Genomic DNA, 143139 nt, shown 5'->3' with positions numbered 1-143139 from the left:
CTGATCTTGATTCGCTGTTCCAACTCTCACTCGGCGAAGATGAAACAATTCATGAGTTCCTAGGTCGGTTCAAAGCCGAACTATTATGCATGGAAACAGGTCTGAAAGAGTCCTTCGCCACCCTGACATTCTCCAACGCCTGCCGCGTGCGCAACACGGCACTCGCCAAATCGCTGATGAAAGAACTCTCTGAGACTTTATCAGAGTTATATGCTCGAGTCGACAAGTACATTAAGTTGCAGGAAGGCCTGAAGCGCCAAGGCCTACCAGAAGAAGAAGAGGTCGCAGCAATATCTGATGACCCCCCAGCTTCCAAAAAGCGACCCCGACAACAAGAACAGAAGTCGGGAAACAGAATGAACAATGACCGTGAGTTCCCTGTTCTCATACGGTCTCCCAGTTATATATTGGAGAAGATCAAGAAAGCTACCTATTACCGACCTACTATACGACAACCAGAAGATCGATCGGGCAGGCCTTATTGTGCCTTTCACAGAGACAAATGTCACGAGACCGATGCGTGCTGGGGGATAAAGCATTACCTTCAGGACCTCATCGAAGCAGGACATATCAAGCAGTACACCAACATTGCTGATGGCGATCTGCGCCATAAGCTCATAGCTCGCAGAGTGTGCAGTCGATCTGTACCTCGCCATGAACGTCACAATGTCCAAGCTCGCTCCTAAAGCAGAGGGCGACAAAGTGATCGCTCCCGCCACAAGCGTCGTTAGCATTTGTCAGATCGAGACAATGACAGAACCATTCACATGATAACGTTTCCAGATGATTCAGTAACATCGTCCAGAGAGAAAAGATGGCGTGTTGGCGCCCTTCAAGAAGTTTACCATTTTTCTTCCCAGGCCACACCTGCCCCAAGCAGTTCCGGTCTCAGTTTAGGTGATATCACTTTTACGGAGGCCGACCTCAACAAGGTTTGCCTCCCACACAATGATGCACTAGTAATCCATGCCAAAATCAGCGACTGGACGGTGAAGCGCGTCTTGATAGATCATGGTAGTTCATGCGACATTCTGTTCTACCATACTATTCAAGAGATGAATTTGCCCAAGTCGATCTTCATAGACCCCATCGCTCCTCTTTACGGATTCAACGGCTCCAGAGCCGACCCAATCGGTGACATCATACTCCCAGTTTTAGTGGGATCTAGAGAGGACAAAGTTAGCTTCAATACGCGCTTCAGCGTGCTAGACATCAAGTCGTCCTATAATATTATTCTAGGACAGCGTTGGATTCATCAGATGCAAGCTATACCATCCACGTTGCATCAAGTTCTCTGTTTCCCAGGCCCAAAGGCATGATAGAGTTTCGAAGCAATCCACTCAAGGCTTATCATTGTAATCAAATACACTCAGCGAACAAAACCGCCGACCTACCTACCGCCAACCTACCTACCCACACAAGAAACGAGCCCACCAGCTACACAATGGCCAAAGACCTGGTCGCTGAGGTTAGAGCCAAAGCACCAACACAGAATGTTGGGGGCTCCGCAAGAAGGTCTATTCGCCTGTTCAAGCCCTAGAAGCCACTCAAGCCGTTGTTGCTTCACCAGTCCAGATCCCAGAAATTACTCCAGCAGTTGTTGCTCCACCAGCCACGACCCCAGAAGTCACTCCATCATCTGTTGCTTCGCTCATCAAAACTCCAGAGGTCACACCATCATGGGTCACACAACCAACACTGATTCTAGAGCTCACTCCAGCCCCTATTGTAATGACCACAGAGACCACATCAGCCTTTGTTGTCATCGCCACAGAGGTCGCTCCAGCCCCTGCTGCAAGTTCCACTCTCCCTCAAGTCGACAAAGCATCTCCAGAGATTAATTCACCTGAGGATGCATCCGCGTCAAAGGCAGCATCTCAACCTGCAGACAGAAAGCTAGTGAACCTAGGAACAGAAGATGACCTTAAGTTCGTATACGTAGGGGCTAACTTAGACCCTACACTCAAGGCTCAACTTGTAAACTTTTTAGCAATGAATAAAGATGTTTTCGCTTGGTCGTATATCGATGTACCGGGTATAGATCCCAATGTTGCATGTCATAGACTAAATGTAAATCCTAATGCTAGGCCAGTTCGTCAGCGACCTAGAAGGTTATCTTTGAGGTTTCAAAAAGCAATCAAAAAATGAGGTCAACAAACTCAAGCAAGTTGGTTTCATCAGAAAAGTCGATTATCCAGACTGGATCGCTAACATAGTAGCCGTTCCAAAAAAGAATGACACAGTTCGCCTTTGCATTGACTTCACTAATGTTAACCAAGAAACACCTAAAGATAACTTCCCTTTGCCTAGAATTGACCGACTTGTAGATCAAACCTATGGCCACGAGCTCCTGTCCTTTATGGATGCATACAGTGGATACAATCAAATCCCACTCGCTGAAGGAGACCAGGAGAAAACATCATTCATCACTGAACAAGGAATTTACTGCTACAACGTCCTCCCGTTCGGCCTCAAGAATGCTGGAGCGACTTATCAACGGCTGGTCACTGACATGTTCCAAGACATGTTAGGGGATACCATGGAAGTCTATATCGATGACATGGTTGTCAAAAGCAAGAAAGCAGGTGACCACCTCTCTCATCTTGAGAAAGCGTTCTCCAGGTTACGCCAGACTCGAATGAAGCTGAATCCCGAAAAGTGCCTTTTTGGAGCGTCCTCAAGGAAGTTTCTAGGGTACCAAGTATCACAAAGAGGTATTGAAGCTAACCCAGACCAAATCAGAGCGTTCTTGGACATGCCCGATCCACAGACGAAGAAGCAAATACAGAAGCTATCAGGAATGGTTGCAGCACTAAACCGATTCATATCCAGGGCATCCGACAAATGCCGACCGTTCTTGTAACTTCTTAAAAAAGGTGAGCAGTTCTCGTGGAACGACCAGTGCCACCAAGCGTTCTCCACCCTCAAAGAGTACCTAACTACTTCTCCCGTCCTGGCAAAACCAACAGATGGCAAAACGCTGGGGCTGTATCTAGCAATATCAGACTTTGTCATCAGTTTGGTTCTCTTCAAAGAGGAAAACAACTCAGAGAAGCCGATCTATTTTACAAGTAAGACGCTCAGTCCAGCTGAAAAGAATTACTCTTACATCGAAAGAGCAGTACTAGCATTGTTATATTCTGCATGAAAGTTCAAACCTTACTTTCAAGCACATCCAATCAAAGTACTCACAGACCTCCTGTTGAAGAAAACTCTTCACAAGGAGAACAAAACAACTCGCATGGCAGTATGGGCCGAAGAGCTCGGGGAACACCATAAAAGAGTATCGGTTTTCGCTTCGTCTTAGTCGCAACTGATTACTTCACTAAGTGGATCGAAGCAATTCTTTTAGCTCATGTCAAGGAATCACACGTCAAAAACTTCATCTGGACTCATATCATTATCAGATTTGGCTTGCCACACACGTTGGTGATAGACAATGGTTCCCAATTCAAGAGAAAAATAGTCAAGGAGTTTTTGGCCAGGTGGAAGATCGTTCATGCATTCTCCACTCCTCAGTACGCCCAAAGTAATGGCCAAGCAGAGGCCAGCAACAAAGATATCTTAGAAAATATGAAGAAAAAGATTGAAAAGAACAAGAGCCAATGGGCAAATCAATTAGAAAACATATTGTGGGCTCATCGCACCACGGCTTCCTCAAAGATTTTGTTTGGGCGAATCACCATTTTCCTTATGATATGGCACGAGTACATTATCTCCACCGGTGACAAATAAGTGGTTGGTTTTCCTACGACTTCGATCAAAACTCATCGAGTCGGGACACAATGATTTTGTCCTAGCACGAGAGGTCGATTTGCTAGAAGAACGGCGCGACCTAACCGCCATTAGAGTGGCATCTTATCAACAAACTTTGAAGAAGTCCTACAACAAGCGAGTACACCCTCGATCTTTTCAACCCGGTGATCTAGTTCTGAAAAAGACTCAAAATGACCCCAAACTAGCACCAACATGGGAATGACCATACATAGTGGAACGAGTCGTCGACAATGGAGCGTACTGGATCAAGACCCAAGACGGAAAATTATTACCACGCCCTTGGAACACTTACTTGTTAAAGAAGTTTTATCAATAAAACCACATTGTTGTATATTTCATGTTTTCATTTACTGTAAAGTCAAGTTTCGTGTACTTATGTATTAGAACCTATTATACCCAATAACCTCGTCGATGAAGTACCAAACTCGTAATAAGAGTATTACCAGTATACACGCACTTCCAGCACTGTCTTGAATTTCAACGCTCTCAGTGAGTAGTACGCTTTCATAGGCTAACACGCTCTTCATGAGCAGCACTCTCTTAAGCTAATAGGCTCCCAAGCATCTCCAATTCTCACTAGTTGAGGACCTATACTTCTAGGATCAACTCGGTGAGAACGCTCTCAGTGAGCAGTACGCTTTCATAAGCCAACACGCTCTCCGTGAGCAGCACACTCTCTTGAGCTAACAGGCTCCCGAGTTTCTCCAATTCTCACTAGTTGAGGACCTATACTTCTAGGATCAACTCGGTGAGAACGCTCTCAGTGAGCAGTACGCTTACATAAGCTAACACGCTCTCCGTGAGCAGCACGCTCTATTGAGCTAACAGGCTCCCGAGCCTCTCTAATTCTCATTAGTTTAGGACATATACTTCTAGGATCAACTCGGTGAGAACACTCTCAGTGAGCAGTACGCTTTCATAAGCTTACACGCTCTCCGTGAGCCGCACGCTCTCTTGAGCTTACAAACTCCAAAGTCTCTCCAATTCTAATTACGCTTACATAAACACTACGATCTCAGCGAGCCTATCGCTCTCTTGAGATCACAGGTTTTACAGCCTCTCAAATTCTCCTTAGTTGAATACCTTTAACTGTGGGATTAATTTTAAAAGAACACTTTCAGCGAGCCTGACGCCATACTAAACTCACGCCCACCTACGCTACCTAGGTTCATAGCCTCTATGGTCCTTACGCGTGGGCAAATTGCATATAAAAACTTTAGCTACAAACAATTGAACATAAGCAAAAACATGCATTCCATACACATTCATCAATGGAACTGCCCGACCAATGCCAGGAAACCAGTTCATGAATCCACCGATCTGTTGCGTTTACCCAGGAAATCCAGATCGGTATTTCGTACAATTGTAGCAAAGTGTCGAATTGCCACTTTCGTGGAAACGGTTCCGCGAAAAGAAACCCGGTCGGCAAGCGAGAACTCAGCTCTATTGTTTAACTCTCATACAGAGAGGAGAACAGACAACATATTCACAAAATTTCCACCATTGACAAAGATAAGATCAGAAATCACCATCAAGGAGCAGCAACAACATGTTTATCTTTCGGGCAAAGATCGGGTCGGGGGAGGGTGCTGGCGGCTCTCAAAGACCACGCAGCATACACGTACCGATCCCCACCATCACACACCTTTTTCAACTGGCAATACTTCTCATCCAGTTTGGCATATTGGATACAGGCCACATCGTATGCATTTTGCGCTTTGCACGCAACCCCTTGACACTGCTTGGCATACTCCGTAACTTCAGCCAACTTCCCCTGCAGATCTTTCATCGCATTAACTAACACAACATTCTCATCAGCAGCATCCTGGTACTTTTTGGTCATGACTTCCAGTTTCTTCTTGTCAACACCCCATGCAGCTCGCATTATTCCTAACTTCGCCCCCGGCGTTGACATCGATTGCGAGCGTTGCCGCGACATTCTTGATCAATCGGTACCTGCAAGAAACTGCAGGTACAATACCAGAATTAAAGTCGCCCGGGAAACGAAAAGAAAAACATAACAGGTGAAAAGCTCACCAAACAAGTAGCCATGTCCATGGTCCCCAGCAGTGTCTCCATATCTTTATCCTCAACCTCAGCCTTATCACCATCCAACACGATCCCTTTCAGAAGAGTGGTCGCTATGGGTGCTGAGTGGAAGCTGCAGTCAGAACATTTCACAACACGCTTCTTCCCCGTCTTCCCCACATAGAAGAATTCGCTCCCCACATCCTCGAGACGCTGGGGTGAACTCTCACTAGCGACGTGGTGGCCTTGACCCTGGTCACTACGATCCTCAGCAGCCAGATCGGCCTCATCCATCTACCGAGGAGACCTGAATACAATGCCACCCGGTCGGCGACGATCTCTGGGTAAACTTATTTGCGGCAACCCGGAAGCAACGACCTTTCTCTTGCCACGATCGCCATGCTGATGAGGGTGGAACTCCATTTCTTCCATTATAAGGGGGGAGGTTTCCCTCAAGCTCCCTTCACCCTTGGTATATTTTTGGCACCTGGCCATAATGAAATCTACAAGCAAGACTAACATTAAGCGAGTTAGCAACCTAGACACAGGTTTCTATTCAAAAGGTATATCCAAATATGGAAATAAACATACCTGAGTAAGCAGCAACAAAAATGGTGCACAACGGTTTGGAGAAGAGGAAATGCAACGAGAAGAAGAGCAAATGCCTTTGGTATTCTAGGAACAGTTCTACTTATTCTGTAATAACGTATCTTCCCTAGGCACGCCATAATTACATCGAGACGCCAAACGTCAGGCCACCTAGCAGCCATCATTTCATATTTCTAACCATCCATATTCCTACACGTGTCACGCACATGTAGAAATACTTCCGCTCTCCATAACGAAGAGCACGCCATACGTCCTACTCTTTATGCAGGTCGTACGCTAATTCTCCACAATGAAGAGTCACTAATGCTCGCCAAACGTGACCTGCAACGCTAAGAACAAATAAAGGATAGGGCGCTCAATCAAGACCACAAGTTACTTAACCACACTCATTCTTATAAGGACTCGCATACACCACCAAACAGATATAGCAATATAGCGACTCATACATTTAACCATGCAATAAGTACACAAAATAGAGAAGCAAACAACAAACAGAGCATATTAGCAAAAGACGAGCTGGTCGAACAAACCCAGACCATAGCTCGCATCTTAGCTGAGCTGCTGAGTCTACTCAAGAAATCCAGCTCGGCTAACCATTAGGCATCATCACACTTGGCACCCCCAAACCAGTACGATGAGCCAGGTCATTCAATATGTTAACAAACAGAAACAAGATAAGCGAATTGCCCAGGTTACCCTGGGAAACCAGCTCTATTGTATCACAAATTAAAACATCAACATCATCAATATACTTTCACGACTCGACAGCCCCAGGTAGAACATCCAAATTTGCAGCCACCAGCGAGTCCTCAACTTTGGCATCCTTCCCCTCAATCACAACTGACACACCATCCACATCTAAGTTCACAAATACATCTGACATAACAGCATCAGTTTGAGGTTCAGCAACCTCTTGAGCAACGACCGAAGAAGTAAGAACATCACTTGCATCTCCCTGTACCTGAACCACTAAGGTACGGAGAGCCCCGCGTTCATGCTCCTCTTTCAAAGATTTATAATCGGCTTCCAGCTCAACAAAATCAGCATCCAGAATGTCATAAGCTTTAGTAGCGTCCTAAGCAACTCCCTTGCAGTGTATGGCGTAGTCATTCAACCTACCAATTTCTACAGTAGCAGCGTCAACGTTCTCTTCAGGAGCTTGTAGTTTCAACTTCAGTTCTTCCACCTCACTATCCTTCAGTAGCTTCGCCAACTTAAAATCCTAGTACTCCTTCTTCACCACTTCAAGCTCACGGCGATCGATGCCATGCCATCACGATCCCCGCGACCATTTCGTCTTTCGCTTCACCCACGGTCTTCTATATGTCCGATTCGATGAACTGGGCAATCTCCTTCGACCACGGAATCCACTCACAAGCTACAATCGCACACATACAATAGAAATCAGTACGCAGCAAGTCTCATAAGCGAACAAGCAAACTAAATCGAGATAATTTCACTTACCAGACATTGCGCTATTATCTCCATTTCGCCGGGTTATCGGCCGACCCCTTGGTATCCGGCTCGCTACGGTTACCATCGAGCTATATGTTCAAGCAAGCAGCATCGATACTTTACTTTACTGAACGACATCGATTCGACTTCCGCGATCTGTTGTACCCCCTGATCATCCAAGTACACTAGTTGTGACTCCAAGTCCTCAGCAGTCATAGTCGACTTCCCACTAGCCTTATTTTAGACCGCCCGCGCCGCCCGGGTAGGCTCTCGGCTATGGGGGACGAGCTCTGTCTAGCCCCAAAAGTTGCCAAGTCCATAACTGGTGCCGGCCTCGATCGAGCGCTATGAGTGGTTTTATCGCGAACTCGAGCATCACCAGAACCGCCCCATCTTTGGAACTATCCCCGGTACATCTTCGCGCCTTTAGCGACCGGCGGCGATCACCCTTTCGAACAGCGTCTGCTTTCCTTTTCATCAAGCTGCTCCGCGCGCGAGGGTTGAAGACCACCCTCTCCAGCTCCACCGGCGCATCAATCGACCCCCTTTCAGGTCGCCAGCCCGACCCACCAGCCCCCGAGGCACCAGCACCTCCAGAGGGTCGTCTAGAACCAGCTCGACCTCGATTCCTATCTTCCCTGGTTACCAGATCGCTTGTTCGTTTCTCCATCACCACTTCACTAGCTTGACCCCGAGCCCTTTTCTTTTGGGCTCTTCTTTTCTCCCTGATCGCTGGACCTCCTTTTTCTACAAAGAAATGAGCTACTTCAGGCAGTATCGCTTGTTTCTACGCTCGAGTTAACCATGTGAACCTCTCTATCTCCTGCCAGACATCATATCTACGTCCATTGACCTTGGAATATGACGAGGCCAATTGAGTTAGAAAGAAGACTTATAAAACTCACCTTTTCATGTTTTACAAAAACTTTAACTCTCCCTCTAGCTTTATGCAATTTGTGATTAAACCTTATGCAGAAAATTGTTTTCTGACGAATAGAATTTCTGACGCACTAGAATTGTCGAGGTCATATCTTTTCTGTAACTCATCCAAATTAAGTGAGGCTCACTGCGTTCGATAAACGACTCTCTAAGATTTTATTAGGTTTTGGTTTCCACAAATCTACAAAGTATAGTGTCATATACACTTCCTACAATGCAACATATCTAGAATATGTGCACAAACAGTTATCATATATTGAAGTCAGTTTTCATAATCTTAAACACGAGTATGAACTCTGGTCAAAGTATGAGGTTGTACCTCTGTAAGTCTAGATTCTAATGGTTTTTGAATCAACACAAAAGAGTAAATATCTTATTTTCTATGATTTTATTACTGCAGACTGCTCAGTTTCAGTTCCAGTTTCTGCGTCAGACTTCAACTTAAATTTCAGTATGCAAAACGACTAGATATGAAATTTTACAAAACACCAAAGTTATAGATATGCATGTCTACAGTAGACAGCCATTAGATTCGCATCAAAAAAATCAAAAACAAATTTTCTATGCTTAAATTACTAAGAACAGTTCTGAAATTCTGAAAATCAAAACCCGATAACATGAATCCAATGACTTCACATCATTCAAAATAGTTGCAAACCTATATAATACTACCAATCAATCAATAAACACATGGTTTACTCACTACTGTATACAAATACTCCTGAACACAACAATACCTATATATCAAAGCTAAACTTTTGGTGCCAGTAACTCAATATACTGAAAGTCTCTGATTAAACAAATAATTTCGATCTCAAAGTTCTATATCATTATAGAGAATTAAATACGCAACTAATTTAAACCATAGTAATAAATCAATTATATGAAAATAAGGTTTAGACTACTTACCCGAAATTGAATTTGTAAAAGAATATCTATATATGCTTCCTTTTCTCCAATCCCTTTTCTTTTTCTTCCCCTTCTTTTTATTTCTTTCAATCAAAAACATTCTTTTTAATGGAGGTTAGGGTTTTGTTTTTGAATAATGAGATTTTTTACAGAGGAAATTCGCAGGTCTTATTTACTCAATGTTTTAAGTCTGTTTAAGTTAACCTATGGGCCTCAAATGGGTCTAAAAACACCCAAGGTCCATACCTATATGAATGGGTACATTTTAACAATGTTTTCAAACCCAACAATGATTCTAAAATACCCACACAAGTTCTAACAAACAATTCAAGTAAAAACAATTTTGAAAAATCAACAACAACAAAACAAATTCTAGAACAAGCTAGACTTCATAATATAATAATTATTTTCAATTCAATTAATGTAATCTATGTTGTTTAAAAATTGGGGTTGTTATAATATACACACCTTAAAGGAATCTCGTCCCGAGATTCTAGGAAAAAAATAGATTAACCAAACAAACATATGCCCAACAATAATTTTTCTAAGTTAACTGATCATATCTCAACGACTGAACTTTATGTGATAATCTAAAACATGCCAGCAAGATTAATTACACTTCATTTACAACTTGCACCAAAATGTCATGATAAACAAATATCATAAATGAGATATATGTGTATACTCAAGTATACACACCTTAAAAGGAATACACGTATACAATATAATGTATTCTTACATGTAGAAATATATAAACACAACTCACATGATGAGAAACACCACCATTTACAAAAAGGATGAGACCAAAGTCCAAAACAAAACAAACATGAAACCAACAAGGAAGTTCAACACCACAAATAAGCACTCATACTACTCATTACCACAATCCGAGGATCACCTAGACATTCTAATTCTAGGCTAACCTAAGCTCTGATACCAAATTGTCACACCCCAAATTTTCAGACAATATTTAAAACAATGATATTCAATATTCTGGAAATTTGGGGTGTGACAGTTACAGTTTAACTGATATTAACTGACCCAAACTGACCGATTTTCACATATTTTTAAATTAAATATGTATATTTTAGTATATATTATATATGGCATGTCGGTTCGGGTCGGGTTTGGGACTAAACTGATGATCGAACCGACCTTATCGGTTTTCACATATATTGACCTGAATCGAACCGACTAATAAACATAACCGACCCAAAACCAACCGGTTTGGTTCGGTTCAGTTCAGTCGGTTTGGCCAGTTTTATGCACACCTCTACTCCTTGCCCATTCACATTCAAAGAAAAGGTGCATAGGCTATTATATACCTTTGTGACAACATGGGCATGAGAAATCCCCCATCATATTTCTTCTGTCTAGGCTATCTCCAGCAGCAAAACCCAAATTAAACATCATGTATGTTTTCCATATAAGAACACATGTGTTAGGCTGTTAGCAGGTAGTTTAGTCTTCCAAAGCTTCTTAATAGTCCTTGTATTGAAGCTGGATGACTGAATAGCCCAATTATCTTGACAAGAAAGTTGTATGTTGATTTAACAGACAAACTCCCACCTTTGCTATATGCACATCCACATGATTTTATCAGCCTTTGCATTCAATGGCCTAATCTGGATTTCTAGAACCAATTTACTTATGGTAGGTGGGAGGTGGCTATTGATAAGATCATCATCCCACCTCTCACCATTACCAGTAAATAGATTCTTGACCTTCCATCCCTTAAGTGCATTACTGCCATAACCCAGGTCCTCAATGGAGCAAGATTGCCCATTACAAACTAGCCAAGGTTCATTCATCACATTAGTATCCATCCCATTACCAATGGTTCTTCTTTTTTATCAATCCAGCTTTTGCCATATGTACTAGACAAAACTCTAGTCCAAATTGACTATGGCTCATTCATTGCTTTCTAAGCTAGCTTAGATAACATAGCTGTTTCGACCAAATATGATCAAAACACTAAGTGGTGACGAAATATATAAATATATAATATAGAAAAGTATTGAGAAAACTGATGGTGATCGAGTGAATGATGAGATTGTATCTTTTGGTTGCCCAAATTATCGATGGGATCAAGTCTCAAGAACGTAGTTCTTTGTGAAAAATAGTTTGGTATTTATATGTGTAGAATAGAGATTTCTTGTAGCACAAGTAATTGTAATTGAACATGACTCTTAATTTATGATTATCTCTTTGATAAGAAACGAATCTGGACATAAATTAATGTACGTAAGTGGCAAGCCATGTGGCTAGGGTTCAGCCCTAGACATATGAGTTAGTGGGCATGTACATTGATCAATGATATTGCAAATTGGGCATTAGCACTACTAAAAAAACGGTTTATAAGCACAGCTAAAAGGTGAGATATTAGAGTTTTTACCTCGGTTTTCTAATACACAAAAAACCGAGATAACATCCACCAAGATAATAGAGTCATCTAAAATCGAGATAATAAACTACTAAATTATCTCATAAGTCTGACATCTTAGCTAAATCTATTATCTCTGTTTTCTAAATGAACCCGAGATTATATAGAAGAAAATCGAGATGAATTGTGGTTGAAACCAATTAGTATAGAAGGAATATGAGATGTTTTCATTAAAACCGATATAATATGCACAACCTTTTATCTCATCTCTTTATTTAACTGACATAGTTTGTCATTTTTTATTTTTTATTTTCAATTGTGCTTGCATTGTTCACTTTATTATGAGAAGTTGGCAACCTGCAAATACAAACCACTCCCCAAGCAACCACATTCCCTTTCATGTTCATAAACATTAACACCAATCAACAAAAGCAAGCCAACACAAATAAATTTCTGTGAAGAATCTGATTTCATTAAGGTAATAATTGAACGAACAATGTCAAACACTAACATAACTAATTGTTACATCAAGTCATAAAGTAGCTAAGCTAAAAAGTTATTCACATATTTTCCAAAAAAGCTAATATAAGCTAATAGATGTGACCTGAACTACACTTGATAAATTTGATATATCAGGTTTTTTCTTCCACTCATCACCCTCACTACACCAGATCTGTTGAAAAAAGACGTGATAGATGCGTTGTTTTTCAACAAAAGACACTTTTGGGTGTCGTATGGTGACTTTTTTTTTTGCAGTCGTTTTTTTTCTACGACACTGGACATGTGTCGTTTTTCATTTTTTCATTTTTTTTTAAAAAAAAGGCCGAATCGGAACCAAAAAAGTCCCTAGCCCAAAATCTAATGAATCATGGCCAAAAAAAGCCAACCCAGTAAAGAGTAATTGGATCCATTCTTCCCTAGCCCAAACTCTCTTTAGAAACACAGCCATACCCAAATATACCTTCCATAAAAAAAGAAATAAACTATACAAATTGAATAATGGGTCCATGCTCCCACAACCACTTAACAAGCCCAAAAGACAAAATATTACTGTTTTTAGGAACATATTTATCACAATGCATTGAAGAAAACCAGATAAACCTTTTCAGCATGTCTCTTTATAATCATTCTTAAAATAACCAGAAGCCGAAACTACATAACCAAACACCATAATTCAAATTCAACCAGCTACTTCTCCAATTCAAAAAATTGTCCATAATTAACCAACGACCTCGTATGAGAACAAAATCGCGCATCAGCAAGATACTCAAAGAACGTCACCACATTGAAACAAAAATAAACAGTAGGAGAAAAGGCATTTTAAACACAAACTTAAAATTCACCACCAATCATGGAAACCAAATGAGAAAACTACTTTCAATATCTGGATTCTTCCGCTAAAACAACGATATAAACATATATGGCACTTGAACATTTAGGCAGTTAGCATTACAAATAATAAGCAGCAATAACAACAGAATAATTATTAGTATTTCAGCATATTGAGGTCAGCACCTAGCCGATCATAAGTATTAACTGTGAAGTATTAGCAACTAGGGTATGCCCGTGCCTACAGCCTGCAAGGCGTTGATGCGCCTACGGCGCTACTTCGACACTCGACGCATCTGTTCATCTTGTTTAATTGGCTTAAATAAATTGTTTTTACCTCAAATCTTGAAGGATCAAACTTCTTGGGATCTGGAAAGATGTCTGGGATGTGGTGAATGTTCCTAAAGAGGGGTAACACTTTCCATCATTTTGGTATAAGGTACCCTGAATAGGTTATTACAGAGAAGAATATGATCAGAAACCCTACTTGTAAACAATTTTAATTCCTAATCGAAAGTCTGTTCTTGCACAGTTGCAAGCGTGTTTTTTGGTTTTGGTCGGCAAAGTGTGTTGAACTGGTGATACTTATACTTGGACAAAAACAAAATAAACCCACATCGTCGTTCAGAGAATCTATTGGAATGTGTGTCCGCTGAATATATGATACACGGTATAAGTGTATAGTGTGATTTTCCGCACACCCCAAGCCTGCAGATTAACATTACTTTCATCAACCAACAAAACAAAACACACTTGAGAACAACTCAATAGGTAATTATAAACACTCACCATGAGCATACAAGTAACCTGGCAGCCAAGTATACCAGCAACTAAAAGAAGACACTTGATGGAGGACAACATTTAGGTTGAGAGATGGCAAAGCACGCCACCTCATGAGTTTTAGATTCAAATCAGCTGTAGATATAGCCAACCTGTGAACAACCTCAGTTAGAAGCATATAACAGGAAATCAAAAGCAAAAGACATTGATAAAGCAATTACACCAACCATATACCTTGTTGGGTCCATAGGGCTGGCAAGTGTGATGCACCTGGAGTTTTGCTCCCATCCCACAGCATTTGGTATAGATTGAGCATCACTCCACCCTAAACAAAGAAATTATGAAAAATAGAGCCTTTACCCATCTTTTGTCGCTCTACCTTAAGAAACTGAAACCAACGCTTCACCAACAAGGGATAACTTCATATCTACCCAACCATATCTTTCTCGATAGCATAGAAAGTGAACCTTCTCCAGTTTCCATCTTGAACAAATAAGTGCGAGCAAGTTGCATAGAGGCCAACCCGGATAGTTAGGAAGATGGCAAGGATCATAAAACCCAAACAAAATCTGACATACAAAGTACAATATGTTTTAGTAAAACGAACGCCTTGTTAGTTTGATATTAACCCCAAACACGCATTACAAATACAATAAATGGATTTGTAGAATTCAGGTAATGTATTCAAAATAATTTTGCTAGATTGCTTCATTACTACAAAAAACATTTCAGGCATACTGATAGATGCATGAACAAACCTTTGTATGGTCACCTTGGCAGGCCTCCCAGTCTCTTAGTGGGCTAATGGTAGCAAGTGATTCTGTTAGACTAACCAGAAAGAATGGCACATCTGGAAAGGTTTAAGCGATAAAGAAAGTAGAAGGAAAACAAAGCACAAAAAGAAGTCAGCTCTCTGTATTACTAAGACAGAAAAATTGATTAAAAAAGAATGCGTTTAAAAACAACTCATAAGTTGCACACTCTCCATTGACTCTTTGTTAAGCTTTGAAGTTCGTCATTCGTTACAAGCAACCGATGAGGGACTCGGTCTATTACTCAAAATAAACCATTTCTCATCGGAACCAATACCAATTAACAAAAGAACATATCTAAACATTTATATTTACCGGTACTCAAATATATAAAATTTAATTCTCGGTACCTCTTCTAGATTGAAGTAGAGGATCAAGGCGGCCTCAAATCAATCAAGGTTCTTTGGAGGATCAACCTTCGAGAGCGAGGGAGCATAAACCGGTAGTTAAAGCTCCACTTTTTCAAATCAGCAAAAGAAATTAGAAGGAACCTTGAAAGTAAAGAACTATCCTCCACGGCTCTACCGAGCGGATGTCCTCCCAAATCTGAAAATCGGTGAATGTTGGTAAGACTTAAGAAGACTATAGACGTAAGAATTTCTAAACATGTGGCTCGCCAAACAATCACCGTTATTTTGATTACAAGGAAACTTGAAAAATACCTTATTTGCTTATGAATTCAACAAACTCTATTTATCAAGGGCACGAAAGCTCTCCAATGTATTTGTATTGTAAAGGACACCCGGGACAGGACATCGATTTCTATTGCCGCGGACTATTGGTGCTTCTAATGATTATTGTTCACCCAACTCAGGCAATAAATTTAAGTTTAAACTTTAAACCGATCAACATCAGCAAATGTATCAACTTCAAAGTATCTCAAAAACTCTGAATGCATCCATTTTAATTAGATTGATTGATAGTATGAGATCTTACTTAATTCCAGAAAGAAATGAACATTGAAGAACCTTTAGCAACACTAGTATGAAAGCCAGTAAAGCTAGATCAGTATCGACTTCTTGCTGCAAGTTGCATATCAAAATTTAACAGTGTTGACAATTGAAGTCATAGGATTTTATAGTGTATAAAGAAAATAGCTACATCTAAAATGAAAAAGGAAAAGCTTCTACAAAACTTCATTAGACCAGGGCCACGACATTGAGAATTGGTGACTGATATATCATACCTCCAGAACAAGTAATGAATTGGGATCACCACACCATCGTCGAAGCAAGTGAACAATAGGACCAAGCCGCAGACTCCAGTGAGGAGCAAACACAATGTGTACGTACCGTTTCGATATTGTCCTCCCTTAGCTTAAGACGCTGACAAGATGCTCTTAACATGGCAGTCACCTGCTTCTCATTCAACATTTTAAAATATCTCTGCCCCTTGACAATCTTGCAAACCTAGATTTGAAATAAAATAATACATGAACCTTGATAAAAGTGCAAGAATCCCAAACATAAAGGACTTGAGTAAACAGAAAGAACCTCCATAGGTAACTATGTTGGCTTTGAATCACTTCCTGCTTGAAGGCCTCGCCAATGACCATACCTCAACTGGTAGATCCACAAAGATTCTATCCTATACAGTATACTCTACATGTCAAGTGACATCCACAAATTATCCTAGATCACCAAGTGACATGTATCATATGATGCACCTTAAAATCAGCCACCAATTACTGATTAGCCATTTACTACATGTCAAACCCAACTGCTGCAACACCTTGACCTCCACCACCCCTATTGCATATTCTCCCTTGACCAACCAGTAACACAGTCGTTTATGGTCAAGTAGTGAGAGTATTGTCAGATACTTCGTCTTATCTACCTCATCTTATTAAAAATGGTTCAATCATGTTTCTAATATAGGTCACTTCGTTGCTTGTAACAAAGTCCCACATACATCATTTTCCTGTGCATCCAAGAGACATGCAATTTTTAAACGATATGTAATTTTAAACGATATCTAAATGTATATAATTCATGATTTCAACACCATGCCACCAACGTTTATAGCATTTACAAACAGAAGTAAATTTAGATAAAGGAACTAATATAAAGGGATAACAGTATCAAGCACAATATCAATGAGCACAGGTAAACACAATACCTGTATCTAACTTTTTTTAATTCTTCCATCAAGCACACAAATTCAATGAAACTAGCATATTCAATGAAACTTACATAGAATAAATGATTAAAGTATACCTCTATCATCTGAAGGTCTGCCATATCCTAAAGAAAACAAAAAAAAATCACTTAGATACCACACAATGATATGGGACTAAAGAAAAAGTGAGATAGAACACTTTGCCAACCTGTACTCCATTAGATAATTAATCAGTCACAATAGTCGCAAAAATGATAATTATGGGTTAGTAAGGACATGAAACAAACCTCCACAAGAAGATCAACAACCCAGGCTCTGTATTGTGCTGCAACATTGTAAACCAAATATAAGTATAGAATTGTAATAGCTAAGCGTCTGTGTTGAAGGACAAAGAACTCATGATTATATCAACAAATAAAACATCAAGGTAACTGTGCTAGACATTCAAAAACCCTGAAAGCCTACATGAATTAGGAGCCACACCTTCATACTAAAAGAAACGATTTGTATCACAAGTCATCTACTGCCTTTCTAAAGCTACCAAATACAGGGGGAGTGATCCTTATCAACTCCCACATTACTAAGGCAATTTATCAAAAAAATACTCCAACTTTACAAAGAAATACAAATGCATCTATTGATGGAGTATGATAAAGATAATTCTCGCTATTAAAATCAACAGATTACAAATTACCAAACACAAAACTTTTACTTAATTTTTTTATTATTTAAAATAGATATTCCCCAAAGCTCCTATGTCAAGACACCAAACAAAAAAAAAATCCACCACTAAACATCATCAATAGCATTACATCATTACACAACATGATTACCTAACAAATAATACTCAACAATAGCATCACAATGTTGAATTTGGTAATTTTTAATTTCTAAACTTTTAACTATGCATCTAGGTTTCATTAAAACGAACTGACAAATCAATGAATCACTAATTTCTAATCTAATTACAATACTACTCTGTTTAAATAATTTCGAATCTGATTACATGTTTGAAGATTATATGAATTAATCATTGACAGATTAAAAAATATCAAAAATTAAACCAAATCGCTTAACTAGGACAGTTGAAATCAAATAATTGAAATTACCTGAAGAGATTATAGATTTGATAAAGAGAGTGATTTGTTGAAGATAGCAATTTGAGCATCAATCAAATGTTATGAAGATGTTGAGAGTGATTTGAAGAGTTAATATAACGACAACCGTTCGTATGACGGGTTAAATCTACGAACGGGTGCCGTTATTTTAAATTATTCTAAAAAATATTAATATTGTGCAAAGCAATGAGATATGAATCATCTAATTTCTTGCAACTTGAATAAAAACCCCACAGTTTGAGAATGCCCACATAAAGCCAAAAAGATATTGAATAGAAAGACATTCCCATTATACAAAAAGAGAGATGATAAACACCACTTTAATTGCAATACTATATTTGTCGAGACATTCTCACTACATATAATACAATTATGTTTTGAGGCTAGTTCGACGCATTTGCATATAGTTTCAAATTTACCATTAATTATTATTTGAGTTTATTTCAATGCAGTTGCATCTAGTTTTCAATTCTCCGTTAATTATTCTTTGAGGTTAGTTCAATGCATTTGCATCTAGTTTCCGATTTGCCATTAAATATTCTTTAGGTTATTTCAATGCAATTGCATACAGTTTTTGAATTCCTGTGAATTATTCTTTGAGGTTAATTCAATGTATTTGCATAGAGTTAGTTTCTGATTTCATATTAATTATCCAAAAGTGGCGTGTAATACCAACTTTTATTGATCATTATGTAATGTCCTTGCAAACATAACATAAAAGTAATTATATATGATACATTATATAGGGTCATCAAAGATTATCAAGTTTTTGATTTCCTGTTAGTTGATTATTCTTTAAGGATAGTTATTCAATGCATTTATATCCAGTTTCCGATTTTCCGTTAATTTTTCTTTGAAGTTAGTTTGATGCATTTGCATTTAGTTTTTGATTTCCCAGTTAATTATTCTTTGAGATTAGTTCTAGTTTCCGATTTCCTTTTAATTATTCTTTAAGGTTAGTTTAATGCATTTGCATCAAGTTTCTGATTTTTCATTAATTATTTTATGAGGTTAATTCAATGCAGTTGCATCCGGTTTCCGATTTCTCCCGTTAATTATTTTTTTAGGCTAGTTCAATGCAATTGCATCTAGTTTACCATTTCTCGTTAATTATTCTTTGAGGTTTATGATTTCTCGTTAATTATTTTTTAAGGTTAGTTCGATACAGTTGCATTCAGTTTTCAATTTCCTATTAACTATTCGTTGAGGTTATTTTTATACAGTTGCGTCTAGTTACCGATTTTCCATTAACTATTTTTTAAGGTTACTTCAATGCATTTGCATCCAGTTTCCGATTTCGCATTAATTACTCTTTGAGTTTAGTTCAATGCATTTGCATCCAGTTTTTTATTTCCCGTTAATTAGTCTTTGAGGATAGTTTAATGTTGTTGCATCTAGTTTCCGATTTCTCGTTAATTATTCTTTGAGGTTAGTTTCATGCATTTGCATCTAGTGTCCTATTTTCCGTTAATTATTTTTTTGAGCTTAGTTCAATGTAGTTGCATCTAGTTTTCGATTTTCCGATAATTATTCTTTGAGGCTAGTTCAATGTTTTTACATCCCGGTGCCGATTTCCTTTTAATTATTCTTTACATTAATTCAATATATTTGCATCCAATTTTCGATTTCCCGTTAGTTCTTCTTTGAGGTCAGTTCAATGTAATTACATTTAGTTTTCGATTTCCCATTAATTATTTTTTGAGATTAGATCAATGCATGCATTTGCATCCAATTTCAAACTTCTCGTTAATTATCCTTTGAGGTTAGTTTAATGCATTTGTATCAAGTTTTCGATTTTCCATTCATTATTCTTTGAGGTTAGTTCAATGCATTTGCATTTATATCCCGTTTCTGATTTACTGTTAATTATTATTTGAGATTAGTTAAATGCATTTGCCTCAAATTGCTAATTTCCCATTAATTATTCTTTGAGGTTAGCTCGATGCATTTGCATCAAGTTTTCGATTCTTTTAGGTTAGTTCAACGCATTTGCATCCAATTTCTAATTTTTCATTAATTATTCTATGAGGTTACTTCAATATAGTTGCGTCCGATTTTTGATTTCTCGTTAATTTTTTATTATTTTATTTATTTATTTATTTATTAAGATTAGTTCAATGCATTTGCCTCCAGTTTCTAATTTTCCAATTAATAATTCTTTGAGGTTAGTTCGATGCATTTGTATTTAGTTTTTTATTTATCGTTAATTATTCTCCGATGTTAAGTTTTCGATTTCCCGTTAATCATTTTTTGAAGTTAGTTCGATGCATTTGCATCTAGTTTCTGATTTCTTGTTAATTATTCTTTGAGGTTACTTCCATGCAGTTGCGTCCAAGTTTTTTATTTTATGTTAATTATTTTTTTAGGTTAGTTCAAAGCATTTGCATTCAGTTTCCGATTAAATATTTTTTTAGGTTAGTTCAATGCATTAACATCTAGTTTCCGATTTCCCATTAATTATTCTTTGAGGTTAGTTCAATGCATTTGCGTCCAAATTCTGATTTCCTGTTAATTATTCTTTAAGATTAGTTCTATGCAGTTTCTGATTTCCCATTAATTATTCTTTGAGGTTGGTTCAATGCATTTGCATCATGTTTTTGGTTTTCCATTAATTATTCTTTGAGGTTAGTTCATTACATTTGCATCATGTTTTCGGTTTCTAGTTAATTATTCTTTGAGGTTAGTTCGATACAGTTGCATCAGTCTAGTTTTCGATTTCCCGTTAATTATTCTTTGAGGTTAGTTCATTGTAGTTTATTCAAGTTTACGATTTTTTGTTAATTATTTTGTAGGTTAGTTTGATGTTGCATCCAGTTTCTGATTTCCCGTTAATTATAATTTGAGGTTAATTTAATGCAGTTACATACAACTTTCGATTTCTTGTTAATTATTATTTCGGAATAGTTTAATAATGTAGTTGCAAACTGTTTTCGATTTCATGTTAATTATTCTTTAAGGGAATTAAGGCTAGTTCAATGCATTTGCATGCAATTGCATCCAGTTTCCGATTTCCCGTTTATTATTCTTTTAGGCTAGTTTAATACATTCGCATCCAGTTTCTAATTTCCCGTTAATTATTCTTTGAGGTTAGTTCAATGCTGTTGTATCAAGTTTCTGATTTTCCGTTAATTATTCTTTGAGGTTAGTTTGATTCATTTGCATCCAGTTTCTAATTTTCTATTAATTATTATTTGTGGTTAGTTCAATGCAATTGCATCCAGTTTTCGATTTCCTATTAATTATTCTTTGAGGTTAGTTCAATTCATTTGCATCCAGTTTTCAATTTCCAATTTCCAGTTAATTATTCATTATGGTTAGTTCGATGCATTTGCATCCAATTTCTGATTTCCGCTAATTATTCTTTGAGGTTAGTTCGATGCATTTGCATTCAGTTTCCGATTTTACGTTAATTATTCTTTGAGGTTTGCTATATATACATGATTCATTGTGTGGGATCATCAGAGAATTCTAACTACATTTGTTTTAAAAAAACAATTGTAATTGATTGCTGTGAATATAACTAAGAATTGACTGCATTAGATATTTTTTTATTTAATGGTTAAAAGGGATAATTCTTACAATATACATAGTTGAATATTTTCCTCAAAGTAGATAATAAATCCATCAAATAACAATTGTGAATTTTGAATGCTCTTGGTAAAATCTAGACCAATTGAGACAGAGTATATGGATCATGACTTTACGTTAGAATGCAACTCAAATTTTGGTACGGTAAAATAGTGGAGTCAACTCTAAAGCAAGGGAAATCCCAATTTCATTTTGGGTTTTTGAATGTGCAATATATAGTAACACATTGCACGTAGATAAAAATTGCTTCGTGTCCCTCCCTCTCAAGCAACTTTGCATTGAGATTTACTCTGTTGCCAGTCTTAGTAACCGTGACATCTTTCTTAATGAATCCCCTGTGAACGAAATAAGTAGTAATAACTTCTTCTTTGTGTTATCCTAATTTTGCTGGATTTTTCATTCACCTACATCATGTTTAAAAGTTTAATATAAGTATACAATATACATCTTACCCCATACTTAAAACTCGCCTCAAGTCAATTGATTTTCTTTTTCTTTTTGCCTCCTTCCATTTCCTATTAAACTGAACTATATGGAGTCTACACTCTAGATATAGTAGTGCATATGAAAATAGAAATTGAGAATTAGTCACTTGTTAGCGTCTAACAAACCCTACCTATACACTTATCAATAGCCTATATTTCTTTTGGTCCTACATCTCATTTGTGGTATGCGTGTCCCTTGTAGACCAATTTTCTAAAACATAAACCTACATATATGTTTTGAGAGTGTTTACTACCACAATGTTTTTTTCTCTAGTGATTATTTACTGCTAAATACTTTACATATTCTACATAATTACCTAACTGGTCTATAATGCATCCAACTATCCATTTAATAAAAGAGTTCAAGAATATCTAACGATCAATATTGTGATTAAGCGTCAACTCTCTAAGCAAGTTGATTGAAAGTTGTTGGCAAAAAATGACATTGGATAAAAATTGAGATTGATGTATACACTATTAGCCAGAATCATCAAAATATGTTAAGAGTTAGCACCACATTTACAATTTCAGGTTCCACTACCTCTTTTAATAACTTGTAACTTTAAAGCACGTAAGAAGCGGAAGTCACTCTACTGCTCCCATAAGCGTAGTTTGATTTGAAGTGTCGCAACGTCGGAGAAGAAGATAACCATCCAAAATTTGCAATTACAAACAATAATCATAGTCCCATAGACAATTTGATAATGGAAAGCTTCACCATCTATCAACTTCTCCGAAGACACAAACACATGAAGAAGCTCGAGCTGTATATGATCTGATCTGATATCTTAACCAAACTTGCTAAATTTTGTTTATTTATTTATTTAATTGTTTTACTTTTTCGGTATTGAATAATGATGGAAGTATATTGACTCCTCTTGGTGAGGTTTAAGAGAACTTGATAATACAAAGAATAATGATGGAAGTATATTGACTTCTCTTGGTGAGGTTAAAGAGAACTTGGTAATAGGGAGAAGCTTTCCTTTCTAGTTTGAGACAACACAAGGTTTTTCCTAAATTTTGTAATTAGTTTAAGTGTTGTAAAAATATTAGAGTCTCTGTGAAGGCTCTAAAAAATAGAGCCAAGAAGGTATAGCTATAATATATATCTATTAAGTATTAAGTATAACCATCCACCAAGTGGTTGAAGCCCCTCAAAGCTTGCATAATTTACGTACATAGGTTTTATCACTTAGTTGTTTTGGGCTGACGGATTTTGTTATTGATTTCTCTCGATCTATATCAAGTTACCAACCTGTGTTTAAGTATTATATTCATGTGTTTCATACTATGTTGGATGAAATCGAGCTTTATTTTGGCTTTTAGCTCAAATTACATCCAAAGCTGAGATGAAACTCAGGTGGATGGTTAAAACTTCCGTGTGATGGGTTAGATTTGGAGTCAACTCAATAGCAACCCATCTATACATCTAGCTTGGGTCCAAGATGAGCCTATAAAAACTGTAAGGTAAAGCTAACACAAAATACAAATTTCTTATACAACCCATATTGTAGCGTTCATGGACATGTACTAAATTTGGTTGCTCTATAAATGTCTTGGTCATTCCGTTCCACACTAAGACCAAACAATGAGTCATAAACCTAGAAGCTAAATTGATCCAAGAAAAAGATAATAAATGTCCAACAAAGAACCTGTCAATCCCTTATTTGTCTGATTTTCTTTAGTGTCAATTCCTTATTTGTCAGATTTTTCTTTAAAAGTCTTTTTTTTTTTGAATTAGCCCAAGTGTTTAGCAAATATTGGAGACTCTGTGAAGACTCAAAAAATAGAGCCAAGAGGGTATAGCTATAATATATATCTATTGGAGACTCTATGAAGGCTAAAAAAATAGAGCCAAGAGGATATAGCTATAATATATATCTAAGAATTATAGCTCTACCCTCTTGGCTCTATTTTTCAAGGCTTTATAGAGTCTCCAACTTTTTGTAAACACTAATACTAATTACGAAAAAAAAATCCAAATCCTTATATATATATTATAGTTATACCCTCATCAATCTATTTTTTGGAGCACTTACAGAGACTTCAGTTTTTTCGGAATTCTATTACTAATTATGAAAAAGTAGGATATAAATAAATAAACAATCTCATCTAGAGTTTCACAGAGTCTCAAACTTTTTCTAAACAATATAGCTAATTACGAAATATATATATATATATATATATATTCAACCAAAAACGATTTTCTTAAAACCCTTACGCTACAAAGAATAGTTTCTTCACTAATCTCAAGTGAAGTTTAAGTTTCTTTTTAGAAAATGATAATGAAACTATGAAAGAACATAGGAAAAAATGAATTGAGTTGTTTGAACATTTACTTTATGCATTTGTTAACCACATATGTGATTGGGAAAAAAAAAAAAAAAAATAAACTAATCGTAAAATAAGTAATAGTGTACACCAAAAACAAATAAAATTGTATTATATGCACTATATATATGGGCCTAACAAATAAAGTTGGATCAATTTGAGGTGTCATTCACTGTGGGATTTAAACATTTAGTCATAGTTAAGGATTTCAAAAACCACAGACCACAATAATTACGACATATTCTAATTAAATTTATGAATTTTATAATTTCCAATTTTAGAGAAATAACAAGATTCAGTTAAAACAGACGTTGGCTTAAATAAATTATATAACTATTGATTTAGTTAAAGTGGACGTTGGGCTTTAATAAATTATATACCAAACCAAACCAAAACAAATTACATGTGGAAAATTAAATTATACAAAAAATAGCACTACAAAATATATAATAGCAAATGGAAAAAAAAAAAAAAAAAAAAATGAATAATAACAATTATTTTAAAATATATATAATATTGCATGAAACTAACGTCAAAGAACAATTAACGAGAAACAGAAAACTAGATGCAAATGCATCGAACTAACCTCAAATAATATTTAACGAGAAATTGGAAATTGGATGCACATACAAGCATTAAACTAATCTTAGAAATTAATTAATGGACAATCAGAATATTGATACAACTGCATTAAACTAACCTCTAAGAATAATTAACGGAAAATCAAAACTTAGATGCAAATATATCGAACTAACACTAAAAATTAATTGTTGGGAAATCGAAAACTGGATGCAAATGCATCAAATTAACAGGAAATCGGAAATTTGATGCAACTGTATTGAACTAACCTAAAATAAAATAACTATAAATTGGAAACATGATGCAAATGCATGAAACTAATCTTTAAAAATAATTAACGGGAAATCGGAAACCGGATGCAACTACACTGAACTAATTTCAAAAAATAAATTGGATGCAAATGCATTGAACTAACCTCAAGAAATAATTAACATAAAATCGAAAACTGGATGCAAATTCATTGAACTAACCTCAAACAATAATTAACGGGAAATCAGAAACTAGATGCAAATGCAACCTCATCGAATAATAAACGAGAAATCGAAAACTGGATGCAAATGCATTAAACTGAGCTCGAAGAATAATTAGCAGAAAATTGGAAATTGGATGCAAATGCATTAAACTAACTGCAAATAATAATTAACAATAAATCAGAAACTGGATACAACTGCATTGAACTAACCTCAAAAAATAAATAACAGAAAATCAGAAACTGGATGCAAATGCATTGAACTAACCTCAAAATATAGTTGTATTATATGTTGTGGGAATGTCTCAATAAGTATAGTTTTACATTTAAAACGGTGTTTATTTTATCTTTTTTCGTATAATTGAGAACACCTTGCTATTCAAGTAGCCTCAATATGAACTTCGTCTTATTAGACAATCTGACAAAACTTCAATCAAACTTCTATTATTAAACAACAAATGAAGTTGAAGAGTTTTATCAATGGTGAGTTATTTTTTTTTAATAGAGAGTACGTGGGGTTTTCATGTTATAAGAATTTTGGATGAGTGAGCAATATAATGTTTGTATAATAGTTATGCATATATAGTTACATATAGTTTTCAGAATAATTAATATGACAGGACCCGTTCGTAGATAATCTTTGAAGATCCCACATAGTGAGTCAGGTATATAACTTAAAGAATAATTAAAAAAAAAAAATCAGGAACTGGATAATCTTTGATGATCCCATATAGTAAATCAAATATAATTTATTTTTATGTCATGTTTGCAAGGACACTACAGATGGATAAGTATAAAGTTGGTATTACACACCACATTGGATAATTAAAAGGAAATCGAAAATTGGATTCAAATACATTGAATTGAGCTCAAAGAGTAATAAACGGGAAATCATAAACTTTATACAAATGCAATAAACTAAACTCAAAAAGTAATTAACTAGAAATCGGAAATTGGATGCAACTGCATTAAATTAACGTCAGAGAATAATTAATGGGAAATTAGAAATTGGATGCAAATTCTTAAAAATTATTTAACAGGAAATCGGAAACGGTATGCAAAAATGCTACAAACAAACCTCAACAAATAATTAACGGTGAATCAGAAACTGGATGCAAATGCATTGAACGTACTAACCTCAAAATATAATTAACATGAAATCAAAAACCAAATGTAATTGCATTGAACTAACCTTATAAAATAATTGACGGGAAATCAGAAACTAGATGCAAATACATTGAAATAACCTCAACGAATAATTAAGGGGAAATCAGAAACCGGATGAAATTGCATCAAACTAACCTCAAAGCATAAATAATCAGAAATTATAAACTAGATGCAGATGTATTGAACTAACCTCAAAGATTAATGAGAAATAGGAAACTGGATGCAAATGCAATGAACTAATCTAAAGACTAATTAACAAATATAGAAACATCAAAAAATGGATGCAAATGCACTGAACTAATCTCAATGAATAATTAACGGGAAATCATAAATTTGATGCAACTGTATTGAACAAACCTCAAAAAATAATTAACGGGAAATCAGAAATTGGATGCAATTGTAGTGAACTAACCTCAACGAATAATTAACAGAAAATCGAAAACTGGATGCAACTGCATTAAACGAAAATCATATATTAACTAACAGGGCGGGAAATTGGATGCAATATCCTTGATAAATATTTAACGAAAAATCAGAAACTGGATGCAAATGCATTGAAATAACCTCAAAGAATAGTTAACTGGAAATCGGAACTCGGATGTAACTATATCGAACTACTCTCAAAGCATAAATAACCGGAAATTGGAAGCTAGATGCGAACTAACTTCGAAAAATAATTAACGAAAAATCAGAAACTGGATGTAAATGTATTAAACTAACCTCAAAAAGTAATTAACGAGAAATTGGAATATTGATGCAAATGCAATTAACTAATCTCAAAGAATAATTAACGAAATATTGAAAACTAGATGGAACTGCACTGAATTAACCTTAATAAATAGATAACGGAAAATCGTAAACTTGGTGCAACTGCACGGAACTAACTTCAAAGAATAATTAACGGAAAATCAGAAACTTGATACAACTACATTGAATTAACCTCAAAAATAATTAATGGGAAATCGAAAACTAGATCCAACTACATTGAACTAGCCTCAAAGAATAATTAATGTAAAATTGAAAACTTTATGCAAATGCATTGAACAAACCTCGAAACATAGTTGTATTATATATAGGGAGAATATAATATCTCGACAATTATAGTTTTGCATTTTAAGTAGTGTTTATTATAATTATTTTATTATGATTGGGAATGTCTTGCTATTTAAGTAACTTCAATATCATCTTCGCCACATTAGGCTTTCTCACAAAATTTCAACCAAACTTCTATTATGAAACATAACAACAAAAATAAATCGATGAGTTTTACCAAGGTTTGGTACTTTCTTTTGATAGAGAGCGGTGCAAGAAATTTGAACAAATGATTAATATAATTTCCATATCTCATAGCTATGAATAGTTGCTAATAAATTTTAGAATAATTTAATATAACGACACCCGTTCGTAGGACGGGTTCGAAAGCTAGTGCTTGTTAAATAGTATAATAGAAAGACTTGATTTTAAATAGCAAATTGCATACGAAATAGAAATTATTGAGGGCATATTCGGCATTTCATCATGGGAGTTTTAGATTATTATTTATTTTTTTTATTGGAAAAAAATATAAAACCTGTACTAACAGTTAATAAGAGTCAAATCTAATTGACCGGCATCAAACATTCAAACGTTAAAATGGGAGGACATGTCTAAAGAAAATTAGAATGGGGGATTATGTCTAATTCCTAATTATAAATGTGTGTGTGGTGGGGGGTATATCTAAAATCAAAACATTGGTTTAAGGGAGTCTGTTGAGAATTGTTTGGACTCCAAAACCAGAAGCATAATATTTTTAGTTTTACATCCAAGTTTGACCAAAACCAGAATTCGACACATGTCAACTCACTTTTGGAAGTTATGGACAAGAATACTCTCTTTATTTGTTTGCAACTACTAGAAATAACGAGATTTCCTCCTCCATAATCTCTTCGAATTTTATAAATATTAAAATGCACTTGATTTAATACATTTTAACTCGATAATTAAATTATTTGAACTCAACATTTTTAAATAAATTGTCAAGAGAATTTACTTATAATAACATATTTTACATTTTAAAATGCATATGCTGTAAAAACTTTAAAATACACAATATACTTTGTAGAGCAATACACCAGTACCTTTTGTTGTTATGAGTGGCCTAGATTCAATACACCACTCTCTCTCCTGCGCATACTAGCTTTACTCCTTATACATCTAAATTCTATTCAAACGCAAAATTCACTGTTCTTGTTTTGGTAGTTATCTTGGAAGGGTGAAAAAGAGAATAAATTATATTAAAAAATATACCAAATCTACAATGCACATGACCTCAAATGCATCCCAATGCGCACATATCTAGACCACACATCTGTCATCTTACACCCTAAAGATAAGAAAATGTATAAAGGGTAAAACCGGTATGAAATTGGTAGAAATTTTGTTTAGGCTCTATAATTTTGTAACAAGAAAAAAAAAACTCGTGCGGGACTCTTCTCTCTTTCTTTTCGATAAATCGCCTTTATCTTCAACCTCACATTCTTGTTTGATGATTTTGCATCAAAACCGACACTGTTTAAGGATTTTGAATTGATGAATTATCACACTTGAAGCTCACCATTAAATTGGTTTTCAAAATCAATACAGGGAGGTTTGGAAAACAACAAAGGCTTGCAAGGATTTGTCGATTTTCGTGCGAAGAGTTTCAACTAAGCCAATTCAATCCGCCGTGAAATGGTAATTGTTGTTTTTGTCTTTCCCACATTAGTACATACTATCACTGCTCCTTTACTGTTGTAAAATAAAATTTTGAATAATGGTCTTTTTGGAATTAATACACTTTATTGTTCTATAGTGCTAGCGGGAATTCAAAGGGGAATTTTTTAAAAACAAATAAGTAAAAAGTCTTGGAATATTGTGATTTGATATAATAATTTCTCTATGATTATATTTAGACTGTGATTCTATTTTTGCTAGAACAACTCCCTACCCTATCATTGTTTATGAAATCAATCTCATTAGTAGTTGGTTAGGCATGTCAATACATTCAAGTATAGACACGAGTGATTAGGTTGGAATACTTGTCAATGACTTTCTAGTTTGCTTTAATTTAATCCCAGGGTTATATGTCTATTGGAGTCGTTGTCTTCCTCATTATTATGATACCAAATCTACAATGCGCACAACTTTGTATGCAACTCAATGCGCACAACTTAGTAGTTAGTACTAAATGTCATTCTATGATTATACAAAGTCTGAGTCAAATATGGTTTTAATTGTACATTGTAGGTGAGTTGGCACTTTCAATAGCATTTGTTTTTTCAGCAGATGGATCCCTTTGATAATGCCTGGTCATCCTATGAAAATTTCCCAGTGTTAATTACAACTTACACGTAAGAAAATGAATACCCTTGCAATGGGAAGAATAGTTGTTTGGTTGGACTGTTTTGTTCCATCTAGGCTCTTTGTATTAGCATGGCATATCGCCATATCGTTAATATTTGTGATTATAGTTCAAGGTAGGGTTTTTTTGTTGGCTTTGAGGAACCTTTTTTGGAACCAAAGTTTAAGTTTGGATTAGAAATAAATTTCGAGCCTCAATATAGAAGTAAGGTATGTGTGTTATCTTTACAACTCAAAAAACATCGTTGCTTTTGGATATATGTGGAAAAAGTTGTGCTATCCTGAATAAAGCCCGTCAAAAATTTAGTTTGCAGAAAATTAGGATTTTTGCCATTTTCGACTTAAGTTTACTTATATATTTTATGATATCATAATTGCTAGTGGTTGTGATGCCTAGTAAAACTACGGGTTTCCAAAGTGGACATGGAGAATGAAATTGGTGAAGGTTATATTTTGTTTGAATAATGGTTTATTTTGTAAATGATTTTATTTATATTGTGTCCTTGGTTGAGACACGAGCATGACTAGGTGCCTTGGGGGCTAGTTTTACCTTTAATTGTTGTTTTTGTGTAAGGTAACTGAAAGTTAATGGAAAAGTTGGTATTGAACGGTATACCATGATTAAGCTTGATGAAGCTTGTATTATTTGATATTCAATATTGGGTATTAAACGGTATACCGTGTTAGAGCTTGTATTGATATTGGAGTTGGTTTCACTTTAGTTATATTTTGATATAATTCATTGCTTCTTTGAGAATAATTGAAACCAATCGAATCTAATCATTCATAAAAAGAAAAAATTACTACTAGCAACTTGAGCTCTTTAGTATAATTGAAACTAAATGAAATCATAGTATTTCGATAATGCACTAATTCTACTCATATTTTATTTAGGCATGAAAGGTTTGAGATACCTAATTTTATCTTGCATTATTTATCTTCCTCGTATGTGTCACTAGGGACTACTGACAATGTTGTGATTGTATCTTTGTTCCGGACAAAAATGAAATAAGCCAAACCAGTTTTTATACTCAATGCATATATTTTTCCTTTCCCCTCAATCAAGTGACTGAAATTATCAACACTTGGATCAACTTCAATACATGGAATAATGTACATTTGAACAACACATGGTTCCCACACCCGTTTCAACCATTTCCATATAACACGTGTTATAAACACAAACAATATGGCTGCAAAGAAATCTTGAATTTTACTGGCAATATCAAAATAAAAAAAGGGGAAGCATCAGTGCATGTAAACAATAATCTTCACCAATATGACACCCATGAAGAAAAAGAAGCTGAGGCGACTACCTCACCCATGTCCCCTCATTATCTCAACCTAAAATAAAGGCCCAACAACATTTTTTTTTACAAAGTGAAGAAGCCATTGATTAGTTACAATGTGAAATTGGTATAATATGATAATGAAAAAAACCCAAAATTTCGATCAAATGAATAACAACAAGATTATGCCCATATTAAAATCATAAATTATTGAGATAAATTATTATAGAAATTTAACAAGAAGCTAATAAATTTCAGCACTTACTCTATAGAAACCAATATCCAAACCTGAAGGAGTATTTGAGAGATGCCCAATCCAGAGTTTGAAATGTAGAGGATTTCTCTTGGAAGATAGTGAGAAAGGGAAACAATGGAGTTGAACTCGATAGTTTAGTAGAGATATCATAACTGGCCCGAAAAGAGTGTGAGAGATTGGTGCTAACTGTTTCCATTTTTTTTTCTCGAACTAACGAAGTTTTATTTCACTTTCCACTTTTCATTTTCGATGGTTATTAGGTTGGATTAGTTTTTGGGTAAATTTGGTATTTCATGTACTTGTTCCTTTTCCAAACCAGTTTCTCCCGTTAACAAGTTTGTTTTAGATTTTGGATTTTAAAGCAAAAATTATATGTGGGGTTGAGATTAGCGCACATTGGAATTTATTAGAGAGCCTGCACATTGAAGAAAACTTCTAAAAAATAACAGGTGGCGGACTGGTCTCGAGTCAAAAGTTTAGATTCTAAAGATTTTCTAAAAAATAACAGGTGGCAGACTAGTCTCGAGTCAAAAGCTTAGATTCTAAAGATTTTCTAAAAAATAACAGGTGGCAGACTGGTCTCGAGTCAAAAGCTTAGATTCTAAAAAATTTCTATAAAAAAATAAAACCCAAAAAAATTATTGGTCGAGCTTTTGAGTTGTTTTTTTTTTTTTAAATGACTCTCTAGCCCAATTTCCCAATTTCTTTGTATCTAAAATAAAACCCTATATTCTATAATACTAGTACTAGCATAATATAATGCACGTGTTAGAGTAACATGTGTAGCAAAAAAATGTCCAAGACGACAGCGGTAAAAAGTAGCCTACCTATATTTTTCATTTATACCCTTTTATAACACGATACTATTGCGGGACTGTAGATCAGGGTCGAGTTTAGATTTAGATTATTCCATCATCCCCAAAACTTACAACCCCCCTCTCTCTCTCTCAAACACACTCTATTCTACAATTGCAGGATTTGCAGGTAATAAATAAGCCGAGTTTTTTATTAAATAAAAAGCTAGGGTTTTATGGCTTTCTTTCCTATTTGTTGGGGGGTTTATGATTTTGTTGGATAAAGTCGTCTACAAATTAGATTACTTGTATTATTATTAGCTTGACATTTCATTTTATTTATTGCCCCTGAATTTCTCAATTTGTGTTTATTGTGCTTTTCTTTGATACAGGCTTTGCAATCTAGTAGTCTATCACTCTATTTACACTTACAATTGTTTTTCGAGAGGGATGGACAGAAATTCAAGAAACGATTCAGTAATAGATCACCGTGATACAGATAGAGATCGTGATCACAGGCATCGAAGTAAAAGAGATGGGCCTGATAGGTATAGAGAAGAGAAGCGCTCGTCCAAGGAGGAAAAACGTCGTCATCGATCCAAGGATGAAGAGCCAAAAGGTAGCACAGATGAATCAGTTGACAGACGTTTGGCCAAGGAAGAGAAACACAAAAATGGTGATCAGCATCGACCTAGGGATTTTCCAAATGATTATGAGGAATCTAAGAGGGAGGGTACTAGGGATGAAAAGCTTTCCCGTGATGAATCGGTTGATAGAAGATTGTCGTCTCACAAAAGGAGAGAACGGGCAGAGAGTGAGGAAAGAGTGGATAAGAGTGAGAAAAGGAGGAAAGAACAAAATAGAGATAAACGTCGATTTGAAGATATGGTGTCAAAGGATTCTACGGATCTGAATGGAACTGTTAAGGAAGAGAAGAGGGAAGAGTGGGAATTCAAGGATGGAGTTAAGGAAGATAAGATTAAAGATGTTAATGGTGGAAGTAGTCGCAGTGGGAGAAAAAGACGGAGGTTTGGTGACCGAGCTATGGAAGAAGATACGAGAGATGCTGAAGAAGAGAAACAAGCGGGTACTGTAAAATCCGAAAAGAAAGAATTTAGAGATGAAGTTGTCGATAATATTTCCCAAAAGACAGGCATTTCTAATAGGAGCGGCTCCAGATATGATGTGAGTTTCCATCTTATTTCCTGTCGTCTAACATAGTAAAATGAACATTTTCTTTTCTCCTTTGTGAATGTTTTACGCGAACAATTATATAGGCATAGGTATGGCTAAAGTAAGCGAGCAGAATACACATAATATTAAGTCCTATCATTATATTTGTTGACGTAGATAAATGAGTTGAAGCTTATAAACCAAGTGCATAATGAAAATGAAGCTGAGGCATAGTAGGTACGCAATACATGTCCTTGGAGAGGGCTGCATTACATAATCATTAATTTAAAAAAGAATTATCCCAGTTTAGAATAAACACTAGGTAAAGTTAACTAGTCATGTTATATGTGGTGTACACTTCTTACTTGACTTGTAGTTTTGGCAAGGCCCCTTCAACATAATCAATTAGACAATTCAAAAGTCACAATGACATGAGAAAATACATTGGTTATATGGGAGAACTGAAGATGTTAATCGAAACTTTAACTCTATTGCAGCAAGCTGTTCTTCCCAAAATGGATTAAAAAAATGTAACTGTTAATTTGATTTTCGTTTGAGTAGCGGGCGTTTTCATTACTGTTTTGAAACATTGATATCTTTATTTTTATAGCCCCTGTATTGGGTTTTTCCAGTATTGGGTTTTTGGCACCCATTGACAGTTTAGTCTTTTATTACAAGTATCTAACATCGGAGTTGTTAGAGAGATGTATACCAGATTTTGCCAATAATGTTACTTTCATTGCAATCTCATACATGGACTAAAGTTTGCATATTTCTAAAAAAGTAACAACACATTGTGAAGCATACAATGTCCCATGCTTTTAATAATGCACTAGATTTAGTTGGAGTACTAGTCTTTTCTGGAGTTTTTATGGTCCTCTTGGACCTGTACTGGGCTTTAATATTCATCGTAAGACCGGTACCACACATTTTTGTGTGATTTAGTTACTTGATTGAATTTGGTTGAGAGTTTCAAGATCACATTTCGTGTATATTAACATTGTTATTGTATATTGATTTATCATTTCAGTTGTCTTTCTAAGACAACACTGATCTCCATCTTGATAGACTTCAAGTTTTGTTTTTCTCATTCTTGGATGCTATCTTACTGTAGGGTGCTGGTTTGGAACCGGTGAGCATGCCGTCTAATGCTGTGTCTGAGCCTTCTTTGGAACCTGGACATTCCCTTCCTACCAAGGTATCTTCAATTTCTACCACCAATGAAAATAAGGGAGTTAGTGTTACCAGATCTCATGAGGTTCCTGGAAAATCCAGTACAGATGGGACTACAGCTTCAGCTGCTGGCAAGAGTGGAAGCCTACAAACTGTTTCTGTATCTCTCGATGCTTTAACAAAAGCCAAGGAAACCATACGAAAGCAGAAGGTGTTATCAGAAACCTTACGAAAGCAGAAGGAGTTATCAGAAAAGCTTAAAAGGAATCCATTGGTAAGTTTGTGCTCATGGCTTATATTGTACTCAGATGTAATCTCTCTCCCAAAAAAAAAAAAAAAAAACCAAATATTGTGTGTGTTTCACGTGCCTTTATTTTATTTTATTTTGGTCTTTTTTTTATTTTGTGTACTCCTTTATTTTCTATATCTTTCTTTCTTAATGTATTTAGAGAGTTAATATAATGATATTTTGCTGGTTTATGTAGTTAAACAAGGTTCCAAGCTCAAATTCAGATGCTCGTACACTGGTAGGGTTAAACAAGGAGGGTTTAAACGCCTCAAGCGTACAGACACCATTAAGCACATCTACTCTACCTGTCATGCCTTCAGCGTCTGCCAAGCCATCTGCGAGTGGTGTGCCTGCTGTTGGTGGGATTACAGCTATACCCAATATTGAAGCCGTAAAACGAGCGCAAGAGCTTGCAGCCAGAATGGGATTTCACCATGATCCGGAGTTTGCTCCTGTCATAAACATGTTCCCAGGGCAGATAACAACAGATGCGGCTGTCCATCAGAAACCATCCAAAGCTCCCGTTCTCCGTTTAGATCCACTAGGCAGAGAAATTGATGAACATGGTAATGTGGTCAATTTGTCTAAGCCAGCAAATCTGAGCACCTTAAAGGTTTGTTTTTTTCTATGATCTGGTCAGCTGTTTTCTCTTTGTTCTGCTTCTATGTGATACTCATGTTACTATCTTGTTCTTTGAATGTATTATAGGTCAACATTAACAAGCAGAAGAAAGACGCATTTCAGATACTTAAACCCGAGTTGGATGTTGATCCAGAATCAAATCCTCATTTTGATGAGAGAATGGGTATAAACAAGACAAAGCTTTTGAGGCCCAAGAGGATGGCTTTCCAGTTTGTAGAGGAAGGGAAATGGTCTAAAGATGCTGAGATCATCAGATTTAAGGTAATGGACAGACTTCAAGTCTATGATTGTGTTTTTGAAAAATCGTTTCTTTTGCTAATTTTCTTCCTTGATGATAGTTTACATTGTTTTTCAGAGTCAATTTGGAGAAGCCCAAGCTAAGGAGTTGAAAACAAAACAAGCCCAGCTAGCAAAGGCAAAATCTGAGCCTGATATCAATCCAAATTTGATTGAGGTGTCGGAGAGGGTTATTACCAGAGAAAAGCCAAAGGACTTGGTTCCAGATGTTGAGTGGTGGTAAGTTGTTTACATTCTACTTAATATTATATGCAGGTTGAATGTCTCTTACGTTTTAAATTTTGTCAAAATTTTAAGATGTGAGACAGGGACCACTTCTCTGTCTTGCATGAAGTTTCTATAATACATGTCTTACTTTGTTTTTACTGACTAACTCAGGGATCGGTCATTGTTGCTTTCTGGAGAATATGGTGACATTACTGAAGGGAACATGATTGGCGAAGATAAACTGAAAATTGATAAGATCACCATCTATGTAGAACACCCACTTCCAATTGAGCCACCAGCCGAGCCTACTCCTCCTCCACCACAACCCATGAAGCTAACTAAGAAGGAGCAGAAAAAAATGCGGACCCAGCGTCGCCTGAATAAAGAAAAAGACAGGCAAGAGATGATAAGGCAAGGCCTGATTGAACCACCAAAGCCCAAGGTCAAGATGAGCAATCTCATGAAAGTTCTTGGCTCTGAAGCTACACAAGACCCCACAAAGCTTGAAATGGAAATTCGTACTGCTGCTGCTGAGCGTGAACAAGCTCATGTTGATAGGAATATTGCACGAAAGCTTACACCGGCAGAGCGGCGTGAGAAAAAAGAGAGGAAGCTTTTTGAGGATCCAAACACACTAGAAACAATTGTTTCTGTTTATAAGATCAATGATCTTTCACATCCTCAGACCCGCTTTAAGGTCGATGTTAATGCCCAGGAGAACCGATTAACTGGGTGTGCAGTGATGGCTGACGACATGGCTGTGGTGGTTGTTGAAGGTGGTAGCAAGCCTATCAAGAGGTATGGCAAGCTGATGCTTGGGAGGATAAACTGGGCTGCTGCTGTGGCAGCAGATAAAGATGATGAGGATGAAAACGAGGACAAACCAGTGAACAGGTGTGTGCTAGTATGGCAAGGAAGTGTTGCTAAACCAAGTTTCAATAGGTTTTTTGTTCAAAACCATAGAACTGATGCTGCTGCAAGGAAAACGTTTTCTGATGCTGGGGTAGCTCATTATTGGGATCTAGCAGTGAATTTTAGTGATGATCAGATATGAATGGCCTTGCCTGACTTGGATGCGTGACATCATGATTGTGGGCATTTTAGCGTCTTGTAGAAGCTGATTGTGGAAGAATCCAACATTGCAGAAGCCATTTCCGGCATTTGTTGTCATTGTTGTCTTCTATATTTTGGAGGACTTTTTGCCATTCCTGGATACTCCTTGTCCTATTTTCTTATTTGTAGTCTCAACTTTTACCCCCCTGGGTGCTTGCGTCCCCAGGAGGGTTTGTTATTCATATTCTGGATGGATATATTATCAATAATTTGATTATGCATGCACCTCTGATATGAACTTCTTGTATGGTATGTCTTATGCTGGTCAGTTTGTAATGGGCCTGAAAGTTATATCATCGAGTAGAAATGACTTGTTTTTTTCTTATTATCTTTTTCGCGTTAATTATGGCTTCTGATGATTGTGTGAAAATTGAGTGGTTCAATGGAACACAGATTGACCTGAAGGTGAGCTTGGTTGGGTTGGGTTGGGTTGGGTTTTGTGCTGGAATACGTCCTTCAACATGGTAAGTTTACTTCAACATGACCTGAAGGAATTATAGTTCGTTTACTTCTTATTTGCAATAAATATGTTTGTCTTAATCAGTGTCATGCAGCTTTTCTCAGCAGCTTTTTCTTCCATGTTCTGTTGCGATTCAAAATGTATGAGAAATTAAGATGTTTGCGTCGTCCTGTAGCCCGCTCAGAGATGTGCGAGGAATTAAATTTTATCAGACTCGACTAATTTCTTTTGGAAAAACTAGCCTAGTGTGATAAACAATGACACCATCCATGTGCATTATGAGAGTAGAGCCTGGACAGAGTTTTGAGTTCGTTTAAAAAATGAGTCGAGTGCATGTGTACATACAGAAACTAAACTTGCTCTGTTTGAATATCCGAACGAGCAACTCCAAATCGGAGAAAAAAAGTGAAATGAATTCTGAAAAAGATAAGTAGATATTAGATAATAATATTAAAGAAAGAAAAACACATCTGGGCACGAAGAGTCCAGTGTTTCATGAATGATGAATCTATAGATAATAACTGAATGGTGATCTCACTAATCCATATACGTTTCTAACCCCATCATATATGTAAAAGTTGAAAAGCAAAAGAAAAGGCAAGATTAATGCAACCTCAACTTACCAATAATCACCACAAGAACATTTGCCATGTTTGAAATGATGAAAACGACTAGCATCTCTAACTACAATTTCTCGATTAGTAATCTCAGATATGAACTTGATTGCTAAGTGGCAATCATTGCAGACTCGCATGTTCTTCATGACTCTAATTGGAGCTCCTGATGTTGTACTCAGAAGGGCAAATGCAATTGCTAACTTCTCACTGTGGTGAGCTAGGTGGTATTCTTTCTCCTCAATATCCATGTCGTGCAAAACGGAGTTTGTGTCAGGCACATAACCCCTTTTCCTCATCTCTGAAGTCAGTTCTTTGAGGTACTCATCAATCTCCAACCATTTTGGATGGGATTTATCACCAACGCGGAACTGGTGAACCTGATTCTTCACCTCCAACCAACTTATTCCAGGCTCCTTCTTCACGTTTTTATCTCTCATAGTTTTTCTCATTTCTGAGACATCTCCCCAACCCTTTGTAGAAGCATGAATGTTTGAAAGCAATACATAAGGTACAGCGTCCTGAGGATCAAGCCTAAGCACATTCTCAGCTACTCTTCTTGCCATCTCCGTGTTCTTGTGGATTTTACAAGCAGATAACAAAGTTTTCCAAATAATCGAATCTGGTTTTATAGGCATTGATTTGATCAAAGCTTCTGCTTCCTCTAAACAACCAGCACGCCCTAGGAGATCAACCATGCAGTTATAATGCTCCAATCTAGGCTTTAGTTTGTACTCATCTACCATCAATCTGAATAACTCAGTTCCCCTTTCTTTCAACCCCCTATGACTACAAGCATAGAGCAAGCTGAGAAACGTAACATCATTTGGCTCAATCCCCTTCTTCTCCATCTGCTCAAACAACTTGATTGCTTCCTGGCCATGCCCATGGAAGCCATACGCAGCAATCATTGAGCTCCACAACACATCATCATCATCATCTTCAGGTTCCAAAAAAACTTTCAAAGAGTCTTCCAAACATCCACACTTTGAGTACATACTAACAAGTGAACTTCTAACCGACACAGAGGCATCAGCCCCAGACTTTATCGCTTGTGCATGAACCTGTTGGCCTTGTCCAAGAGTTGCCAACTCTGAACATGTACTAATAACACTGACAAAAGTTATTTTATCTGGCCTTAATCCAGCCAACTTCATCAGATTAAACTGATCCAAAGCTCCCTCAGAGTATCCGTTTTGAGCCCTACCCGCTATAATCGTATTGCACGCAATGACATTATGAACAGGCATCCCCTCAAAAACTTTCTCCCCATCACTCATATTTCCACATTTCATATACATATGAGCAAGTGAACTTCCAACAACTAAATCAAAATCAATCCCAGACTTCATAACATACCCATGTATCTGCTGCCCAAGTTTAACCTCCTTCGACCCCGCACAACCCCTTAAAACACTCCCTAAAGTAAACTTATCAGGAAACAATCCCATCCCATGCATTTTCCCAAACAAACACAACCCCTCCTCATTAAACTCAAACTGTATCAACCCACCAACCATAGCATTCCACGTCGCAAGGTTTCTTTCCGGCATTTCATCAAACAAAATCCTAGCACTATCCAAATCCCCATTTTGAACAAACCCACCTATCAAAATATTACAAGACATAACATTCTTCCTAGGCAATACACTAAACAAAGTTATACCACTCTCTAAATCCCCACATTTGCAATACATATTAATTAAATGATTCATAACAAACTTTTCTAAACAACACCCAGATGTTATAACCATGGAATGTAACTGTTTCCCTAGTGAAAGTGATTGTTTTGGTATACATCCTTTAATAAGGTGAGAAAACAAATTTGGGTCTAACCAAATTTCATTATAATATTGTTTAAATGCTTGTTTTAAATATACTTTTGAACAAAGATTAATCAATTCATCTTTTACGCTTTTCATCATCTTCTCTCCTACAACTACTAGTTTGTTTTCTGTTTTCAAATAATTTACAACTACCTCCCTCCCTATTTACAACTACCTCCCTTACTAATGTACACAACCAGTTTCTAAAACTATATGAATATGGACCGGGGACTAGAATATATTGCGGACCACTCATATTTATACTAGTACACTGCTATGCAAGTGGGGACGGGAGCGGAGAGGGAGACGGAGGAGAAGGGAGAGGAATTGATTGAGAGGGCGTGGAGAGAGAGAGAAGAGAAAAGACGAGCAATGAGGGCATACACACATAAACCAACCAAATGATTTTTTGTCCACATACCCCCCACTCGGGCTAGAACGCCACTACTCACTTGATAACTAGATAATTGCTAAGCAGTGGGGCGTGATCGGAGGGTGGAAAAGAGAGAGGGAGAGATGGGTTTGTGGGTGGGGAAAGAGTGAGTTAGGGTTTGGTTGAGAGGGAGAGGGACAAAAACCAACCAACTTTAGTTTTTGTCAACCTTAGATTGTTAATTTCGGCGATTATATATCGGTTTAAAGTTTTTCTACCCTTTGAAGATGAGTACGGTCAGCTAGTTTGGTCCGGACAACACAAAAATCCAACTCTCAGTCAGTGGCAATCTTACAATTGTTTGTAAAATAGAGGGCATTGTGATAAATCAGGAAAGAAACGTCTGAATTTTCACTGTACAAATGGACGGTTTTACCCCTCCCTCACATATATTATTACACAATTATCTTTTGAACAATGAATCTAATAGTCGAATCTGTACAGGGATATAACCGGAAAGATCCACTGTTAAACTATCAATTCTCTTTAAAGTAGCTAGATTGATTTATTTATTTAATAAGTATAAATCTAAAATTGGAAACATGAGAACGTACTATTATTAGAACATGAGAATTGAGAAGTTGAGAACACAACCAAAACTTTATTTAAAAGTAATTATTGGGCATAATACTCACTATTCATAAAAGACTTAGTAGTCTACAATCTCTACATTACTCACTAGAAACTCAAAATCCAAACTATTAGACAAGATACCAGACACTGAATAAAGTAGAAATTCCTAACTAGCCTTAATGAGCTACAGCCAAGACGGCCAAACCAAAAACTGCCCCAAGAACACCCTTGGAAGAAGCAGAAGCACCATTGCTCTTAGTAGGAGAAGAAGGTACAGGTGCAGGACGAGGTGGTGGCGATGGTGCATTGGAAGAGTCGTCAACAACTCTAATATCAACCTTCTGGCCAGCAAGACAGTGGCCTGGAATACCACAGAGGTAGTAGAAGTAGCCAGACCTGCTGAGGGTGATTGAGTCATTGCCCGATTCGTATGTCTGAAGTGCCGCAGTCACGTTGCATGTATCGTAGTCGTTTTGGTTCACCTCCAACACGTTATGTTGATTGTTGTACTCGAAAACAATAACATCCCCAACTTTAAACGTCTTGTCAGCAGCCCACTTCTTATAATAATCAACAACAGGAATAGTCCAACCATTAGCATCTCCAACCTTGTAAACAGTAGCCATGGACACATGCAACGATGCCATAACCAAGAACAACACCATAATATTCTTAACACAATCCATGATTGAAATGTAAAAGTTAATAGAAGAAGAGCAAGAGACAAGTGCAAGGAAGAGATTGCAAAAAGAAGTGAATGTAGTTGTCTTCTGAAACCTCCTTATTTATAACCTATGTAATACCAAGTTTTAGAAGGATTCTAATTAGTATTAGATTTGGTGTTTCACAAAATTGTACTTTCTAATTAGTATTAGATTTGGTTTCTAAATTTAAAAGTTCACAAAGTTGGGGTGTATAATTTTAGAATCCTAATCTAAAATTGCCTTTTGAACCAAATTTAGTGACCAAATAATTTTAGAATCCTAATCTAATCTCTTTTTTAGAATTCTGAGAGTTGGAGAGTTGGAGAGTTGGAGACTGAGAATTTGGAAAATAGGCCTCCTAACTCCAGTCGAGCTTGTCGATCCATGGATCTTTCAAGTCATAAAATGGATGTTACCAGTAACAACACGAAACAAGACAAGCCTATACTAAATCTTTTCAGGAAAATATCGAATTACACGCTAGGCCATCTGCTGCAAGCCTATCCTAAATCATTTGAAGGAAATTAACATATTACATATGAAATTTCCCAGCAAGCTAGACTATCCATTACAAGCAAAACGAGTGGGGGAACATTGAGAGTTCAAACCCCCAATCAAAAATTGAAGAGATCATCGGAACCATACTTGTTCCTGATGTTATAATGATCAAACTTTGTGTCACTATAATCAACTGGTTTGACTTCTACAGGCTTTGGCTCTGTCCCTGCCCCTCCATAAGCACCGTCCCCACTTCTTATTTCCCCGCTTCTATCACGATGGCGGTGCCTGGTTCTTTCTTTCTGGCTCTTGGAACCATACTGGGCATATGGAGGTGGTGTCTCACCTGATGCATAGAACTCTGTATAGTCTTGTCGCTTTGAAGACCGATGCTTGCTTGACAATGAGGGATCTTTCATAGAGGCTGATTTACTCTTCTGGAGTTTATGTTGTGTATAATTATCAGCTGAATTTGGAGCATTGGTGCGGCGTGCTTCGGATATGGGAGTGGGAGCTCTCTGCTTCTGCACTAGTGGGGGTTCAGCTTTATCTTCAGGCATCACAAGAGGGTCTCTGATTGGTGTCAGACCTTTCTTTCCAGGTTGGAAACTCAAAGGGATGAGATATAATCCGACAGTACCGAGCGCTTCAACTGCAAGTTTACCAAAATCCATGATAAGCCTTCCAGCAGATGGCCATCCCACCTCTTGGTCCTCTTTAAGGTTCTCCTTGAGCGGAGTGGGTTTTTCTCTGGTCGATCGAGCTTGGGGTTCTGTCTGCAAAGCCTGCTGCTGTAAGACACCATATTGGGAACAGCAAAGACGCCAGATTAGACAAACCAAGTGAAAAGAATGTAATAGATGGCATGCACAAATTAATGGTATGAGAATTACCGTCCTTGCAAATAAGGTAGGTCCAATTCCCTGCTGAATGATGCAGGATGCATATCCAATCAATACCGCGCCAATAACCATAACAATGTCTGCTTTGAAAAGCCACGTAGCATATCCATTAGCATATAGAATTTGAAAAGGTGATCCACAATTGAAATGTAAATTCTGCTCACGCTGGTTCAGTTTCTGAGAGATTGGTTACTGTTTAATATTTGCACCCATTTTAGTGACCAGGAAAAAAATACATGATTTTGTGGTGGTGCGCTATTTTTGCTTGCATTTGATTTATAAATTGTGTTTGTAAAGAGACAATCAGTACAGCAGATGAACAAATAGCTAGCAAGAACAACATATCTCAGGAATGGAAGGGAGGAAACTGAATCCCATAATCAATATGTGCTTTTCATTTCCTCCTTTTGTGTTGATTACATTACTTAGCTACATTTGTCAATATGGTCAACCGGTCTTTTCTTCAGTTACTTTGCGAGGATAAGTTCATGAGAAAAATTGTTTTAAGAACTTTCCTTGCATGCATATCTGACGTGAATACCTACAAGTGTTCTGCAAGGATGATCCCATTGAGAAACAGGATTGTGATTTAAATGCTCAACAACTATCATTATGTAGATGAGCGATAATGGGAGAACTCAAATAACGAGGGTTTACATGAAGAATCCTAACTGCAGTAATGTGTGTCAACCTATGAAGAACCATAACTAAGGTGTGTGTACTTAATATTTGTTTAATCTATCATTCTTATTTTCCAAAATATATGCGTGTATCATGTATCGGCACTGATCATGAATCAGCTGAAACCCAGAACACAAAGCAACCTGCTCCGCTAGAAGTCTTCAGGACTATACTCTAGCTGGCATATGAGAGATATCCTGATTCCTAAAGCATAGTTATTATCCTTCACATTGGCCTATAACTTTTTTTTTGGCTTATATGTTGTTATCAACAAAAATATACATCCAAGCTACAACAGTTAGACTTAATAATGCAACTACAACCATAAAGAAAACCCAGGATTAATCAGTTAAGAGTAAGACACCAGTTATGTGTTAATAGAAACTTCTACGTTTTGTGTTGAACACAGATGCTATCTTTAAAGTATACATAAGCATGATTACTACGTAAAATATATTTGGAGTCAAACCTGTGGTGGTAATTGAGCTATGCTGATTATCACAATCCTCTTGGTTGAGAGAAATTTGCCTCAGAGCAGCATTTCCTCTATCAATAACTAACAATGAACAGGTGCGCCCAACATAGACTACATCAAAATCACTAGAGAACTTTGCATCCTCACTAGGTCCATCCCTGTAACCCGCAACATTGGATTTCCCTCCAGCAATTGTTGTCACACCTGCAAGCAAACAAAGCAATTACTAAACATTAATTTGATTTCTTTACAGGCGGAGGATCAAATTCCAAAATTCTAGATACACAATCCTGAAAATCAGCTCAGATAAGGTTAAGATGTCACATACCAGCTTCTCCTATCTTTCTGATAGCTAGATTCGTTGTGTCTGCGACATATACATTCCCTTTATCATCCATGGTAACACCCTTTGGATGATTAAACCGAGCATCACTTGGTTTTCCATCAACATGTCCAGTGTAACCCTGAAACGACCCAGCAACTAATCTAGCTCTACTATCTGCAAAACCCAAGTTACAAAGATGAAGCATTTCGTTAACACAGATATAAGCTCATCACTCGGTACTAAAACAAAACACTAACATGTGAGATATAAACCAAATTAAGTAGTATACAAAGTAGCAGACATACATTGGGATAGAGGCGGAGTTATTCGCACAATGTTGCTGTTCACCTCATCAACGGCAAAGAGTTCCCCATCCTGAGATACACGAATAGAATGCGGCAGCACCCCAAGCGCATTTCCTTCTACTATAGTCTCAACCAAGTAACCACTCTCGAACTGAAGCACATTACCATCTGTACATATATATAATATAACCACATTATAACCCATCAATCTAAACATGATCATATCCTCAATAAAGTGACAAAATTAATGAGTATTCTAACCTGGTTGTGATGGTTTTGGTGAAGATCTAGTCCATTTGAGAATGGAAGACAAGTGTTTAACCAAAGGTGCTGAAACAAAGAAAAATGAATGAAGTTATAAGTAACATTACCCAACAGCTTAAAATTTGTTTGGTAACAAGTTTACCTGCTGGAGCAGCAGCTTGAACTGGAAATTCAAGTAAAGGGGAGATGAAAAGTGTGAGAAGTAGTATTGAATTTCTCATGATAGTTGGTAATGAGTAACTAGTTAGAGGTGTGTAGCCATGAGTGAAAGGAAAGTTTTTTGCTTTGGAGGAAAAATGGCTTTTGAGTTTTGAGGTGTGATAAATATTTCACTTTTTCTGTAGTGCGTTTTGTGGCAGTCTTCTTTTTACAAGTACTTTTGTACTTTGCAAAGCGGAGTGTTTACTAGTACTGTTTGCTTCACTTAATCAGGTTACCATCATCAGTCAACGACTGTTCAAAGACTAGTCAAAGTATTACCCAAAAAATTTATTAAAAATAAAAACTATCAAGAGATGTGCCATGTGACGTGGTGAAGTGGTTAGAAACTTTACACAAAATGTCATTAATAGCAAGGCCGAAAATTAATATCTTAATAATCTTAATATTGATAGTTTCAATTATCTTAATATTGAGGACACAAAATGTCATTAATTTTCGGCCTGGTTATTAATGACATTTTGTGTAAAGTTTCAATTATAGCTAAGCACTTCACCACATTGCACATCTCTCTTGATGGTTTTTATTGATATATCGGCGATATATTTTGGTTTTTGGCCCCTCCAATATTTCGGATGGATATATTGATATAATTTCAAATCGATATATATTGGGTTTTCCAATATATTGATATATATTGACCGATATATCTAATAAATCTGATTTTGACTATTGACTTTGACCGATATTTGACTAATTTTTTATTATTTTTTCCGATATTTCCAATATATATCACTATATATCGATGATATTTTCCAATATATTGACACAATTTTTTTTTTTGACCGGTTAACAAAAAGAGATATATCGTCCAATATATTGATATTTTCGATATATTTTGTTTTTTGAATGGTTCGAAATATCGCCTAATTTCAAAATATAAGGCCTTGATTAATAGCACAAGATTCATTTTTAGATTTGATCGTCCCCAACTACTAACTCAAAACTCAAAGATGCCACCTTGATACCAACTGTTGGTCAATTGTCTGACTCATGTTTCGAGGTCGCAAACCATCTTCTAAAACTTTCATTTGTTTTTTTTTTGATAATCAACATATATATATATATATATATATATATATATATATATATATATATATATATATATATATATATATATTAAAAAGATGAAATTGAAGAGATTACCGATAGTCTATCATCCTCCAAATAGTTCATCAACCAACTAGGTGGTGGTAAGCCACTTTCGTGAACTAAGAGGTAGGGAAGCCACTTCTTAATATATATATATATATATATATATATATATATATATATATATATATATATATATTATATATATATATATGAAGATGAAATTGAAGAGATTACGATAGTCTATCATCCTCCAAATAGTTCATCTATTGATACACTTAATAAGAGGTAGATTTTACCCATAAAAATTTACAAGAGCTTCTAGTACATCTTCTAGTACATCTTCAAGTATAATCTTTGAAGACCAGGAAATGCTTGATGCTTGTTTGTCCAAAAAGTTGTATACATCTTTCGCATCCAACTCTACTTCCACTAATGAGCTGAATTTCCGACACCATTGAATTCCTGTAAATGCCCATTTACATTCTGCTTCTTCTACAGTTCTGCCCCTCCCTCTATCTATTCCTGCTGCAATGAAACATCCATTAGAATCTCTAAGTACATAACCAATTCCAATGGGATGGGGTATATTTTTCTTAAAACTGGCATCAATGTTCAATTTTACCCACCTTATACATGGTGGTTTCCATCTTTCTAAAGGAACAGGTTGAAAATTTACAATATTAAGGTCTAATCCAACTTCCATGGCATTTACAAAACCCTGTACTAGTCTATATACATGTGTCCAGTTAGGTTTAGACTTATCATGCAACACTCTACATCGCTCTAGCCATATAATCCAGTTTATATATATATACAAAAACTTGTCCAATTCTTTTTGTCAATCAGCCAATCCACTGGGGGTTTGTACCACATGTCTATCCATTCTGTCACCTGCAAATTCTCAAAATCTATTAGTCTGAAATTCCAAGGTGTTGAAATTAAACCAAAGAGTTCTTGTGAAAGGACAAACCAAGAATAAGTGATGTACATATTCTATAGAAGAGTTACATAGCAAACAAGTTTTATCAGCTACATAGAAAAGAGTACTAAGATGGTCTCGTGTTGGGACAATAGAGTGGTAACATTTCCAAGCAAACAAAGTTTCTCTAGGTCTGAGGTCATTTCTCTAGAAAGTTAGACTAGTATTGTGATTCACATTGGTGACATATCTTAAACTTAACTGATGGTAGGCAGATTTTACAGAGTGTTGTCCATTTTTGGTTAAGGTCCAATGTAGTTTATCAACAGGATTATTCCTAGGAATGTATATATTCTGAATACTGAGAGAAGTATTAATATCAAAAAGAGAATTTAAGATATCTATTTTCCAAGTTCAAGTATTTACATCTATAAGATCAGCAACTTTACTGTACAAAGGATTATGAACTGTGGTAATTAGTATTGTACCATTCAAAAGTTCTGGAATCCATGAGTCTGTCCAGATATTTATATCCTTACCTGAGCCTACCTACCACATAGCATTTTTTTTTACAATAGTATTGTAAACTGTTTGCATTCCCTGCCAAAACCAAAATGAACCAGATTTGTGTACAGTAGTTAAAATATTCACACTAGGATGATATTTACCTTTTAGTTGTGTGGAAAGAAGTGAGTCTGGTTTAGTGATGATATTCCAAAGAATTTTACTAAGATGAGCAAGGTTATTAGTTTCCATATCTCTAATACCTAGGCCACCACCTATTTTTGATTGGCAAATAAAGCTCCAACTCTTCAAATACAAAGGATGTTTTTTACCATTATTTTTCCCCCCACCAAAAATCTCTCTGAATAGCATTCAAAGTAGAGGTCACAGTGTTAGGTAGCAGAAAAGTACTCATATGAAAAACAGGGATAGCAGATGATATAGATTTAATACGAACAGTTCTAGCTACTTGTGAAAGCAACTTGCTTTTCCACCCAGCAATTCTAATGTTTACCTTATCAATAAGATGATTAAAAATCCTAGTTTTTGGTTGGCTAAGAAAGAGTGTTGATCCAAGATACTTTTCACCAATAGTTATTTTCCGCATGTGAAGCAAATGCATGATGTTAGTTGTATCAGAAGAAGGCATGTTTGGACTGAAGTGGATACCTGATTTTTCAAAATTAATTTCTTGAATTGACCTGTGATCTCACAAAAGAGGTTTAGAGCATCCAGAAGTTCTGTTGCCTCATTAAGATTTGCTTGACAAAAAATGAAAGCATCATTTGCAAACAACAAGTGAGAAATATGACTACTATTTCTTGAGATTTTTATTCCATGAAGCTTGTTATTTTGGGTTTTTACATTAGGAATTCTGGTTAACACTTCCATACATAAAATAAAAAGAAGGGGGTGACAGTGGGTCACCCTGTCTCAGCCCTCTGCAAGAGTTAAAGAAGCCATGAGGTGTACCATTGATTATAACCGAGAACTGAGGTGATGAAAAGCATTGGGTGACAAGATTGACTGACTTCTGATTAAGCCCAAGAGATGTGAGGATAGGAGGGTGTTCAAATTAACCTTGTCAAAGGCTTTAGACATGTTAAGCTTTATAGCCATAAGGCCAGACTTCCCTTTTTTATGCTTGATAGTGTGCATAATCTCATGAGCAAGGATGATGTTATCTATGATTTGTCTATTAGGCACAAAGGCACACTGATAAGGAGATATACAAGGGCCAATAATTGTCTTTAGTCTATTAGCCAGGAGTTTGAATATTACCTTGGAAGAGATGTTACACAAACTGATTGGTCTAAAATCACTACAAGAAGATGGATTAGGACATTTAGGGATGAGAACAATGTTTGTTTGATTAAGATGTTTTAGAGAATGACCTTGAGAGAAGAATAAAACAACCATCTTTGTTACTTTTGTCCAAGCAAGTCCCAGGATGACTGGAAAAAAATGGCAGGAAACCCATTAGGTCAAGGGGATTTCAGACCACCAATGCTGAACATAACCTCTTTTACTTCTTTAGGTGTGATACTTCTTCAGGTGTGACAGGTCAAAAGAAGTCAATATATATAGGAAAGAAAGAGGTAATAAGACTAGTATTAACAGATTTATTTACATCTAGAAGGTTAGAAAAATGATTTACAAGAGTTTGACCTATATCATTAGGATTAGAAATCCAAGTATCATTAGAAGTTTTCAACCATTCAATTTTATTGTATCTTCTAAAATCGTTGCAATCTTTAATTTCTCATTTTTGTCATCTTACATGGAATTATCAGAATTTAAATAAAAATATCAATGATGCAACATCATGGCATGTATGTTACCACTTTTAAATCTGCACCACCATTGCGGACTTTTATGTTGGCCCGGTCAATAAAATAATGGTAACTGGAGTACTGGACCACCATTGTGGACTTTATGTTGGCCGGTCAATAGAATAATGGGGTAATATACAACACGTGTTCTTACTTCTTACGCACGTCACACACCACTATAGAACTAGCTGATCTCTTTCTTCTCAAAGAACACAATCTAAAATTTCAACGCACTGGTAATAATTAGTAAGTTTCTCACTATTACTGTTGAATTAGTGAGTATGGCATTGTTTAGATGAGATTTATTCGGTTGTTTTTGTATTGCATGTTTTTTTTTGGTTCAGAGTTTGTAGCTGGTTGTGTTTGTTGTGTTTATATTCATGATCGTTATATTTTTTTTACATGCACAGTGATGGTTTGACGTGATTTTAGTAGAAAACCCTAAAGTGATTTTTCTAAGTTGTTCATGAGGGTGTGTGAATGTGACTTAGGCCGGTTTGTATACGGCGCCCGTCCATGTTTCTTTTAAATTATGTGATATTTTGACTGTTTTTATTTATTGGTTTGTTTAATGTTTTGTGCTGAACATTTTTTTTTTTATGTATTTTCATCAGGTTGAACTTGTTTAGTTAAGATAAGTAAAAATGGCAGGTGGATTTAGAGTGTTGCATCTTGTCCGACCGTTTATGCCGTTTCTGCCAGAAGTTCAAAGTGCAGATAGGAAAACTCCTTTCAGAGTGAGGGTTATGTACACAGTGGTAGCTCTTTTCATCTTTCTAGTCTGCAGTCAGCTCCCTCTGTATGGGATACACTCAACAACAGGTGCAGATCCTTTCTACTGGATTCGGGTTATTCTCGCCTCTAGCCGTGGGACTGTCATGGAGCTTGGTATTACCCCTATTGTGACATCTGGACTGGTGATGCAAATGCTCGCTGGGCTGAAAATAATTGAAGTGGACAACAGTGTTCGCGAAGATCGTGCGCTTTTGTAAGTTGTTCTTTAGTTTTCTTGTTGCATATTTTGAAACAAAAGCTAGATAGTAATTATATAAAAATCATTGTCCAAGTGGGCTTGCAAATTAGTTGTGTTTCTGATTTCTCCTCAATAGTTGAAAACTATACTGATAGATATGTAAAATAGTTTACTCTATATAGACTTGGTCTATGAAATTTTAGGAAGTAAGGTTGTATCCATCTTTAGTCGTTCACAAATTACAATTATCTTCACTGGTTGATTAACTGTCCTTGTCACATTGTAAAATTCTTCACAGAAATGGTGCACAGAAGCTGTTAGGTATACTGATTGCTGCCGGTCAAGCGGTGGTTTATGTTTTATCTGGAATGTATGGTAGTGTTGACCAACTTGGCGTTGGAAACGCAATTCTTATCATAGTCCAACTTTGCTTTGCTGGTGTCATTGTAATATGCTTGGACGAACTTCTACAGAAAGGATATGGTCTTGGATCTGGTATCTCCCTGTTCATTGCAACTAATATCTGGTAAGATGCTTAAATGTTTTTGTTTGTCGTCTCTCTTCGTGCCTGTTTTATTTTCAACTCTCTTATATTATTTCTTTTGTGGACATCTTTTGTTTCTATAGTGAAAGTGTGATCTGGAAAGCATTTAGCCCCGCAACTATCAACACTGGACGGGGAACTGAGTTTGAAGGAGCAATTGTTGCTTTATTCCATCTGTTAATAACACGGACAGACAAGGTCCATGCCCTCCGTGAGGCATTTTATCGGCAAAATCTCCCTAATGTAACAAACTTGCTAGCTACATTCTTGATCTTCGGCATTGTTAACTACTTCCAAGGGTTCCGTGTTGATTTGCCCATGAAGTCGAAGAATACTCGTGGTCAACAAGGATCATATCCAATTAAACTATTTTACACATCCAACATGCCAATTGTTCTACAGTCTGCACTTGTGTCCTATCTTTACTTCTTATCCCAGGTACCAATCTCCTCTTTAATTGTAGGACCTAAATGTTCGCTTTTCCCCCTACAATCAATTCCATAGGAAACCTTATATGCTTCCAGTGTTTGCTCCTCCGGAATTAAGATTGAGAACCATCCATTCAAGTGCAATGGTCAGCAAAAAATGAATGGCAATCTCAATCCAATCTTTCGAACTCCTTAATTTGTAATTTCATAATTTGTGTGAAAGCTGATTTCCCTTAATCTACAATAGGACATATATCTAATAATATTACTATTTCTACAGTTACTGTACAGGAAGTTCAGTGGAAATTTCCTTGTAAATCTGCTGGGTAAGTGGAAGGAATCTGAATACTCAGGCGGCCAATTTATCCCTGTCGGTGGGATTGCATATTACATCACTGGACCCTCAAGGTGAGACCCATGTTTTGTTTCACATCATTTTGTTTGCAAGAGCAGTAGTTCTTGTGATTTTGCTTCATCTTTTTGAATTCCTAAAAAAATTGGTTCATCTTTTCAGCTTGGCCGACATGGCAGCCAATCCTTTCCATGCATTATTATATCTTGTGTTTGTGCTGTCCGCTTGTGCTCTGCTTTCAATGACTTGGATTAAAGTTTCTGGTTCCTCTGCCAGAGATGTGGCTGAGCAGCTCAAGGTATCCTTACGTGATTTTCATTCATGTAATATAGGATAGCATTAGAAATCAAGTTTTCTTTCTTATTTGTCTTCTCAAATACCTTTTCACAACAAATTCTTAGATGATATATGATAGCATTGGAAATCAAATGTCTTTTTACCTCCTCTTTTGTTCTTCATCAAATAAGCAAAGCAAGTGTACTCGAGGAATTATAGCTAATTTTCTATCCTTTTTTCTCATCTTTTTCTTTTTCTTAATTTCCTATTTACATCTTAGGTTATCTAGTCAGTAAATTATATGTATTATGAGGTTTTACGTGACTGCGTGAGCGACTTAATATATAATAGTCTTCTGGAAGTTATTACCTGATATCTGGATACCTCCTAATATTTCTTTGTTTATTCTGCAGGAGCAACAAATGGTGATGTCTGGGCATAGAGAGTCAAATTTACAAATGGAACTGAACCGATACATCCCTACTGCAGCAGCCTTTGGAGGCATCTGCATTGGAGCTTTGACAGTTCTGGCGGATTTCATGGGCGCAATTGGTTCTGGAACTGGAATTTTACTTGCAGTCACAATAATTTATCAATATATTGAAACTTTTGAAAAGGAAAAAAGTCAGTGAGTGTCTGCACCTTTGATGTAAATTTTTTTATTAGTGCTATTAGTTTGTTCTAGATAGATGTGCAGCAGTTTCAGGATACTACTATCTTGAATTGATTTAACAATGTTACTCCTGTACCACTGGCTCATTGCAAGTCTTTAACACACGAGCTTCTATGAGATCGCTCAAAGAAAGATCCCTTTGAAGGCTGTACTGTTTCTTTGACTGGGTTTATCTTCTGTTGCTCTTTTAATTTGTTATCTCTTTTTTAGTTATATTGATTTTGCCCCCAACTTATTAGTCCTGATAGTGTGTGAATAATCATCTATTGTGAATCGTTTGTATCTATAAATGCCCAATGTATCTATTGTGAATCGAACCAAATTCTGTTGAGATTTGCTACAGATAATGGCATTCTATAAATGCCCAATGTATTGTGTATCTTGAAAAGCCTCAATGAGACCATTAATGCACGCCAATTATTCTATTGAGGAATTTTTTTGGTCCATGGATCATGAGCGTGAAGTGAGACATACTATGTTGGCTTGTGGATGTCCTCTGAGTCAAGAGAGCCTTTGTCATGAGTTGGTGTGCCTGATTCATGACGAAGCTGACTGCGTTTTATAAGCTATCAAAGTTTCCAAATTTTGAAATCTCACTCATTTGCGATAAGATTTTGATCACGTACTATTCAACCCCAAAGCATCTCGATTTCAAGAGAAAAGAACATTATCTTTTACTTGTGCTAAAAGAAAAGGAATGCAATTGCTCATAACGGCATAACTAGTACCCGGGGGATCCAACTTAGACAATGGCCCAAAGCCGGCTTGAGATTTCCACTTTAAACGTAACAAAGTTCAAAGGATCGTTATATATAGATTGGAAGGTGGGTGTGCGGCACTAGAAGACGGTATTGTTCTAGCTAGACGTCTTGGAGAAGTCTTTCGAGAAAACAATTTGGAGAAATAACCAATGAATAAGAATAGTAGTTGGAAGGTGATCAACCTGTTCAGAGATAAAGATTTGTCGTCGTCCTGGGTTGGGTTGTTAATGAAGATGGGCAACCATTGAATGTACTATGGCCAGGTGCTATCTAGAAAGAAAATGTATGTGTAGCAGGGGATGCTCCGCATCCTATGACTCCTGATATTGGCCAAGGGGGTTGTGCAGCCATAGCTTAGAAGATGGTGTTGTTTAACTTGGTTTAGCAAGATGTCTTTCTGAAGTCATTTCGAGAAAGCAAACCGAAGAAAAGCCGATGAAGAGAAGAATATGAGAGGATCAGGAAAGGAATTAAGAAGTTTGTCGAGGAAAGAAAATGGAGAAATTTTGAGCTCGTTGCAGCCTACATCTTATATTGTTGGTATATTACAACAGAGCAATGGGAAGATCATGGACTTGTTTAGAGATAGGTTTTGTCGTCGTACCTAGCTGGCTTGTTACTCGATAAATCTGACTTTGATTGTGGGAAGCTCACCTCTTCCTGAACTGACGTTATAGTATTTGTGTATCTATAGATGTCTAGATTAAATTGCTAACTTTTTACAAGCAGTTGATCTTGCACAGAAAGATGAATTAATACTAGTATCAGTTCAGAGAAGAAGAAAGTGAATGTTGGAGATGTCTGTCCATCCCCTTTCTTCGTATGGACTAAATTTCTTAAGAAGTCAATTAAGGTACTGACGAAGAAACCGCCTCGCGTCCATCCCATTGAGAAGTCAAGAGCTTGTGTTGTAAAGATTAGAAGGCATAACAAGGACATTGGGAATTATGCAAGTGAGAACATCATGAAATTTTCAACACGGCAAGAGAGATATAGAACTAAGAAGTAATTTTGTGAATGCAGAATGATAGTGCATGCATTATTTAGAAACGTATAGAAATGACGGGTCCCTAAACTTCCAAGGATCAACTGTAGTACAGCGGAGCTGTATGTCCATGAACGAGATCATAAGGGCATATCATCCCAAAAGACATCCATACATTTCAGTTTTGAGGTGCTTCCAATCTATAGTCAAGTAATTGTAAGAATACACGCCCTTAAGATGCACCCAAAAAAGAATCTGGTGTCCATGCTCACGGAGGAGGATTAGGCAAGTAAGACCAAGTACAGACGAAATATCGTAGCACTCAGCTTGCTTTATCCCAAGATAATTTTGTTATTAAAGTATATTAAGAGATGCTGACGTTAGTAAATAAAACTAAATTAACTCAGAAAATACACAATAAACAAGAGGAATGCTTTTTCATTTATAATACTGAAGCAATACAAAGAAGAGTGACAAAAACACCAGACATTAGTCACAATCATGATTCACTTGCAAAACTTGTAAATTATGATTTTGTATTCAGTGTACTGATCTTTTGGAATGCTACAAAGACAGTTCAAAATTTATCAAAAGCATCCTGTACATGATGTCTGTTCTTCACCTAATTTCTCAGAAACGGTGTACAAAAAAATCTCACAATGAACATGGAAGCATGTAGCCTTTTCTTGAGATATATACATGTGAACTCGGAAAAGACTTCATTTTTTAAATAGTGTGGCCTTGCAGTAAAATGGTGCCCGATCATCTACCTGAGCAGCCCAAGCCAACTCTAAGAATACCAGATTTCACTTGCAGTAGTCTTCTTCTTATGCTGCTTTAAAGCTTCGCGATAAGACCTCGTAGTAGTCTTTTTGCTGTTCACCAAAGTGGAGGAGGTACAAATTATTTCAAACTAAGCCATACTTCAATTCAAACGTACAGAATATGAAAACAAAGCAAAGCTTGGGAACTTCTTATACCTTATCTGAGACAGACGGAGATATCTTTTTCAATGCTTGCTCAAAGTGTGCTGCTTTAATTGTCCATGTTTTCATACTGTAACTGCCGAGACCTGACACATGTTTCTCTTCCATAGCAGCCATAGCAGCTTCATTTATCTGGCAGAATGTAAAGGCAACAACGAAAGTTTACCAAAACCATGACCTGAAGCTCAAGGCAACGTTACAGAGATAAAGCAGTTACAAAGCTTTACAGCAGTAAACAAGCATACCACTGCAGCAAGATCAGCACCACTCAAATTTTCACAAGCCTCCCTCCTTCCGATATCCATCAGATCTACATCTTCATCGATAGGTTTATTTCGAGCAAGAGCTTTTAGAATCAAGCCTCTCTCCTCTGGACCTGGAAGAGGGACATAGAGTAGTTTCCCAAACCTTCCGGGCCGCAAGAGAGCGGGGTCCATATCTTTTGGTCTGCCAATATGAGTATTAAAGAGATAAGTGAAACCGTATGGAATAAACAACTAAATTCTATTGGACCAAACTAGACAAATCATGATTTCACCTGTTTGTAGCACCAATAACAAAAACACCCTTCCGCTGACCTGCTCCGTCGAGCTCAATGAGTAGCTGTGGTTACAAACAGAAAGCCCATGTTTAGGTTAAAAAATGACTCCACATCTAAATCCTGAATAGGGAGGTGAATACAAACAAGAGCACGCATGCTTACTATTGTCTAACCTGGTTTAAAAGCCGCCCAACAACCCATCCGCCTTCCGTTCCACGTTTTGTTGCCAACGCATCCACCTGGAAAGAGAGGGGTGGATGAAGTCACAAGTGCCACAAGGTGAACGGCAGTACCCACGAGAAAAACCAAGAGAAGAAGATAGAAATTGTTCTGATGTGTGTGCTTGCCTACGCAGTGCCTTTAGGCATGTGCTTGCTCATGTTATATCCCTTGAATATACATAGCTGCGAGTCTCTAATAACTCCGGCTTTTGAAGTGATGTGGTTGTTAATATCAACTATAGATAAAACACATTCCATCTTTCTAGAGTGAAATAAACAGTTTACCTCAATGCCATAGGCATGTAAATAAGATGTATGAAATGTTAACTAAAATGTGTACCAGCATGAGATGATGCACATGAACATCGGAATTATGGTAAGAGACTTCACACATGCAATTGCTCTCCGAAGGTATGTCTGGTGATGGAATTATCAAAGAATAAGGGAAGATGGCTCAATGGAGTCAAAATTGGCAAATTCTAGTGCCGCTCTGCTTTAGCAGCTATCACCATTCATATTGTTAGTGCTATCCCTACAAATTAGGACGAAACAGATGGACAAAGTTGATTTTTCAATTTTTGATGGATACGCTTGATATTAGATCTAGTTATTTATATGATTTTTTGAATGTTTATAATTTTGAAGGTGATATGTAATGAACTGGTAAATTCAAATCAAGGTCTGTGCTAAAGACTCTCACAGACATTACTAAGTGGGATGCCAACGCCTTATTAGCAAAATGATATATACCTCATCAAAGAAAAGAATGCATGGAGCACATGTCCTGGCACGACTAAAGATTGTCCGAACTGCTAATTCGCTTTCTCCAACATACTTGTTCAAAACTTCAGGGCCCTGAATGTAAAAAGAAAACAATAACCACCACTATGAGTAAAGAGGACGCAGGATGGTACCATATCCGGTAAAAGGAAAATAAACCAAAGAGACAGACCTTAATATGTATGAAATTGGCCCCAGCCTCATTTGCTATCGCCTTGGCAATAAGTGTTTTACCACAACCAGGAGGTCCATAAAGCAAGAATCCTGTCTCCAAATCCACTCCAAATTCCTGTATCGAAATATTCAGTGTTTAATGAGGATTTAAAACATGAAGGAGTAAAAAAATGGTGAAAATCCGAAGGATTTGCTACCAAAGTAAAAATAATAACCAAAGGACTTTTTCTTTCTATATTTTCTTTTTTTGGTGTGTTGAGTTCTGTTTTTTTTTTTTTTTTTGGTGGTCTAGGGAGGACAATAAGGAAAATCAAACACAGTTCACATGTCAAAAGTGAGGTAAATAACGGTGTAAATAAAGACTTTGGTTGTTCTAGGCAGGAATTATAACAAAGGAGAATTTATGAGCTACAAGGCTACAATCAAGTACATTTTATTCTTACTGATGCTTAATAGAACTAATACACTTAAGCAGTGATTATATTTATTTGATGAAAGCAAGAAATTACCGCATAATCCTCTCGGTGTGTTATGCGCCTGACTATATAACGGTCAAATTCCTTCCTCAGCAAATCAAGCCCTCCAACATCTTCCCATTTGACATTAGGAATTGCTGAAAACCCTTCTCTTCTTGAGGAAGGCTGCACAAGCTTAGCTGCTTCCTGTATACATAATTAATAATATCACGGGATCAATTCAAATTTACAACATCAGAATATTTTGTACTTTCCTACTGGAAAATTAAACTTTCGTGCCTATCGTGCTTCTGATAAAGGGACAGACAGGAAAATTCAACTACAAAGTAATTAACAGCATTAAAATAGTAAGTAATTATGTTTATGTCCATGTAGGTCTGACATACAGTTTTGTAAGGAGCACAAAGGCAACTATGGATTAATCATGCCAAGTAAAAATAGTTCCCAGATAAGCTGTACTGCAAAACCATAGTATGATCTTGTCCAATGTTACCTCAAAATCAGCCATCGTGATGCTAAGCCTTTCCATTTCTTCAGGTATCCAGGGCCGCCTCCACCATTCTTCATTGTTATTTTCAGCCTTGGGTTCTCCAGACAGTTCATATTTCCTTCTATCTACAATTCTCTTCATTGCAAGATTGCCAGCCTTATCAGCCATTGCTGCCAAATCAGCACCAACAAATCCTGGTGTAGATCTTGCTATTTTATCAAGATCAAAAGCTCCATCAAGTCTAAGATTAGATGTCAAAACTGATAGGATCTGAGTTCTTGCTTTTTCATCTGGCACACCCAAAACAATCTCTCGATCAAATCTTCCAGGCCTCCTTAGTGCAGGATCTACAGCATCAGGTCTATTAGTAGCTCCAATGACAAGAACGTAACCAGGTTTCCGATTAGATGTTCCTGATTCTGGCTCTGAATCGGCTGAACCACTAGTCTGGTGTGACTCATCCATGCAAGTCATTAATTGAGTCACAATTCTCCGTTCCATCTCTCTTTGTAGACTTTCTCTTTTTGAAGCAATAGCATCAATTTCATCGATAAATACAATTGAGGGAGCAGTTCTGTATGCTTTCGAGAAAAGGTCACGAATGTTCTCTTCCGATGCACCTGAAGTTATAATCCAGGAAAAAAAGTTAACATAGAGATGACATGATTCTAGAGATTAGAGACCATATGAACTATAGCAGAAACTGAAACAAACAATATAGATTCACACTTGTCAAGAAATCCAACTTACTAGGAGACCAATATATGTGTCAACAGATTCAGCAAAGTTGATCAACATTCCCAGACACAACTCAGTTTTAGATGGTCATAAATGATCAATCACCCAAGTAAAAAGAATAAGATGTAAAAATTGGTTATGTGGGGATGAACATAAAACTACAAGTTGTATGCCCAAAGCAACTAGCTAAAGGCAGAAAAATTATACTCAAACCCAGGTACTTGTTTTTGCACTGGCAAGTTAATCGTCTATTGACTACCATACTTGTTTCTGCAAGTGACTAAACCACAGCATTGATATTGATGGTCAATAAATTCTGTCACACTTGCACACTGATAATGAAAAAGTGAACTCTATAAAGTAGGCTTCACAAACAATACTATAACTGTAAAAACAAATACCACAGTTTAGCGGATTTTTTTATCTTATTAGTGATTTTACAGTATGCTTATGTACTTTCTTACTTTTTGTTCTTTTGGTCACTAAAACTTATATTAACACAATTAAAAAATGGTCAAGATGATGTGCAATATACAGAGAGTCAAGAACAGAAGATTACAAATACTCAGAACACACTAATCTATCCATGAGAAAAGTAAAACACGGTACACAAGCATACTTTGGAATCTTGATTGAAATATTATAAACAAAAAATATGGGTAACTGCAATGTTATGCATATCTGTAGATCTCTCTTATATTGCAATATGATTTAAGCCCTGACCCTAAACTCATGCCAATGAGGTATGATGAAATTCTTTAGCTATCTAAATTGTATCCATGTATCTGCACAACTACTTTCATCATATATAACCAAAAGTGACCAACTAAACAAGAGAGCATATATAAGCTGATTTGTTTCTTACATTATGCAACATCAAGCACTCACAATTGTCATAAAGTTCAATTGCAAACTGAATAATTCAACCATGAAGGTTGAAATGTAAAACTCAATATGTGATTCCAATCCTTACAGTAAAAATAAAGAACAATACCTGAGACGCCCGAGACAACTTCAGTAGCCGAAATTTTATAGAATGGGACTCCAGTTTCATTAGCTATGGCATGAGCAAGTTTCGTCTTTCCACATCCAGGAGGTCCATGCAATAGAATCCCAGCAATTGGTCTCACTCCTAACCATCGAGGCAGCTGTGGATGACAAAGGGGAACAATCACCTCCATCATCAATTCATCCAAAACCTCTTCAATCCCTCCAAGATCCTTAAACCTTGGTCCATCCTTTCCATGCCCCCCGATTTCTCCATAGCCCTTGACTTCAGCAGCGTTTTCCTTTCTTGCCGTATCACCTTCACTACCTTTCATCAAATTAGTCTTCTTTCCTTTACTCTCGACCTCTACCTCCATATTTTTCTCCTCTTCAACCTTTGAATCCACATTTTTCTTACCACCGTAAGTCGACCGAAGCATTGATTTCATCAAATCAAATTCAGGCTCAAATTTCTCTCCATAAATTGCATCATCCGAGGTCGAAACCGTTCCACCATCGTCTTCATCATCCACTTTCGATGACGAAGAAGAAGGAAGCTTCCGATCTTTCTGCCTTTTACGAATGTGTTCAATTTCTCTAAGACGCAATTTCTCTTCCCTCCCATCAATATTATTCTTATGCTTCTTTCGAGCTGGGCTTCTAGAAGGTGGATCATCATCATAGTCTCTAAAGACATTCATTGTCTTAGAAGTTGAAGCAGTGATATTTTTCCCTCTCCGCATTGATTCCAATGTTTCTTCGACTCGTTTTGTAAAGTTTTTTAGTCTTCTGTAATCAGGAAAATTAGACTGAAGATAAGTGACAATTTCATCAACTTTGTACTGATTTATCTTGCTTGACTCAATTCGGAGACGTAGTACCGCATCTAATCTTCCCATCTCTCTACTACAAATCATTCAAATTAACACAAATTAATATAACATTCAATGCATATAAACCCCACCTCCCAATAACAAATTTCACATTTCTGAGCTATATGTAACTTAAAAAAACTATCTTTTCATCGAAATGGACAATAAGGAAGATTGGGTGTAGTTCTAAATTCTTTAAAAACATGTTAATGTGTTACAATCAAACAAGTTTAGTATAAAAGACAATTATGAGCAGTGTGAAAAGTAGTTTACCTCCAATCCTAATGAGCATTTGGGTTTGCTGTATTATGAGTGTAAATGTGTTTCTGGGTAAATTTGTTTTGAGGGTTTTGAGGGGTGTACTAGGGTTTATGGGTTTGGAGAGAAGAAGAGTGGTGCGGTGATGGGCCATAATAAACGGATTGAGTGAGACCATGGGCCAACATCATGTCGTGGGCTGAGAATTATGAAGCCCAATTACTCAAAAGTTGATTACCAGGTTTCTCATTTTAACTCTTAAGAGTTCACACTTCACACTGATGAGCAACGCGTAGGGATTTAACGACTTGTAATCACTGTTCTAAAAATCGGTCTAGGCGGTCTTTAGGCGGCTAGGCGTTGCCCAAACCAACTCCTAGGCCCTAGTCGTTTAAAAAATCAGTGGACCGACTAGGCGGGTCTAGGCGACGTCAAGGTTTTTTTTTTTTTTTTGAATGATTAAATGTCAAAAAATAAAGGCCCATGTAGACTTAAAATTTGAATGAGTTTAAAAGATTTAAGTCTAATGTAAATTATATGCCACTATAACAAATAATATATTTTTAAATGAAGTCAATATTCCTCAACTATTACACATTTTTGTAATAAATATATTTGTTTGTGTTTATTTTTTGAATTATGGAAAATGATTTTCTTTATTTTTGTAGTATATGTGTGTATTACTATATATACTAGCTTGTATGCCTGTACATATGCACCGACTCTTCTTGAAAATATTTAGATTTTTTTTAGAAAATTGGGACTACTATTTTAATCGCTAACCCATTTTAATTTTCTAACAAATTGTTTTTAATGAAATTTTAATTAAGTTTTAAAAATTCACTTTTTCAGTTGGGAGAGAGATTATGTTTTAATAGGAGAAGGATTCCATTTTAATTAGAATTGCTAGAATTTGTTTTAATAGGAGAATAATTCCCGTTATAATATGAGAGGAATTTCCGTTGTAAAAAAATATTTCTGTTTTTCAAATAGGAGAGAAATTTCTGTTTTAATAGGAGATGACGTGAAATTTTAATAGAGCTCGAAAAATACCCCTTGTGGGAGCTTTAATATTAAGACTAGCTTGTAGGCATGTGCATACGCACCGGCTTTTTTAAAAATATTTAGATTTTTTTTAGAAAATTGGGACTACCGTTTTAGTCGCTAACCTATTTTAATTTTCTAACAAATTATTTTTAATGAAATTTTAATTAAGTTTTAAAAACCCATTTTTTCAATTGGGAGAGACATTTTGTTTTAATAGGAGAAGGATTCCAGCTTTAATTAAAAATGTTATAATTTGTTTTAATAGGAGAATAATTCCCGTTATAATAGGAGAGGAATTCCCATTGTAAAAAAAGATTTCCATTTTCAAATAGAAGAGAAATTTATGTTTTAATAGGAGATGACGTGAAATTTTAATAGAGTTCGAAAAATACCCCTTGTAGGAGCTTTAATATTAAGATATAGATATAGATTAGAAAAAAAACCACCTAGTGTCTAGCCCGTTCGGGCGGTGGGAGAGCGCCTAAGCCTTCCGCCCAGCATTTTTAAGAACAGTAGTTAGGCAGTTCAGGCCCGACTACAACATTAGCATTTTAGAACAGCGTTCAGGATTTTATTTCATAATGTTGTGCAAAGTTGGGATTGACCAGGACACTTTGTAGGGTACAACAAAATAAATTCAGTGTCAATGTATTAAGAAATAATATGCATTAAGCAGGAAATTTTCCAAAAATTGTGATCTCCAATTTCTGATCAAGTATGAAACAAGTACATGGTATCTCAACTCTCAAGTTCTCAACCACCTAAAATCAATCTCGTAAACTCGTACATACAAAATGAAGACAACACAGCCAGAATAGATTACATGGCCTCTCAACCACCTGTCTATTTAACTTATGCTGGCGCTGGGTGATCCATACCAGACCTCTCTGACAAACATTACACTTCCACGGGGGGGGGGGAGAGAATTGTTTAACAAAGAGCTTGTGCCCCTCAAATCACATAAATACAACAAAAAGAAAACTGAAAAATCACTAGTCATCCCTACTTCTCCGAGTTTTCCTCTTTTTAAGTTTATCTTCCTCTCGGTATTTTACCCGTCGATCCTCTCTGTGTCTCTTCTTTGATATCTGCTCATTTTTGGCCTTCTCAGCTTCATGTGCTTTACGTTTCTCCTGGTCTTTCAGCTTCCGCTTCCTCACCTGTTGAAAACACACATCAACAAAGAGGACAATATCTTATAATACCCATCAGAGTACAGTACTAGTTTAGGGCATTCAGATTAAGCGGTCAACAAACTTAACAAGTAACAACAGACAGCTAGAGAAACCCAATTCTCAATGAAGAGAAAAACAAGAAGGGACTACATTATCCCCCCATTAGACAGCCCACAAGTCAGACTGAAGTTCTAATGCCAATCAACCCTAAAATCACATTAATCTCCTCCAATCAGAGTTGTGCATATGGCCAGGCAACCCCCTGGAGAGGCCCACTACTCGTACCAATTTTGATGATAATCCTAAGCTTCATATGGGCATGAGTCTGTCATTGTTCTTTTCAATCCCTATAGTTCCTGGTAGGATTCCCTGATCCTATAGGTCTGTACAATCCCTCTTTTCAAGTTTTCTGCAGTCAAAAGGGATCTAAAAGCGACTTTTTGTGACAAAGTTTCATCTTAAACCAAGTTATGAAACCGCAAATGTTTAGCACCCAGCAGAGAATCATAACAATCACTTTCAGAAAATTGAACTTGCAAGGCTGGAACGCTGTAACTAGTCAAATTATGAATCAAACAATAATCACGATAGACTTATTCAAGAATTGACTGGATGAGGTTTGGAAGGTGAATTACCTTCTCATTTCTTATCATTTGAAGTTGTTGCTGAAGCGTATGAACTCTTCGCTCGTGAGGTTCCATTATAACAGCCCGTCGAATATCGTAGGGCTGCTGTTTTCGACTAGGCTTATCCTTGGGCTTTGACGCAAACGGGAGCTCTGCCTGTACCTTCTTTGGTATCTGTAAAGCGTTGAACTTTCTTTCTTTCCTTACGATTGGCTGTGTACGAGAAACAGCAAGTATACGAGATGTCAGTAACTTAAATCTGGAGGGTGTGAACTAAATTCAGATATGAGACTAGAGATCACCTTGTATAGTGAATCCTTGTTGACAGGAACAGGAAGATTGTGCTCTCTTCTCAGTTCAGCAACTGTTTTCATGCCTTGCCAGGTCTGGTGACGAGGTTGGAGAGCGGTTGTCATTGGGTTGAAGAAGCTCGGGACTTCAACTTGAGTCCATGCTCGCAAGAATACAATGTCACTCATGAGAATCCTGTCCTCAAACGTGCATCTAGCAATGCCTTCTTTAGGTTGCCCACCCTTCCTTTTTGGTTTGTTACCAATCTCTTCTTTTGAAGCCTGCACGGTAATGACAAAAAACCAAAAAAAGAAATGAACGTGTAGAAGAGAGCAAATATTGCCTACTAGCTTGAAAAGAAAAGGTTAAAAAAACTACGACCATGTTATTTTTGAGAAATTTGCAATAAGCCACAAAAGAAACTGAACAGCTCAATAATTTCATTGTAACACGCGGTTATTTTTGGGTTACAGTGGCGGACATCCAGAAGGTTACTTTGGTCCCTTGTGTGTACATGTGTGTCAGCAAAAAGACGAAGAGAAAAAAACAAATAACGGACAAACTCAAGCAAATGAAAAATGAATATTAAGCCATGCACGGACCTTCTTAACTTGCCCTCTGATTCCACTAACTGTACGAACTGCTGCACCTTCGAACCTTGCAATCTCAAGATCTGATGTAAACATATCTCTGATAAGTGCTGTCTTTTTAAAGATCTTGCAAGGGTAACCTACTAGTTTGATCTTCTTCACTATCTTTGCTGCATGATTGAACTCTAATACAACAGCAGTAGCTGTAATCCTAAAAGATGCCTGAAGAACCATATTACAAATTCAATATGTTACAAAGTCGTCATTATCTTCTTAGTGATGATTGTGTTTGTAGGTACTAATATTAACATATAAATATATTAAAGAGACTGTAGAAGAATGGCCTTTATCCCATGTGACTCCGTAGAGCCCATACCTATGACTACCAGGCTTGAAAAGGAATAGCCTTTGTATGCAATTCAGAATTAGGGACGAGCACACTACAAAAATTTTAAGCACTCCTTGGGACTTATTCATTCATATATAACAAATGACAATCAGCTAAGAAGAAACTCAAAAACGATACCTATACAAGTATACAACTTACTAATGAATGTACTTTCTTAATACATTAAATATCTCTTGAATAAGACGGGTCCCTAAGCCCTTTGAAGTAAACAGTTAATAACCACAAATGCCAACTACTCAACAGTTTCCACAGTTTCCAATAGTTGAAAGTTGAAACTTTCTAGGGAGTTTTAGGTGGGCGCCTGGTGAACTATATTTTAATGAACTAAACTGGAGATTTGGATGCTGAACTAAATTGAACTGGAATTCTGATTAGAATATATGGTAAACGATCTGAAATTGTTCTGAAGTGTAAACTTAACTTTCTAACTTATAAGAACTCAACCAATCATTCTATGGTAATTCACCAAACAGGTCATCCAAAATTCACTAAATTTCTCCATCATAGGATGCAGAGCTTACCTAACACCTCTTAACCCTTAAAATCTTAAATTTAAGACTCAAGCTCTTAATTTGAAAATTGAGCAAAGGGCCATAGCCTATATTAAATTTTAACTTAAATGCCTGGTAAAAGATGCCACTGAACTGCATGATTTAAGAGTCCAAATTTATCATATCTTGGATGAGAAGTTGAACTCCTAGAAAATACAAAGTTGACGAGTGACCTATCTCTTCAAGTCTCCAATGATTCCATAGGCCCTAGACTTCCTTGCATTTGAATACCAAATAACATTTAATGATTTAATGTCAAGTTCCAACTTTTTTGGTTTCACCGACTCTTCAAACAGGCCCTTTACTAATCCATTTGGGAAAAAAATTACAAAATCAGAATCTATTGAGAACTAACCTGATTGTTAGACACATTCTGAACAGCGACCATTCCAGTGTTGGGAGGTGCAAGAGGACCCCAAAATGTAGCAAGGCAATGCATGTGTTCAGGAGTGTACTTCAGCATACGGTGCCGTCCATTGGAGTCCTCGATGGCATAAATAGGTGTAGTCTGGTAACGCCTCCAACCGATTGAAACAACGATTGGATCTCTGGTCTTTAATACTTTCCTGTGCCACCTATGTCGCTTTAATCTTGCCTGGAAAAATGCAGTAAATTTCACCAGATGTTAAAGTGTGATAGTGAAGTCAAACATGTAATAAATGAGAAAACATAATGTATTATGCCTTCAGTATACATCTAGTACTGAGATATTTCTGGTGTTCTTTGATATTTTCTTTTGCTTTATTGTTCTAATCTTTATTTTTATGTAATTCTGTTTTCGACAAGTAGAACTTCTTAGTTTTTAATCTTAAACCACTTAATCCCTCTTTCCTAGATGGAAATGGGAATCGACCCATCCCCACACACTTTGCCCAGTGAACCATCAGACACCTTCAAGACTCCAAAACGTCACAAACAGACTCCAAAGAAATGTAGTTCACTCTTGAAGTGGAAATCACTTTTCTGACTTGTCTGAAATCTGTGTTGCATGGGTACGGGATGGAGTGTCTAGTTTGGACACAGCGAGATCTGAGAATTAGGGTCTGTTTTGCTTGTGTCTGTGTGTCCGTGTCCGTACCTGTGTCCGCAGGACACGGGTATCGATACAAAGGAAATTAGGGCGTACCCATGCAACAGAGTCTGAAATTGAAGTTGGGAACAATGTATTGAAACCGACATCTAATACGGGTTAATCTGTCTCATTTGGCCTTGACTGCGTCCCGGAATTCAAAAAGCCTCGTAAAAATATGTATAAATTGATACCTTTTACATTTGTACTATAAAGGGTGTACTTAATGTTGATGACGCACCGTGACCGACACTACTGCAAAATGCTAATGACAACAGCAATGAAAATGCAAATGATGTGAATTGTAAAAGAGTGAGCGGTAAACCCCAATCAAAAATTGCTTGAGGTTGTTGAGGGAGTAAACCTTTCAATTAAAAACTTAACTATCAAATAGCATGGCTATGTAGATTGGCATTTTAGACTCTACCATTGACGTGACTAAACAATTAGGAACATCATCGATTTCTAACTTTCTTTCTATAAAAATTACTTCACAGTGACACATTAATGCCTCTTTCTTATCCAACTAACCAATACTCACAAAATTTAGTCCAACATTGATATGAAAATCGAAAATGTACGTTCTTAATAGAAATCAACAACTTAATCACAAAAGTATACTGACCTGCATGTACCCAACGTTTTCTTCCCCAAGACCAATACCTCCTACCAAAATAGGATGGAAAGGATCAAAAAATTCAACCATCTCATAAGGAACATCGTGAACCTCCAACCTCAGGTACGTCCCCGTTCTGAATCCTTCAATCTCTAACCTAGTTGCCTCGTCAAGATCATTGAGTTCCGCAATATTCATCTGTCTCCGGAGTTCATTCTCTTCTTTCAACTGCAAAAACCAACTCCTTCCAATTGAAAGTCTTGAACTCATAGTTTAGAGAAGAATCAAAATGAAGTTAACTCAAGTTTACTTTGTCATAATGCCCGCCATCAGTAGCCTGACTTTGGTGGAACTTGGTTGCATTCTTTTCATCAGTTTCTTCATCTGGTGCTTCAGAGCCATCATATGTTCATTGGGGTCAAGGTCAACATGAATGTTCACACGAAATATATGTATATATATGCACAGAATTCAAAGGCATATCCTAAAGTAACTGGAAAGATGTGATTTAGAGAAAAGAAAAACAATAATAGAACATCTGTAAAACAAACAGCACTTTTCCTTTAGATGAGACTAATCCTACTTTAGAAATAATAGTTCCCCAAAAGACACCAGCAAAGTTTAATAAATAAAAAATCATGAGAAAAGGATATTGGGCATCAAATTTTGCACGAAGTGCAATCTTCTTAAGCCTCCGCTCCTCTTCTGCTGGGTCATCCTCATCATGGATTTCATCTGTACCAACATCATCCTCTTGATGGCTCTCATACTTCTGTCCTGTTTCTACATCTTCAAAATCACCATAGACCTCATTGTCATCTTCATCATTATCATCTAAGGTTTGACCTCTACGAGCAGCTTTTGCCCAATCTCCAGTGACAAAACGATCACGAACGCTTGCAATAAGCTCTTCATCATTCCAGTTTTTGAGTGTTACATGGTTTGTGAATTTAGAACAGTCCTCGCCATCAAAATTTTGACTGTCTGTTCCTTCACTCACTTTCTGTATTGCACAAGAGAAGAAGACCAGTGTACAGAATCAGATAACTTAAAACTGACTCATAGTAAATATGACAGCATTTTTCGTGGTAAGTGAATATTAGTTTCATATTACATTAAAATTCAAAGGTTTCTTCAAAAAGTGGACCACCAGCTCTCCAGGAGAAAAAGAAAAAGCAAAAAAGAAATATATGTGTGATACACATACATATAGATTCGAGACATACCTTGTTGATCTCTCCTTTAGGCTTGAAAAAATCATCGTCATCACTTTCCTCATCCTCACTACTACCCTGTGCTTCCTTAATCAAGGTTGACGCCTTCGACCCAGGTTTCCCGTACACAATTTGCATGAGATTAGTCTTCTGTCTAGACATCATTTTTTCTATCAAGGGCTCTTTCCACCTTGCTGTCTCATCTTCTGAGGGAGCTATGTTATATCGAAAAGATAAAAGATCAGTCTACCTTTCTGAAAACAAATCAATGATGATTAAAAGTATTTTTAAGAGGAGCTGTTTGTTCTTTCTCAAATTGTTGCAGCTGGCTTGCCAACTTGCCAAGGTGTTTACATCAAACATAAATATTCATGTCAAACACTAATAAATAAATTGAAATGGAACAGTTTATTCACTAACACATATTAACTTATTAAGTGATAGTGAAGAATCTACCTCCTTTAAGGTCTTCTTCGCCTTCACTAGAAAAGTCGGAACCAGCATCTGAATCGCTATCGTCTTCAGCTCCACTATTTTCATCAGAGCCCTATCAAAATAACTATCATCAATAAGGCTCTCAAAGTGATGCTTCACATTGGAAAGATTCAAAGATCCATATATTTTAATTATCTGTACTTCTAATATTTATAATTGAATATAAGTGAAAATAGACTCAGTGAAAAACAGTGTGAATAAACATATCATTACAATTTTAGCTCATCTTAAAATAGAGTTCAAAAAACAATTGTACCACTACCACCCAACCAGACTAAGTTCAGTTGTACGTCTGGCAAGACATGCAATGACTTGCACTTTGGAAGCACATAATTCCAAGAGGTTTTGAGTTCAAGGTCATACAAGAGAAGGGAGGGAGGGAGGGGTTTAGGGGAAAATAAACTTTTTAAGGCACATAATAGGTTTTCAAATGCCAAGCAGGGTGATCCACATTCCTCATTCACCAATATGCAAGTTAGAAATTACCAATACTGTATTATGTATTTATTTGGTAAATAAGAGTTAACCATTACTATTATTTTATGAACTACTAATGGTATAGTACACCTAAAATGTAAAAACTCACCAAAGAAAAAAAAATCACAAGGCAAAAAAATGAATAAGTACAATGCATACTTCATGCGTAACTTAACATTATACTACATAATTTCACATATAATTGCTACAATCAAAGCCCATGCTTTCCAATCTGATTAGATAAACCATCTTAAATAGAACCTTCACTTCATAATTTCCCATTAAAACATTATATTCTGTCACCAGGATAAAGGGCCACCAAAAGGATGAAGAAGAATGACTCCTCATTTGTGATTTAGATATACAGATAAAATTCTCCTCGCTTCAAATCTTAGATCATGATTTAACTCTTGTTCTAAAGTCACAAATAAATAGGAAACTAGTTTTAAATCCAGTAGTATTTTTCTGTTCATAATTTAACCAATATGCTAAATTTTTACCACACCACCACAAAAACAAAAAGAAATAAAACAAAAACAAACAAACAAACAAACAAAACATGCATACACATACAGCATTGTATGATTCCACAAAATATCTAAGAAAAGAAATTATTAAAATACTTCCTACGGGGATACCAAAATGCTGCTAAGGCCTAAGAGTAACTAAATAGCTATACAATACAATTTTAACTCAGAAAAATAAATGCCATCACTATCTGTACTGTACTACTGTATTGTAATCAGAGAGAAACATTTATGCAAATAAAAGCATTTGAAACAGGGTGACTGTAAGAAATAAAATGGATATAATCAAAGACAAGTTATATCTGACGTAAATACCTCCATGTCGTCGATGTCATCCTCATTTCCAAATAAAGCTTTTCTACGTGACCTCCCATTGTGGAACTCAATTTGTTCTTTCAAATCACTTTCACCACCAGAATCATCAACTAAATCTTCTACATTTGGATCCTTCTTGTCAGGTGTATCCTCTTGATCAAATCTATCAATATCACCTTTTTTTCCAAACTCTTCTTGTATGGAATGTTCAATGTCATCCATACCATCCTCTTCAGTTTCAGCAAGAGGAACTTCTTCATCACCATTATCTTGTAATGCACTAGGAGGCCTCTTTCCAAACAATGATATAAAATTCTTCTCCAACTTTTCATTAATTGAGAACTTTATATTCTGTAGGGATTTTACCATAAACTCTCCTACATCGCGCCCCTTTGCTGACAATACAAGAAAACAAACGTTTAGAAAAAGGGAGGGGGAAGACCAATAAATTCTACACGGGAAGGATTCTGCAGCTCAAGCAATCATCTGAACAACAAAAGTGTACCTTTTTCATCTCCAGCCCCATTTTCATCATCAACTTTAGAATACTGAATAAAGTTGTCATTTATGTTTATGTATACTGCGTCTTTATCGTAAATGAGATCCCCAATTCCAGACATGGGTCCATAAAAAAGTTTTTCTTTTTCTCGCAGCCCCTTCTTTTTGGCAAGTGATGGTAAAGGGCAAGGATCAGTTAAGCCAGTCATACTAGCTAAACTATAGTCACCAATACCAGCAATATGCACCTGATTCAAAGAAGGTTATACGAGTCATATCAAAAGAGAAAATCTGGACTAAACTAAGGAAAAGCATAAAGCTAAAGCAGATTATTATTTTTTTATCGACAGAAGTAGAGATATATTACCCTGTCAAGGAAAAATATAACTTTAGTATGAGACATCCTATAATACATGAGAGAACCAACACGAAAGAATAATAAACAACATAGAATAAATAAGAACTATCGTCAATCAAACCTAAAACAGCCCAATAAAAAACCTCATCTGATGAAACTGCCAAACAAACTATCTGATGCAGAACATTAGGTGAAAACTTGAAGAAATCACAAACTAGGTCTCTGTAGAGCCACTACTTCCTTGTGCAAGGACGGATCTGAAACTAGGAGCCACTACTTCCTTGGCGATTCACATAGGCAGTTCCTTCGATAAAATTCCATGCACTTAACAATTTAGTTGTTGAGTTTCTACATAAGTTGGACATCACTCTAAACTCTTAAAACTTGGAAACATCTAAATAAACTTGGAAACGACTCGTCACTTAAAGGACTTCTAACTCAACTAACAAAGAAAATGGATACTATAAGCCTCCATGTCTATAAACAGAGCTAACAATTTTCCTAAGAATATAAAATATAAAACCACATATTTTGACGAATGATTTGCAGAATATAAAAGTTTAGTAAAGCAACAGATCGTTATTGCCCGCATACTACTGGTATGTACTCTGTACTAGTTATGTTTCCCTACTAATAGAGACACTATTCCACAATACAAATGGATTCACTCGGTGCCCATTCCTAACCAAAGAAAGTGGATGTTTTAAATTATAGATTACTATCCCCAAATACCTACAGCGATACAAACAGATGTTCCGTGCAATCAGAGAATACATCAGTTCTAAAGAGTCTAAAGGCAGAAGTAAATAGCAGACGCTTCAACATGGTTTACCTTTGTCCCCTTCTTCATATTACAACCTCGCAAGTACCCATAGAGTGTGATGTTTCTGTCGCATTTTTTGTTGTTGTGCACCTTTTCTGGAGGAGTAACGTCTTCCATACGATCTACCAATACATAGGGATGTGAAGCCCGCCAAGATAGAGGATGGAACTTCATAACTGAGATAAATCTTGCTAGATTGTGAACTTCACGTTTTGCGTACCTAAGCACATGGATGGAGGGACAGCAGACCATTAGAGATGTATATCCTTGATAATGATCCAACAACTTACTAACCAATTTCTTAAAATGAGTCCAAAAGATGGAGGGCAAATAATTAGGCACATACCTGCCATGAATAAGACCAGATAAATAGAATAGTTTAGCTCCATCATATATCTCAGTCCAAAACCGATGCTTGAGACGCTGCTTAGTTTTTCTCAATTTCTTCACATCCTTGAATTCATCAAGATGTGTGAGGACACCCATAACCTTAGGAAAGCCGTGAACTTGCAAAATGTTAAGGAACTCAAAAGTTTCCTGCACAAACAACAACCAGGCCATACGATCAAGGACCCACAACAAGACATTTCAACCATCAAAGTGGTTTACATCAAAAATCTTGAACAGAAAATATTCATCCAAAAGGTTAATAAAACGCATTCTTCATAACATACACCAGCAATCAATCAGATAATGAAAACTACTATATATGAAACAGTGTCAGGGTGGAAAAAATGGTCTTCCCTTGGATCAGTAAAGATAGATGATGACATATGAAGGCACAAAATGATACACAAACTGTGACTAACCATTTCAAATCCATAACTTCCATCAATAAGTAGCAATGCGATATCAGCGAACTTTGCTGCATCAATCATGCCATTAATATCATTTGGACACTCCACAAACTGCAACCGCCTCTGCTTCCCTGAAATAGTAATTCCAGCAGTTGGTCAAGTTATTTAGAGTATGTGTAAGCAAAGTACAACCAAGCAAAAACCTAAAAAGAAAATATTGAATTCTAAATAATACAACTAAACAACACTCAATTAAGGTATTTAGAGTATGGTTAAGTATCGAACCTGACACGATTGTAATTGGACCTCGAACTTCAGGAAGGTTTTGTTTCGTGTAATGCTTTACAAGAGATTTTATCAAAAGTGATTTCCCAACCTGCAACCAATCATCAAAATCACAATAACTAAACCCATTTCTCAACTTCCACAAAATTTCAAATGATAGTCAAATATGTAACTCAACAAAAGCTACATTCAAAGACCCCGAACTCAAAACCTATCATCAAAACAATGAATGGCCTACACTGAAATTTCAAAATTCCAAGCTAAAAAAAAAACAAGTTAAAAATTACCTTAGGTGGTCCTTGAACAACAACAACATAAGGAGCAGGTTCTCCCAAATTCCTATCAATAGTAGGAACATGTAATCTCTTTTGCTCTTTCTCTGTAGCTCTAGACTGCAACCTCTTTGCTTTATTTTTCGAACTATAAGTAAATGCCTAACAACCCAACATCATAAAACATCATTACTCAAAAGCCCAACAACTCAAATCATTCAAATTAATAAAACTAATAGTAAAGATTTGATTTTTAAGGTTTTACCTTTGGATTTTGCTTCTTTCCATCTGGATTTTTATCCTTTTTTTTAGCTGAAGCACCGGATTTTGATGTTCTGTGTGTTTTATGAGATTGGTCTATATCACCTGTTAACATCACCATCACTACTAGTGCAAAATTGCTGCTGGTTAAACCCTTAAACCCTAAAAATTGAAGAAAATGGAGAGAACTGGAATTTAACTGTGTGTGGTATTTATAGTATCGTGAAATTTCGTGATATTGCGCGAGATATTATAGTTTATCTCGGTTGGACCTGGACTTTAGGTGTACTTTGTTTAAGTCCGGCCCGTCGACTTCCCTATTGTTGAGGGCCGGTCGACATCGCTATTAGAGCATTCCCAAGTAGTTTTGAGGGAAATAGCAACTTGTCACTTTAGAGCATTCCCAATGCAAGTCATTTTTTTTCACCATCATGTAGGACTATTTCCTTTCTTTGCTACTTTTGTGGTAAAAAACAATAAAAGATTGCCCAATGCAGAGGTGACTTTAAACTTTGGATGGAATGTTTGATTCCGTTTGAATGTAAAAATCGAAAAAACGACCGAACGAAATGAAACATCCAGTCCGAAAGGAAAAAAAAAAAAAAAAAAAAACATGCAGGACGGAATGAAATGTTCCGTCCGAAGCTCACAACTCAGTGATAATCTCGGTAGCAACTGCTACTCTCGTTGTGACTTAGTTACAAGTCACCGTCATTGTCACATTTGCATTGGACAAGTGTTTTCTGGTCCACAAAGGTGAAAACTCTCAATTTCCCCCATAGTGACTTGCATTGGGAATACTCTTATGAGCCAAAAACAATGGCCCAATGCAGGAGTGACAATGAGGGTAGTTTTTCACTAAGTTACAATGAAGGTAGTACTTGCTACTGAGATAGTTGTCGACTTGTGATCTTCGGACGGAACCTTTTATTTTGTCGACTTTAGGTGTGCTTTGTTTAAGTCCGGCCCCTCAACTTCCCTATTGTTGAGGGCCCGTCGACATCGCTATTAGATTTCCAAAACAAGGCGAGCCATTTTTCTTTTAATTTGATCTAAATTTTTCTTAGAACAATTTTTTAAATTGGTCTATAATGCTATTTTTTTTTAATAGCTCAAAAAAGGTTTTGAAATATTATAGTACTCAATAGTTAATACTAACCAGCTTTCTTCAGCAAAATGCATTAAGTTGAACGAAAAATTATGGAAATTTATGTTTATCCTAAAACATGTTGAAGTATTAGAAGAAAACAGTAGCATGAATATGTAATTATATATAAAAATTTAATTTTAATCGAAAAGATATGCAGTAATTAGTTGGATTAATTAATTTGATGTTGTGGATGAAGGCAATCGAAATAACTGAGGAAGTGAACAAATGGGTGGAAGAGTCGACAAATGGATTCATTAAGTCTGTTATACCCAATCCTTTGACTCCGGCGATGGTATTTGTGCTCGCAAGTGCACTCTATTTCAAAGGAAAATGGAGGGAACCTTTTGATAAGTCCGCGACAAAAGACTCAAAATTTAGCCTTCTTGATGGCAATTATGTGGAAATTCCTTTAATGACTAGCCCCGCTAGGCTCCTAGCGGATTGATACTTTCAAATATTTTAAAGTTCTTGGACTACCATATGAGAGGAGTAAGGATAACAAAGCAACTTTTCTCATGCATATCATACTTCCTAACAAGGTAGATGGTTTGTGGCCTGTTATTGAGCAGGTAGGTTTTGATCCACTATTCCTGGAAAAGTATGTAAGGTTGTATCCAAAGCTACTATCTACTATCTAATATGATCATAATAAAGATTCTCCCTCATCCATGCCTCTTAGGCAACACACTGTTACCCATTTGGAGTCCCCAACTAAGAGCAAAATGTGCAGGAGTCTTCAACAAATTCTCTAACACCATACTTAATCTTAGATGCTTACGTACAATACTCGATCTTCAACCTTGCTGAGCCAGGGGAACCTAACGGTGAATACCCCTGCAAAGTGAAGGCCATGAGATATGGAAAAAAGCGTTGCAAAGAGGGGTATAATATTAGGCTAAATCTACGCGAGATGTAGGGTACGCCCTCACATCTCGGCCACTCATCACAAGGGGGGTGCGTGTGTATTGTATCAAGAAGTAGTGATCCACGACCCTCACTTCCTGCGCACGATACATCTCGCGCACTGAAGTAGTGCTCATAATATTAAAGTTAAAAACTTAAGTTCCTTAAAACTTATAACTCGCGGATAGGTGTACTCCGTTCAATTGGTAAAAGGCACGCAACTGAGACTGTTGCCAAGCTAGGTGGCATTCCACCTGATTGAAAGCAACAAGGACACTTGAAGCTTTCGAAAGCTCTCCCAACTTCTTTAACAAAAAAATTCTAACACCAATAGCACGAGACTTGCCAAAATCATAAAAACCCTCCACTACTTTCCAAGGAACTAGGAAATTCATGTTGGAAATTTATGTGAATCTATTACAGTTTTTCACACATGGGCAATTGTATGTGGCGGTTTTAAGACGTTGGTAATGATTTGACCTTATTTTGGATGTAGAAACTGGAGCATGTATACTGATTACTCAAAGCAGCATACATGCAAATATACAATGATATACACTAATACACTAATATAGTGATACACAATAACACATGACCAAGTACAATAAAGATTGGAGAACAAAATTTTATTTCTCTAATATAATAGGTCCATACAGGAACATAAACAACTTATCTGGCCTATTAGTTTAAAAATCTCAACAAAAAAAGAATGGGATTCTTAGAACATCCTATAACATCAGTGTTACTTAACCAATTCAACAATCGAACCGTTACCTATATCAAGGTTAAAGAGGTGCTGAGGTAGGATGGTCAACACGAAGTAGTATATTTCCAAGGAAACAATAAACAATGCAACAATATACATACTATACATTACTACAAATTTAATCAATTACAAATTCTCTAGAACGGATTTATTCATTGCACTAAAAAATGTATTTAAAAACAAATATTACAAATAAATACCTATAATAACACTGTCAAGAACGAAGAAGAACTGTTGCAACTGATGAAGAACATAAATTAAAGGAATTTAAAAATCCAAAAAGAATATAATCCAAATTAATCCAAAGAGAAATGAAGTAATAATTTCATTCTCAGTTTCAAGTTTCAACTAAAAAATTGGACACGGGTTTCACAAAAAAAGGTCGAAATAGGAGACACCAGGACACATATTCTAACTCAAGAGACACGTACTCTTCACTCTAATAACAACTAAGTTTGGACCAATTACAATAGCCAAGCCCAAAGCCCATTAAAGTACCAGCTATTAAAGTTGGTTTATATGTAAATCTAATCCAATATGATTCTCAATAGTCTCAATTTCAAACATATGAAACAAGTTGGTGGTACTAACAAAACTGCAATTGGAACAATATATACGTGCAATGTTTTTGGGGTTTGGCGTAAAAAGAGGGATGACACATCTAGCGGTAGACTATCTTTCCAAGCAAAGCAAGTCACAAGAATAAGCATAATGGTATTGAAAGTTTTTTTTTGTAAACTCTATTTCAACTTTGAAACTTGAAGTGATGATAGTAAAATTAGTATTGGGTTACTGACTCATTGGTCAGGTTAGTTGCTTATACTCCTACGAGTCTTACACGAAAGAGCCATACACATTTTGTGTTTGAATTAGACCATAAATTTTTTAAATAAAAAAACTATTATTATAAAATATTTCTTTTATATCAAGAAAGATCCCGGGTGTATGTCTGGGTTCAAAATATAGTTTCATTACTAAATATGTTATTGGAATGAGGAAACATTCGTTTAAAGCTTGTTCACCTTTTGTTGCGTAGGGATGAGCTTTAGCCGTAATTACCCCAAAGTCAATGGGTTTAAGGCAAATAAAACTGTAAACTGAGCCGTCAAGTTTCTCTGTTACTTCATGTTTTTTTCTTTGTTTTTGTCGCTATTTCACTACTTATTTCTTTCCAAATTTCAACCCATGTGTATATCAAGATATCTAAGGGTGTGCCAAACCTAAACTATCTTTCCAAATAAGAGTAGGGTTTCCTATTCTGTTTAGGAAACTGTTTCTCTGATTTAATATCCTAATAAAGGTAGAATTGCAATCCATATATATATGGAGTTTCACCCACAGATTTATTAAGTGCTTCCAGAGAATAAGATACTTTGAATGCTGTGTGTGAAATCGCCGTGAAACCTTTTGCACCGTGAGGAGCGCAATTTTTCCTAATTTAGCAGAGTGTCCTACACAACTCGACTCTTCCATTAAATTTACTTGCGTGATTTTTCTAAGTTTCTACTATTTTTTTTTTTAAACTTCCCGCTTACTCAAAGTTTATATTTGGATTCAAAGAACATAATTCATTGGTCGATGGATACCATACCAATAGACATCACCACAGGAATACTCTCATCTTTACCTGTCAAATCCATCCTTCAATCCCGCTGTGTATGCAAAACATGGCGATCTGTCATTGATAGATCTCACTTCGCTGACATCCATCTTGCTAGAACAGTTCTAGGTAAGACTACATCCAATCTTATTTTCCTCAGACATCGTAACTCCGACTTTTATATATTGGAAGGTTACAAGGAGTCGTCACAATGCATCATCAATGCCAGAAATAAGATCGATCTTCTATGTAAATTTAATGAGTTTGCTTTTGTTGGCTCCTTGCATGGACTTGTTTGTATCTCTTATACTCGTTTTCCTGCGTGGAGGGACCATGATTCTATCGTCCACATATATAATCCTTCTACAAGAGACAGTGTAACATTGCCCGAATTCAAACCCCCTGAATGCGAGTACGCAAAACTGGTGGCAGGATTCGGGTTAGATTGTGTTACAAAGAAATACAAGGTTGTGCAAGTGTTCTGTCCGGTTGACCGACGTAAGTATGTGAAACAAGAAGTCCAAGTATATACATTTGGCTCAAATTCGTGGAGAAAGATTGGGTATGCTCCAGATGTGACATTTGACCCTTCATGGATAAGGACGTCAGCTTTTGTCAATGGATCGTGTCATTGGTTGGCTGTAGATGAACCGAAGAATGGAGTGGCTTCAGTAGTCATTGTGTCGTTTGATTTGGCGCGTGAAGAATTTGGCTATATCCCAAGTCCTGAATTTACCGCCTCTCCCTTGGGAGACTTATACTTTCATATTTCGGAATTAGGGGGGTGTCTTTGTGCAATAGTTGAAGATTGGCCTAACAATGATTCCTATGCTACGGAGATATGGATCATGAAGGATTACAATGTGAAGGAATCATGGACCAAATTTGTTGTTATGAAAATCAATTATATGGGTAAGTTCAAGTTTAGAATGGGTTATCCAATATCATTTTTGAAGAACGGAGATATTCTACTGCATTGTGATGCACGTAGATTGGTTTCATACAACATTGAACGTAGAAAGCATACCACACTAAAGGTTAATGGACTTCCAGTAATCTTTAGAAAACGAAATTTCCCAGCACTGGGAATACTCTCATGGTATGCTGAGAGCCTAATTCCACTCAAATCAGCATGAATTGAGGAGCGCCATGGGATAATAAAGCTAGTGCGAAAAACGGAAGAAAAAGGGATATATAACTAGATGAGGCATTGAGTAAGGCGTTTCCACCGGAAGCGTACGCTTTAGTGTGTGTGGCGTTTCTGAAGCTAGCGTTGAGGCATTCTTGAAGGGTAGGCCTCAATAGTTAGGCATCACAAAAAAAATAGATGGGAAAGTAGGGCCTCATAAAGTGATTTTATGAACTGGTTGTAATAATTCATTAGCATCTCCGAGAAGCGTTTAATTAACAAATTGAGTTAATGAAATTGAGCAGATAGATAGTTAAACAATTAAACATATAACAACCAAAATGTTGAAATATATGTAACTAGAATTTGATCTGTGGCTACGCCACTATCTCCACTTAAAAATTCCCGTGGCCATTGCTAGGTTGAAGAACAATTGCTTACGGAAAGACCTTAGGTTGTGTTTGTTTAGTGGCAAATAGGGGTGGCAAATTTTATTTTCCCACTAGATGCACCATTTGCTAGTGTTTGGGTGCATTTAAGGACACTGGCAAACACTATTCTCAATTTGCCGGCAAATGAAATTTTCCCACTAGAAGTGGGAAAATAGAATCTACCTCTCCCCCTAAACTCTTTTGCCAGTCGTTATTTTCCCACTAGGGCAACAAAAATTTGCCACCCATTTCTCTCGCTCACTTTTCTCATTCGACTCCCTCGAGCTCGAGCTCTTCTCTCTCATTTTCTCTCTTGCTCTCCTCTCTTCTCTCTCTCTCATTTACTTGCTCAAATCAATCATCAAACTCTCTTCTCGAATTTGAACTTATCCACCAGTGAAGCTTTGTAAAGCTTGATGGTGATTCGAATATCATCATTGTTTAAATTTACAGCTCTAACGTTTGCATAACTGTTGATTTGAAGGATTCGTCTCTTTCTTTGGTAAGCTCTACTCCTTATCAAAACTAGGGTTCTTTTTGTTTGTTTTTTGGTGTAAATTAATTTCACTTCAATGTTTAGTACAATTCAAATCATATATGTTTGTGTGTTGTAGATGAATATATATTGGTTTATCGTTGTTGTTTGGGTTATGGTGAATGGTACATTTCTTGAGAAATTGCAATTGCATAACAATTAATTTTATTTTTCGAAAAGACCATGGACAGATTCAGTCAAGTTTTCACATTTTGATGAATATTGTTTGTCCATTCTCAGGGTCTTCTTTCTCGACATACATTGTAATTTTCACTTAATTAAATTTAATTATTTATATCAGTGTATTGTAATGTATAGTGGAGTATACAATAATTAGTAATTTAATTGATGATTATTGTGTTGTGCGGACTTGTTTTAACAGTTGTTCATGATCAATGGAAGTATCGTGACATTAAGGTCAAGGACTCCAAGACCATTTTATTTGGTGAAAAAATAGTCACTGTCTTCAGAAACATGTGTTGGCGATTGTTTGAAGGTTGTAATCGATATGGGTAAATGTGATGGTTGGTGTGTGCTGGTAAGTGCTAGGGTAGGTGGTGCTTGTGGCAGGTGGTGGTAGTGTGGTGAGTGTGTGTGTGTGTGTGTGGGGGTGTGGTGGTGGTGGTAGTGTGTCCCCATTTATGAGTGAATTGAATATGAACTAATTCGATTTTGACTTCTAGTTGGTGGTGGTGATTGTGCATTGTGTGTGTGGCGGTGTGTGTGGAATTGTGGATTGGTATGTGTTGTGGAAAAGCATGGTGGAGTGTAATGCGTGATGGAGTGTGTGGTGTGGTGGTGGTGTGTATGTGGATTCCGCGTGTGGTGGTAGCCGCCTATCGGGTGGTGGTGTGTATGTGGATTGGTGGACACGTGTGTGGTGGTTGTCGCCGCTAGATGGTGGTCTTTGCCTCTTGGGTGGTGTTGCTATTGGGTGGTCTTTTTTGGGTGGTGGTGTGTATGTGGATTGGTGGAGTGGTGTCGTACGTGTGGTGACTAGTGCTACTTTCTTTGGATGGTGGTGGTGGTGCTAGGGCCGATGCTAGGTGGTCTTTGCATCTTTGCCTGGGTTCTAGGTGGTGGTGTTGCTGCCTGGGTTCTAGGTGGTGGTGTTCTTTTGGGTTAAGGTGATCTCGCTCTTCTTTGGGTTCTAGGTGGTGGTGCTGCTGCCTGGGTTTTTAATTAAAAACTACATAAAGATATAAGTATAAGAAAATACCTTTTGTTATGTAAGGAGCTAGAGGTAAGAAGATTAGGACTGAGTTTTCTTATAAATTTTATTGTGGCACATATGATACGACCCTTAATAGCATTCTGTTAAAAATATTTTTGTTGTAAGAGTTGTTGTACTTATCTTTCTATGAGAATATTGTTCTTACGACATCGGTTTCTTTGTATACACATGAGTGACGGGCTGACAATATATCAAGAGGTTTTAGAGAAGAATTCAGACACTTGCAAGTAGTTTTTGGTTTATGTGAAGCTTCTTCTATCCTTGTGAATCATTTTCGTGGAAGTTTTTACATGTCTATTACTTATCCTAGCAACATGATATGCCAATGTAGTCGTTCGGTTTTAATGAATTGTTGTCCTCATACTTTTTGTTGTTTAATTATATATTTCAATGAGGTTGAAAACAAAAAAAAAACAAATTTCCAAAAATTTGAAATATCAATTGTCATAGAAAAAACCTATGTAAACAAACACTGGTAAAATTGGCAAATTTCATATTTTCCCACTACAAATTTTAAGACAAACACCTAAGAAATGAAATTTTCCCACTATAAATTTGCTCTCCGGCAAATCTTTGAAAACACCTAAGAAATCTCAAATTTTCCCACTAATTAGATTTGCCACTAAACAAACACACCCTTAATAATTTTGCAACTCATGCGCCATGCTTTGGAATGTGACCAGTCATTGTTAGCTGACTACATTTACTATAGAAAAAACGGCTAAAAAGGGTATCAAATTTTACCCCTTTTGACAATATGGGAACCAAACATTTTTTCCTGACAGTTTGGGGACCAAACTGTTTGATTTTTGCAATGTAAGAATTTCTGTCAAATTTCTCTAACACCATTTCTAATTTTTATTATTATTATTATTATTTTCAACATTGCAAATTAGAAATTTTATATTAATTTTTTTCAACATTACATATTAATTTGTATTAATTTTTTTTGCAATATTACAAATTAATTTTCATTTGTATTAATTTATAAAATGAAAATTAATACAAATTATAAACGGTGTTAGAGAAATTTGACGGAAGTTCCTACATTGCAAAAATCAAACAGTTTGGTCTCCAAATTGTCAGAAAAAAAAAATTTGGTCCCCAAACTATCAAAAGGGATAAAGTTTAATATCTTTTTAGTCGTTTTTCGAATACTAGTGAGTGTGAGTGATTCCCTTTTCTATCTAACACATTTGTTTGTATTATATTTTTTTATTCCTACCTCTCACTTGTGAGATAGATGGAAAGAGATGTTGTGGCCTCGGAGGCTCGGAAATCAAAATCATGGCTCCTTCCTTCCCCATCTTACTTTGTCATTACCTTAAACTGGGGTCAATCATTAATTTAAAACTATGCCTAATTCGGCATCTTTAAAATATTATTGCTACGCATTATTGAGGTAGAATCAATAATGCAGGGTCGGAATTTCGTGACAACACCCGTCACTTTTACTGGGTTTTGAATTGCCCCCATGCCAGTAGAGATCGCCGCTAGTGGTTAAGTTTTCCCATCGTCCCATGAAATTTAGTGTTTGATACTAGAATAGTATTTCAACTAAAGATGCTCTTATACTTGTGAATCTATCTATAATATGAAATTTAGTGTTTTTTCATTTTAAGAAGAAACACATGTTGATGAAAACACTAAAAAAACATTAAACCGAAACACCAAATTGGCAAAAATTTGGTGTTTGGTTTGGTGCTGTATCAAATCTCAAACCGCGCGGTTTTTCGAACACCGTATAGACTTGGGCTAGACAGTGGGTTTCTATGGCGCGGTTTTGCGAAAACCGCACGAGAGATTTGGAAAGAGAAGAAAAAAGAAAGTTGATGTGAGACACATCGCGCGTTTTCTGGAAAACCGTGTGGGCTTGGGCTTTTAAGATGGGCTTTAGTGGCGTGGTTTTGAGAAAGCTGCGTGGACTATATGACGCGGTTTATCCAAAACTGCGTCATTTGATGTCGAATATTTAATGTTTCTCCTGAAGTTGGTTGGTGTTTTTTTTGGTTTGGTGTTTGGTTTGGTTCAAAAATTTTGTGTTTTCTTGGTTTCTCTCTTAAACTAAGATATCATTAGCTAGAATGGTGTGGGTACCTTCGCCATGCACTCTATATAATACGCCCTCATAGATGCACTTGAAGCGCTGAGCAGACCTTCACAATTCACGCAACATGGCAATAATGGAATCACTTAGCACCTTACCCACCCTGCCCACTGCCATAGCTGCATTGCTTGTTCTGATAACCGTCACATTTGTCATTAGGAAACTGTTTGATAGGAAGAAGTACTACCCTGTTGCTGGTACCGTGTTAAGTCTACTTTACAACTTCAACAATGCTCACGATTACATGACCGACCTTTCTCGCAAGTACAAGACTTACAGGATGCTCGGCCCTTTCCGCAGTGAAGTATTCAGTTCTGATCCTGCGGTTGTTGAACACATCCTCAAATCAAATTTCCCAAACTATGGCAAGGTAAGCATCTAATGTATGCAGATACTAATGCACCAGTCACTACTCATCAAGTCATCAAGATATCATGCATTCAAGTAGCTCTAGATATCTTCTGTATGACTGTATGAAGTATGAACATTTTCTTAGTTACGTAACCATTGAGCTAATTGGGCTTCTTAGCTAACTCAAGCTAATTTGAATTGCAATATGAGCTGAGACTGAACATACCAATGCAATGCTCGAATCTTAGTATATTATAGTTCGTAAACTACCTAGTAGCTAGTAGGCCAGTAGTACGTGTTAGTGAGTTTCATTTTTAGGCATACAGAGTAAAACGACGACCCTGTCTCTCTCCCTTTCCTTTTTGTGCCTATAACTCTTCCAATATAACCAACTGTATTTAAAACGGAGTCGGTATGAATTTAAGTATATTATCCATCAAAGACAATGTGCATGTAGTTATGATATATCTTCACAAACTTTTACTGTGTTTAGTATGGACTTATTCTGAAGAGCTTTTTTCTCAGGGAGGGTATTTCCACAACGTTATGGAAGATATGATGGGCGATGGGATTGTCAATATAGATGGTGAAAAGTGGAAATATCAAAGAACGGCATTTACTCATGAATTCTCCTCGAAAAATTTAAGGGATTTTAGCATGGCAGTCTTCCGACGAGATGCTGCAAAACTCGCTGCATTTGTTTCGGACTCCATAACTAAAAACATACCCGTTGATATGCAAGTAAGTATTGAAGTTCAGTCAGTCGCATTCAATTCGCCCACAAATTTCTGCGACATTTGAATGTAATTTGTATATACGTCATTATTAATAATGCATATAGATGGGATTCTATTTCCCACTAGACTTCGTCCTTACCAAACTAATAAGCTCGTTTTTTTTTTCAAATTTCTGCTTATGTAGGACTTGCTTGGAAAAAGGACCTTAGCCACCATGTTTGAAGTTGGGTTTGGCGTAGAACTCGATAGCATTTATGGAGCAAAAGAAGGATCACGATTTTGTGTTTCATTCGATGAAGTAAGCTCCTTGATCCTGTTGCGCTACCTTGACATATTCTGGAAGATCAAGAGGTTCTTTAACGTTGGGTTTGAAGCAAAACTAAGGAAACATCTCAAAGTTGTTGACGATTTCATGTACAAGCTAATTCGGGCAAAGGTTGAAAGAGCCGCAAATCCAGATTATGATTCTTCTGTGAGTCTCTCTAAATTATTTTCATCTTACAGTACTAAAAGTCTAAAACCATCCGTGAGCTAATCAAACACTTTCGTATATATAATCACTTTGGTATTACAGAAGAAGAAGGGAGACCTGCTGTCAAGGTTTCTAGATTTAAGTGATAAAGATCCGAGGTACTTGAAGGACATATGTTCCAATTTCTTACATGCTGGAAGGGATACAAATGCTTCCACTATGTCATGGTTCATGTACAGAATGTGCACACTTCCCCACTTGCAAGAAAAGGTTGTACAAGATATTAAGGAGGCAGTCCAGCTAAAGGAAACTGCAACCGTTACCGAGTTCTTAGAAAAGGTGACTGACACTCGTGTTCTTGACAAGATGCAATATCTTCATGCTGCTCTATCTGAGGCTCTTAGACTCCACCCTCCAGTTCCTGTGGTAAATTTACTGATAGATCTATTCATTTATCTAACCTTGCATGCACAGAGACACTTTTATTACTCCCAAGCTATTTGTGTTTACATGTGCTGATTATTAAAATATTGGCCCTGCTCTTGGTTGTATGCAGAATGCCAAATATTGCTTTGGAGATGATACCTTGCCAGATGGATTTAGCGTGAAGAAAGGTGATTTGGTATCATATCAGCCTTATGCCATGGGACGAATGAAATATATTTGGGGTGAGGATGCAGAAGAATATCGTCCAGAGAGGTGGATCGACGAAGATGGCAGGTGCCGCATGGAGAGCCCTTTCAAGTTCCCAGCCTTCCAGGTAATAAATTTTATTAAACAAACTTTGCCATTGGTACTAATTTGGACCTCTCACACCTCTTAAACGAAAAACTCTTACTCTTACCCATGCAATTGTGATTTTTTAGACCAATTACAAACAATCTCTTCATTTTCTTTTTCTTTTTTAATTTGTGGGAGCAAATAGCCGAATACAACTAAATTCACGTTATTTCTTGCTTCTTAGGCTGGGCCGCGAATTTGTGCTGGGAAAGAATTTGCTTTCTCGCAAATGAAGGTGTTCACTTCCGTCTTGTTACACTTCTTTGCTTTCGAGCTATGGGATAAGAAGAAACCGGTCAACTACAAAACCATGATCACTCTTCACATTGATGGTCCTCTCAACCTCCGCACATCTCCAAGAGTTCGTGGCAAATATTAAGAAGTTGATCAATAATTTTATGTTCTATTCTTTGTCATGTATTATCACTGGCTATCCTAGTTATCCTAGCTACCCTACTTTCTTTTTTTGCAAAATTGGTTTATGTGGTTATGGGTGCAACCAACTGTGTTTTCGGCACGTGTTATGCCCATGAACTCGATCTGTATGTTTGGCTTGTGTAACTCTTCCACTAGCTTCTTAATGTTAAGAAAATGGCAAGGGTTCTTTATCCCCTAACCCTGCATTCTTCAGTTAGGCTTTTCGTTTTTTTCGGTAACATTCTTCAGTTACCCAAGTGTATGTATCTACCTGGCCATGCCATTGCAATAATATCGTGCGAAATTTTGGGGTGAAGCCTTGTAAGTCTTCAAATCCATTTGATCTCATCCTGGCTTACTTCATACTTAAACTTTGTTAGCCATAAAAGAAGGTATTTGTTATTGACAGAGTGTTGGGCAGACAAAATAAAAAAACAATTATTACAAGTGTGTCATTGGTCCTAAAAAGTAAAAAAAAAAAACAAATATTACAAGTGTACCATTAGTCCCAAAAAGTAAAAAAAACACAAATATTACAAATGTGCCATTGGTCTCAAAAAGTTGAATTCGAAAACCCTGAGCTTAAACAACTCGGCTAGGTCGTTCATTGTGCAAACCCAACGGTGTGGCCACATTGTTGGGGACTTAGTCCAAACGATGTGGCCACACCGTTTGAGACTTAGTCCAAATGGTGTGGCCACACCGGTCAAGAGGCCAAGAAACAGAACTTTATATTTTTTCAAAGTTCAAATCCCAAACGGTGTGGCCATATCGTTGAGAACTTAGTCCAAACGGTGTGGCGACACCATTTGAGATTGTTTGGGATTTGAACTTTGAAAAAAATATAAAAGTTTCGTTTTTTGCCTCTTGGCCGGTGTGGCCACATCGTTTGGACTAAGTCTCAAACGATGTGGCCAAGTCGTTTGGGATTTAGTCCAAACGGTGTGGCCACACCGGTCAAGAGGCCAAGAAACAGAACTTTATATTTTTTCAAAGTTCAAATCCTAACGGTGTGGCCACATCGTTTGGACTTAGTCCAAACGGTCCCAAACGATGTGGCCATATCGTTGGGTTTGCACAATGAACGACCTAGCCGGGTCGTTTAAACTTGGGGTTTTGAATTCAACTTTTTGAGACCAATGACACACTTGTAATATTTACTTTTTTTTGGACTTTTTGGGACCAATGACACACTTATAATAATTGTTTTTTTTGGGGTCTGCCCAACACAATATGGATTCCGTCAATAATAGGACTCTAAAAGAAAAGTGTGTATTTTAATTGGCGAAGAGTAAACTAAGCATACTACATACTACATACGGGAATAGATTATATATGGAACACAATATTAGAATAGCTTAGCAAACTGCAAACTAAATAAAAGAAAACTTACTTAAATTGGGGAACATAAGGGGGTGTTTGGATCCTATTTATTTATTGCTAAAAAGTGTTTATTAGTGAAAAAACATTTTTTGAAAAAATAAATGTGTTTGGTTTCTATTTAAAAAGAAAATAGTTTTTCATCCAAAAAACACTTTTTGGTCCCAAAACTTGTTTTATGATAATTAGGTAAAACTTGTTTTTAAGTTAAAAAACTATTTTTTTTGAAGGAAACACTTTTGGAGCTAAAGGCAAATGAACTCCCGGATGTTTTAGACTTTAATGATTTATCTTGGATATGCCAAAATATATAGAAACATAGTGTGAAATCTGATTTGATAAAATAGCTTTTAAGAAAAGTCACAACCAAACATGTTTATTGAAAAACTGTTTTTAGAATAAATACTTTTTCATAAAAGTGTTTTTTAAGAAAAAATACTTTTTTGAAAAAAATGAGAACCAAACACCCACTAACACTTTTTTTTGCTAAGTGGGCAGATTATATTAATATGTTGAAATATACGTAAGTACATTACATCAAGTTGGTTGAAGGGGAGGACTGCATCATTGTAAATAACATATCTTCTCTACTAGGTAGGTCTTATATACATTTACCAATCATATGCACAACACCCCTGGGTTAGTTTACAAATCTATAGATTGGCATAAAAGCCATTTCCCATTTGGTGACCCAGTTGGGTCTCCCTTCAAACAAGAAAGCCATATTACTAGTCACTGTAAATGCATAATTTGTTGCTATCTGATTCTTCTGAAGTAGTCCAAGCTTTTCAGAAAGGTAACCTGCACTGGAGAGTAAGGGCACGATGGCAAACACTACAATCGCAAGCAACATGGAGCAAGATTAACTAAAGGACAAAATGTATGGTGGCAGACTCGACCTCCATTCATGAGACATCTTGAGAACCATTACACTACGTACTTTAGATTTATTCACTAAGATCTAATGTATTGAGAAGGGTACACATATAATTTATCCTTCTTAGTCATTTCATAATGCTCTTATTCTTTCTCCTTGTAACATTTATTCTTTTAAGTTAATCAATTACCCTTTAGCAAAAAAAAATAATTTACTGTTGTGTCAGTTGATGCATTAGCTTCTCTCCAAGTATTGGAGATCCTTAGAGCATCTCTAGGTGGTGGTAGTATTTCCTTCAAATTTGAAGGAGAAATTTAGAGAAATTGGTTGCAAATTTTGACCAACTTTAAGTGGTCACAAATATCATTCGCAAATTTGGAATATGGCTACCTTGCGCGACATTGATACTGTCGCCCCAAGTTGAAAAAAAAAAACTCATGTGACATTCTCACTGTCGCACCAAATTGAAAAAGTAAAAACAAATAACTCACGCGACATTAGCAATGGCGCGCGACAGTACCACTGGCACGGTGTGATGGTCAAAGTCAAAAAAAAAAAAATTGGGGCTTACATTTGCAAGGAAGGGTTAGGATTTTGATGTGACCGAGGTCATTTGTGGAGCTTAACCGCCACGATCTTCTCTCGCTTTTTCCTTTTTCCGGGAGAGAAGAATCAGGTCCGACGAAGTTCCAAAGAGGGTGGTATTTATAGAGTTTTGAGAGAGGAGATCCTTCCGACACGCGGTATTCTTTTGTACAAATGTAGGGTGGAGATCGCGGATGAGTGTTGAATTGGATCCGTTATGATTGGGGGTAGATGCGGTAGTCCCTATTTCCCGTGTTGAGATTACCACTAAGATTTTGGCAATCATTACCCAAGGTGGGGCGGTTTCTATTCGCTGCGCTCAGATTTCATGGTGTTCAGATCGAGATATCTCCGTTCGCACCACCTACTCGAAGCTGCGCCGCAGTCGGTCTTGGAGGTCGCCTTGATTCATCTATGCCGCGCGACACGCAGGTCCGCGAGGGCGCCGTTCTCGTCCGTCTTGGAGGTCGATATCTTCGGGCCGCTTTATGCTCCTCGCGAAAAGCGATGCCCTATGAGGATATCGCCTCCCCCTACACCCCCTCGGTAGAGGGCGTTGGTGGGGAAACGCCGACCGGAGAAAGAGTCGGACGAGTGTGGTGGAGCGGAGCTTAACAAGAAAGTGGATGAACCGACCGGTAGAGAGCCACTTTGAATGTTGTGGCCTCGTGAATTGGCGGAAAAGGTAGTTTTAACTTACGCACGCGATGTAATCGTGAGAAGAGTTTGAAGAAGAAAACGGTCGCCGCTTATATGCGGAATCGGCCGAAAGCGACGATTGCCTTGGAACACGGAACGCGGGCTATAGCGTAGGGCTGTAATGATTACTCCTTGGTAACCGAACGGGCGGTTTATACAAAATCAGATTTGGAATAATGAAAAAAGTTACTTCGTGTTTTTCTTCTTCCGCAAAAACGCGCCTAGGGTTTCCCGTGAGTGCTCCCTATTCTGCGTTATCTTTCCCATTTCCATTTGCTTTTTCCTCTCTCGTCCGCTCGTTATTTTAAGTAAGTAGGTTATTGTAAGGCTATAGGGTTTAGAACTGAATATTTGATAGAAAAGGGTTGTTAGAATGTCCGATTCGATGATACTCGGTCGGAGGAGGTCCGAGATATCTTTGAGTTGGGAGAGTAATACGAGGATGAAGAATCGCGAAGTGTCGGCGTGGGGGTTGAGTTAGAAGAAGAAGATAGGATAGAGGAGGGGTAATGCCCGATCTCGGTCGAGATGACGCGGGCCGCAAGACGCCGTCGAGGGGAGAGGTCGGCATCGCCGATGTGCCCCTAGAAGTGTGAACCGTCGCGGTCGCTAACTCTTTCCCCGAAATGAGGGCAGCCGCAGATGGGATTAATGTCCCCGACCGAGATATATGAGCCAACGATCGAAAGTGAAAATGTTCAGAGTGAGGAGTATAACCCGCCGAACGGTGGAGTTATAATCTGTGAGGGTTACCGAGAGCGCAGATGCACATACCGTTCAAACCGGTATCGCGACTTTTGGCGCTTTGTTGGAAGTCTCCCCTCGCTCGGTTTGGTGGGTAAACACCGGCGATTATTTAAGGTGTTCGACCACCTGAACGCGAGTGGGGAATATGACATAGGGTATCGGATATAGTGGAGCACTATGTGATACGCCGATCGGGAACATGAACTTTAGCTTGCAAACCATGACGACGCGCTTCGGCCGCGGATCGATGGAGTAAGCAATGAGGCCTGGACTAAGAGACCGTTGTTGCTAGTTGGCAATTACCGCGGTGAGCGGGTGTATACCGCTAACTAGGATTTGTAACATATCCGTGGGTAGGAACACTTTTCTCGTTGTTATTTTTCTAACGCTTTGATAGCCGCTTCTAATGTGTGTCTTTGTTTTGCTTTGGCCGCAGAGTTTTCGCGGAAGCGCGAACCGATCGCGGGGAGATAGAAAGATTCGCCGGCCGACTCGCGGCTGAAAAACAAGCGGGTTGCCCGAGGTTGCTCATTTCTTTGAGGAAAAGGGAGGGCCGCGATCCGAGAAGAGGAAGGTGCAAAAGGAGCTGGCTCTAAGTCGAACGGCGAGGGTGATGGAGAAGCCGCATAAGTGATCCGATAACACGAGGAGAGGCAGCTGGGTGGGGAGCGCAAGGCGCCCCGTTAGGGGAACCGCAGAGCCGGAGGATCGGGCGTCGGCCCGAATGGGTTCGATCGAGGCTCCCCGTAGAGAGTTGGAGCCGCTGGTTTTGATCGCCGTGCTAGGGGCAGGTCGGAGAGGAGGCCACGCTGATGTCTCGAAAGCAGACGCCGGACGAAGCCGCGAAAAGTAGCTCGACATGCTCGCGGAAGATGGTGCTAGCACGGGGCGGATTCGATGGTGGTGCGGCCGGGGCCACGGATTCGGCCAGAATGGGGCCCGACCGAAAGGTGTCATGGACTTGGCCACTTTTGAGTGGGGTCCAGCGCCGCCGACCGGGACGCCGATCCCAACCGTGAAGAAGGCCAAGGCTCCACGTGAAGGCTTAATCGAAAAGCGTGGTGGCGTCCGCGGACGATCCGAAGGACATTTTGTCTATCCGACGAGTGGGGGCGCAAGCCAAGATCGCGAAAACGTAAGTTTAATCCGCTTCAGATCCAAAGAAGATAGCTGGTTGTTTGCTAGAACAAATAGCTCGATGGCAACCGCAGAGAACTAGATGAGAAGCGGGTTAGCCGACAACTCGGAGATTTAATGGAAATCGCGCAATGCTTGGTATGTCTTATAACTTCATCCGAGGTAATTTGCTTGCTTATGCAAATTGTTGGTGTGCTAACCATGTGTATGTTCGCGCAAGCATTGGTGAGTGGATTCCAGAAGTTGAAAGAGATCGCCCAGTCCGCAGAATCAGATAGGGAAATGGTGCTCAAGCTGGGTGAGGAGCTGAAAAATGTCCAGGACGCCTCGCAGATGGAGCACGAGGAACTGGAAGATTTGAAGAGAGCTCATGAAGCGTTGAATCTCGCCAAGATGTTGAAAGATACGGAAGCGGAAGAGCTGAGGCAAAAGCTAGAAGGAGTCAAGATAATGTGCGCGAAAGCAGCTACCGTGGAAATGGGAGGTCGAACGATTATGCCTTGCAGACCGCAAGAAGGTTGCTCGTGACGCTTAATCGCCTATGACACGCCGGACGCAGACTTCGCTGAACCGAGGTCGACTACAACAATGGAAGGCGAGGAACACGCCGCCCGGTAAGGCCCCGGCCCCTCGGTGGAGGAGGTTCAAGGGGTGCCGCTGGGCGATTGCCTCTTCTCGTGAGCGCGCCGGTCGCGGTGGCTCGAAATGAAGCCGCTGTTGACCCGACGCGTGATGAGCTTAGAGTTGGATGGCATATCGATCATTGTGGACGGAGAGATGCCGAGGTCGATGAAGCGCTTTGAGCGCGGGAGGAGAAGTTAATGTGGCCGGAGATGACGAGTTGTAAAATTTGTTCTTTGCCTTTTATCGCCTTATATGCCGCGGATACAATAGAACCGGTTTCGGGTAACCCGGCAGTTCGCTTTTTTATGTTCAGGTAATCGTAATCCCGAACAAGTGGGTGTCTCCCGCTGATTCGGGTAGCCGAATGTGACTTAACTCGCGTGGGGGGCCGGGTTGGATTTCCCGAAAGTAATCTCAAAGAACTCGGCCAACATCGAGTGTGATGATAACGCTTATTACACCCCAGATCTTCCTTTGTTTTACATGGATGATAGATAGTCAGGTTCAGGTCAGGTGTGTATGTCCGAAGTCGGTTGCTCACTCATAGTTATGTAGGATGACACGGCTTAGAATGGAACGTGGTAGGCCCATTGTGATGGCGACCTCCTTACTTACGATTGGTAAAATGAAGGGAGCCGCCCCGTCGTTGGAGTGCTTTAGATCGGGATGGTGACGACGCCGACGCGGAGCATCGATCGCCGAGTCCGCTCGAGATGCAGTCGAATTGCTTCAGATTCGGCCGCTTAACCGCGTAGTGTTCCTTTGCGCATGACACGCGGGGGAGACGAGGGGTTCATGGGACATAATGATGGCGGCGATGGCGCTTTAAGCGCCTCAAGGTGATAATGAGGCATTTAGGAAAAGACGCTTCCTAAGGAATATAAACCGCTTCTCACATATCATCAAGAGGTTCGTCATTGTTTTGCCTAAGCTTTCCTTCCTCATCTTTGCTCGCTTTGCCCTGCGGCTTTTTCGTCGCCGCTTTGTTCATCGTATGTCGCTTCTTCTACGCTGTTATTCAGCTTTGAGAAATACCTAAAGTAAGTGTTAACTTTGCCGGCCGTGAACTTTGCCGGTAGGCTAGTATGGCTAGATGTCGCGGCGTTTGTGGAGAGAAACGCCCCCTAACAATGGAGGAAATGGAGTTTGAGCCTCATGTTCATGGCGATCGATCGGGAAGAGAAAGGTTGCCGGGGAGAAGCCGGGCGGTCATAAACCATCGAGGAGAGATAGTCGCCCGGGTGGCATTGTATTCGCCGCCGCCGAGCTGGTGGGTGAAACCATCGGGTCGCTTGGTCGAAAGCATTAACGAAGTTGGGGAGGTCGCCAGCATGTGTGAGAGTTCGCCCCACCATGTAAGGATGTGGGGTTTAATTCTACTACCGGGAAAGACGGGAAGAAGCGGATGGTGAAACGCCGGATCAGAAGCTTTCACTCGGCCCCATAAATAACCACCGCTCGGGCGGATTGTGCTAGATGGAGATAAAGCGTAAGTCGAGGACGAGGACATGGGGACACCACCGGGGACGCATGGATATGGCCGCTTTGTTTGGTGAGTTCTTGATAGCTTGTCGTTGATCGACTTCCGTGGGAGTCGGTGTTCTAACTATGTTCATGCAGTTTCTCGCAGGTATGATAAGTCGAAAGATGCCGCGGCAGCCGCTCGAGACTAGTGGTAACCCGCGACGGAGAGGGGTTGATGCGAGCCGCGTGGGGTGGACAAGAAGAAATCGGATGATATGTCCACCAAGTACCGTAACGTGAATCGCCGGAGAACGCCACGCGGTGTCGGATTTGACCGAGCCGGAAAGGAACCGGGCGGTTGTGGACGGCTTATGCTAAGAAATGTCGGAAGGTGGCGCTGAAGGCTTAAGAAGGCGATAATCGAAGCTCAGACGCTTTATGCCGCCTCGACGAAAAGTATGACACCGAGGTCACCGACATACCGCTTCGACTAGCGCAGCCCCCGAAGACAAGCATGTCATTACCGAAAATTGAGAAGGTGATCATCATCGACTTCACCGTGAAGTTGTGAATATAGTCTACATTCTCTCTCTTATACGGGAGCAAACAATAGAGTCGTGGTTTTCAGCTTTGCCCCGAAGTTCGCTTTTTGTTCGAGGACCGGTTTCCACGAAAGTGGCGTTCTATACTTTGTTTATTTTGTAATGATCATCGATCCGGATTTCCGGTAATCCCCAGATCGGTGGACGAAGTTGTGATGACGCATTGTCATGGAACGTTGTTTTGGGATGTGTATGCATGCTACCGTATTTGTGTATAACTAGCAACTTGATCTTATGAATACGCGCCCCGCTAAGTAGTCAACCCTAGAAATATAGGTCGCTGATGTGACAGAACCGGATGGGTTACGTGCCCGTGGAGCCGGAGAGTGTTTGCGCCGATGAGAGCCGCTCTCGCGGTGGTCGATCCTAAAATGTAGGGCCGCTGACGTAACAAGACTTGCAAAGGCTATGTAGCTTCCGATCCTAAATGAGCTCCATAAGAATCGAGAGGTGCTCGCGGAGAGCGTTCTCGTGTAGTCGATCCTAGAAATATAGGTCCTCGACGTAACAAGAATTGGAGAGGCTAAGTAGCCTGTGAGCTCCTGAGAGCTGTCTGCTCGCTGAGAGCGTTCTCGTGTAGTCGATCCTAGAAATATAGGTCCTCGACGTAACAAGAATTGGAGAGGCTATGTAGCCTGTGAGCTCCGAGAATCGCTCGCGAGAGAGCGCTCGTAGTAGTCGATCCTAGAAATATAGGTCCTCGACGAACAAGAATTGGAGAGGCTAAAGTAGCCCGTGAGCTCCCCGAGAGTCCGCCGGAGAGCGTGCTCGTAGTCGATCCTAGAAATATAGGTCCTCGACGTAACAAGAATTGGAGAGGCTATGTAGCCCGTGAGCTCCCCGAGTCGTCCTTTCGGAGAGCGTTCTCGTAGTCGATCCTAGAAATATAGGTCCTCGACGAATAAGAAGAATCGGAGAGGCTATGTAGCCCCGTGAGCTCCCCGAGAGCCCCTCGCTCGCCGAGAGCGTGCTCTCGTAGTCGATCCTAGAAATATAGGTCCTCGACGTAACAAGAATCGAGAGGCTATGTAGCCCGCGAGCCGCACCAATACAACTAACGGAGATAGATAGTATCACAAGACAAAAACTTGTCTTACATTAATGAAAACAAAAGATTTTACAACATGAATGGCGCCATCGATAAAATTTTTTCAAGAGATAAGTATTCCAAGGTCGAGGCAACATCTTCCCCTCTTGGGTTCTTATCCAAGATGCTCCATTGCCAACGACGCTGCTCCACGATGTAGGGCCTTCCCATGTGGGTGCTAACTTGGAGTCGCCCCGCCTTTTTGAGCACTAGGTCACCAGTTGAAAAGACCTAGGATGAACTCGCTTTGTCAGTAGGAGTTTTTCAGAGTTTGTCGATAAGAGGCTTTTTACTCGACGGCAGCCTAAGTCCCCTTTTCTTCCAAAGAAGTCGACGCCTCGCGGATAACACGGAGTCGTTATGCCCCCGACTCGACAAGTTCCGAGCGAAGTAGTGACGGACGGGTCGGTGGGAATTACGGCTTCGCGCCATAACATAAGGAGAATGGCGATCACCGGCATCGAGAGCGAAGTCATTGCAGGCGTGAGCCCATAGAATGTTTTCCAACCGATTTGGGCCATGGCTCTTATTCTTCTCAATCTTTTTCTTCAAATTTTCCAAGATAGCTTTGTTATCGGGCTTCGCTTGACCATTACTCGAGCGCATCGCTGGAGTAGAGAACGATGAATGATCTTCCACTTGGCTAGGAACTCTTTGATCGCTTTCGCCTTTGAATCGAGGCCCATTGTCCATTACCGCAGTATATGGTAACCCAAATCTGGTGATAATGTGAGTCCAGATGAAGTTGCGGACATGGGACTCTTTGACGCAGCGAGGGAATGGCCTCGACCCACTTGGTGAAGTAGTCGGTGGCAGTTTAGGACAAAGCGGAAGCCAAGACTTTTTTCGTGGGATGAATGGTCCCATAATGTCCATGCCCCACATGTGAAATGGCTACGCTGGCTCGCTTATGCTACCGGGGCCATGAAAGGGCCGGATGATATTGTGGTTAACGCTTGGCATTTGAGACATTTGAGGACGATGCTTTAGCATCGACCGCATCCCGGCCGTAAATATCCTCGGAGAGATGGCCTTGTGGGCTAAAAACGAGCGTCACGGCTGATTTCCACATTCGCCGGAATTTCGCAAAAATCAATTGACCTCGCTCGGGTAATGCATCGTAAGGCGCGGACCACCGCCGATTTCCGAATAGCTTGTTTTGACTAAACAATAACGCCGAAGCTTGATAAGAGACCTGCCGGGCCTTGGGCACGCCCTCGTGGAGGGGCGCCGCGGCCGATATAATCGATGATGGGTTGCATCCATGTTTGGCTCAACCGACCGGGCGGAGAGAGGAAATAGGTCGCTTATCATCAAGGTATGGTCGACTTGGTATGCGTGTCGATCGACTACCCTCAATGAGAACTTGTCGGGAACGCAACTCGGGTCCGGGTAGCCAAATAAGTTAAACCGTCAGCGGGCGTTCTCCTCACGCAAGAAATGATGTATGTGTACCGCTTAAAAGAAGGCAATAACCGATGAACGACCGAAGATACTTTGAAAGGTTACCTTCGTGGGTAGTGTACTTTTGCAACCCGGCGAACCACCGGGCCATGAAGTCACTAAAGACTTGGAGCTCTTCGACACCGAAGCCGCAAGCCATCCTTAGTCCCCTAATTAGTGCTTCAGACTCCGCTTCATTGTTGGAAGTGGCAAAGTCAATGCTTAACCGACTTTTCAATCATATTCCGCCGGGGAAACTAATACGACTCGATGCCGCTTCCACCGAGGTTACTCGAACCATCCACAAAAGAGAGACTGTGATGATTTGACTCGCTTGCATGTTTGGGAGCTCCGCTTCTTGTTCCGGTTGGGGTCCTCGACCGAAATCTGGCGAGGAAATCAACGACGACCGACCTTTTCGAGAAGCGCGGGGACTAACTCTATGTGGTGTTCTCCGAAGTTCTTCGCCCAAACCGCCATTCGAGTAGTCTTGTTTTCTTTTTATGAAGGACTTTCTTCAATGGAAGGTCGGTGAGAACTTTGATTGATGTGCTTGAAGTACGGTCTGAATTTCCGTATGAATACAACAAAGCGAAAAAACGCTCGCTCCGTGAAGGAGTAGTTCTTTTCGGCCGGGCGGAGTGTCTTACTCGCGGAAGTAGATCGGCTTCTCTGAATTGTTCTCCTCTTTAAAGAGAACCGAAATGATGGCTAAATCGATACGCCGATAAAGCCCCTGTCTCCTCCATGTAATCGGCTTTGGCTAAGACGGAGGCGTGGTGAGATACTTTTTGAGAAGTAGCTTAATGCATGATGACATTGATCGCTTCCATGAGAACGCTCTTTTTGAGGAGCCGTAGGAACGGTCTACACTTATCCGAGGCCCTTGATATGAACCGTTGTTACCGCCACCATTCCCCGACAACTTCAGACTGTTTTTTGTGCGTGGATCGGCATATCCAAGAATGCTCGGATCCGGGTCGATTGGCTTCGATCCCCGCCGCGACAACCGATACCCTAAAAACTTTTCCGAGGACCCCCAAAGAGGCATTTTTCGGGTTCAACTTCATGCCCGTGACGGGCGAGTCCGAGAACGCTTTGTTCTAAGTGGGTGAGGTGATCGCCAGCTTTTTGCTTTTTGACCACCATGTCGCCAATGTAGACCTCCATGGTGTCGCTTAACATGTCTTTGAACATGTCCGCGGACTAAGCGTTGTGCGCGGCTATTCCGCTTCGTGACCGAACGGAGGACGTTGTAACAATATATCCCTTTGTTCCGTGAATGAACTAAGTCTTCTCTTGATCTTCTTCGGCGAGTGGGATTTGGTTGTACCTAATCGTGACGATCCATAAAGGAGAGGAGTTCGTGACCCACAGTTGGTGGTCGACCGGTTGGTCAACGCGCGAGGCGGAAAGCTATCTTTAGCGCTGGCCCGATTGACATTTGTGAAATCGACACATAAGTTTAACCGCGCGGCCATTCTTTTTGGGGACGGCAACAATATTGGCAATCCACTCGGGTAGTCGACTTTCCGATGAAACCGACTTGTTTCGAAGTTTTTCGACCTCGCCATTGATGGCTTTTGAAAACGCAGGATAGTCGACGAGGTCGCTTGTCGAACCGGTCCGCATGGGGTTCACATTTAATTTGTGGCATGCGGGTTAGGATCGATTCGGCACATCGATATACGACCAAAGCAAAAACATCTTTATTCATAGATAAGAAATTTACAAGTCATGGATCCGAGAGTGGGGTCGAGGTTAGCCCCTACATACACAAACTTGGGGTCGCCTTCTTCGTACCAAGATTCACTCTTTTTTTTTCTCACCGGAGGTTTTACATACCTGATGATAAGCATCGCTTAGCTTACTCGCCATCGGAGGAGATCCGAAAGCACACCGGTGGACGAATTGACCGGTCGCCGAATGTGGAGCGACCTTCTAACGCCGCTGTGGGTATCCACGACCGGGGAGGGGCCCCGCCGCAAGCACATTGATGGAGCGGCCGCGCTGACGACAAATGTGGCGGCTTGATATGAGCTGGACGATCTCTCAAACTTTAACCGACAAAGGTAATCGACAAAGGTAATCGACGCTGGTTCGATCTGAGGAGGTCTAATAATGGCATCGAGGACTCGGGTGCGAAAGGCGGTATCGGCATGGAGAGAACTTCGCCCGAAGAGCCCCGCCGCTCGCTGGCAGTTCGGGTTGGACTTCGCGACTAAGTCCCCGTACATTGTGTAGCCGGAGGGCTCCCCGATGGTGGGAAGCAATTCACGAAAGCAGTGCATCCGCTGATTGACCTGGTTGCAATGGTACGCCTTCAAGTTGATTGCTTCAAGTTCCATCATGCCTCGAGGTCCCGGAAACGGAGAACTTGATGTAAAGTAGATGGTAACGGCCTCGTGACCCGATGAATCCAAATACGCCCGAGGATGGCATTGTATGGCTTAATTGTTGTCGGAGAACGCAGAACCGAAAGTATTCCGTAATCTTATCTTCTCGAGATCCCACCGACATCGGTAAGATAATGTCACTAACGGGTCGGCTCGAGCCATTGAACCCATAAAGGGGAGCCGATCGGGTCGACGAGAACGGATTTGGGGAGGTTCATCTCTTTGCATGGTGTGGTAAAATAAGATGTCACAGAACCGCCAGTGGTCGATCAGACGCTTTGATCGTCCGGGGCCGCTGATTTTGACATGAACGACCAATGCGCCATTATGAGGAAGGCAAACTTTGCTTAAGTCGGCCTCCGCGGAAAGTGATATCGCCAAGGCCGCGACCGAACACGCGGAGAGCTGCCTCGCGGAAGTAAAATGATAGACTTCCGAAGAGAGCTAACCCGACGCCTTTTTCTCGAAGAAGTCACTGAATCGTCCGAAAGGTAATCACATGAATAGGCGCAGCATTGTCACGATCGGACGAATGCGCCTTTCTCGCGGGCGCAGAACGCCACGGAACGCCCTCGACCGCGGGAGGACGAGCCCGTATCCCTTTGGCGTGACGGTGGGGTGGAGATCGATCGCAGATTACGACGAAGCCATCAACTTGTGACGCAGTCGCCATCGAATGCTAATGTAAGTGTTTGATATAACCAAATTTCCACCGTGTCTTGAGATAATGCTTGAGCCCCCAAAGATGCATCGGGCGGTTTCATGGCACTTTGCTTTATGAAATGCACAAAAAGTTTTGCCAGTCGACCGCTGGTCGCCCGATGGTTGGCCGAAAAATGAGGCGCTTTGATCTTATCCAAGATGTGGATCGGGGAGCGAGCGAGGACAAGAAACTCTCTCGGCTGTTATCCGATCGGCACGAAGCCGCCGGTGCAAGCGACGGGCGCGCTTCTTGCCCCGCGGGGAACGATCCGAGACTTCGGCGACCTCATGGCCTCGCTAAACCATGGAGTTTTAAGGTTTCGCGAACTTGATGTGTATTTTGACACGAGCCGTAGAGCTCTGGACAAAGGTGTCTCATGCCTTCATCGACATCTAGCGAGGTCACCGCTTTCGCGACTCGGCAAGCATTAGAAAAGCCGATTTGTGGCGTAAAGATTCTTTCAAGCCACTTTCCATGCACGCCAGCTCGGCCTTGAACCGCCCTAGGAATTCACTAATAGTTTCGCCCTCCTTGAAAGATAATTGAAACAGAGAATCAAGATCCGCCTTCTTCCCACCGTTGCGGGACGCATCGGGCCGGGCTTAACAAGTCAAGAAGTCGCTCAAGGTGTTGATAGAATCGACTCGCTGAAAAGAACCAATCGAGAGAGCCATCCTCGGAGGTCGGGCCGGAAATAATCTGGCAATGGAGATAATCAAACTCGGTGAGCGTGAAAGTGCCGACTTTGAATATAGCGAGCCACATGCCGACCAGGCAAGGTGTGCCGCATACATGGGAAAGCGTATCGATAAAGTCGCGGTGGAGAGGATTTGCCGAGGACCTCTCAGCGGTGAACGGAGATGCGCCGATACGCCTTAAGCATCTTGTGTACAACAGGTCGAGTCCAGTCCTTCTTCGCAGGTCCGCTAATCCTTTGGGACAACTCGTTAAGTCCGATTAACGCCATTGATGCCGTGGTTCGGCTCCATTGCCGAATTTGTTGTTGCCGGGTAACTATCCACCGAGCACGTAAGGTAGCATTTTCCTCCCCGAAAGCAAGGAAATGCTCTCATTCGCTACTCCCTAACCGTGAGCAAGGTTGAACTTGTGCTTCTATGCTAACCATGCTCGTAATCGGAGAATTAGAGATGATCTCAAGTGGTTCTCCAAGAATCGAAAACCACAGACGGCCAATGTAAAGGAGCCGCTTTTGGTCTTTCCTAATTACAACTAGGAAGAATGGGAAGGGTTAGGATTTTGATGTGACCGAGGTCGCCGTGGAGCTTAACCGCCCACGATTCTCTCTTTTTCCTTTTTCCGGGAGAGAAGAATCAGTCCGACGTAGTTCCAAAGAGGTGGTATTTATAGAGTTTTGAGAGAGGAGATCCTTCCGACACGGTATTCTTTTGTACAAATGTAGGGTGGAGATCGCGGATGAGTGTTGAATTGGATCCGTTATGATTGGGGGTAGATGCGCGGTAGTCCCTATTTCCCCGTCTTGAGATTACCACTAAGATTTTGGCAATCATTACCCCAAAGTGGGACGGTTTCTATTCGAAGCGCTCAGATTTGGCGAAGTGTTCGTGATCGAGATATCTCCGTTCGCACCACCTACTCGAGCCGCCGCAGTCGGTCTTGAGGTCGCCTTGGATTCATCTATGCTGCGCGACACGCAGGTCCGGTATTTGTTCGCTCTCGTGTCCGTCTTGGAGGTCGATATCTTCAGTTCGCTTATGCTCCTCGCGAGTGCGATGCCCTATGAGGATATCGCTCCCCTACAATATCTGAGTTAAATGCTTGTACAACTACACCAGAATCAGATTATACCCAGAGTTTCCTCCATCCCCTTGCCACTGCCGTTTCTACACTCTCCAATATAGCCATACATTCCACGAAATAATTGGTATTGACACCAATTTTCCTCCATAGAACCAGATGAAAATCTCCATTAGAGTTTCTAAAGGTTGCTCCAATAATTGTTGGACCTACCTGGGTTTCCCCTTGCAGCACCATCACAATTAATTTTGATGGTGTAATGATTAGGGGCTTTCCAGAAGCAAGTTTTGATTTTGAGGTGCTTTGGGAAGCTTGATCGTAACTCCTCAACCCCTCAATATTGCCTGATCAATTGCGCTCTTTATTGTGCCTTTGGAGAGATGGCCACTCTGTCGAATGCTTTTCCAGACTTCGTTCTTACAGAAATCCAAAATTTCCTTCTTGTCTTCAAATATCATTCTATTTATGTGCTTCCACAAACCAACTAAGCCTCCAATGATGGCTGCATTCCAAATGTGAGAAAGAAGGGTGCTTTTATTTTTCATTTTGGCTTTAGCTTGCGGTAAAGAGTTGAAGTTATGTTGAACATGAAACCTGTTAGAGACCCAGTACCATAGTTTCTTGGCATGTGAGCATTCCCATAAGAGATGAATGATTTCTTCAACATTGTTTCGGCAGCAGGGGACACATGGATGCAAGTTTAACACCTGAGCTGAAGTTTCAGTGGCAGCAACCTTGTGACAAAGTTTCCAATTGCCAGCACTGCGGTTCTCGACACTAGATTAGATTATGAAAGCGGGTTTTGGAAGCTCATGCCGCGGTAAATATATCTCTATTTGCCATAACATAAAGGTGGTGACGGCGTTTTTAATGCGATACCCAATTTTTGTTAGCCACATGCATCGATCATGGGTTGCTACTAGGCGATGGTTCCTACTAGGGTATGACTTCATATCAATGCCAACGGTAAATATATTTGTAATTTATTTTACCATAAAGGTGGTGACCCTGTTTTTAACTGCTAAACATATTTTGACAATTTGTTGCAGTTGAAGCAACTACACCTCTGAACTTTAAATTAATTTGCATGTGACTGTGATGGGTTGCTACTATCTCTGACACGATGTTGTTCTTTCCTATATTACAATCTAATTAATGTGTTATGCTTTCCCCTATACTCTAGCTAGCTTAGTGCTTTTGATCAATATGTATTTTTCAGGTTTGGAATGCATGGATATGAATTTTTGTGTAGTATATTGGATGTGCATTGTAATTAACGGCTTTCAGTTATGTCATTGAATTTTGACTACACTTGAGGTACTATCCCTTTCTGTAATCGCTTTAAAATTTATACGCTTAACGGATTGCACCTGGCCTCATTTTAACCCATTTAGGTCGATATAATTTCATTGCCAATTGCAGAACTTTGAAATCACATCTCTTTCATTTGGATTAATTGCGCCAAGGTAGGCCTTTTCACATTATTCTCATTCCAGTGCCTTTCTTTGTTTCTTTATTTTTGTTTTTCATTGGTATTTCTTCTATATTTCTCATCTTTGTTTTTAGACTGTAACAGTTTTACATTGTTGATTTTTCGTTAGTTTTTGTTTCCTTCACTTAGTTACAGCAAATTGTGTAAATTCTTAAGCCAATTCAAAGTGAACCCAAAATTCATTCAATGTTAAATGTTAAAAGTAATCTAAATTCTATGTACTTAATTTTAGTTCTTTGTCCTCACAACTGTGGAAACGGTTTGTTTTCACTACTATATTGTTTTTGTTTTAAGTTTTGTACTTGTTGTGTTTGTTGTTTCTATTACTATTTCTTTCCATTTGTATTTGTATGGTACTTTATAATTCTTTCACAAGCGAGTAGAGTTTGTATTGCTGGCTCTATAAGCAATAAGGTACACCTTATTCGAGTCTTTTATTTTGTTTTATTTTATTTTCAGGTTGTGTTTTTAGGAGGCACAAATATAGAAAAAAATTGTAATGCGTGCCTAGGAAAAAAGTGCACTGATAGGAGTATGGCAAAACCACTCTTTACCAAATTGCAATTGTGTACTGATTTTATGTTCATCAAATTAACATGATTGATGCCAAGACACCAATCTATGTATACTTGGCATGACTATTTATAAGCATTTTATTGCTATTTTTGTGAAGCCTATCTTAGCTCCACGCATTACATGCACAACGATTGGAAGAAAGTTGTGTGGGTTAATATAAATGTTTATTCCATTTTTTCATAGTAAGAATCATGGCCTTTAATAGGATTTCTTCTATTTGATAACACGAACCTAAGGATTCAGATTAAGCATTAATTTTTTTTAGCATATTATTGGTTTTGGTTATTCTTGCTAAGGTTTAAGCATGTGTTTAATGTTGTATTGCATAGCCATTTTTTTTATATATTATTCATGGGAATAAGGTACATTATATGTTGTTCTTTGGGGTAAAGTGTATTGCTTACAATTTGTTTTGGCACTGCGTCATACTTTACACGATTTGTAGCTCAAACCGCTTGACCAATAAGTAACTTATATTTTGTTGCATTTGTTTCCGATCCTCGATAGCTATGTTGTTAGGACACTTTTTAGTGTACTCGATCTACATTAAAAGAGTTCTAGGTACTGTTCAACTATTTCTAATTCCATATTTTCTTTTATTACTTCCAATAGTTAATTACTATTGTATTTGGAGGATGAGCTAGGTGGCCAGTGGAGTCATTAATTGTTGAAGCTCTTGGATGTTGTTGGAAAGTTGAAGTGTATTCATAGGTAAGTAAGTGTAAAAGTAAAGTAAAAGTTTTCTTCCTTTGCCTAATTATTGTAGTTTTGCGACCAATGGTTTTAAGAGGACTACAATATAATTGGTGGGTTTACTTCAAAAGATTTCTCATGAGAGAAAATGACTATATGGCTCATTATCCCAGTATTAGATTTAGGTGAGAGCTTCACATGAAGCATATTTGATTGTAATGCGTTTAGGCTAGCTAGAAGCCTAGAAAGTACAATAGATTAGTGAGGACCTGACTATGAGGACACCATAAAAAAAAAACTTAGTCAGTATGCCCCTGCGACACCATCGGTACATGAAACAAGCACCTGGGTTATAGTTGATGTTCTGTCTTATTCATATGGTATGACATTAGTGCCTAATATACTTGTTGGGTTTACTTCAAAAGATTTCTTAGAAAATGAAAATGACTATATGTCTATATGGCTCACGATTTTATTTATTTATTATTTTTTTATATGGAAATATATTTTGGTATTTTTCCAAGGAATGAAATAAAACGTGTAGATGGACAATTACTTTCATGTAAACACATGCACGAGTCATATAAGTTGAAAGTTATTATTAGATTTGCAGACCTTCTCCTGTCCCAATTTCCATATTTTGTTCAGGGTATTTAAACATGCACCCTTGCTTTGTTATTTTCAGGTCAAGAGTGACTTAGGATTCAAACAACTTAATTAATGACAAGAAACCTAGATAATCTGACCATGGGATCTCTACTTTTGTATACAATTAGTCAAGGAAAAAAGATTGTGCCAATCATGCACCTCATATTTTTCTCTTTTAAGTGTTGATGTTTTTTCATATATTCAAAACAGAAATATTATTGACATAAGATAATTGTAGTTTCTTGGAGGTCTTAAATATGATTGGATTTTTGGAATTATATTGACATTGTCACATTATTCACACAAAATAATTATACATAGTAAATCTGTTAGGAAGACATTTGATAAGAGCTTATATGCACAACAAACGTTTGTCGTTGAAGGAAGACATTTGATAAGAGCTACCGGTGGCGGAGAATTTTTCAAAAATATTTTTTACTGCATTTTTTCGCATATGTTAATGCAAATTATAATAAAATGTCACTTTATGAATCGGCACGGGCACTAAGTGTCCATTACATTTTCCGACTTCCCTTGAAACTAACGTTCAAAAGTTTGACGCAACCCTCAATTTTGAGGGCCTGAAGTCCATGAACTATAGATGTTCACAAATTCACATTGTTGATTGGGCATCAAGATCCACAACAAATATGATCCTCAGAGTTGTTCTGCTTAACAATTTGCGGCGCGGTATTGGCACCCCATTTTATGAGATTGGCACCCATTTGGCAAAAAGTAAAACAATAATGGTTATTTCGTATATGTTCTTTTACACCCCACATGCCCATAGTTCTACGGTATCGGATTGCCGCGAGATCCCATATTCCACGGCAAGCAGTTGTCGCAAGATCGCCCAATCCATGGCATCGGATTGCCGCGAGATCGCATATCCCACGGCAGGCAGTTGCCGCGGAACATTTTTTTTTGTTTTTTTTAACTTTAAATTTTGCGTATTGAATACACATGACATATAGATACCTCATTTTCTTCTTTAAAGCTTCTTTATACACTCCAAGAACAACACCAAAACCATGACAAAAAAAATATACAATCGAGACATGATTTTACTATCTCGCGGCAAATATTTTCATATGCTATAAGAAAAACTTGTGATCAAATTAATGAAGAAGAGTTTTGATAATTAATATAAGCAAAAACTCTATTTTAGTGAATACAACTATCTCGTGGCAACTAATTTTTTTTACGGTGGCTATTAAAAAAAAAATAAAGAAAAAAAGTCCCACGACAATCACCTTCCATGGGATATGGGATCTCGCGGCAACCCGATGCCGTGGATGGTGCAATCTCACGGCAACTTCTTGCCGTGAGTGTTTTTTATATGATTAATGAAGGGGTGCTAGTACCTTTGAATTGGTCAAAGGGGTGCCAATTCCATTAAGTGGGGTACCCAACTTTATGAACCATGTAAACTTTTATGGATTTAGGTCCATTATGAAATCCTAGAATGGGCTTGGGTTAAGCACTTAAACATCAACCTAACCCAACCCAGCCGAAGTTGCTGTCTTAATCCCATGAGAATGAATTTGTGGACAGACATCAAATTTTTGTCCACAGGACACCATTTATCACCTAATTGGACCACGTCTCCTATTTCACCAACTGGACTAAACAAACTTATCACGTTAGTTTTCTCGTTTTTTCATTTTTTCTTCTCTTTTTTCTTTTGTTCTTATAACAAAACAAAAACTAAATAAAATAAAATAAGACTAGATAAGTAAAAATAAAGCACGACTCACAAGAAGTAAATAGTATTTGTCTTTCATTTTCTCTATAGCTTACTAGCTGCTCCTCCAAAAGATGAGCAGAGGCGAAGAACAAATGACCACCTCTCTCTTTGGTAACAAGAATATTTTTCAGCAAATCCTCATATCCCTTATCTTTGTAATATTTTCCAGTTTCAAATTTATTTTGAAGCATTGATTTACGGGGTTGAAATATTTGGATTTGTAGAGTTGTTCCACAGCCAAATTTGTTTGACAAAATGTCTCACTAGCCTTGTTTTTTTTCGTACTTATGTCTCACTGGTTCATTTTAAGAAAATTATTTCTTGTTTTTTCAATTTATATTTAATGTTCGTATTAGATGGATGAAAGAGAATTTGCTATTGAACATAATTCAGTTGGTTCAGAAGAAGTTGTCCACGAGGAGTTGATTCCAAAACTGGGAATGCTCTTTGACAATTGTGAAAGAGGTATTATGACTGCTATAATGAATATGCAAGATTGGTTGGGTTTAGCATTAAGATAAAAAGGACAAACAAACATCGTGGAGATCATACTAAAATAGTGCTTCAGACTCTTTGTTGTTCTTGTGAAGGCGCGTACACAAAGGTCAAGACTCCTACAAAAAAGAGAGAAGAGAGACGATTCGGTTGTATGGCCAAATTTCAGACTACGCTTAACAAAGAAGGAAAATATGTGTTGTCCAAGCTCATAGTGGAACACACTCATAGCCTTGTCCCGCCATCAAATTCCTATTTGCTTAGGTCTCACAGAGGTGTCAAAGATTCTCAAGCTGGAATTATGAAAAAAATGCGAGATTCTGGACTCAAACCATCAGATATCTATTATTACTTTTGTTCAGAAGTTGGAGGAGCTGAGAACTTGAACTTCATCAAATCTGATTGTAACAATTTACTGCAAAGGGTGTGTGAAGAGATACGAAAAAAGGGTGATGCAGTTTGTCTTCTTGATTTTTTCAAGCAAAAGAAACAAGAAAACAAACATTTCTTTTACTCTTTTTTGACTAACAAAGAATGTGAGCTTCGTTGTGTCTTCTTTTGTGATGCATTATCTAGGCGAGATTATGGGTTGTTTGGTGACGTGATTTGCTTTGATACAACTTTTCGAACAAATAACTATAATTTGGTTTGTGCACCGATAGTTGGCATTAACAACCATGGACAAACTGTAATATTTATGTGTGGCTTGTTAGAAGGTGAAACAAGTGATGCTGTTATTTGGATGTTTAGAACGTTTTTAGAAGTTATGGGAGGAAAGCAACCAAAGACTATATTTACTGATCAGTCCCAGGCTATTGTAAAAGCCATCAATGTAGTATTTCCAGAAGCACACCATGGATTATGCTTGTGGCATATCTTAAATAATGGAACAAAGCATTTGGGGAAACTAATTGGTGAATTTCCATGTTTTCCACAGCGGTTCAAGGACTGCATATACAATCCAGAGATAGAGGAAGAATTTGAAAAGAGTTGGAAACTGTTGCTTAAGGATTATGGTTTGGAAAGGAATGACTGGTTGATTGCATTGTATAAATTGCGCCGCAAGTGGGCACAAGTGCATGCCCGTGATTTTTTTTGTGCGGATATAACTACAACGCAAATGAGTGAAAGCATTAATAGGTTTTTGAAGAATTATTTTACAAGTAGTACCATTCTTCGAGAGTTTGTGGACCAATACAACAAAGCAATGGCCAGTCGACGTCAAAGAGGAAAGGAGGCTGATAATAAGACACAACAAACCATACCGAACTTGTGGTCCAAGTGGTTGGTAGAATCTGAAGCATCAAAGGTTTATACAAGAACTATGTTTCATTTTTTTCAAGATGAGTACAAAAAAACTCTTGATCTTTGTTTGACATTGGAGAAGGAAGAGGATACCATTCATATTTATGTAGTTGCAGAAATGGGAAGGAAAAGGAGTCGTACAGTTACTTTTAATGTAACCAATAAGTCAGTGCAATGTATTTGTAGAAAGTTTGAGTTTCATGGGGTTCTTTGCTGTCATGCTTTAAAACTTTTTCGTGACTTAAATTTTTCAAGTTTACCATCTCAATACTATTTGAAGAGATGGATTAAGAATATAATAGATGAGGTTGTTTATGACTCCTATGGAGAAGCAATTCCATGTGACATTGATCCAGAATCCACTGCTCGTTACAGTGAGCTTTCACATATTTCACAAAGACTTGTTGTTAAAGGTGCGAAATCTGAAACTTTGCGTATGATTATGAAATCAAAGATGTTACAAATGTATACTCTCAAATAAAAGGTGTCTCTCAAGGAGGTCGGAAAAAAAAAAAGCGAATCAAAAGAAATGGGTAAATGTATACTCTGAGTTTTGTTTAACTTATTTGCATCTTAGTTTATTTTGTTCGGAAATAAATTTATAACGTGGTTTGTTGTTGCTGATGACAAAGGAGAAGAAAATGTGGCTATGCAGAATCTTCAAGGAGGGTCATCCCACCGAGGTCATAGTTCACTTCACCCAAGTTCGATGTTCTTATGTTTCCATGTACTCTAATATCTAAGTGTATGTTATTTTATTATATAGGGGGACATGTCTAATTTTATTGATGGTACTAGAAAAGAAAATACAACCACATCACACATACAGGGAAATACATTAGCCTCGAACAAATCTAGTCAGGAAGGACATCATAACAGTTCAATGCCAAATGCTATGGAAGATGGACAAGTTAAAAACCCACCAACAAGAAGACGTCCAGGCCGACCTAAAGGAGGAGGTCGAATAAAGGGTTGTTTGGAGAAAAGACCACGAAAGAAGAAAGGCAGTTCAAAAGAAATGGGTAAATGCATGTTCTTAGTTTTCACGAATTTATGTGCATCTTAGTTGAGTTTGTTCACAAATAAATTTACAATGCAATTTGTTTTCACAGATGGCAAAGGAGAAAAAAATGAGGCCATGCAGATTGCACAAGGAGGGTCGTTAACCTTGTATCAGCCCATGGAGGTCATACTTCATTTCATAGAAATTCTATTTTTTTACACTTACATGTGCTTCGACATCTAACAATCTAAGTTGCATGTTATTTTATCATACAGGGGAACATGTCTAATTTTGTTGGTGGTACTAGAGAATATAATAGAACCACATCACATATACAGGGAGAAACCTTAGCCTCAAACCAACCTAGTCAGGTTATTTTTTAAGTACTTCCCATATGCAATCTCTAAATGTTTCTGATGTTCTAATTAATTAGAAGTATAATCTTATTGCATGTATTGGCACTTACTAAGCTTGAACTTTTTGTAGGCATCTATTACAAATATCCAAGAGTATCGAGCACCGTGCGAAGATTAGATTTTCCGTATTGATCAAAATAATACGGTTTGGGATGATGGACAAATATTTTGTAAATTTTTGTTAGTATTTTTGTTTAGTGATATGTTTTTGGTAGATTTAACTGGATGCCCTTTTGTGAATTGAAGTGGATCCATTTCTTTTTGTAAATTGCCTATTGCACCTGCATCCATGTTTAGAGAAGCTCAAGTGCACATTTGACTACACATGACGCAATTGTTGAATGCTTGGATGTGCAGATCAAGTTGCGGCATGCTACAAACTTGGAAAACTATGAGCAAATATTTAAGTGTTTTAAGTGGGAAGACCTTTTAGAATTCTTATTGTAAAAAACTATTTTCATATCAATATATTGAGCCAATATATTTGCTCAGCTATATATAGCTTCTTAGAATTTTTGAATTCTTATTATATATATATATATATATATATATATATATATATATATATATATATATATATATATATATATATATATGTGCATGCTCACGTTTGTGTTTCTGCTACTCAGATAGTATGTCTTGCTAGTACGTTTATTGTTGGAGAACTCCAAGCTATTCTTAAGAAAGCCTTTCTTGCACTGGGAGACCAGTTGACATGGCTCATCATAAGTAAATTTGGAAGATAGTTTGGAAATTCAAAATTCACGAATCGGTAGATTTACAACGCAACGCGATTGAATCCAAAATATTGTTGTTATGTTACAAGAGTTACAATACAAATGAAAGCCTTGTAACTGAAACACAATACAGGGACACTGAACACAAATGGAAGCCTTGTAACTGAAAAACAATACAGGGACACTGAACACAAATGAAAGCCTTGTAACTGAAACACAATACAGGGACACTGAACACAAAGATTCATCTCATAAAAATAAAATGACACTCGCTTACATACACGCGCATTTCCATATCATTACTACTACATTCTTCTTGAAAGCAATCAAATTGTTGTTCATGCTGACCAGAGAACTTTGAGATAGTAGAGGTTTAAAAGACATGCAAGAAAAGGCTAGTGAAACATTTTGTCAAACAGTTGTGAGGAATTGTGTCGGATACACAAATTCATAGATTTCTTTCCCCTAATTGCTTTCAAAACGAATCTGAATTGTAGCCCATCCAACCGTATGAAATTAAAGCAATTTGCACCATTGATTTGAACTTGTCTATTCTCTTCCACCATCCACACCATCTTCCTGTATATCATTATATCATTGTTCACTATTTAAACCCATCTGAAATTGAAGCCAGAGAATAGTCCATCTTCCTGTATATCATTATATCATTGTTCACTATTTAAACCCATCTGAAATTGAAGCCAGAGAATAGTCTTGCGTTAAACCTCGAAAAACTAGAGGATAAGATGGAAGACATAGAACGTAGAGAGGGGCGAAGAGGAGAGAATAAAGACCAAAGAAGTCGTGCTTTATTTTTAGCTATTTAGTTTTCTTTTTATTTTGTTTTGCTATAAAAAAGAGAAAATGAAAAAATGAAAAAAGAAAACTGACGCGCCAAGTTTGTTTAGTCCAGTTGGTGAAACAGGAGACGTAGTCCAATTAGGTGATGGGTCCTGTGGACAAAACTGTCCACAAATTCGTTCTCTAATCCCAACTCCCAAGACCCTCTCTGGAATTCAGCATTTCAACACTTCGTCACTTCCCTTCCTCTTTCAACAGAGAACAGCTCAGAATCCAACAATGGCTGATTCATCACCATCATCATACAAGTAGTTCGAAATAAGAAACAAAACCCCAAACCCAAAAACATCAGTACTTCTAGTAATAGACATGCAAAACTACTTTTCCTCCATGGCAAATCCAATCATACCCAACCTCAATACTACCATCACACTATGTCGAAAAGCTAACATACCCGTTATCTTCACACGCCATTCACACAAGTCCCCATCAGATTATGGCATGTTAGATGAATGGTGGAACAATGATTTGGTCATCGATGGAACAATCGATGCCGAATTAATTAACAGCATGGGACGGTTGAAAGATGACAAGGTGGTGGAGAAGAATACATATAGCGCGTTTCGAGGAACGGGGTTAGAAGAGTATTTGAAAGAGAAAGGAGTTGAAGAAGTTATTGTTACGGGTGTTATGACGAATTTGTGTTGTGAAACTAGTGCTAGAGAAGCTTTGATTAGAGGGTTTAGAGTGTTTTTCTCTACTGATGCTACTGCTATTTCTTCAATGGAATTGCATGAAGCTACTTTGAAGAATATGGCTTATGGGTTTGCTTATTTGGTTGATTGTAAGAGACTTGAAGAGGGTTTTGCTGGAAAATGAGGGGTTTTCGGGGTTTAGTTGTTGCAAAATAATGCAGTTGTGCACCTAGTGTGTCTCTGACCTGTGTGTGTGTGTGTGTATGTTTTTATCCCAGTATTTTAAGTCTTGTAGATTATCAGAAAAAAATGTGTTAGAAAATAAAATATTTTTATGATGCTTCATAATTCACATACGGAAACTTTATCTGTTCATGTAGTTCTCGTTATCAGCACAAAGTCATGAGAGATGAATGCAATGCTTTTGAGGCAATTATGTGTACACATACGGAAACAGTTGCCTCTAACAGTCTAACTTGATAACCAATTTCATAACATGAAAGAAACATCCCCTTACCGAGACTATGATCAGTATTAGACAGCATATTATTCCAAAACTACACGAAATAGTGATTCAAGTTGGAATCGTGGTTAAAGATAAGGGGATAACACATCTGTATAAAGGACAAGTACGTGTTAACCAGAGTATATGCTTCTTGTAGGTGATATGAAATAACAAACTTTACTGCAATCAAATGAGAAACTTTACATACACTTTCGGGGCAGCAGTTCATAACAGTCGAATCACCAGAACCACGGTAATTTGATTTGGTGCACATGGTTCTCGACATCAAGACACTGATGCACACGTTATTTGGTTCTCAACGGTCGAGTAAACTATTATATATACTCCTTTTAGTCTCTTGTAAGATATCAACTCACGCATATGAGCAATGCTAGGAGCTCTCTTGAATTCTCGGAAACCCACTATTAACATTCACAAGCTCGGCGGCTCTTCGTGCAGCAGCTGAGGCACGATCAGCTGAAGCAATGGCAGCTCGAGCTCTTTCCATTGCATCACAAGAATCTGAACTGCTCCTTTTAGCATCAATTACTGACCCGACATTGTGATTACTAACAGATAATTCAGCTTTACCAGGACTGACCAAGGACAAGTTTCTGATCGCCTCATTAGCAGATTCAACATTCCGACTTCTATTCTGGTCAGCAGGAATTATAGGCTGTCCATTACTAGGCACTGACATGTTCAGAGAACCCCTTTCGATGGGTGACCGAGAATCTGTAGCTCCATTGCATATTTTAATCGATCCATCCTACAATTTATATAGCACAATATTAATAAATGGTATAAGTCTAAACTCTTAGAAAGCTATTTTCAGTATTTTGGATTATTAATGCCGAACACAATTGAGAAAGCTATTTTGGATTATGAATGCGGAACACAATTTATTCCTGGAAAAAGAAACATCAAAGATGAATTTATGCGAACAATGCTAAGCTCGAACCCCGCCAGCATCAAAGAGTTACTGATCTCATTCAAAACAGGCTTACCAATTGCTAAGCTCGACTACAAGTAGCAATTCAGATGAAATACCAGAAGATCTTCATGTTTTTTACGGAACTCTGCTTCAGTGCTAGAAGCATCCCAATCTAGATTGTACTCTTTAGCAATTTCCTTCAAAAGCCTAAGTTTTGCATCTACTGATGGGGTTTTAACTGAAAGCTTCTCGATAATCTGCAGAGTAAAAAAGGACATCGTAATCGAAAATCACGTATCATTCGAGAGAATTGAGCACAATAGATTATCATGAATAATAACACAGCACACGTGAGATCCAGTTTACATCACGATTGACACTAGTGTCAGGCCGAAGTTCAGAAGCAGCTGAAATGAACTCCTTTCCATACTTTGTGGTAAACAAGTTCCTAATCTGCAACAATTCTGGTAAATCTGAACATCTGGGAGCAGCAAATATAATACTTGCAATAGCTTCCTGCAATTCTTGAGGGCAGTCCCTGATGTGGGAGAAGAAACAGTTCAAAAGATGAGCTAATCACTAATCAGCAGCAATCATTATATTAAAAATATAACACATGTGAACTTCCCACGCATCTTAGACATTGCTAATCAATCATTGTTTGTCTTTTAATTATTCCAGATACTTTTATGAAGTTAGGGAAATCCTTTCCTATATATAAATACACAATGATGTAGTAGTGGCCTCCTTGGTCTGTGAGCCAGATTTTGCAAAAAACAAAGTTATCTCCTATTATATAGACTAATTATTATATCCAAGATACTTATATGCAAGTCCCTTTGAAATATATGCATGCCCCCACCTACAAAAGGCACAAACTAGTGACAGTTGCTGAAGATCTAGACATTCTGTCTCTTGTGGCTTTCTGCATCTGATGTCTATGAGGTTTCTTCTTTTGACCAACCCATTGCATTGTGTAGAAGGTAGAAACAATTGATTGTTTCTCCAATATCAAATATCTAGCTGTTTATGTCCATCGTAGTTGGATAAAGAGGCACATTCTTGCATGCTAACTTGCAAGAAGAACTATATTTGAAACAAGTATTACCTACTCGTTTGTTTTAGTGGGACAACCTGACGAGTTGTCTGGGTTGATGTATCTGTTACAGAGTGACCAGGAGTCAGGTTTGACAAACTTAAAATGGTGGTATTTTTTTCACAAGAATTTACCAATTTGGTATTAGGTGGGAAATGGAATTATAGTGAGATTCTGGATGCACAGGTGGTGAAGCCACTCTGTTCCTTAATGTTTTCCCTCTTGGGTGGTGGCACAGATAAGCAGCCTAAGGGTGCCAAACTAATTGGTATCACGGTATGTCTGAAGGCCATATAGACACTTGCTAACCTGAGCTTATTCTATCTTTACATTAAAAGGTGGGGTGGAAGGGGCAGTGTTTAGAAAACCGGACCGGACCGGTGGTTGAACCGGGGTCCGACCGGAACTGGAAAATTTTCGGATCGGGTCAGATATAACTTGAGTTTTTGGTTGGACCATCGGTTTAAGTTTAAACCGTAGTTGAACCGGCGAACCGGTTGAACCGGTTCAGCTCTAAACCGGATCACCTTTATTAATTTTTTTTTTTTTTTTTTTTTTTTTTGAAAAATTGAGAATGTGGGGAGTTGAACCTAACACCTAAACTAGATAGTCCAAACTCCAAACCAACATGCTACTATGTGTTTCTTGTATAAAAAATTCGTTTTGATATATAATACCAATTAATATTGAATTAAAACATATATTTATTCATTTTATTATTGTAATTATTAAAAAAATTGTTAAATAAACATCAATCGGTCCGACCGAATCAAACCATGGTTGAACCTGATTGAACCATTTTAACAAAAAATCGGTTCAATTACCGGTTCGGTTTTCAAAACATTGGGAAGGGGAACTACAAGCGGTTGTCAAACTAATGGTTTGAGAAATCTTTCTTCGATCATGTCTTTGTGATGGTGTATGTGGTAATGTGGATGATATTATCATGAGAAAGGATAGGAACGCAGAATGACTGCTAGAAAGTACTTCCATGATCCCTTTCTAAAAAAACCAAAAGCGTTAGGGGAGTATCTAAGATGCAGTGTGCATGTCTCAACCAGGTAGAGACATGTTGGTTTGAGCGCATGTGAGTCTAGGGGTTCTATCGGCCTGCCAGGTGCAAAATGTGGATTGCCAAATCTTGCTCTGGATTTTGTGTCTTATTTCTCTCATCCTTCGATTTTGTTACTCCCCATAGTCCCATACATCTCATGAAGCATAACCTATCGTTGCCAAGTTTAAGTGGTTCAAAGTACTTCTTTTTCTTTTAACTATGGCATCTCCACTTTTATTGCTACAAACACCCTCTAACCCAAGCACCCCTTGGCTTTGAGCCATTAAAACACCCAAATCATCCCTAGCTTACCACTACAAAAAAGATATATTATGTAACTAAGTAAGAAGAAACAAAGGTGTTGATGGAAAAGGACAAAAGTTGAACAATGTTGTAACCTGCGAAAAATAAACTCACCTTTGACTTTCAAGGATAGGAAGTCGAGCATAAACAAATTCACAAAACAGCTCCAAGATGTCATAGGCAGCTTGCATGTTCATTTCGCGAATAACATGCTCCACCTAACAAAACGTGGATAATTAACCCATATATAAACAAACATCATCAGTAATCTACCTATCCAGAGAAACGTACCCGGATTCGAGCAATATGGTCTTGGCCAGTTTGAAGGAATTGTGATATCTCCTTGCGCATTTGATTTAATTGTATCTGTCTTTTGTTTTGCAGAAGTTTGATCCTCGAAATGACCAAGGTCAAACAGGTTTTGCTGCAACAACCACGTGTCAATTAATATATTTTTATATTCGGAATGGGTAAGAGACAGAATTGTAACTAACCATTTTGCACCAAGAAGACCTCGATTGAATAGTTGATTGAGGAGTGACATTCTGATTACAAGCTTTTACTGCTTTTAAACCATGAATCATGCTGCTTCTTCTTCTTCTTCTTCTTCTCATCTTAGGACTCAAGCCTGCAATTTTGAACCCGGGCTCTTTACTCTAGGCTTTGCGTTCCCGGTTCCTCATATTTACAAGCCCAATTCTAACTTTGTTTGGGCTGAAATGCTGATTCATAAACTATATGAACTCCTGGGTTTTCATGCAACTCACGCCTGGCAAGTGTTCATCTATAAACTTCTAAAAGTCTAAAAAACTTATCGTTGGCAAGAATACAAATTTGAAAATAAATTGTTTTTGGTGGACGAAGATCTCCATGATGTTGATGAAAATTAACACTTACAGTCCATATCATTTTGTCCTTGTTATCGAGACAAAAATTTATAAAAATGGAAATAGATAAACAAAAAACAAACTATATTTATGGATTTTCGGATAGCTCTACCCACATATTTATACTAATCTATTTTGGGTGTGAAGTAACCAAAACATTAGAAAGGAAACTATTAAATATAGATGTCTAGGAAATATAGAACTTTACATATATCATATTTTAATACTAACAATATCTTACTATATTAGAAAAATATGAGCTACAAGGAATAGTGATTTGGTGTGATTTGGTGTCCGTCACAGGGGCAAAATCGTAAATTGAGTCGCTTAACAAAATTTCTATACATTTCGCAATTTTTCCTTTCTCTCTCTCACTTCGTCTCCCTCATTCTCTCTCTTCTCAATCTCGCCGGCCTTTCTCCGCCCTATCTCTCTCTCTCTCTACAATATTGTTTTTCTCTCTCTATCTCTACTCGATCTCTTACAGGTTTCATTCAAGTTCTATTCTTTTCTTCTTTTTATATTGTCGGTTTTTGTATTTGGAGAGGTTTTGATATATTTTTTTCTCACTTTATTTCAGTCTGTTTTAGCTTACAACAATAGTGTTTTTCTTGGATGAGACTTTTGAAGAAATTACATGACATGCTAGCTACTATTGCTGATGATGTTGAGGTATTTTAACTGGCATTTGCTGTATTTTTAACCGTGATAACAACAATTGTATCTCTCAATACTATAGGCAGACTTACTGAATTTCGACAAGTGCGTTCTTAATTCAGCTGTTGTAACTATTACAACAACTATTTCGTTGGGAGTGAATATTTCTTACCACCATCATAGCTTACTTGTGTTTCATCATAATAAGCTATACATTAATATAGTTCCAATAAGAGGCATCTTATGTGAGGCATACCTCTTCAGTACTCAGATATTTCATTTCTTTGTTAACTGGATCATTTTTTCTGTTGCTTGCCTTATAGCTCAGTTAGATTTTCTTCCAATAGTCCACTCAAGTTCTTCATGTTTTGTTTTGGCTTTGGCTCCGATGCCTAATTATATGGTAGCACAAAGTTTTTCGGAATTACTATCTTAATCCTTCATTCATAGATGTGCATTGGAAACTTTCATTTAGCAACCGCTTAAGGGGTGCATGAACTTTAACAGTGTTTATTTTTGCCCAACATTCCCTTTCATAAAAGTTTCATGACACGAGCTTTAGAAGCAGACCATATGTGTTTTGGATGCCTGTGATAGCATTAGCAGATAACAACACATTGCATATTAGTTCTTATTTCCTTTGACCATTTTGAAGGAAAAATATGAATACTGAAAGGCATGGTTTTAATTTCATATGGTCTCTATTGTGGTCGTTGTAATGGCAGTCATTTTTATGCTTGGCCATACATTTTGACATTATGGCCTGCAGGGTGATTTTCTTTATTTATGTTATCTCTTTTAAGATTCATACCTTCCAAGTTTTCGACTATACGTGATCTTGTGTACTTCAAATTTTTATTAAGAGTGGTTTTGGAGGTGGGTTTTGAAATTTGAGGTTTGGTTTGTTAGTTGTCACTTTTTTATTGAGATGGGAAATCTTTTAAAGTGGGATTTTGCTGTAGAGATTCATTTTGAAGGTTATTGGTATTTGTTGCTTTTCAATATAATTGCTTATTATGAGTATGTGCTTCAATTATATTTCTTCGATGATGTATTTTGAGCTTCTGATTGTAAAGTTTGCGCGCTACATCTTTAGCTCATCTTAGTTGTATGTGAACTGGAAGTTTAGGTTTAAGCATATGGGACAATGTTGTGTTATTTTTTAATCTATATCCTTAATGGGATTTTCAGTTTTGAATGTCAAATGTAGTGAACTTGCCTTTAGCCCCCGAAGTGCCTATATGTTAGCCTCATTATTCATGTTAGTGGGCTTTGGTAAAACTGTGTGGTTCGTTTTGTTTTTTTTTAGTTGGGTTGTTTTGTTTGCAGTCAGTATTTGATATATTCGGCCACTTTGTTCTGATTTCAACATAGTGGTTTTGGAGGCTGTATGATTCCTCTCTCTTTTTCATTGGCATACATACTAAAAAAAGGAGAATCTTCTGTATCTAAAAGATCTAATTCTTAATCTTTATATGCACTATTCACCCTTATGGTTGAAAGTTTCTCTTTATGTGCAACAATCGTTAAAATCTTTGATATATGTGATAATTTAAGCAAACATTAATAGATTTACTTAATTTTGTTTTAGTAGATCATCATACTGTTGGCGAATTTATGAGCTTAGCATTCAAAGTTCATATCTTCATAGCTAAAACAATTTGTCGAGCTTGAGTTGAGTTGTATTTGATCACATTTCAATTCCCCACACCCCATAAATGTCTATATTGATGATGGATATTTGTGTTTCAACCATTGTAAGCTATTTTATGTTGTTTCCATTTTTCGTTCATCTATAAAATATGAGATCGAATTGATAAACGTTCAAAATGTGGTACTACCATGCTTTATTTGAGTCTTGGTTTAGGTTTATGAGATTTGTTTTGATTCAAAGTGGAAAACTATAGAATGGTTTGGTATCTGAACCCAAGAAGTTTCCTGCAGTTCCTTTGATACAAAATGAGCGCCAGATGGGTATAGTACGCATGAGGTGGGGAGAACAATAGGTGAGGCCGTGAGGAAACATTTGCCAAGGTGAGGTTCGCTAGGAATTTTGAGATAGGGAACCAGTGGCCCTATACATACTTGACAAAGAGAACGTTCTCAAGCACAAAATAACTGAACAAGTATTTTGGTTGTTGTCCATTTATAGATTATTCTAATCTTAATGCCGTGGCTCTTAATCTCTTCTCATTATTGTTTGCATAAAATTGGTGAAAAATCATTACCCAATTTCAATTTTGTGGAGGACGTCCACTCTCTGAATTTTGGTGAGTTTTCTAGCTGTTAACATTTAAACAGAGCTATTATTGTAAAACTTAATCCCCCACCCCCCATCTTTGTTGCTCAAAATTCTTTTCTCAATTACTTATATTATATGTATATGTTTACTTCCTCAACTCTTTTCTCTGTATGCATCACATTCTCCCAGATTCTTTATTTATTTATTTTACATGCTTTGATGAGTACTATTAGATATACAATACCATTAGATGATGTTTTGGCTGAGGATGGTCATTAAAAGACGTTCAGATTTCAATTTTCCAAGGATATCATATTTAGATAAATGGGTTTGATGGTATGTTAGGCATGTCACGCTCCAGTATTTGGTGGTGATTGTTGATGTGGGAGGTTCACGTGTACCCTATGATTAGATCCTTCAAAGTTGTGTGTGTTGCTATTTGTCAAAACCCATTTTTTGCTACTGATAAAACTTTTCAAAAAAGGTGATTTGAATTGAGTATAGTAGACTTTAATATTACAGTGTCCACATTTTATAATTTGCATCATGTGAATTGTGTTAAGAGTCATGGGCGGAGCAATTGAAAAAACTCACATGTTAATGAGTATTGATCAAGGTCGTCATGGCTGTCCCAACTTGCCTTGGCTATCTCTAAGCTGGAAAATGTCAATTGTCTTCCACTGCGTACGCAACAACTTGATGTTAGCTGTGAAACAATGAGAAATGTGTCTGCATCACTATTGAAAAGGGAGTTGGTTAACACAATCGTCAAGAATAAATTATTTGTGTGACACACTTACATATTCCTTATGGATAAAAAAAAAAAATTGACCATTTTTCTTTGAATATTGAATGAAGAATTTAAAATAATGAACAATGAACAATAATGAACTTATTGAATATTGTATTAGTGATTTTAATCCAACTTATGCATTTTGAGAATAATGTTTTCATCCATCGTGGTTAAGGCCCATTTAGTATTCTAATGTGATGACATCTGGTTCCAATAAATATGTGTTTTTTTATGGTCTAGGTGTGAAATCTTAAGCTACTATTTTTTATATTTCTTGGTACTATTAACAGAGATGCTTGAATATGGCCATTGTGATCGTGTGCTGACAATTAAAATGACAATTGCATGCATATAATGTGCTTGATTTCTATTATGATTCCCTATGCATAGAGCCATCAATTCCCACTCATTTCTAAACCGATCGTACACCTTATGCAACATGCATGATAAGTACTAATTGTAGAGTACTTTAAACCTTAATGACGAAAGATTCCTTCCAGGATTTTTAGTTTACTTTATGCATCAAATATAGCATGGTTAGTGCTATATTTACTTATTTACTTCATGAATATGATGGTCAATCAAGTTGAATTTGGCATTGCAGAAGCTAATATGGAATCCAACAAGGTTTGAGCTAATAGAAAAAGGTTTTGAAGTACGGAGAAGCTGAGGGGACAGAAGAGCAATCAATTGGTTTTAATGTTAAGGATGTAGAACTTGGCCAGAAGATAATATTACTCTGTCTAATCTTACACGCCTGATGATGTTGTTCTCACCTGCAAGGATGCCATGCATGTTCTCCTACACTCTACAAAATCAAAAGTGTGTTATATAATTGTATTTCAGTTTGCAAGGAGTTGAATTTCAGTTCGTGTATGGTTTATGTAAACTATTATTTCAGTTCATGTAAACTATTTCAGTTCAAATCTAAGAAGCTCATGTAAGAGACTGGGTCTCTATTGTACATTTGTACGGGGTAGTAGTGTATTTATAGTTCTTTGGGGGTTTTTTTTTAACCTCACTTGACAATGTCATGGTTTATTTGGGTCCTTTTGTTGCGTTTATGTATTCGCTTGGCTATGCCATATATCCAAATCAAAGCATGAAATATTTCTGGTTAATTGTTCCAGTGACCGTACGTGCAACGCATGTGCATGATGCTATTCTATATTAACAATACAGAGCAGTGTGGGGCCCATAGAGCCCCATCCTACAGCTCTAACTATGTTTTCTCAGCTTGTGACGTGGACAATCTAACTCATACTGGACTGTGTGCTGCATTACACATCAACATCCGCCCTCATTGGATTCAATTTACTCTAACTCTCCCGACTGTCTCTCTCTTCTCGCTCTCTTTAGCTGGTACGACCTTTTCGGTTTATCTTCTTGCTCTCTTTTCTCTTCTTGCTCTCGTGGTGCAAAAAAAAACACGCAACATTGCAAAGGTAAGAACTTGCACTCACTTTGGGGTTCTTCGAGGACATCTTTTATTTTGTAGAAAACATGTTTTTTTTAGAGTTGGGTTTTGCTATTATATCTGTTGCATTTGTTGAAGGGTTCTGTTGAAGTAAAAGAAAAAAGAAGAAGTATTTGTGTTAATGTTTGGGAATGTGGTTTGGGTTTTCTTTGTTTATGACTCTGGGATTTGGTTATTTGTTACTTTTTGAGTTGCTTAAATTTATTATGACAAACAAAGAGGGGTTTTTAGGGGATTGATTTTTTATAGATTACATTGTGCGTGATGGGCTGTGATTTTCTATTTTCTTTTGTTTGTGTTCATGGTGTCTACTTATTCGATGCGTTTAATGCTTGTTTGTGTAGTATCATGCTTTCCAGATGTTTATGTTTATGGGGTTTATAGGTTTTACTTCTTGTGCTTAGATTTGTGAGAAATGAAGTGGAATTTGTGGTGTGTTTTTTTTTTTCGGAAAAAAAATCACATATCAACATCCGCCCTCATTGGATTCAATTTAATCTAACTCTCCCGACCGCCTCTCTCTTCTCGCTCTTTTTAGTTTTTAGTTGATGCCGCTCTCTCACACAACTCTCCCGATCGTCGCTCCCTTTAGCTTTTAGTTGATGCCGCTCTCTCACACATCTCTGCTCATCAGGTAAGACATTTTCAGTTTATCCCCACAAGTTTGAATTTAAATTATCTTATTATTAATTTGAATTTAAAAGCTTGGATTAATAGCTTTTTGGGATTGTCTTTTTTCTCTGTTCTATTAATTTGGCTTTATATTATTATTAATTTAGCTAATGTGGCGTCTACTATTGTGTCGCAATAGTGGAAGCAAACAGGGCCTACTTTGATACAACAAACTTATTTTTTTTGGTATTAAAACCTGCCATATGCAAATCCTTAAAGCTTTAATATGAACTTTTTATTATTCACGGTAACTTGACAGTTTTGTGCAACTTTGTAACTTAATTCTTACTATATTGATTTACACTTTCTTCATATGGAACAGTCTGTAATTGACAAAGAAAGAAAGGGAGATTATCTTGGAAAAACAGTACAGGTTAGTTCAAACGCTTAATTGTCACCAACTCATTATGCTCTATGGATGTCTGAAAAACTTTTCTGATTTTCTTCTGCTGACTGAATTTCGTGCCATTGTCATATGCTTCTAGGTAGTTCCTCACATAACAGATGCCATTCAGGAGTGGATTGAGTGTGTAGATAGATATTTGGAACTCGCTTCCATAGTTCCCCGAGTATACTGGGACTTCACTCTTACATTCAAGTACTTGTAAGAATGATGCTCTGATTGTGTACCTTAATTTGAATTATGTGATGTAAGCTGGACATATTCATGCATTTTGCGTTCATGCCTTCTTCTTCACAACCTCCCAAATGGTGGACAGGGGCAAGCGCCCCATGAATCCTTACGAGGATCCTTCAAACCATGAGAAGCATAATTCTGCTCCAGTCCAAGATAGGTTGACCCTTCAACCACCACTTGTCTTTCGGGTACTACTTCAACTTCTCACACTTTTCTTTTATTTTGTTATGAATTTTACAACCCTTTGTACTTGTGCGATGTCCGTTGCTCCTAATTATTAACTTTTTTTTCCTTCTTATGTATTGCTTAGTATTGACTTAATCTTTTCTGATTTATCTTATCTTTTTTGATTTCTCTTTATTAAGCAACCCACCCGACCAAATGTGGATAAGGGCAAGCGCCCAATGCACCCGTCTGAGGAACCTTAAAACCAAAAAAGACGTATTTACATTCCTCCCCAAGATAGGCTGAATCTTCAACCACCTCGTGCCTTCCAGGTCTTACTTCAGTCACCTCATGACTTACTATCTATACATCATTGCTTTGATGCATTCCTCTTATTTTATATTTATTAATTGTTCAGCACCCAACGGATGACATTCCTCCCTCTCTTCAACCATCGTCTGGTGCTCAGGTCAGCTTCGAATTGAACTTCCCATATTAATATTGTCAATGTGTTTTATTCTACCATCGTTTACGATTATTTCTCCACCCAAATGTATTATAGTGTCTATCATGTTACTATAGAGCTTTTACTTTCTGTCTCGTTTTTTTATTGATTTTATTTTTGAAATTTCATGGGGTGTCACTACTCCAACACATTTATAGCTATTGTTATATAGATTTTCATATTGTTTCCTTTGCTATAGATATTAACAAAAAGAATGGTGGCACAACGTGTTAGAAGGGAATGAGAAAAACACCATAAACAAAACAATAACTCGCATTGTTTGTTAGCACAATCTACCACACCAGTCTTATCTGGTTTCCAGCGGTTGCCCGGGTCCTCACAAAATATCCTTCCTCCAAATCTACGTGATTTACTCCGCCTCAAGCTGTGAGACGCCCAACTCACCATAGCCCTATTACACCTATTCCTGGATTCGAGCTACTCACTTCCTCTGAATCTCTTCAACGAGTCGTGGGACATCTTAATCCTGTAAGGCTATTTATAGATTTCCTCCCATCACGTGCTCAGACTAATTCTGCAATGGGTCATCAAAATGCAAGGTATTTAAATAGGCAATTATTTGTTACCTGTATGATCTTGACTTTTACAGTAAACTCTTACATGTATTCTCTACAGCGTATGACCCCCTCCCCCCCGAGTCTTCAACCTCAGCATTACTTCATGCGATACCACAGCCAACAACATCAAATGGTGCTTCAACATCGCATCACCAAAATGCAAGGTATACGCCCGTTCTTATCGAAACATTGATCATTATTTGCACCTTCATCTACTTTGCTAACACGTTCGCTATTATGTAGACAACAACAATATGATGGAAATGATGACATGACAGACGATGAAGATGATGTACTTCCTTCTAATGTTCTTAACCGTCCAATTGAACAAGGACGTCACTTTTTAGGGGAAATGAATGTTCAATGTCCTTTCTGCCATGCACTTCATTGGAAAGACGAATAGTTGAGTAGACCGTCGCTAGCAAATCCTCGGTTTGGGACTTGCTGTTTGCAAGGGAAAATAAAAATGCCTCCATTGCAGATGTTGCCTGCTGCCCTTAAAGCTTTGTATGAGGGAGATGATCGCAAGTCAAAGTCTTTTCGAAAGTACAGAAGACAATACAATCAGGCATTTGCATTTACAAGTCTAGGTGCTGATGAACGTGTCTTTGTTGGTCGAGGTCTACAACCTTTCACTATACATGGAGAACTACGACACCAAACAGGGGCTCTTATTTACGATCCAGGCAGACAGGCAACGTACTCTCAACTCTATATTTATGATCCAAGTGTAACAGTGGATATTCAACAGCTTCGAAATCCTAATCTGGATGTAGATGTTCTTAGGATCCTGCATGAAACTATGCTCCAATATAACCGTTTCTTTGACACTTTCCTCCATGCATACGAGGTTCTTAGATAGGCTTCTGTTAGGAATGATGAAAATCTCAACATCCATGCTTATTTACATTATAGTGCGGCCACTGACCGACGCCGCTACAACGTGCCATCAGCTGATGAGATTGCTATTATTTTACCCAGAGATGGCAGTGAGCGGGACAGTATGCGAGACATTGTGATTTATCGTAAAGGGGGAAATGAATTTGTTAATATCAGTGAATGTCATCCAGCTTACTTACCTTTACACTATGTGTTAATGTTTCCTCATGGAGAGCTTGGGTGGTGACCAGATCTGAGGCGTTCAGACCCCTCAACTTCATCCCCCACTGCTGACCGCCTCACAAAGATGGACTTCTATTCTTACCTGCTGTTTCAGCGCCCCAACGAATATTCTTCTATTCTGCAAGGGAAAAAACTATTTCAGGAATTCTTAGTTGATGCATGGGCTGCTACTGAACAAAAGAGATTACGATACTACATATTTAGGCAAGATGTACTTCGTGCTAAATTATATCAAAATCTCACTAATGTCCCAGCAGAAACCTTAAATCCAGATCAAGTTGGAAGGCGCGTAGTTCTACCAGCATCATACGTCGGCAGTCCAAGGAATATGTTTGAGATATTCCAGGACTCAATGGCTATAACTCGGTTCAACAACCATCCAGATATATTCCTCACCATGATTGCAAACCCGTATTGGGTGGAAGTTATTAAGGCCTTGCAGAAGAACGAAACTGCTACTGATCGACCGAAAGTGGTAGCCCGTGTGTTTGAACTCAAACGAAAAGCCTTGATGAGAGAGATCAGAGACAAGGGTGTGCTTGGTATTGCTGTTGCACATGTTTACACAATTGAATTTCAGAAACGTGGTCTACCACATATGCACGCCCTTATATATCTTCGACATCAAGACAAAATTCGTGTGCCTGCTCAGGTTGACCGCATTGTTTGTGCTGAATTTTCTGATCTAGATACAGAACCTGAATTGTTCCGCACTGTTATCAAATATATGGTTCATGGACCATGTGGCTTAAAAAATCCAAGTTGTCCATGTATGGTAAATAGGCGTTGCAAAAGTCAGTATCCCCGTGCTTTCGAAAATGTTACGACCATGGATAAGACCGATATCCTATTCATCGCCGCCGTGATTAATCGACAAGAAATATAATGTTAGAGGGCATGAAGTTGATAATAGGGATGTTGTTCCATACAATCCTTATCTTTCTAAGATGTTCGATTGCCATATTAATGTCGAAGTTTGTGCCGGGATATGTTGTGTCAAATACATTCACAAGTACATATTCAAAGGACACGACAAGACAACAGTGGTGTTCAATGACTTGGATGAGATACAACAATATTTAGATGCACGATATATCGGGCCACCTGAAGCGGTTTGGAGGTTGTTCGGGTTTTCTCTTCACCAAGAGAAGTCGTCTGTTATGAGATTAACACTTCATCTCCCTGGAATGCACCGAGTAGTTTACAATCCTAATGAATCAACAGATGCTATTCTCTTAAGGGCTCAGCAACAAAAGTCAACTCTAACTACATTTTTTGAGCGATGTGCTTCAGACCCTGATGCACGAGGGCATACATATCAAGAATTTCCAGAACATTATGTTTGGAGTAAAAGGTGGCATAGATGGACAAAAAGGACTCAAGCACCTGCTATTGGCAGAATGTACTTTGCAAGTCCTAACTCTGGTGAGCGGTTTTATTTGCGGTTACTTCTAACTGTTGTAAAAGGTCCGCAATCCTTTGATAATCTAAAGAGAATTGGAAATGGTCCTCCGCTTCCTACTTTCAAAGAAGCGTGTGTTATGCGTGGACTTCTTGAAGACGACAGAGAATGGGTGCAATGTTTACAAGAGGCTGCAATCATGCAAACTGGGTATCAACTTCGTCGACTATTATGTATTATTCTCATAGAGTGCAATCCGGTGCAACCCGAAGCCTTATGGAATGAATTTTGCGAAAGCATTTGTGATGACCTCCCACACAAGCTTCAAACCATGTTCTTCATTCCTCATCCTATAGATGCCCAGGTACAAGATTATGGCTTATTTCTCCTAAATGATATTCTCTACGAGTCAGGTGGTAGAACTCTTGCTCATTTTCCTACAATTCCACTCTCAATTAGAAATTGGAGCTTGGTTGTTGGGAACAGACTTATATGGGAGCAAAGGCAATTTCAATTTGACCCACGCAATGAAGAGGCACATGCCAATGCCATCCACTTAAATGCTGAGCAACACTTTGCATATAGTGAAGTGACAGATTCAGTAGCTCATAACAGCGGACGACTATTTTTCTTGAATGGAGCAGCCAGCATAGGAAAAACTTTTGTTTACAACACCATTGCTGCTATGTGTTGTACTCAAGGACACATTACTATTATGGTGGCTTCATCCGGAATAGCTTCTTTGCTATTGGCAGGTGGTCGGACTGCTCACTCAACCTTTTGCATCCCATTAGATATTATGGATAACTCAGATATGGGTTCATGGCGTTCACCACAAGCTGAATTATTCGCACAAGCTAACCTAATCATATGGGATGAGGTCCCGATGCAAAACAAGTTCTGTTTGGAAGTTGTTGATCGCACACTTCGTGATATTCGAGACAATGACAACCCATTCGGGGGGATTACTGTGGTTCTTGGTGGTGACTTCCGTCAATGCCTACCAGTTATACCCAGAGGGTCCCGAGAGCAAATTGTTCGTGCTTCCTTGCGATGCTCTTTTCTTTGGAATCACGTCAATGTTCTCACCCTGGTACAGAACATGAGATTAGAGCATGGCACTTATGAGAATTTACTATTTGCAGAGTTCTTAACAAAGGTGCGCACATTTCTGTCCTAATTTATAATATTCCTCTATATTAGAATTCTCATAATATTCTATTTCACATTTTATGTCATCAGGTTGGAAACGATCCTGAAGCGGTTATTGAGCTACCCTCAACGATCCATCATTGCACACATCTTCAGGACCAGATTTCTGCTACTTACCCTCATTTGGATGAAACTTCCACTGTCACCCCTGACTATTTAACTGAGCGGACAATTCTTTCTGCGAGGAATGATGATGTCAATGCCATTAATGTAGCAGCTTTATGTATGTTCCCAAGAGAAACTATGACTTTTCTGGCTGCTGCAAGTTAGATGAGGCAGATGCAAATAATCCAATAAATATTAATTAGTATCCAAATGAGTACCTAAACTCACTTGATCCCACGGGTCTGCCACCATTTCGACTCAAGCTAAAAGAGGGTTGTCCAATAATGTTGCTACGCAATATTGCCCCCAGAGATGGGTTATGCAATGGGACTCGCTTGATGGTGTTGCAATGTCAACCACACGTTATCTGGGCCAGAATTCTTACAGGTGAAAAATCGGGTAACCGTGTATTTATTCCAAGGATCTCTTTGTCACCATCTTCTTCAGATTTTCTTTTAAATATGACAAGAAGACAATTTCCTATCTGTTTGGCTTATTCCATGACTATAAATAAATCACAAGGACAATCTGTGAAGTTTGTGGGAATCGATCTTCGAACTGAAGTTTTCAGCCATGGCCAGTTATATGTGGCATTATCCAGGTGCACTTCCGCAGCCCGCATAAGTATTCTTCTACCTCCAAACGCTGAAAAACTTACTACAAATGTCGTATACCCTGAAGTCTTGCTTTAAGCATTTGTCAGTTCAGTGCATAAGTAGTTTCTTTTCCTTATTATTAGTTTTATTTTCCTTTCATGGTTGTTTACATTTACTTATTCAACAAGTCCATCTATTTGCACTCACTTTATTTAAAAACTTTACTTCCTGCAGTTGAATAGATGTTCACACTAGCCAAGAGTCTTTCACAACCTGTTTTGCAACGTGGTCAGTTTCAGGCATGAGATTTACAACAGAGGTGCTGACCTTGGCAATTCAAATTAAGGTCCTCATGGGGTTTATGAACAAGTTGTGATCGTAAATAATGATATTACTCCTCAGGGCATACTTTTGTGGGGTGGTCTTACGGCCCCTTCTTCGTAATCTTTTGCTGGATTTCTCCTCAATGTACCCTCACTTTGGTGGAACACTGTTTTATCAATTAATCTATTATGCTTCTCATATTTTATTGATATATGCTTGTATTGGTGTTGTTTTATGTTTAAGTACATTTAGAAGATGGACGAAATTTCACATCTTCATATATCCATTTAATGCATTTCTGTTGATACACTTGCTGGATTCAATCACAGTTAATTGTATGCCCATCCTTCTTACAGGATTCAAAACAGTGGAGAGTCAAAAATAACCAATGAGGTTCTATCCAAACTTCTTGCAGATCATGGTTTTCTTCTTCGACTGTTATTGGTAGTGTCAAAGGCGCACGTAAGCCTTGCACCGAAGGTGCGACAAGTTATCGGGGTAGCGCGCAGATGCGTCGAGGTCTCGTGGGCGGTAGGCATGGGCATAACTGATAATTGATAACTGCCCAATCTCGTCATTGAATCGAGCTAACTCCAAATTTTGTGGAACTTTATATGAGAAAGGTACGAAAATTTCAGTATTTGTGTGCGGTGCGTGTGTTCATGCTCTTATTTATTTCTCATACTTATTCAACTCGTAGAAATTCTTATTTATCTGTTTGAAGATATGCCTCAAAAGAGACCATGTATTGTCTAAGGAATTTTAAAAAAAAATGGAAATTTTTAGACTATAGATGATATCTGAAAAAAAGTTGTTAATTGTTCCAAATTTTGTCATGGGAGTCAGCAAGACTGAGATAAACTTGATAAGGTTGCTTAGCGCGGCACCTAATCAACAGAATGAGGCAAAGCTCATGCATGTAAGTAATACAAAGTTGTTCAGTACAATCATGCATGTGAATCTTTATTAATTCTATAATAATTGGAGCTCAATATCTTACTCCATTATCATTGATGGCTGATGCCATTGACTCTTGTAGTATGTTGTTGCTCTACGGGAGTTATTGGAACAACTGAAGGCAGATACTACACCGGATGGCTTGCCAAGTTTAGTGGGTGTTTGGTTATCACTTTTTTAAAAAATCATTTTTTCTTAAAAAATATTTTTATGAAAAAGTATTTATTCTAAAAACAGTTTTTCAATAAACATATTTGGTTGTGATTTTTCTTAAAAGCTATTTTATAAAATCAGATTTAGCACTATGTTTCTCGATATATTTTGGCATATCGTGGCATAAATCATTAAAGTCTAAAACATCCGGAGAATTCATTTGACTTTAGCACCCAAAGTGTTTCCTTTAAAAAAAAATTTTTTAACTTGAAAAACAAGTTTTACCTAATTATCATAAAACAAGTTTTTGGGACCAAAAAATGTTTTTTAGATGAAAAACTATTTTTTTAAATAGAAACCAAACACATTTATTTTTTCACTAATAAACACTTTTTGGCAATAAATAAATAAGATCCAAACACCCCCTTAGCCTATTTTTCTCTCCTGTTTGTCATCCTTTGTTACTATGTGCATGCAATAGCTTTTTATGTGTGCAATAATTATGTGAAAACAATTAGGGCTCAAATTAGTTGCGATATTTAATTATGTGAAAACCCTTGAAGCTGTGGCATTGTTACGCGTATAGCCAATTTTGGAAGAAATATGGCTACTGTTGAAAACTTGGAAGTGTAGGAGGAGACTGCTATATTTGTATGTACATGAGGGCCTTATCACTTTCTTTGTTTTGATAGTCTTGTATATACTGTCTAATCTGTAATATTTTCTTTATTTTCATTTTCTGAGAAAACATGCAATCATGTCGTAGGGTTTTTCAGAAATTCAAAGATCTTAGATAGTGGCTACTCAGAGAAGATTGAAGACATTGCTGCCAGGTTTTCCTACCCACCGGTGCGTGTACTGGTTTAAGTCCTTCGAGAAAACCATATGGATAATATCATTTCAAGTTTTCGTACAAATGCTTTTAATGACCGGGTCCATGCGGACACTCGTACAAATAAGGCTGTTGTTTTAAGAGACACATCTGGTCTATACGGATCCCCTTTGGATTTTGGAATGGCTGAAAATTAACTTTGGTTTCCACTTTATGTTCCGCCTGTTGGTCCAAGATGTTTGAGAATTGAGAATACTAAGCCACTTGCCTTCTAATAATTATCTTTAACCCCAAGTCCATAAGTATATTGTACACGCTCCGAAGGCGCGTGTACGCCTTGTGCCGAGTTATTTCGCGTCGAAGGCGCGGCTGGCCTTGCACCAAAGGCGTGATAAGTTGTTTCGCGCCGAGTGCGCGCGTAAGCCTTGCACCAAAGGCGTGACGAGTTATTGTGGTAGCGCCGCAGGCGCATCGAGGTCTCGTGGGCCGTAGGCACCGGCATATCCTAGTTCTAATATAATCTATCACTTTTGTATAATATTTTCCGCCAATAAATAAAATGCATTTGTTATGCTTACACTTTGTTGTACGTTTTCTCTTCGTTCACTATATGAGATTTCGTCTTCTTTCGCAACAGAAATCTCAATCCTGGGTCCACAAAAGTATGAACACGCATAATCTATTGGTATCTAACACCAGAACTCACAAGGCATTGGTATCTAACACCAAAACTCTACTAAAATTCTTATCATCTCACTGCACGATACATTCCACACCACACGCATCATTTTGTCATCACCTCATACATTATTATTGTATCTTCAATAATTGTTCTTCAATCACTTCTAGAGGCATTTCTTTATTATGAACCTTTGTTAGAACATAGGGGAGGAAGAATGGCTACTGCAGTGAAGTTTGAAGGCATTACAGATGAATTACAGGAAATTTTAGATACAAACCTAGATGAAGCACCTGCTAGGCGTCGAGTTCGTGAAGCTTTCAAGGAAATTCAGCTTGGTATTGACCATTGCATGCCAAAGGTGAAATTTCTGCTAGAGTTATTACTAAGTTGAACTGGCATTGTTTTTCGAGAAAATGACCAAAAAATACATCAAACTAATTTTGCTGTTGGTTTCAAAACAGACAATACGCACTTTTTTTTTATTCAAATAAACATTGTACTTTCAAAACAATTCAATTTAGTCAAACCGTCAAATTAATTGGATGGCGTGCTGACGTGGGTCGTTAAAAATTTCTCCAAATCTAAATTTACTTATGTGGCATTAGTTTCAACCTTGAGGAATCCACATAACATTTCGACACACCAACTCTTGAAATATCAACTGAAAATCCGAAATTATAGTGAAATCGAAATTTAAGATGTTTGAAATTGAGATTTGAGGTGGCATTAGTTGCACATTGTCTATCACTTTTCCCGCCAGTGCAACTTTTTTTTTCTTTATTATGACAGCTAGGGTTAGTTGCAAACACCCCAAACACTCCAGCACTGGTTAAATTTTCTCTTCTCATTTCTCTTTGCCCTCTCTCTTATTATGTCTTCCAGCTCAGTTAATACTCGCGTTAATTCTCGTACGATTTGTGAATGTGGGTATCAAGTTGTTGTAAAAGTTTCCAACACCCCACAAAACCCAGGAAGAAGATTTTATGGGTGTGCCATTAGGGTTTGTAGTATTTTTGGGTGGGTTGATCTTGATCCTCCAAGAACTGTTCAGCCCAACCAATTGGCTGATTTACATAATCGGATTAGGACATTGCAGACAAGTAATGAGCAATACGGGCTTGAATTTGGTCGTTTATATAGAATGGAATTTGAACTTTTGAGGAGAATTGAAGAACAAAAAATGCTCAACAATGAATTGAAAAAGGAAAATGCGTCATTAGTGAAGAAATGTCCTATGGTGTCGAAGATTGTTTTGTCTGCCGACACATAAATACGAGGTCATAATAAAAAGGGCACCACTCTGCACACTCAACGCCTCTCTCCACTTTTTTGTAACGCTAATTTCTGTGGATTTCAAAACTTATCCATTCTGTTTCTTACCTTTTTCTTGCAAAGGGGGTTATGGATTTTTGCAGGAATGTATCAGTTTCTGGTGGTTTGCCTTATGAATACTAGCTAGAACAAGTTATTTCTCCTGCCTATTCTAAGCTCAATGGTACAACAACTTATTCTTCTTCCCTTGATGACTTATTCCCTATGCCTATTGGTAGTGGAATGAGTAAGGTTGCAGCTACCCCGTCCTTTAGAAAGATATGCCCGCCCCCTCTCTTAACTCTATCATTTCATCGATTAGCCTGTGTTACGCGTCTCAGTTACAATCCTAATTGCCCGATTGAGGATTCAAGCAATAACCAACACCCCAACCCCCAAAACCTTCTGAAAAAACGTTAGCCTCTTAAATTTCAAACATCTTAAATTTCGATTTCACTATAATTTCAGATTTTCAGTTGACATTTCAAGAGTTGGTGTGTCGAAATGGTAGGTGGATTTCTCAATGTTGAAACTAATGCCACATAAGCAAATTTAGATTTGGGGAAATTTTTAACGACCCACGTCAGCATGCCATCCAATTAATATGAGGATTTGACTAAATTGAAATGTTTTGATAGTACAATGTTTATTTGAATAAAAAAAAGTATGTTGTCTGTTTTGAAACCAACTGTAAAGTTTGATGTATTTTTTAGTCATTTTCTCTTGTTTTTCCAAGGGCCTTACCAGCTTGTCTGCCGGCCACTCTCTACTTGTTAGCTACATCGCGCATAGAATAAAAGGTTTTGTACTACTAATTAGAACGTTTTAACTAAATAAAAATGAAAATGATGCAGAAATTGCACATGAAAGATCAAATCAAACTGTAGGGGATAACATGAGTTTCTTAATAAATTATTTCTAACAACGCATGAGAATTCTTTATCTATCAGTATCATGTTCAGTTTTGTAACATTAACAAGATTTATCACGGTTTTAGACGGGTAATATGCCTTTTCTGTACTGATATAATTGGGAGTTTGGGACAATTTAATATGCTTCGATCTCTTCTCTCAGCTTTCCCGATCAATGTCTTTTTCTGTGCTTCTAAACTGATTTCTTCTCCTTTAGTTCTTTCCTAAAAAAAACACAAATGATACAAACTAGGTAATTGATGTAATTATGTAAAGATTAGTCCTAAAATGTGCAAACAATAACCCTAGCTGATGATGGAAAATATCGTTTATGTTTCCTAACATACGCACCCATACCCTCGCGTTCTATCTGCTAAAAATATGTATCTTTCGCATGTATCTGGATATCTAATTCTGAAGTGAAGGACTACTTGGATACAAACATTTTATATACTTTAACAAAGTGCTATGAGTTATTCGTTCACAGACTACAAAGTGAGATAGCTAATTTCTCTTTTTCGCTGGTGGTGTTGCAGAAGTCATACGATGGGTTGAAAATGAAGGAGGTACCTATATAGTTCAATCAGTATAGTTTAAAAGCCTCTATTTTAATGGTAGGAACATGTTTATTTTTTTTTTCTAAATTTGCGTGTTCCAGTTTGACTCGATTTTATTAGTTTCGCAAGCACTAGCAACCAAAACAAAAATTTCATCTAAAGTTTCACTTTGCGTCTCTACGTACTATTAGCATGACAAATGTTATTACAAAGACTTTCAGTTCATTGTGCTTGGCTGGTAATTGATTGATGTCATCACATCCTATCAAGAGTAATGTGATCATGCTCGAGTCGAAATTTATTAACCGAGTTTAGATGCTTTTATACAGTCATATAAGAAGAACTCCAGAGGATTGCAAATTTACTCAAAAAGCTGGCTGCCAAAAACTTCTCCTCCAAAAGCACTGGTCTGTTATTGTCATCCTTATGGAGACAGTTGCACATTCTTCTTTGAAGGCATGTAACAGACACTTGTAGCTAATAAAAAGTTAGTATTTGTTCATATTACTCTATAAAAGTGAAATAAATTTAGCTTCGATTTAATGTCCACAGGAACTGCTAGGAAGCTAGCGTCGTCTGGATATGGAGTTTTTGCGATGGATTACCCTGGATTTGGTCTTTCAGATGGTCTTCATGGCTATATCCCCAAACTTGACTTGCTCGTAGATGATGTTGTCGAGCATTTCTCCAAAGTCAAAGGTGTTTTACCACCTCCTTTATGGTGGAATTTTTATATAGGCTCATATTTAATTTATGTACTGATTACTTCTAATTCTGGTATACGACAATTAATCACTTTTGTTTAGTTAGGAAGGAAACCTTATCCAAAAAAAAAAAAAAAAAAAAAAAAAGTTGGATAGGAATTGAAGTAAGCATGTTTGTCCTGAGGTGTTTCAGCTAAACATGAATTTAGATACTGCTCGTGCTAAAAAAATCGGAGATCGCATAGTCGCAGAAATATACTATAGTACTTTCTACTTATAACCTCTGTGGGATGACAGAAAACCAGGAGTACAAAAGCATCCCAAGCTTTTTGTTTGGGCAGTCTATGGGTGGAGCAGTTGCTCTGAAGGTCCACTTCAAACAACCTAACGCCTGGGATGGTGCAATTCTTTCTGCACCTATGTGCAAAGTATTCCCCTGAACCTAAGTTTATACCAAGGCCTTATTGATTGGTGATATACTGATATGTGAATCTAATCTACTTTAGTGTTTGTTAATAGATTGCAGATAATATGGTTCCACATTGGTTAGTGACAAAGCTTCTGATTGGTATTGCTAAGTTTTTTCCCAGAGCGAAGTTAGTTCCGCATAACAATTTTGGTGACTTGGCATTCGGAGACTTGAAAAAGAGAGAGCAAAATGTAACATGTCTCTCCTGTTATAGACTATTTCAGATATCAAGGTTTTAGAACACATGTTTCAGACAACTCAGCATTTTAGTTTCTTTCTTAGCCAGTATGAGTGCCATCAAGGATTCACCTGCTGGTGGTGCTATTTACTAAAATTGCATAGAGCAATCCTAAGTCATAACATAAGATGAATGTCTGTGAGCTTTGCTCTCTAATTCTACGAAAATGTGGCCGAGTCTTCTAGATTTTAAAAAACAATTGATGCACATGTGACCTATTTTATTTTTCATGAATTGCAGGCTATCTATAATGTTATTTCTTATTATGGTAAGGTACGTTTGCAGACTGCCATAGAGTTACTCAACACAACTCAAGAAATAGACCAACGATCAAGAGAAGTACGAAAATCCTACTTCAATTTTCATTTGCGTAATTTCACATTGCATTTGGCTAAGTATGAAGGTTTATTGGAGTTTGGTTTTCTTAAAAGATGAACTCTCTTAGTTTTTCAAATATCAGTTCCAATTTTGCATGATGTTGGGTGATTTAATAATGTTAATAATAATATGATACAGGTAACTCTGCCATTGTTAATACTACAAGGAGAGGGTGATGTTGTGACTGATCCGTCAGTGAGTAAGGCGTTGTATGAGAAAGCTAGCAGTCGGGACAAGAAGATCCTATTTTATAAAGATGGTTGTCATGCTCTTTGTGAAGGTGACACTGACGAGACGATATCTCAAGTTTTCGTTGATGTCATATCTTGGCTCGATGAGCATAGCATGAGAAACACCCCATGCTAACTGATTGTCGTTCTTTCATTTATTTTTCTAAACATTATTAGTGAACTTTTATCTGTGCCCTTGGAACTCTCACTTTTTATGTCAATTTCCACGTATTTAACATTATGCCTATATGAGTTTGGATTTGAATGTGGCCTAGTTAGTAGAAGCTTGATATATGGCTTTGAGTCTCTGACTATATGTCGTTGGTAGAATGTCACGCACATTTTGCCTTACGATGAATATATGGCCTATAACTATTTAGGTATATAAAACATAGGGAGAAACCGAGAAACAAAAATTAAACTCAAAGAAAAGAATGGTTCCTATGACTAAGAAATTCACCTCTTGCTTTCAAGGAAAGTCGAGCATAACCAAATTCTGAAAGCAGCTCTAGGCTCTAGCTGTTCATTTAGCCACATGGTCCACCTAACAAAAATCCAAGAGTAAAGAAGAAAAGAATCAGATCCTAGCATCAGTAATTTATTTGCCCGAGCAATAACTTCTCTGCTGGTTTGTTTTAAGGAACTGCACTACCTCTTTCGCATTTTGATTTAGTTTTACCCATCACATTTTTCTGGAATTTATTATAGGAAAAAATTCTAGTTGAACTATTTAATTCAAAAGAGGACATCAAAGACCATTAATACCGAGTAGTTGAGAATGCTCCCAAAAAGCCACCTCAACCCCCTTTTTTCTCTGAGGTGGACACCTCAGCTTCGGCAGAAAAACAAACAAACTTACGCCCAGTTTTGGAAAATGTTCGCGTAACAATCCGAAGTAAAAGAAAAAGAGAAAAAAACCTTTCGTCAAAACTCAAAACCCCACCTCCGACCTTTACCAAAAAAACTAAAAAAAAAACCTAGCTTGATAAAGATGAGTCAGTCAACCCAACAGGCGATTCATTCCTTCCAAGTATCTCTCTCTCTCACTCCCACTAGCCTCATTTCATTCTCTAATCGAATCAGAAGATGAACTCTGAAGATCTGGAGAAAAAGAACGAACTTTGAAGAAATTATACAAAGCGAACGTTGTTGTCTGTTCTTAAATCAGGTACTCTCCTCTCTTCAAATCAAATTATCTCCCTCAAATTCTCTGTTAACAGTTTTAGGTGTTCAAATTTTTAATCACCTCTCTTTCTCTCTCTAATGTTATCAATGACCGAAACAATCTTCAATTTCATGCTTCTATTTTCTTCAATAGCTAGAGGTTGTTATTGGCTGGAACAAGCTTCAATTTCACAGGTTTGGTATTTTCTGTCAAAAAAAGATGCTTCTTTCATTTAATTAGTATATTGGTTGATGCATTTTTCGTATGAATTTTATTGGCGATGCTAAGGGTTTGTTTTTGATATGTGTGTATTAAAAAAAAAAGTTTTGTGAATATTTCATTAACAGAACACCAAATTAAAAAAATTCACAACTCTATGTAAAGTGAGGGACTTCCCATCGTTCACCCTCGCACAGTGCTGCTTGTTTGTGCCTAATGAGACTGCTAGGTTTGCCAAAGAAACAAATAGAATGGTATATTCTTAGCTGGGTGGAGAGACTGCTAGGTTTTTGTCTTATCTTGCTATTCACCCGATTATGTATGCACTATGTTAACCTTAATAGGGCGCATCCGTTACATAGTGTCTTGATATGTTTTCATTTAGTATATGTCATTGTTATTTGCGAACTATGTAATGCCATTAACTTTGGAACTGTTTGGTGCCTAACATGGTGTCTCTACAATATTATTATATTGATATCAATATATCAAATTAGCAAAGTTTGCCTTTCCACTTTAGTGCTTGCTTCCCTTAATCCCTAAGCTTTGACACTTCAATTTTTAATCGGTTGTTGTTCCAAGCCATCTCTCCACCCAGTCTCCCAATAGGCCTTTTCTTCGTTACGTACTCTATTCTCTCTCTCTCTCTTTTTTTTTTAAAATGTCTTGCGAATAAGTGCATCCAATGCCTTTCCGCTTCAGTGCTTGCTTCCCTTAATCCCTAAGCTTTGACACTTCAATTTTTAATCGGTTAAGGCTGTTGTTCCAAACCATCTCTCCACCCAGTCTCCCAATAGGCCTTTTCTTCGTTACTCTATTCTCTTTTTTTTTAAAATGTCTTGCAAATAAGTGCACCCAATCTATGTAAGGTATGCATGTTGATGTCGATACTATTTTATATCGTTAGGCTTACTCGGAGATTGTGTTAATTTATCTGGCATTGAACTTTTATATCCTTTTCTTCTTAACTTTATCATGTTCTCAACGAGTTGGGCATCTATGATCGTCTTTAGTGGTATTAAATGTTAGTAGCATAATCAGTGTGAGTAAATATTTATACAAGTTTTGTGTATGAAATTTCTAATTACTTTAGCTTTAAGCATTCAAATAATCCAAAAAATATGTGTACTCGCGAACAACAACCCTTATATTTTTAGTTGCAAGTGCTATTTAAAAAATTTCCCTTTGACATACACCTTATGAAAGTAAATGCTTACACAGTTACACTACTACAATGACGAAACCAGCACGTACCTAAAGTAATAACTATTACTCTCGGCATCCAAAGAAAAATAAATACGAATACTAACCACTAATTCAAATTCATCAAAACTTGAAGCACTAATGTGTTGCATGTTGAATTTCCTAGCGTCCTTTTTTATTGCGTCCAGTACAACGATGATATCGTATCTATCCACTTTTGTGTTTGTCATTATGTTATGTACTTTTTCCCCTTGACTTTATTTATTGGTTTGTCTTGCTGATTTTGATTTCAGGCTATGATTGTTTTATTTTCTATCATTTTCCCCCACAGAGCAACTGTGTCTATGGAGCATGGAAGCATTAACTTTGGTTAGAGCACTCTGACCGTGCTCTAAAAGGGCTGGTACAGCGAGCCAGGTCATTAATATATTCTCACTCATATTTTAAGAGAAAGGTCGAGTTTTATTGCGGTTTCTGCTACTCAGCATGTTTTATATCATTCCTGTTAGATTTATGTGCATGTTATATATGTTATGTGTATAGTATTTTGATTGGTAGTTGTCTTTGATATGATTGCCCAAGCATTTGCAACAATGGTGATTCGCATGTAAGTCCTTGGCTCCCATTTGATTGGGATTCGAGACAATGCTCTGTAGTAAATTTCGGTTGAAAACAATTAATATATTTGCTACATATTACTTCTGGCCCTGTCCTCCAATTCGTTTATGGTGCTGATATGGGAATGCCACCTAATGAGCTTACTTAGGTGGTTTTGCTCATGGTGCGAGAGGAATGGACATCGAGTGTTAATAATCAGCTTACACAAAGGGATTCATCTGAAGGTGCTTACACAATTTTTTTTTACTACCGCTATCATACGTCCTTCGCTCCCATTTTATGGGGAATCGAGCCAATCGTCTGTAGTAGATTTCGGTTTTAAACAATTAATATATTTTCTACATATTACTTCTGACCCTGTCCTCCAATTCGTTTATGATGCTGATATGGGAATGCCACCTAATGAGCTTCCTTAGGTTACCTTGGTTTTGCCCATGGTGTGAGAGGAATGGACATCTGGAGTGTTAATAATCAGCTTACATAGAGGGATCCATCTGAAGATGATTACATAAAAAAAACTTTTACTACCGCTATCATAAACAAAAGCACAGCTTAGGTTGCAAAATCTGTTTGAGTGTCGAAACATAGTATATCTTCCACTCTAAATTCTATAGGGGACTGAACAAAATACATCCTAGGCTATACAAGTATTTTTGGACCTGCAGGACCCTGTTTAAGACTTACACAATGGGTTGGTGGTAGTTTTACATTGGTGGCGGCCTGATTTTGTAATTCTAATTGTGTTTAGAGTTTGTCCATTTGGATATGAGCAAGGTATAATGATAGCTTAGTGCACAATTTAGAAATTGCTCCTACTCAATTTTCTTTTAACCGAAACTGTTCTCGCTGCAGAGAAAGTAATGGCACCTGACGACCGTGACTTCAAGTCTTTAATTATGGTTCCTTCTTGGCATTCCTTCCCAACTCGGAAAATAGTTTCTGTTACTATTAAAGTTGTTGGCGCTACACCATGGTGTAGTTGGTTGGTACTGTTCTCTAATTTGAATTAGCTGGAGGCACATCTCATTTTTATTTCATTTGTTTAGTTGATAAGTGTATAATCTAACTTGCTTTAAATGATATGAGCAGTGTTCGTTTTGCTACACACAGTTGTGTTGTACATCATAAAGAAAGAAAGAAAAAAAGAAAAAAATTGATTGAATTTGCTTATATGTTCTTTGGTTTTTGTTTTTGATTTTACAAATAATATGTATGCATAAACTGTCTTTTGATCCTTTCCAGAAGAATATTTCATATAAGGTACTTTTCTTGATTTAGCACTAAATTTTGGAATGAATTTGCATACTTGATAAAATTTACTAAATTCAAGCAAGATGGAGAGTACAATGCTTTTTCACTTTGAATTTATGTCGATTGCTTTAGTATATATACATATATGCAAGAAAATGGTTTTACTTCTAATAGGGATGACCTGTTAAAATGTACCTGCAATGCAGTTCGGTGAAGCGTCCTTAGGCAAAGTGCATTTCTTTGATAGTACATTTGTTTAATTCCAAATTGGATATAAGACAAATAACTTAGTTATGCGCGCTAGAATAAATGTGCTGCTATTGGAAATAGTTGGATTTAGATAACTACCATGGAGTTTGTGTTGAGGAATTACAGTTAGGTGTCATTTGAAATCTCAGTATTCAATCCCCTAAGGTGTACTAGTTAATAATTAAGCTTTTGGGGAGACAATATTCTATATACGTTGGGTTTAGTTTGGAAAGATGTTCATGTTTTAAGCAAATAATTTGGTTATAATTGGAGATATCTTTATATTATTGGTATCCAGTAAATATTTATGCAATGTATTAGTTCACACATCTCTGAACTTTGTCGGGTTTTTAGGATTCATTAATGAACTTTTGCATCAGGGATGACTCTGTGATTATTGAATACCTAAGTGATCTACAAAGGAAAAATTCCTTTCAGAGGGTGGATGACTGGATGTAATGTCTAGAAATGCAGGGTTTTGACATATACAAACTTTATTCATGAAAATTAGAAATTTGTAAAGGCAAAAAGGAATTTTCCTCTTTCTACATATCTCAGCATTACTTGACTTTATCATGTTTCAGTGTCTACTCACATTTTGTAGAAAGCATAGTCACAATACAAAGCTCGATGAGGAGGAGTTGTAGTCAATGGGTTATCTCTAATGGAATGTCTTCTA

General features: G+C 37.8%; 11 protein-coding genes, 1 long non-coding RNA gene and 2 pseudogenes across 24 annotated transcripts; 8 read left to right on the top strand and 6 right to left on the bottom strand.

Annotated features, from left to right (window-relative positions):
* Positions 1-13492: 13492 nt before the first annotated feature.
* On the bottom strand, positions 13493-15917 carry LOC147478251 (uncharacterized). The gene is made up of 6 exons (XR_015208353.1): positions 15684-15917; positions 15372-15567; positions 14968-15258; positions 14444-14778; positions 14219-14361; positions 13493-14137 (listed from the first exon to the last, which is right to left on the bottom strand). It is a non-coding gene; the product is annotated as an uncharacterized LOC147478251 (long non-coding RNA).
* Positions 15918-32638: 16721 nt separating this feature from the next.
* LOC147478250 (Pre-mRNA-splicing factor 3) lies at positions 32639-37815 on the top strand. The gene is made up of 7 exons (XM_086582476.1): positions 32639-32783; positions 32986-33778; positions 34881-35213; positions 35425-35841; positions 35937-36131; positions 36226-36386; positions 36546-37815. The coding sequence occupies exons 2-7, from the start codon at positions 33044-33046 to the stop codon at positions 37426-37428; spliced, it is 2724 nt and encodes a 907-aa protein (XP_086438602.1). The 5' UTR covers positions 32639-32783; positions 32986-33043; the 3' UTR covers positions 37429-37815.
* Positions 37816-38362: 547 nt separating this feature from the next.
* On the bottom strand, positions 38363-40762 carry LOC147478249 (pentatricopeptide (PPR) repeat protein). Its single transcript, XM_086584698.1, has one exon. It carries the CDS (start codon positions 40484-40486, stop codon positions 38567-38569), a length of 1920 nt encoding a protein of 639 aa, XP_086440824.1. The 5' UTR covers positions 40487-40762; the 3' UTR covers positions 38363-38566.
* A 729-nt stretch (positions 40763-41491) lies between these two features.
* Positions 41492-42292, bottom strand: LOC147478248 (mavicyanin pseudogene; annotated as a pseudogene).
* Positions 42293-42529: 237 nt separating this feature from the next.
* Positions 42530-45905, bottom strand: LOC147478247 (NHL domain-containing protein). Of its 2 annotated transcripts, none has more exons than XM_086583852.1 (7): positions 45690-45905; positions 45545-45613; positions 45284-45451; positions 44982-45152; positions 44648-44857; positions 43489-43577; positions 42530-43386 (listed from the first exon to the last, which is right to left on the bottom strand). In XM_086583852.1, exons 1-7 carry the CDS (start codon positions 45766-45768, stop codon positions 42712-42714), a joined length of 1461 nt encoding a protein of 486 aa, XP_086439978.1. In that variant the 5' UTR covers positions 45769-45905; the 3' UTR covers positions 42530-42711. The 2 variants fall into 2 exon arrangements, with proteins under 2 accessions (XP_086439978.1, XP_086439979.1); XM_086583853.1 differs by having other exon boundaries at positions 42530-43383.
* Positions 45906-50292: 4387 nt separating this feature from the next.
* Positions 50293-53509, top strand: LOC147478246 (uncharacterized). 4 transcript variants are annotated; one of them, XM_086583779.1, is made up of 7 exons: positions 50293-50352; positions 50731-51104; positions 51388-51615; positions 51717-52071; positions 52342-52469; positions 52576-52711; positions 53103-53509. In XM_086583779.1, exons 2-7 carry the CDS (start codon positions 50761-50763, stop codon positions 53319-53321), a joined length of 1410 nt encoding a protein of 469 aa, XP_086439905.1. In that variant the 5' UTR covers positions 50293-50352; positions 50731-50760; the 3' UTR covers positions 53322-53509. The 4 variants fall into 4 exon arrangements, with proteins under 4 accessions (XP_086439905.1, XP_086439904.1, XP_086439906.1 ...); XM_086583778.1 differs by having other exon boundaries at positions 50303-50362; XM_086583780.1 differs by lacking the exon at positions 50293-50352 and adding an exon at positions 50518-50611.
* Positions 53510-55597: 2088 nt separating this feature from the next.
* On the bottom strand, positions 55598-74510 carry LOC147478245 (P-loop containing nucleoside triphosphate hydrolases superfamily protein). Its single transcript, XM_086586195.1, has 29 exons — positions 74332-74510; positions 74082-74228; positions 73795-73885; positions 73522-73640; positions 73059-73249; positions 72722-72932; positions 71539-71779; positions 71034-71428; positions 69676-69766; positions 69232-69434; positions 68659-69008; positions 68316-68412; positions 68015-68233; positions 66676-66915; positions 65373-65582; positions 64782-65051; positions 64489-64692; positions 63672-63838; positions 61647-61816; positions 60509-61402; positions 58780-59396; positions 58320-58472; positions 57809-57925; positions 57607-57711; positions 56809-56874; positions 56633-56697; positions 56340-56541; positions 56089-56226; positions 55598-55983 (listed from the first exon to the last, which is right to left on the bottom strand). The coding sequence occupies exons 1-29, from the start codon at positions 74446-74448 to the stop codon at positions 55936-55938; spliced, it is 6138 nt and encodes a 2045-aa protein (XP_086442321.1). The 5' UTR covers positions 74449-74510; the 3' UTR covers positions 55598-55935.
* A 4123-nt stretch (positions 74511-78633) lies between these two features.
* On the top strand, positions 78634-79882 carry LOC147478244 (F-box protein At3g07870-like). Its single transcript, XM_086586194.1, has one exon. The coding sequence runs from the start codon at positions 78725-78727 to the stop codon at positions 79880-79882; it is 1158 nt and encodes a 385-aa protein (XP_086442320.1). The 5' UTR covers positions 78634-78724.
* A 4089-nt stretch (positions 79883-83971) lies between these two features.
* Positions 83972-87138, top strand: LOC147478243 (cytochrome P450 704C1-like). The gene is made up of 6 exons (XM_086582882.1): positions 83972-84552; positions 85059-85274; positions 85455-85742; positions 85845-86168; positions 86299-86502; positions 86707-87138. The coding sequence occupies exons 1-6, from the start codon at positions 84250-84252 to the stop codon at positions 86899-86901; spliced, it is 1530 nt and encodes a 509-aa protein (XP_086439008.1). The 5' UTR covers positions 83972-84249; the 3' UTR covers positions 86902-87138.
* A 20952-nt stretch (positions 87139-108090) lies between these two features.
* LOC147478242 (protein FAR1-RELATED SEQUENCE 5-like) lies at positions 108091-109898 on the top strand. Its single transcript, XM_086584785.1, has one exon. It carries the CDS (start codon positions 108265-108267, stop codon positions 109894-109896), a length of 1632 nt encoding a protein of 543 aa, XP_086440911.1. The 5' UTR covers positions 108091-108264; the 3' UTR covers positions 109897-109898.
* A 2738-nt stretch (positions 109899-112636) lies between these two features.
* Positions 112637-113440, top strand: LOC147478241 (nicotinamidase 2-like; annotated as a pseudogene).
* A 290-nt stretch (positions 113441-113730) lies between these two features.
* Positions 113731-118034, bottom strand: LOC147478240 (uncharacterized). Its single transcript, XM_086584311.1, has 6 exons — positions 117454-118034; positions 117251-117383; positions 117074-117177; positions 114873-115044; positions 114623-114763; positions 113731-114341 (listed from the first exon to the last, which is right to left on the bottom strand). The coding sequence occupies exons 1-6, from the start codon at positions 117501-117503 to the stop codon at positions 113964-113966; spliced, it is 978 nt and encodes a 325-aa protein (XP_086440437.1). The 5' UTR covers positions 117504-118034; the 3' UTR covers positions 113731-113963.
* An 8724-nt stretch (positions 118035-126758) lies between these two features.
* Positions 126759-129578, top strand: LOC147478239 (uncharacterized). Its single transcript, XM_086586193.1, has 3 exons — positions 126759-127469; positions 127642-129255; positions 129339-129578. Exons 1-3 carry the CDS (start codon positions 126759-126761, stop codon positions 129576-129578), a joined length of 2565 nt encoding a protein of 854 aa, XP_086442319.1.
* A 3255-nt stretch (positions 129579-132833) lies between these two features.
* Positions 132834-137996, top strand: LOC147478238 (caffeoylshikimate esterase-like). 9 transcript variants are annotated; one of them, XM_086583678.1, is made up of 9 exons: positions 132836-132990; positions 133162-133315; positions 135716-135745; positions 136066-136192; positions 136289-136435; positions 136738-136868; positions 136960-137100; positions 137388-137486; positions 137664-137996. In XM_086583678.1, the coding sequence occupies exons 2-9, from the start codon at positions 133172-133174 to the stop codon at positions 137889-137891; spliced, it is 1047 nt and encodes a 348-aa protein (XP_086439804.1). In that variant the 5' UTR covers positions 132836-132990; positions 133162-133171; the 3' UTR covers positions 137892-137996. The 9 variants fall into 9 exon arrangements, with proteins under 9 accessions (XP_086439807.1, XP_086439804.1, XP_086439803.1 ...); XM_086583677.1 differs by having other exon boundaries at positions 133155-133315; XM_086583681.1 differs by lacking the exon at positions 135716-135745 and having other exon boundaries at positions 132834-132990.
* Positions 137997-143139: the final 5143 nt, after the last annotated feature.

This window comes from Coptis chinensis, chromosome 9 (genome assembly GCF_015680905.1).
Source record: "Coptis chinensis isolate HL-2020 chromosome 9, ASM1568090v1, whole genome shotgun sequence".
Lineage (NCBI taxonomy): Eukaryota > Viridiplantae > Streptophyta > Magnoliopsida > Ranunculales > Ranunculaceae > Coptis > Coptis chinensis.
Note: the sequence above shows the minus strand (reverse complement) of the source record. Positions and strands in the feature narration are given on the sequence as shown.

Excerpts from the sequence above, each read along its gene's own strand:
- LOC147478238 (XM_086583678.1), top strand. The coding sequence starts at position 133,172 with ATGGCTACTGCAGTGAAGTTTGAAGGCATTACAGATGAATTACAGGAA. Across the intron at positions 135,746-136,065 it reads ATGGGTTGAAAATGAAGGAG|TCATATAAGAAGAACTCCAG; the intron begins GTACCTATATAG and ends GCTTTTATACAG. Across the intron at positions 137,101-137,387 it reads TGAAAAAGAGAGAGCAAAAT|GCTATCTATAATGTTATTTC; the intron begins GTAACATGTCTC and ends CATGAATTGCAG.
- LOC147478247 (XM_086583852.1), bottom strand. The coding sequence starts at position 45,768 with ATGAGAAATTCAATACTACTTCTCACACTTTTCATCTCCCCTTTACTT. Across the intron at positions 45,614-45,689 it reads TCAAGCTGCTGCTCCAGCAG|CACCTTTGGTTAAACACTTG; the intron begins GTAAACTTGTTA and ends TCTTTGTTTCAG. Across the intron at positions 43,387-43,488 it reads CTACCTTATTTGCAAGGACG|CAGCAGGCTTTGCAGACAGA; the intron begins GTAATTCTCATA and ends GGTGTCTTACAG.
- LOC147478244 (XM_086586194.1), top strand. The coding sequence starts at position 78,725 with ATGGATACCATACCAATAGACATCACCACAGGAATACTCTCATCTTTA.
- LOC147478250 (XM_086582476.1), top strand. The coding sequence starts at position 33,044 with ATGGACAGAAATTCAAGAAACGATTCAGTAATAGATCACCGTGATACA. Across the intron at positions 35,214-35,424 it reads AGCTTAAAAGGAATCCATTG|TTAAACAAGGTTCCAAGCTC; the intron begins GTAAGTTTGTGC and ends TGGTTTATGTAG. Across the intron at positions 35,842-35,936 it reads CAAATCTGAGCACCTTAAAG|GTCAACATTAACAAGCAGAA; the intron begins GTTTGTTTTTTT and ends AATGTATTATAG.
- LOC147478242 (XM_086584785.1), top strand. The coding sequence starts at position 108,265 with ATGGCCAAATTTCAGACTACGCTTAACAAAGAAGGAAAATATGTGTTG.
- LOC147478243 (XM_086582882.1), top strand. The coding sequence starts at position 84,250 with ATGGCAATAATGGAATCACTTAGCACCTTACCCACCCTGCCCACTGCC. Across the intron at positions 84,553-85,058 it reads ATTTCCCAAACTATGGCAAG|GGAGGGTATTTCCACAACGT; the intron begins GTAAGCATCTAA and ends CTTTTTTCTCAG. Across the intron at positions 86,503-86,706 it reads TCAAGTTCCCAGCCTTCCAG|GCTGGGCCGCGAATTTGTGC; the intron begins GTAATAAATTTT and ends CTTGCTTCTTAG.
- LOC147478245 (XM_086586195.1), bottom strand. The coding sequence starts at position 74,448 with ATGGTGATGTTAACAGGTGATATAGACCAATCTCATAAAACACACAGA. Across the intron at positions 68,413-68,658 it reads CGTGCAAAATTTGATGCCCA|ATATGATGGCTCTGAAGCAC; the intron begins ATATCCTTTTCT and ends ACCCCAATGAAC. Across the intron at positions 59,397-60,508 it reads AGTTGTCTCGGGCGTCTCAG|GTGCATCGGAAGAGAACATT; the intron begins GTATTGTTCTTT and ends TTATAACTTCAG.
- LOC147478246 (XM_086583779.1), top strand. The coding sequence starts at position 50,761 with ATGGCAGGTGGATTTAGAGTGTTGCATCTTGTCCGACCGTTTATGCCG. Across the intron at positions 51,616-51,716 it reads TTCATTGCAACTAATATCTG|TGAAAGTGTGATCTGGAAAG; the intron begins GTAAGATGCTTA and ends TTGTTTCTATAG. Across the intron at positions 52,470-52,575 it reads TACATCACTGGACCCTCAAG|CTTGGCCGACATGGCAGCCA; the intron begins GTGAGACCCATG and ends TCATCTTTTCAG.
- LOC147478239 (XM_086586193.1), top strand. The coding sequence starts at position 126,759 with ATGGACTTCTATTCTTACCTGCTGTTTCAGCGCCCCAACGAATATTCT. Across the intron at positions 127,470-127,641 it reads ATCCAAGTTGTCCATGTATG|ATGTTCGATTGCCATATTAA; the intron begins GTAAATAGGCGT and ends TATCTTTCTAAG. Across the intron at positions 129,256-129,338 it reads TTGCAGAGTTCTTAACAAAG|GTTGGAAACGATCCTGAAGC; the intron begins GTGCGCACATTT and ends TTATGTCATCAG.
- LOC147478249 (XM_086584698.1), bottom strand. The coding sequence starts at position 40,486 with ATGATGAAAAGCGTAAAAGATGAATTGATTAATCTTTGTTCAAAAGTA.
- LOC147478240 (XM_086584311.1), bottom strand. The coding sequence starts at position 117,503 with ATGTCACTCCTCAATCAACTATTCAATCGAGGTCTTCTTGGTGCAAAA. Across the intron at positions 117,178-117,250 it reads ACCATATTGCTCGAATCCGG|GTGGAGCATGTTATTCGCGA; the intron begins GTACGTTTCTCT and ends ACGTTTTGTTAG. Across the intron at positions 114,764-114,872 it reads ACACTAGTGTCAATCGTGAT|ATTATCGAGAAGCTTTCAGT; the intron begins GTAAACTGGATC and ends TTTACTCTGCAG.